General features: G+C 40.3%; 1 protein-coding gene and 1 long non-coding RNA gene across 7 annotated transcripts; one reads left to right on the forward strand and one right to left on the reverse strand.

Annotated features, from left to right (window-relative positions):
• Positions 1 to 26,498: 26,498 nt before the first annotated feature.
• LOC118001333 lies at positions 26,499 to 31,847 on the reverse strand. The gene is made up of 3 exons (XR_004676670.1): positions 31,823 to 31,847; positions 30,195 to 30,334; positions 26,499 to 26,548 (listed from the first exon to the last, which is right to left on the reverse strand). It is a non-coding gene; the product is annotated as an uncharacterized LOC118001333 (long non-coding RNA).
• A 625-nt stretch (positions 31,848 to 32,472) lies between these two features.
• On the forward strand, positions 32,473 to 109,887 carry DSE (dermatan sulfate epimerase). 6 transcript variants are annotated; one of them, XM_034990349.1, is made up of 6 exons: positions 32,473 to 32,682; positions 60,074 to 60,542; positions 98,369 to 98,622; positions 102,273 to 102,512; positions 105,803 to 106,010; positions 108,081 to 109,839. In XM_034990349.1, the coding sequence occupies exons 2-6, from the start codon at positions 60,127 to 60,129 to the stop codon at positions 109,837 to 109,839; spliced, it is 2,877 nt and encodes a 958-aa protein (XP_034846240.1). In that variant the 5' UTR covers positions 32,473 to 32,682; positions 60,074 to 60,126. The 6 variants fall into 6 exon arrangements, with proteins under 6 accessions (XP_034846240.1, XP_034846241.1, XP_034846243.1 ...); XM_034990350.1 differs by lacking the exon at positions 32,473 to 32,682 and adding an exon at positions 38,409 to 39,046; XM_034990352.1 differs by lacking the exon at positions 32,473 to 32,682 and having other exon boundaries at positions 60,127 to 60,542; positions 108,081 to 109,887.
• Positions 109,888 to 119,274: the final 9,387 nt, after the last annotated feature.

Here is a 119,274-nt window from a genome sequence, read left to right on the forward strand (position 1 = left end):
AACTCCAGCAGAAATTTTGCAATTACCATGATTCTGTCCGGTAAGAGAAACGACAAAAACCACAAAGAATAAACTTCATCAGTTCTTTCCTATAACAAGAGCTTTGTTATTCTTCACAACTCTGTTTGGTGTCCTGATTAACCTTATTTTTTTTTTGGCTCTACTTATCTTTAATTAATATGCATCCTTTCATAGTGAAATGTTTTAAATTTGGATCATATGAATTTAGAAGTTATTATAATTAATAGACTGAACCAAAGATTACCTTTGGCATAAATTCAGAGAGAGTGGAAAGCTTAGCTAAACAATTCGACCCACACCCAAGCAGCATCTGCAGAGTTTTTGTTACCTAATTTGCAAAATCTGTGCAGCTTATTCCATTCACAAAGCTGTAGAGTGATAGAAAGCTTTTTCCATTTTCCAGCAAAATACTGTTCAGGCAGCAACATGTTTATAAAAACAAAGCAGCTTCATGCCAGTTCATCAGGATTCTCTGGCTTCTGTAGTCAAGGGTCTCTGGACCTCTGAGGGCTTGCCCAGACATCCTTGCTCAGGACCATCTGGAACTACTGTGGTTCCAAATAGCAAAACTGAGTATTTCAGAAATGTTTGCTGTAATCTTTGTTTTATTTTTCTCATGCATCCTGTGCTAGAATCTCTATTCGTCTGTATCCATTTACTAGTAACATGGTTTTTCTCAGTAGATAAAGTAGGTTGTCTTCTTCTTGTCTTTAACTGGCTGAAAAAGTCCAGAGTGGGATCTCCTTCACCCCAATCCTGTCCATCTGCTTACCATATTCCATGGCCACGTGTCCTGAATTTTTCATCTCCCAAAGCTGATGTGGCCACTCTACACTTCCAAGAACTTACATAATGTTAAATCTAAGAACATTTACAAGTTGTCAGGGAACATGTAATGCCCACAAGTAATTATCTTTTTTTCCATTTTTTCCTTTTCTTTCTTCTTTTTAGAACTTACTTCAATTGATGAAAGTCTCCAAATTTTTTTCATGACTAGAATTTTAGATTGATGAAAGGAAGTGATAAATATAGTTTAAAAAGCAATGTTCTGGGGGCACCTGGGTGGCTCAGTCATTAAGTGTCTGCTTTCGGCTCAGGTAATGATCCCAGGGTCCTGGGATTGAGCCCCACATCGGGCTCCCTGCTCGGCGGGAAGCCTGCTTCTCCCTCTCCCACTCCCCCTGCTGTGTTCCCTTTCTTGCTGTGTCTCTCTCTGTCAAATAAATAAATAAATAAAATCTTTAAAAAAAAAAAAAGCAATGTTCTGCTAACAAACTCAGATTTTATTTTTCGAGCCATGGGAAACTATCATTTTGTTGTTTTAAAAGGGACTGTAATGATCAGAGCTAAGTTTTAAGAATATTAATCTGAATACTATGTTTTGGACGGATTAAAGAGAGAAGAGGACAAGGTCATGAAAACCAGTTATTGCTGTATGATCAATCTGGGTGAGAAAGTAATGAAATCCTGAGCTAGGGAAGTAGTAGTGGAAATAAATAGGAAGGAGAAAAGGAGGAAGGCAACTGAGGTTTCAGGTTGCCTATTTCCCTGTTTCCTACGCTTAGTGCTAATACTATTATGGAAATAGGGAACAACAGAAGAAGAATTGTTCTTCTGCTGTTAGTGGGCTAGTGAAATAAATATCCAAGAAGAGGTATTGAACCAGACAACCTAGTAATTAAATTTGAAAGTCTTTTTACTGATAGTCTGTGAAAATGAATGGAATTTCTACATGAGAGTATGTGGTATAAAAGATAAGAGTTGATGGGATTTTAAAATATACTCGCTGGGAAAAAAGGGATTGAGAAAGAAAAGTATACAAGGAAGGAACAGTCATGGAGGTGTGAGGGGACACATGAGAGTACACAATCACAGAAAGCCAGGAAGGAGAGTTTCATGCACATTTATCTATTTGGGGTTCATTGAGTCTCTTGGATAAGCAGATTAATGTTTTTAATCAAATTTGGCAAGTTTTCAGTCATCATTTTTTCAAATATTTTTTCTGCCTCCTCATGCTTTTCTTGGGTAACTCCCATTAAATGGATACTGGTACATTTGATGTTGTTTCACTGGTCTCTGTTCTTCAGCTTGGATCATTTCTACTGATTTGTCTTCAGGTTCACTGATTTTTAATTCTGTCATCTTGAATCTGATTTTGAGCCCTTCTAGTGAATTTTTCATTTCGGTTTTCAAATCCAGAATATACATTTGTTTCTTTTTTCTAATTTCTACCACCTTACTGAGAATTTCTGTTTCTTGATCCATTATTATAATGCTTTCCTTTAATTCTTAAAACATGGTTTACTTTTGGGACGCCTGGGTGGGTCAGTCAGTTGAACATCTGCCTTCAGCTCGGGTTGTGATCCTGGGGTCCTGGGATCGAGTCCCCCATCAGGTTCCTTGCTCAGCAGGGAGCCTGTTTCTCCCTCTGTCTGCCTCTCCCCCTGCTTGTGCTCAATCTCTTTCTTTCTCTCTAACAAATAAATAAATAAAATCTTTAAAAAAAGAAAACAACATGGTTTACTTTAGTTCTTTGAACTAAATAGCCAATTTTTAAAATAAGTGCTTTGTATTTTTTGTCTACAAAATTCAACTTTTGGGATTTAGGAACAACCAGAGACTTTTTTTTTAAACCAGAGACTATTTATATTGACTGCTTTATGTTCTGAATATAGGTCACACATTCTTGTTTCTTTGCCTACCTCATAATTATTTAGTTGAAAACTGGTTAGACATAGTAGACAACATATTGTAATGAGTCTAGATTTATTTATTTACTTACTTATTTATTTTTACTTCTGAAGGTTATTGCTGCTGTTGATTCTTGTTTGATAATTTGGTAACTTGCCTGGACTAAATTTGTAAAATTTTTCTCTCCTGCCATTTGCATGTGCTGATGTCCCCACATATGTGCATAGATCCATATGTATTATATATGTCATATATGTGTATATCTTTATTTCTTAAACTGAGCAAAGTTTTATTTATGTACATATATACATGTATATCTGTATATAAATAAATATATGTATATATACAGATATACACATATTTCTGTATATAAATAAATATACATATATAAATAAATATATACAGATATACATGTATATATAGTATATCTACATACACACACATATACACATACGGTGTTTTTTTTTTTAAGATTTTATTTATTTATTTGACAGAGAGAGACACAATGGGAGAGGGAACACAAGCAGGGGGAGTGGGAGAGGGAGAAGCAGGCTTCCCGCGGAGCAGGGAGCCCGATGTGGGGCTCGATCCCAGGACCCCAGGATCATGACCTGAGCCGAAGGCAGACGCTCAACGACTGAGCCACCCAGGTGCCCCCACACACATGGTTATTTTTATTTTGTTTCCCTGTGTCTGCATGACTTAGTGATTTGACAGGTTGTGCTCAACACATTGAGCCAGTAAGTTCTCTGTCCTCTGCCAGTGAATCTCTGTGAATATGGGAGCTCGTTGAAAGTTCAGGCTATTTTTTTTTAAGTGTGCTCCAGTTTCAACTTTTACTTTCCAGTGGGCCTTTTCATATTTCCCCTATGCATGCACATAGCTCCACGGTTGGCCTGGAATGGGTGACTAGCTTTGGCTCCCTCTCGTCTCCACATATACACAGACAGGAATATGCCTCAACCATGACCACAACCTCGGACTAGTAGAGCTGTTGGCTCTCTCTGTTCACCCACCTAAGAGCTCATTACTTCCACTAAAAATGTTGGGAGTGGTTGTCTCCCACCACTCCAAACCGAGTGAGCTCACACTTACCATGACAGAGAAGCTGCCAGTTTTTATAGCCTACCCTACCTCTACCAAACCTCTGTCCTTACTGAAGAGGCAACAGGGGGTAGAGAGCAGCTTCAGGCCAGAATGCCACAGTCTCTTTATTCTTACTCAAAATTCAACAGTTTTTCAAGCCTAAACACTTCTCAGATTGTTGTATACCTTTGGTCAATTTTCAGAGTATTGAAATTATTGGTTTTGTCAATTTTATCTAACTTTATAACTGCATTTTAGAAAGAGGTTTTACACTTTACTTTCAAATTTTATACTTTATTTTTTCTCTATTCCAAAGTGATTTGTATGTCATAAAGGAATAGGATAATAAGAAAATTGAAAGTGATCAGGCCATTTCAAATGCCTTAATAAAAACTGTTCAAGAGGACGGTGGAGGAATGATATAGAAAGTCAATGTACTATCCTTCTACATTATTCTAGGATCTACTTACTTCCTCACAGAATAGAAATCTTTGACTCTCTAACTCCTGTGGCAATAAACTTCATTTAAAGAAGCATACTTACATTAGAACTCATTCTTCAGGGGCATCTGGGTGGCTCAGTTGGTTGGGTGTCTGCCCTCGCTCGAGTTGTGGTCTCAGGGTCCTGGGATCAAGCCCCAAGTCGGGCTCCCTGCTCAGTGGGGAGTCTGCTTCTCCCTCTCCCTCTGCCCTTCCGTTTGCTTGTGCTCTCTTTCTTTATCTCTCTCTCTCTCTCAAATAAATAAATAAAATCCTTAAAAAAAAAAACAAAAAAAACCTCATTCTTCAGAGAAAGGAATTTACATCTCTCCTTTTCATATCAGAAAAGTTTATGCCAGAGAACTCAGGATAAGCCAATCTGAAAATTACATTTTTTTTTAAAGATTTATTTATTTGACACAGAGAGAGAGACAGCTAGAGAGGGAAAACAAGCAGGGGGGAGTGGAAGAGGGAGAAGCAGGCTCCTGGCTGAGCAGGGAGCCCGATGCGGGGCTCGATCCCAGGACCCTGGGATCATGACCTGAGCCGAAGGCAGACGCTTAACGACTGAGCCACCCAGGCGCCCCTGAAAATTACATTTTGAGCTTCCATCCAGATTTTCTCAGGGACAAACCCCTGACACAATTGTTTATTCTTTGAGGGTGCAAAAAATTCAGTGAAGCATTGTGTTCTATTCAGTTGATCATTATGATATTTAAAACTATTCCTTAAAGAGCAAAGTATATGGTTCTCTAAATATCAGGCAGGTCCTCACTGCTTTGATGGTATTCTCAAAGAGGAGTTATGTGCCAAACATGTATTTTCACTAAACCGGTATACTGCATGTACACATATAATCGGCTTCCAAGCAAGGAAAAAAGCTAGAGCAATTTTGGGGGGAGGGTTTAATGAAATTATACATGATGAAGATAGATTTTCATTGTATAACAATTTCCCTGGCACATGTTCCTTTCAGAAAAAAAAAAAAAGTCTTGAAAGTCATTCTGTTTGATGAAACATTCCAGTCACTATTCTGCATTGTATTATTTTACACAGAACTTAGAGTCTTAGAAAAGAATGTTTATTTGTTAAAAGCTACTGAAATTGGCTAATATTATTGATACTATAGTTTGTTTTTACATAGAGTTTAGTAGAAAATTTATTGTGATTAAGTACAAATGTAGTTGTCTACCTTTCACCTTTTCCTCGAAATAGTCAACACCGTTAATAACTTTCCTACAGTAGAGATGTGAATGTTTTTCCTCTTGCTGAGTCCCCAGTGTCATGAATCCATAATCTAGAATGCTTATTTTATTTTATTTTTTTAAAGATTGATTTTATTTATTTATTTATTTATTTATTTGACAGAGAGAGACACAGTGAGAGAGGGAACACAAGCAGGGGGAGTGGGAGAGGGAGAAGCAGGCTTCCCACAGAGCAAGGAGCCCGATGCGGGGCTCAATCCCAGGACCCTGGGATCATGACCTGAGCTGAAGGTAGACGCTTAACGACTAAGCCACCCAGGCACACCTAGAATGCTTATTTTAACAGCACAGTCATCTGATCTCAGTTTGGCTATCCCATACCCAGATCTCCTGGCAGCCACAGAATAACCCTTGCTGGTACCCATGAGAGAAAACAGAGGTTCTGTTTGGGTATGGTAGAAGATAAAAAAAGGAACTTCATTTCACATCTTATAATTTTTGGTTTTTATTTAAGGAAATTGGTAACCTTATTAACATCTAAAGTCTTAGGAACTATTTTTGTAGCTAATTATAATATTACATTCTTAATGACTAAATATATCACAACTACATTCTATTATAGTGGTATTTGTCATTATTAATAACTCATTATTTTTACCTCATAAAATAGCTATATATATATATATATATATATCCTGCAGTTTTTAATAACATTCCATAAAAAGAGAGAAAGAATAAGGTATTTGACCATCTTGGATTGTTTTTCATAAATCCAGTGCCCTCAAGTATATAATTTTAGAAACTCAGGTTTTATCAGTTTAATTCAAATGATCAGTCTTTGCTGATTAGAATAGTATTCTCTATCATCCAGTGTATTACAACTCTAATTTTAGGATATTTAGGAATTTGAGTTTGTAATCAGAAAGCTCCCTGGTGCTATGAATGGAGACAAAGGTCTTGAGGAATGTTTATCTCAACTCAGAACCTGGAGAGTTGTCTCTCATGTTTTATAATACATCTTTCTAGTGGCCTCAGTTCTCTCATCTCAGAGTGCTACTTTTTAGCTTATGAGAACTTTAAGTCCCATCATTAAACCTTTACTAATTGTGTGTAACCTCCGTGGTTACACTTAGTTCCCACTGGACTATAACCAAAATTCATTCCAGTCTCTCCCATCATCTGGAAAAAGTTAGTTAAAATCTCCAGACCTCAATTCTGTCTGTAAATATGTAAAATAAAAGGGTTAAACTAGATGTCCAGCTACAACATTTTATGATTTTAGGTGTTTATATATTCTTGGAATCAGTATCAATACATAGTGATACCTTATTGAATGTTAAGTGAGTGAACCTACTATTATCTGTCTACACATAGTTTCCTTGGACAACCAGTCCTTTCAGACTTAGCTTATCCCGTTACTATGTCTAATGATTAGTTCAACTAATATGACCAGTCAGAACCATTTGTTTTCTCAATCACAAGGGCTCACCAAACACAGCACTATTTCAAATGATTAAGTACCTGCCCTGGAAGAATCTCTCAATATGGTGCTGAATTGGCATGGGTCATTGATCTTAATTTCTAGACTCTGCATGGAGATAGATGTGTTTGGGATGGTTGTTCTTAAAAGCAAAAGACTTAACATCTGGGACGCCTGGGTGGCTCAGTCATTAAGCATCTGCCTTCGGCTAAGGTCATGATCCCAGGGTCCTGGGATCGAGCCCCACATCGGGTTCCTTGCTCAGCGGGGAGTCTGCTTCTCCCTCTGCCTGCTGTTCCCCCTGCTTGTGCTCAATCTCTCTCTCTCTGTCTGACAAATAAATAAATAAAATCTTTAAAATATATATTTTTACAAAAAGGGTTATCCATAGTCTTAGCATTAGGTGGAGCAGAGGTCCATAGCTCTTGAATGGGTTAGTAAATACCAAAGAATTGAGAAATATAAAGCAGGAACTTTGGGATGCTTTGAGGAGCACACGTCAAACCACCACAACCTCAGATGTTGTGCTACAGAAGTAAGAGGGCCAAGAAGAAACATTAGTCAGGTCTGGGACTCCACTCATCCCAATAATATGCCTGGCAGAGAAATTACTACCTGTTTTGCAACATAGCCTTAGGGCAAGTCTGGGCAAGCTTTGGGTGGGCAAAAAATTGGCTTCCCAAAACTGACCTGGTTTGCCAAGCCAACCCACGTACATGCCTCACACATGGAATCTTCCTTTTTCCCTCTTCTCTTTCCTTTTTTCCTTCCCACTTCCTTCCTTCTTCATTTCCTGCCTTTCTTCCTCTTCCTCCAACCTCTTCCTTCTACTTCTCTCCCCTACCCCTGCCCTATCTGTCTGTTCTTCTCTTTCTTTCTTTTTCAGAACGATTTGTGGAAATGTGGAATGTGTTTGTCAGACAACTGCATCAGGGACAGTTAAGCGGAAGCCAGAGGCATGAGTGTTGTGGTCATCATAAGTGCTTGGGCTTCCCCACCTCCTCATTTGTTTATGTTAGCTAAGTACTAAAATCAAGGTATTTACTAATTTATAGTGCAAATACACATGTGAGTAAATGTGTTTGTGTGTATGTGTGTATGTGGAAGCATCTATGTGTATGAGTCTGAGTTTGTTTAAACACTGATGGATGTTTTTCCAAATGAACTGATCATGACCTCTAAGTTGTGGTTTAACAGAAGGAACTTTATGTCCTACTTTTTCTCTGGAGAAATTAAAAGATTACTAAGGGTGGTGGTGGGGCAGCACTGTGCATATTTGTGTGTGAGTGTGTGAGTGTCAGGTAATATTGGGTGGAAAATTTAGGGATATTTTCCTTTGTAGTATTCCAAATAAATCTGTTTATGTTGTTATCTGTTATGTAGTTACTGGGAATAAATATCTTTCTTCATGAAGGCCTTCTTAATTTCCAGAAAATCTTATAACTGTTTATCAGTAAGGTCTTTAAATAGACTTTGTTTCATTAACAGTAATAGCTACCTTTGAGCATTTACTCTGTCTGGCATTGCCCAACACTTTACATTCTCTTATTTAATTCTATAGATGGGCATTAATATCCCCAGAAAAGATGACATTTGGGGAGGCTAAGCAATTTGCCTGATGTAATAGAGCAAATAAGTTGTACTGCTGTTACTTGAATATAGATCTGTCTCTAGCCACAGGACACCCGACATTGTGCCATAAAGGGACTCAGATAAATATGGCATGGCTTATTTTAGAATTTTTCTCCTTTGATGAGAGCTTGTCTGTAAAGATGCCTGCTTTTTGTGAACTTTAAGCTAATGTAAAATGATTTGATAATTATTATTTTAAATTTTAAAAAATCTTCGGGCGCCTGGGTGGCTCAGTCATTAAGCGTCTGCCTTCGGCTCAGGTCATGATCCCAGGGTCCTGGGATCGAGCCCCACATTGGGCTCCCTGCTCCGCGGGAAGCCTGCTTCTCCCTCTCCCACTCCCCCTGCTTGTGTTCCCTCTCTCGCTGTCTCTCTCTCTCTCTTTCAAATAAAATTAAAAAAAAAAAATCTTTAAAAAAATAAAATAAATTTAAAAAAATCTTATAGTCAGTCTAAACATACTCATATGCCATGTATAGAAATTCTTAGAAAAGGTTTTAAAGTAGATGTAAGCAGCCTTCAGATGCTGAATCATAATCATAATGGTTATCTGCTTTTAAAGAGTGATGTAGCATCACTTTCTAGACTTAAGAGAATTTTCAAATATACACCTAAACCTGCAGCAATATTTGGAGGTAATACTTCCTGATATATAGTCCTCTTAAAGAGAATGAAGGTATTAGTTAGTGCAGGCTACACAGGAACAGAGTCTCCTTGGGATGCCTGGGTGGCTCAGTCAGGTTAAGCATCTGCTTTCGGCTCAGGTCATGATCCCAGGCTCCTGGGATCCAGTCCCGCATCAGGTTCCCTGCTCTATAAGGAGCCTGCTTCTCCCTCTCCTTCTGCCTGCCGCCCCCCCGTACTGTGCTCTCTCTCTCTGAGAAATAAATAAATGAAATCTTTAAAAAAAAAAAAAAAAAGGAGCAGAGTCTCCTTCCTCACATTTGTCTTTGAGATGTAAGGTGAGGATTAGGGAACTCATTGAATAAATGTTGACCCAAACTGTATGAATTTAATGATCAAAATCCTTTTAAAAAAATGTTTAAGGTTGGAAAACATTTTTATTTCCAACCAATAAATAAAGTTTTATCTGTTGAAAGCCTGTTGTGTGCTATGTGCTGCTTAGGTCTTATATCACACAAACCTGATGCAAATCTTAACAACCACTCTAGGGACTGGCCTTTATTCTCGTCAGGTTCTGTTGGTTGCGAGAAACAGAGTTCCTCCTTTCATGCTGTCTCAAAAGTGGTGAGTTATTTTAGGGGTAGATGGGGGTTTGTACATTAAGGGAACCAAGAAACTCGTGGTATTGCTGTACAGTAAAGCCTTACAAGAACTGCAGTTAGAACTAGTCAGAATGCGAAGCAGTGATTCCAGAAAATCACTCTTTCCACTCCAGGAAAGAATGATATTTTGCTGGCATTAATTTTTCTTTAAATGTTTGGTAGCATTCATCAACGAAACTAACTGGCTCTGGGTTTTTCTTTGTTGAGAGGTTTTTGATTGCTGATTTAAACTCCTTACTCATATTGGTTTATTCAGATTTTCTATTTCTTCATGATTCAGTCTTGGTAAGTTGTAAGTTTCTAGGAATTTATCAATTTCTCCTAGGTTATCTAATTTGTTAGCCTGTAATTGTTCATAGTTGCCTTATGATCCTCTCTATTTCTGTTGTATCAGTAGTAATATTTCCTATTTCATTTCTGATTTTATTCATTTGAGCTTGATCTCTCTCTCTCTCTCTCTCTTTCCTTTTCCCCCTCCCTCCCTCTTCCTAGTTAATCTAGTTTGTTGGACTGATTTCTTAATTTAGTTCTTAGTTTGTCAATTTTATCTTTTCAGAAAACAATTCAGTGTCATTGATCTTTTCTATTGTTTTTCTGATCTCTATTTCATTTATTTCTGCTCTTGGCTATTTCCTTCCTCTTACTAATTTAGGGCTTAGTTTGTTTTCCTAGTCTTTGAGATATAAAATTCGCTTGTTTATTTAAGATCTTTTTTCTTAATGTAGGTTAAAACTACTTTTGCAGTATCCCTATAGGTTTTGATATATTGTATTTCCATGTTTGTTTGTTTCAAGATTTTTTTTTTCTCTTTTGATTTCTTCTTTGACCCATTGGTTGTTCAGGAGTGAGTTATTTAATTTCCACAAATTTGTGAATTTTCCAGCTCTTCTCCTGTTATTCATTTCAAAACCATTATGGTTGGAAAAGATACTTGGCATGATTTCAGGTTTCTGAAATTCACTAAGACTCTTGTGACCTATCATATAATCTATCCTGGAGAAGCTCCTGTGTGCATTTCAGAAGAATGTGTGTTCTGATTGGATGGAATGTTCTGTATATGCTCTAGTGTGTTCTGATTGGATGGAATGTTCTGTATATGTTATTAGGTCCCTTTGGTCAGAATTATGGTTCTAGTCTAATGTTTCCTTGTTGATTTTCCATCTTTAATTTATCTATTGTTGAAAGTGGGGTATTAAAGTCCCCTACTGTTACTGTGTTATTGTCTACTTCTCCCTTCAGATCTGTTAGTATTTCCTTAATACATTTAAGTGCTTCAATGTTGGGTGCATATATATTTATGATTGTTATATCTACTTGATGAATTAACCCCTTTATCAGTATATAATGATCTTGTCTCTTGTTGCTATTTTTGGCTTAAAGTCTTTTTTGTCTTGCATAAGTATAGCTGAGCTACCCCTGCTTTGTTTTGGTTTCCATTTGCATGAAATATCTCTGTCCCTTCCCTTTGAACCTACATGTATTCTTAAAGCAGCTGAGTTTGTTGTAGGCAGCAAATAATGTGAGTCTTTTTTTTTCTTAATCCATCCAGATTTTGTATGTCTTTTAAAATTTTGTTATGTTTTATTTATTTATTTATTTTATTTTATTTTTTTAAAGTAGTCTCCATGCCCAGTGTGAAGCCCAACACAGGGCTTGAACTCACGACCCTGAGATCAAGAGCTGAGCTGAGACAAAAGTCAGACCTTTAACTGAGAGCCACCCAGGCACCCCTGGACAGTTTTATTATAATGTGCCTTGGAGAAGACTGTTTTGGATTTAAATTTTGGGGGTGACCTATTAGCTTCATGAGCTTGGATATGCAAATCTCTTTCCAGGTTTGGGATGTTCTCAGCCACTATTCCTTTAAATAAGCTTTCTACCCCTTGCTTCCTTTCTTCTTGTGGGACTCCAGTGATGCAAACATTATTTCTTAGAATGGTGCTCTATAAGGCCCGTAGGATTTCTTCATTCCTTTCTTTCTTTTTTTATTCTCTGATTAAATCATTTGATTGATCTGTTTTCTAGATCATTGATTCTCTCTTCTGGATTAACTCTGCTGTTGAAGCTCTCTATTCAGTTCTTCAGCTCAGTCACATATTCTTCACCTCCAAAATTTGGGTTTTTTTTTTTTTAATGTTTTCTATATCTTTTTTGAACTTCTCATTTTATTCTTGTATTGTTTCCTGATACTGTTAAATTTTCTGTTGGTGTTCTCTTGTAGCTCTCTGAGCATCCTTAGGACAATTATTTTAAATTCTTTGTTGGGAAATTCTTTGGGGCCAGTTACTAAGGTTTTTTGGTTTTTTTTAATATTTTATTTATTTTTTGACAGAGAGAGAGACAGACAGTGTAGAGGGAACATAAGCAGGGGGAGTGGGAGAGGGAGTAGCAGGCTTCCCACTGAGCAGGAAACCTGATGCGATGTGGGACTTGATCCCAGGACCCTGGGATCATGACCTGAGCGGAAGGCAGACCACTTAACGACTGAGCCACCCAGGCGCCCCACTAAGGGTTTTACTGTATTCCTTTGGTAGAGTCATGTTTCCCTGATTCTTTGTGATCTCCGTAGCCTTGTGTAGGTGTCTGTGCATTTGAAAAAAGTCACCTCTTCCAGATTTTATGGACTGACTTCATTAATGAAGACTTTCACCTATGGGTGGGGCACACTAGAGCATACTATGACCCCAGGTCTGGGGTACTGGGCACCAACTGTGAAGGCATGTGGCAGCACCAGGCTGGGGATGGGAAGGACATGATATCTTTTTGGCTCAGGCTACTGGGGTGAATAGCATTGACAACTGTGTGGTACCTGGTGAGCACAGTGGGGGTCCATAGTGGCTGCAAGGGCTGTTGGGGTTCTCAGTGGCCTCCAGATCCAATGGCTATGGAGCAGGGCAGGCAACAGTGGCAGCTGGAGCTGGTGATATGCACATATTGTGCTACTGGGGCCAGCTGCAGGTGCCTGTGTAATGGCAGGAACTGGTTGCACTATACTTAGTGGGGGGGGGGTGCGGAGGAGGGACAGGCAACATTGGCTGGGGCATCTGCAGGGGCCCTGGCTATTGGCATGTTCTTCCATGGCTGCACAATTGCCCTGTAGGCTTGTGCATGCAGGGGCATACAGGTGTATAGCTGTAGGGACTAGTGGCAGGTAAACACAGTGGTGCAGGCTAGGACAAAGGACAGGGCCTGATCTGGGCCCACAAGCAGATAGGGAGACCCTGGCTGTCAGTTTATCCTCCTGTGGCTCCACAGTCTCTCCCTGGGTATGCACACTGCAGTTGAGGTCAGGGACAGTTGTTCAGGCCATTGGGTACAAGTGCACAGAGTGGCTAACTTTGAATATGCACACAGCAGTGGGGGTCAACTGTGGGGGTTTGTGCTGGTGTCTTGCACTCTTGCAGCTGCAGAGGCCTGGGCTGGTTGCTGGTGAAGTTTCAGTCTCTGATGGGGGTAAAGCGGTGGGCGGTGGGTGGGGGTGGGCAGAGGGACTCAGGTGGCTGGCATCACCAAATGAGAATACCTGTGGGGTGAAAGTTGGTGAAATCTGCAGGGGTTCTGAATTAGTCTGGGGATCAGGCCCCTATGAGCTGTGATCGCCCCGGCTGCGTGGCTGCTGTTGGTAGCACCTGCATTCCCAGCTGCCTCTGTCTCTGCTGTGCTGGTCTGGGTAGGGTGAAACCAAAGCAGGACTTTTGTATAGTGTCCCAAAATGCTGGGTAAGCTGATTGCTCATCCCACTATTCTTTTCCTGTCAAAGGGAACTCTTTCTACCTGTGAAGTTCCCTCTTGGCTAGAACAGTACCGGCAGGGGTGGGATGATACAGGAAAATGAAGCTGTCTTCACTCCCTTCTGGTGAGATTTCAGGTGTTTTGTTCCATTGTGTTGCTAAAGTTTCTTAAGTGGATGCCAGAACTCTGCTGGAGCTCATTTTGTTTGTGAATAGCTGTTGATCTTTGTTGCAGGGGGAAGGAGGCTGCATTCTCCATGTCACCATTTTGGGCTCATCTGTTGTTTTGTGGCTGATACTTTTCAGCCTTCTACTCCAGTTAAGCCACAAATATCCTCATCTACATTTAAGACTCCTTTCTTTTCCCTTTGGGATAACACTGGCTAGAGCTTAATCAACCTAATTTCAACGTATCTGTTTTTTGAAAATTCCCTAGTAGCCTCTTTTGTCCATGCTTAAATGATTATGGAAGTCTAGAGACTTCTAATACATTTACCCATTCTTTTCATGTCAGTAAAATGAAAGTATTATGGGACTCTTCCCTTTAAAAGTTTTTTCAGGGGCGCCTGGGTGGCTCAGTCGTTGGGCGTCTGCCTTCGGCTCAGGCCATGATCCCAGGATCCTGGGATCAAGCCCAGCATCGGGCTCCCTGCTCAGCGGGAAGCCTGCTTCTCCCTCTCCCACTCCCCCTGCTTGTGTTCCTGCTCTCGCTATTTCTCTCTCTGTCAAATAAATAAGTAAAATATTAAATAAATAAATAAATAAATAAATAAATAAATAAATAAATAAATAAAGTTTTTCCAACTGCTCTGTTACCACTCAACTAAGGACATCTGAAGGTGAGAATCGGTCCTAGATTGAGGGCAACTAGCGTACACAGAAATGTTAAACAGGCTCAGAAATAGATTCATGGTTACAGCTGCAGCTCCAAGTCACCAGCTGGATGTGTCCCGGCAGAGTAGAATCTGGCCTTTTTTGTTTTGCAACATCAGCTAGTTGTTCTTTAATACCTTTCAACTTGAAAAAGTTAGTCTTCAATAACTGAAAGCACCCTATGCTCTCAGGATTAGTGTTGAAATCTTCCAGCCCACTGAGTAGACAGCAGATAGTCCTTTGATAACTATCTGGTGTGGTGGGGGGACTAACCACATGACCACTGCTTCCCTTATTTCACTCACCTCTCCAATAGCATGAAGGCTTAATTCGGTCAGTAAAAAGATTTTCAAACACTTCCCTGCAGATTGGTATGAACTGGCTGCTCATCAGATTTATCTGGTGAGATTTTTCTAAGATATGACCCATGCCCGAGGAACGGGGAGTGTTCAGAAATAGATATATTTTTAAGTTGCTCCAGTAATTTTGGTGAATAGCCAGGCTTTGGAACCATGGCCCAGAGCACCAAAGAGAAATGTAGCTCCTGCTTTTATCTTATGAACTTTACACTAGAGCAGTGCTGTCCAGTTTGGTAGATGGTAGCCACTAGCTGTGTATGGCCATCAAGCGCTTGAAGTGTGAGTAGCTACTTGAGATTTCAAAGACACCTTGACACACAGTATTTTGAACATATTGGGTCATGCAGAAATTTTATAAAACCTTATTTTTTTTTAAAGATTTTATTCATTTGACAGAGAGAGAGACAGTGAGAGTGGGAACACAAGCAGGGGGAGTGGCAGAAGGAGAAGCAGGCCCCCCGCGGAGCAGGGAGTCTGATGCGGGGCTCAATCCCAGGACCCTGGGACCATGACCTGAGCCGAAGGCAGACGCTTAACGACTGAGCCACCCAGGCACCCCTATAAAACCTTATTTTACCTGTTTCCTTGTACGTATTTATTTGTTGTATATAGATGATGACGTCACAAAAGTGTTGTGATCTTTTTTTTTAAGATTTTATTTTAAGTAATCTCTACCCAATGTGGGGCTCAAACTTAGAACCCTAAGATCAAGAGTCACATGCTCTACTGACTGAGCCAGCCAGGTGCCCCCCCGTTTATATATTTTAATGTAGCTACTAAACATTTAAAATTACATACGCAACTTGCATTATATTTCAGCTGGACAGTTCTGACCTGGAAGGCATTTGTTCCATGGGTCAAGAATTTTGAGTCATAAAGTTCTAAAATGCAAGGAATCTTGCAGATGATACAACCCTTTCCTTTCATATATGAGGATACTGGCACCCAGGTGGGTGGAATAACTTATTTTCACAGGAATTGATGGCAGAGCCAAGATACCCCTGAATCGCATATACTTGGATCCCCATCCAGTGCTAGCCTCTCTCACGCATGCTGCCTGCATTTGGCTGCAGTAGCTGTACTGAGTGTTTCAGGGTTCCTACAAGTCTGGGGCATAGAAAGTTTCCTCACCTACAGCCCCTCCTGCAGTTTCTGCTCACGGGCTCCTGTCTGCATAGCTGGTGCTTCCAAAATTCATTACTAAAGAGCCATCTTTGGGCCTTAAGCTGCTGTCTCCCTTTTTCACCATCTCACACTAATTACTAGCTTTGACTCCGCACAGAGCTGTGGTTTTAGTGAAGTCTTGGTAGTTTTCCAAAGCATGGCTCAAAAAACTAACAAACAAAAACTGTTTAGCTAATTAAGAAGTGTGAGCCTTAGAAATTCCTTAATAATGCCCCTCCCCAGAATAATGCCAGAAAAAAATTCTGGTTTTCTCTGTCATCTACCAAACAGTGTTCTTTCTCTTCCCTTTTCAGAGTACTAGCTCACTCTTCAGAAGGATCAAGTGCTGATGGGTAGCGAGCCACTCCCTGGCTCCTGCCCTTTAACCATAAGAACAAGTTTGGTTTTTTTACATGGCATCAGCAGAGACTTGCTTATATCAGACTTTTTTTTGCTGTTTTTAAGATTTTATTTATTTATTTGACAGAGAGAGAGATAGCGAGAGAGGGAACACAAGCAGGGGGAGTGGGAGAGGGAGAAGCAGGCTTCCTGCCGAGCAGGGAGCCTGATGCGGGGCTCCATCCCAGGACCCTGGGATCATGACCTGAGCCAAAGGCAGATGCTTAATGACTGAGCCACCCAGGCACCCCATCAGACTTTTTTAAAAACCAAAAAATATTTTTCCTTCTCTCTCATCCTTTAATAAACCATTTGAGATTTTTTATAGATTTTATTTATTTATTTATTCATTCATTCATTCATTCATTCATTCATTCATTCATTTACTTACTTATTTAGAAAGTGCATGAGCAGGGGGAGGGGCAGTGGAAGAGGAAGAGAGAGAGAATCCCAAGCAGACTCAACGCTGAGCTTGAGCCAATGCAAGGCTCAATCTCAGGACCCTGTGATCATGACCTGAGCGGAAATCAAGAGTTGGACACTTAACAGACTGAGCCACCCAGGTGCCCCAAACTATGTGAGAATTTTAAGAAAATAATGTTATCGGTAGCATCCAAAATATTTCTAGAATCCTCTCCCTACCTCCATAGGAATATTTGCTATTCTAAATGGTGCATTCCAGGAACCTACTTCCCTGGATGATTCCAAGTCTGTTAAGATCCATGTATGTACGTGTCTAAAATGTATGAAAATCCATTTATGTGTGTCAAAGTCAGTGAAGACGCAGAGAAATATCAGGCCAATGCCTTTGCATTTTGATGTATATCCTTCTGGATTCCTTAGATTTAATCTGTCTTTTTAAATGAAATAGACTAAAATGGAAAATGTAAATATCAGTTTCTGAAACTGTCTTAAATGTATCTATTTCTGTATCTTTCTCATCTATCAATTATCTGTTGTCTGTCAACTATATACCCATGTTAGTTTTTAGCTTTAAAAAAGTTTGAAGAAAATCTGCTTTAGGGGAACTGTCAGAAACAGATCATTAGACTTTGTAACAATTCTTACGATTTCTTTTTTTTTTTTTTAAGATTTTATTTATTTATTTGGCAGAGAGAGACAGCGAGAGCAGGAACACAAGCAAGGGGCAGTGGGAGAGGGAGAAGCAGGCTTCCCCCGGAGCAGGGAGCCCGAAGCGGGGCTTGATCCCAAGAGCCTGGGATCATGACCCAAACTGAAGACAGACGCTCAATGACTGAGCCACCCAGGCACCCCACAATTCTTACGATTTCTTGGTATACTGAATAGGGAACACTTCCTCTAAGTTTGCAGATGTGATGATATCCTTCTTTCACAACTTCTTTTTCCCACAACTCCCATATTGTTTTTTTGCCTTTTAAAACTGTGGGTAGAGACATAAAAAAATGGGGAGGGGGATGATACTAAGTCTTATGGACATCTTAATAAATTATCAGAGGCCTTTGCTTGGATGGTTCCAAGCTCTCTGGGCCAGACCTAGCTGACGTTCCTCCTCACTGATGCCATTCAGCAGAAGAGGCGGGTGGAATGTCAGCTCCTCAAAGGGCTTGCCTTGATGGGACCAGACTATCAAGGGTGCATTACATGAAGGAGGTTGTAGAAAAGTTTGGGCACCTGTTCAGACACATGTCTTTCATGTGTTATGCCTCAAGCATGTACTTGGAGGTCCGTAGCCAATGAGACTTGTTTATACTTCTGAGCCGTAGGACTACCAAACCAGTAACTGAAATTTAAAATGAAAACTTTACAGTGATATATAAAAGCAGAACACAATTCTGAAGGAGAAGGTATCGTGAGAAATATTGCTTCCCTATACAATTCTGACACTTCAGTCACCCAGGATATAGAATGTGGCACTTTTTAAATTGCTGATCCAGAATAATTGAGCCACCATTTGCCATTTCAATGTCAAAGCAACAAAAGTCACCTGCAAAGATTGAGGCCAAAAATAATTTACATTTTCTGATTTATCCTTCATTACACCTATTCTGCTTATTGGGGAAAGAAGGACATGGACATATTCTGCTTCAGTTTCTGGTAAAGCTGGCAAATAAGACTTGCTTATATATTTCTGAACCAAGAAAATACAGATAGTTCTAGTTCTGACAATGCTTCTTGCAACAAAAACAAAATTTTATGTTTAGAATGGTATTTCAGCAATTTCCTGACTGAAAGTGAACAGTGTATTTTGTCCAGCTTCTTAATGGTAAAATGTAATTAAAAAATAACCATTGTTATCATTGTTTATGGATTTCAGTAGTCATTGTCAACCATCATGATCAAATTTAAATTAAATATATCTTTCTTCCTATTTATAATTTTAGCTCAGCTACTATAGTCATATGTCTTGTTTCCTATATGTACTAAATAGTGTTTTCACATTAGAAGAATTCAGAAGCTTCTTAGCTTTCAGAGAATGACATCTGATTGATCAGGGACATGCGAAATTCAATGCTATTCTTTCACTCTCAAAATAGAAACTGTAATACAGATCTTTCATTTCAATACAGTATATATAACAGGTGTTGTGGTTAAGTGGAAACAGCTGGGAGTTTTACAGTATTATTACAAATCAGAATTCTATAATATTTCCTTTTCCCTTCAAGCATTTGTTAATCTCAGTTCATCTGTGGTTCTAAGTATTGACATAGCTTGCTTTCCTCATAAAATGGTATCGTTGACTTGTGAAGCAAGATCTCTTACGTTAGGTTGCTAGGCCATGGTCATTCTTAGTGGCATCCAACAGAAGCAAAATTCATATGGCAACATCATTTTCAAACAATTCCCCACCAAGTTATGTTTTACTTATAAACTTGCTTACAGAGAAGGAATATTATCCTATATCTGCATATGGAAAGAAAGTCACATCTTTTTTAAAAAAATGATTTTATTTTTTTGTCAGAGAGAGAGCACAAGCAGGGGGAGCAGTGGGCAAAGCAGGCAGGGGAAGAAGCAGGCTCCCCGCTGAGCAGGGAGCTCCATGTGGGATTCGATCCCAGGATCCCAGGATCATGACCTGAGCCGAAGGCAGACGCTTAACTGACTGAGCCACCCAGGTGTCCCAGAGTATGGATTTTTGAGTAGATGTACCAATTTGATGTTAAGTCTCCCATTGCTTTGTGACCACTAGTATGGATATTTAGCATGTTCGTATGTTTGAAAATGTTGCCACCTTGGCCTCATTAGAACAGAATTCTAATTAAGCCAACTGCTCAGATACTATTCTTAAAAACTCTATTAAACCCCAGGACTATTAAGGAGATTGTTAGTTTTTTTGTTTTTGTTTTTTTAAAGATTTTATTTATTTGACAGAGAGAGACATAGCGAGAGAGGGAACACAAGCAGGGAGAGTGGGAGAGGGAGAAGCAGGCTTCCCGCCGAGCAGGGAGCCCGATGCGGGGCTCGATCCTAGGACCCTGGGATCATGACCTGAGCCGAAGGCAAATGCTTAATGACTGAGCCACCTAGGTGCCCCAGATTGTTAGTTTTGATTCGTTAGTTATTTGTTCCTCTCTGATGAGTTCGAGGTTTTTTAATTGTTGAGTTTTTAACTGTTTCATGTGCCTGGGAGAGAAAAGAGAAAATATCAAGGGATTGTGTTTTCTACTCTCATGTGCTAACTTTTGTGCTGACAGTATTACAATTAAATTCACTGGTCAGACCTCTGGTAATTTGAGATGTTTTAAAATTTCATTTATATACAACTATTACATATTTGGGTGAAGTGGCATCTACAGTTTTTATCCTAGAGTGATTTATATTCCTGGTATTGAAAGAGATTTTGAAATTATGTAACTCCAGTCTGAGTTTATATATAAACTTTCTTAGTATTAAAACTTATGTTCCACATCAGAGCCTGATGTGGAACATAAGTTTTAATACTAAGATATACTAGAAATACTTCTTTTATTTATATGGTTGAATGACATTTTTGAGATTTACAAAGTAATCATATCATGTTTGTCTTTTAGAATTACCCCTGGACTCTAAATTTATAAGACTCTTTTTTTTTTTTTAAGATTTTATTTATTTATTTGAGACAGAGACAGAGCACAAGCAGGGCAAGGGGCAGAGGGAAAGGGACAAGCAGACTCCACACTGAGTGCAGAGCCTTTACGTGGGGCTCGATCCCCAGACCCTGAGATCATGACCTGAGTCAAAGTCAGACGCTCAACTGACTGAGCCACCCAGGCACCCCTGTGAGATTCTTTTAAAATATCTCATAAGCATCTGGCTACTATTCAAATCCTCATTTAGTCTTATACAGTGGAAAGACACTGACCATCAAATAAATCTTTAATTTTTATGAAGAAAAGAGAACCATGTATCTAGCAAATGTATTCTCAAAATAGCAATTCTTTTTTTTTTTTTTTTAAGATTTTATTTATTTATTTGAGAGAGAGAGAGAGAGCACAAGAGGGGGGAGTGGGAGAGGGAGAAGCAGACTCCTTGCTGAGCAGGTAGCCCGATGCAGGACTCGATCCCTGGACTCCAGGATCATGACCTGAGCCGAAGGCAGTCGCTTAACCAACTGAGCCACCCAGGCGCCCTCAAAATAGCAATTCTAAAAAAAAAAAAAAAAAATCCCTACTTAATGCACTACATCACCCGATTAATGAAAGGGATTAACAAATGTGTTTGTATCTAAAACTATAAAATAGAGCTATCCTATCACTTTCCTTTTGATGTACATTATCTAGATTATGTACACTATATTAAAATCCAAACTGTTTTAGGACTGAAAGACCCTTTAGTGATCTTCTACACCAGTGCTTCTCAGATTGGATTTACCTGCAGCACTTTAAAACTTGCTTAGCATAAGCATCCTGTAACAAATGGAAATCTCTAAAATTGGACCCCAGGCATCAAAGGTTGCCACCTTGGCCTCATTAGAACAGAATTCTAATTAAGCCAACTGCTCAGATACTATTCTTAATAACTCTATTAAACCCCAGGACTATTAAGGAGATTGTTAGTTTTTTTGTTTTTGTTTTTTTAAAGATTTTATTTATTTGACAGAGAGAGACATAGCGAGAGAGGGAACACAAGCAGGGAGAGTGGGAGAGGGAGAAGCAGGCTTCCCGCCTGCTTCCCCAGGTGATTCAGTGGGCAGCCTAGTGTAACAATAAGTGGCCTAGGCCAGTGATCCTCAAATTTGTACATAAGAACCACCTATAGAATTTGTTACAACATGGACTCTTGGTCCTTACTTCCAGAGGATCTAATTCAATACATCCGGTTTGGGGTCTGAAGGGTTTCAAAATCCCAAGCTATAAGGACTGAACCAAACCCCACCCCCATTCATATGTTAAAGATAGGGCTTTCAGGAGGTAAAGTTACTTGAGGTCATAAAGGTGGGGTTATAATCCTGTAGGACAGGAGGCCTTATAAGAAGAGAGAAAGATCCTTCTCTTTCTACACATGCGTGCCCAAGGAAAGGCCATGTGAGGACACAGTGAGAAAACAGGAAGAGAGCTCCCCCAGAAACAGAATTTGCCAGCACCTTGATCTTGGACTTTCTAGCCTCCACTATTGTGAGAAATAAATTTCTGTTGTGTAAGACACTCAGTGTATGGTATTTTGTTGTGGCAGCCCAAGCTGACTAATATGCCAAGTAATGCTGATGCTGGTGGTCCATAGACCACATTCTGAGTACACTAGCCTAAGCCACATCCCCCAGGAATTCTGTTTCAATTTGTCTGAGGGTAAAGGCAGGGCATCATTATTTTTTAATGTTTCCCGGGTGATGTTGATGTATAACCAGGACTGAGAGCCACTGATCAAGGGCAATTGCTTCAACTTATAGCTAAGGACACTGAGACTCAAGGAGGTAAAGTGGTTTGCCCTAGTTATCATGTATGCTATTGCTGAATTTTCCAAATTTATAGGAGGAGAAAAAAATTCTCCTGGGGCCACACACTAGTATGTGAAAGATTTAGTCCTAGAACCCAGCACTCTCCATTTCTAGGATTGACCCATTCATTTCTCCCCAAACAACATTAATTTGTTTAATTCAGGTAGATTCACTTTAAGTGGCTTTTTCACTATAGTACAATCCAAGAATATTGTATTCTGTGTTCTAGGTCTGCTCCAGAATTGTTGCTATTTGTTGTCACATGCTTAATGACTGATCATAAAGTGAGATTATACACACACACACACACACGTATATGTATATGTATATATGTGCATGCGTGTGGCTGATCTTCACACTGTAATAGTAATGTGCCCACTATGAATAGAAACACTGCCATCTAGCATTATCCTTTTTTTTAACTTATTTTTTTTTTTTAAGATTTTATTTATTTATTTGACGGAGAGAGACACAGCGAGAGAGGGAACACAAGCAGGGGGAGTGGGAGAGGGAGAAGCAGGCTCCCTGCTGAGCAGGGAGCCCGATGCGGGGCTCGATCCCAGGACCCTGGGATCATGACCTTTGAGCCGAAGGCAGACGCTTAACGACTGAGCCACCCAGATATTTTTATTTATTTATTTATTTGAGAGAGAGAGAGAGCACAAATGGGGAGGAGGGGCAGAGGCAGAAAGAGAGGGAGAAGCAGGCTCCCCACTGAGCAGGGAGCCTGATGTGGAACTCGATCCCAAGACCCTGGGATCAAGACCTGAGCTGAAGGCAGAGCTTAACCGACTGAGCCACCCAGGTGCCCTAGCATTATCCTTTTTGCAAGTAGCAGGAAACGTAGAAAATTGATTCATGCAATAAAAATGTGAAAATTTGTTGAAACTTTTTTTTTTTTAAAGATTTTATTTATTTATTTGAGAGAGAGAATGAGAGACAGAGAGCACGAGAGGGAAGAGGGTCAGACGGAGAAGCAGACCCCCTGTTGAGCAGGGAGCCTGATGCGGGACTCGATCCCGGGACTCCAGGATCATGACCTGAGCTGAAGGCAGTCGCTTAACCAACTGAGCCACCCAGGCGCCCCTTGTTGAAACTTTTGAATGCCTTAAAAATCCCAGGTATAATGAGGGTAAATGACTCAAGGAAGGTAAAAGTTTATTGAGGATTTCACCTCAAGGACAGGAGCTTGTTTAGGTGGCAATTGTTAAATATGTAGTGATGAGCATACTTTGCCCACATGTCAGTGGAAAATTATATGTAGCATTTACTTTCGAGTTTAACAATGCTAAATGAAGGGTGCCATCAATTTACATTTTGAGTAGGCATTTGATTTCCTTCCAAAAATAAAGCTTACTTCTCCTTACGCATTGATATTTTGTTAATGGAAAGAATGAAGATTTACATTTTTAAATAAATTACCACAGTTCATGTAAAACATGAGAACCTCAAAAGGAGAAGTTAGTTAGACTTTTTTGGTCAATGATGCAGCATGGAGAAGTGGGAAAAAGAACATGTAGCTAGGACCCAGTCTTCCCGTCTCTACCAGTAATTAGCAGCAGGAACTGGCAATCACCACCTAGGCTAACCTCAGTTTCATAGGAAAATGAAAGGGTTGGCATATGATTATTCCAAGGTTTCTTCTTTCTTCTTTCTTCTTTCTTGCATAGATGAGAAGTGCTTCTAAGAAACGCTGTTTTTCTGTTAGACTGTAGTTGGGTTTTTATATTTTGCTGCTTTAGCATTTCTTTTTTTCCTTTTTAGCATTTTTAAATACACCAGTGTTTTCCATTTGGCCACGAAGAGCAAAAATGGCCACCCCAAAATGGAATTATTTATAAAAATCATAAAAGCCAGAATGCAGAAAAAGCAATCTGTATTCTTTGGAGCTAGTTTAGAAAAATGGCATTGGGTTACATACTTAGGTTTAACATCAGCAAACTAGCAGTTATTCCTGTCCTCCAAAAGATCATCTAAAAGACAATATCAATGCAAAACAACCAATATTTTCTTTGCTTAATACAGTTGATCTCACTGGCAGAAGAAAAAGTCCTGAGTTGCCTAGCTGTTAAATGTTTCATTGGAGTTTATTATTTATAATACTTGGGCAGCAGAAATTTGAAGTGAAACATTAACTACTGAAACAACTTCACTAGTTCACCTAATACTAAAATCAAGTATTACTTCCCCAAACTGCATATCCAACAATAGTACTTAGAAATAAATGTATTAGTGAACTGGTGTAAATGAAAAGCAATCTTCAGGGCACCTGGGTGGCTCAGTTGGTTAAGCGACTGCCTTCGGCTCGGGTCATGATCCTGGAGTCCCGGGATCGAGTCCCACATCGGGCTCCCTGCTCAGCAGGGAGTCTGCTTCTCCCTCTGACCCTCCTCCCTCTCATGCTCTCTGTCTCTCTCGCAAATAAATAAAATCTTAAAAAAAAAAAAAAAGAAAAGCAATCTTCACAATATTGTATATAATTATTAAACCAGTACAAACATGGTAAATTAACATATTATCTAAATCTAATGCTTCATTTGGTTCAAGTGCCCATTTAGTAACACTTCTACAGATGTTGGTTCCCAAACTTTCTGTATATTGGAATCACAGGGCTTTAAACACCCCAGTCATATGCTTTGATTGGCATAGGCCACCAGAAGCTGGCCACCAGAAGCTCTGAAAGCTCCCTAGATTGTTCTAATATTATGGACCATTGGTTCTAACTATGGCTGCACACTGGAACCATCTGGTATCTTTAACAACATATGGGATGCCGAGACTCATTTTAGAAATAATTAAATCAGAATTTCTGAGAGTGAGCCTAAGCATTGCTGTGTTTTAGGTACTCCCCCCAGGTGATGCTAATACGGGATTAGAATTACTACTACAGAATATTGCCAAAGCAACTCCTTATCCTCCTAAATACATTAGCATAAAGTCCCATAAGGCTTGGCTTCCAGACTAATGCAAACCTGACCTAATCTCAACTACTTTTAGCAGCATTGTGAGTGAGTGGGGTGCATGAAGACAGAAGTTGGGCTATTTCTTGGAATAACACACCATAACAGGACATGGACATTGAGCAATCAGATTCCTGGGCCATGAACCTGTCCTCAGAATCTTCTTAAGGCAATTCTTCCTTAACTGCACTTTTCTGGAAGAAGCCAGAATTTGGTAAAAAGACAAGGATTAAGTACTATCCAAGCACCTGTCATAAGGAATTACTAAATTAAATCACACCTCAATGGACATCCATTTCTTTTCTTTTTTTAAGATTTTTTTTTAAGATTTTTTATTTAAACATTTGACAGAGAGAATCACAGCGAGAGAGGGAACACAAGCAGGGGTAGTGGGAGAGGGAGAAGCAGGCCTCCCGCTGTGCAGGGAGCCCCATGCGGGGCTTGATCCCAGGACCCCGGGATCATGACCTGAGCCAAAGGCAGACTTAACGACTTAGCCACCCAGGCGCTCCAATGAACATCCATTTCTTAACTCCTCAGTGATGTTGACAGTTCTTTACAGTTCTCAAAAGCCACATTTAAGAAAAATATTAATATTAATATTAAACATGTTTAAACTACTCTCGGTTCCTTTCATGACTCAAAAGAACAAACAGTATCAGTCATTCATGTTGGAAATATCAATAATCATTTGTTTAATTTCAGAGAATAGTGCTGTCACTTGGTAGGTGTATGGGACACCTTGGATAGTTTATTTTATTTTGTTTTGTTTTCTCAAGAGGGGGAGGCAGGGGGAAGTGGCAGAGGAAGAGGGAGAGAGAGAATCTTAAGCAGGCTCCACGCCCAGTGCAGAGCCCGACACAGAGCTCCATCTCACGACCTTCACGGCCCTGAGATCACAACCTGAGCCAAAATCAAGAGTCGGATGCTTAACACACTGAGCCACCCAGGCGCCCCCACCTTGGGTAGTTTTAAAATAAACCAGTAAGTGATATAAAAAGCATCTATTTCAAAAGTCAATTGAGAATAGAGAATAACTTTCACCTGAGGACACTCAAACTGAAAGTGGGCGTTTTAGATATGAAGTTAGTATAGACCAAGTGATTTAGTGGAAAGAGCCTGGATTTGATATCAGAAAACGTAATCCTATGCGGTCTGAGCCACGTATACCTTGGGAAATTCACTTCACCTTTCTGAGCCTGTTTCCAGTCCAATGAGCATCGTAATGCTGACATCAGTGCCCGGCATACTTGATCTGTTAGAAGACTAGAAGGCCAGGAAATATGTACCTGAAAAAGAATTATATAAAAAGCCTTAAATTGTGACTGAGAATGGAGAGGGTACAATTCAATTATGATTAATGGAACAAAGACAGTCTCTTCAACAAATGGTGTTGGGAAAATTGGATAGCCACATGCAGAGGAATGAAACTGGACCATTTCCTTACACCACACACAAAAATAGACTCCAAATGGTTGAAAGACCTCAATGTGAGACAGGAGTCCATCAAAATCCTAAAGGAGAACACAGGCAGCAACCTCTTTGACCTCAGCCACAGCAACTTCTTCCTAGAAACATCGCCAAAGGCAAGGGAAGCAAGGGCAAAAATGAACTATTGGGACTTTATCAAGATAAAAAGCTTTTGCACAGCAAAGGAAACAGTCAACAAAACCAAAAGACAACCGACAGAATGGGAGAAGATATTTGTAAATGACATATCAGATAAAGGGCTAGTATCCAAAATCTATAAAGAACTCATCAAACTCAATACCCAAAGAACAAAGAATCCAATCAAGAAATGGGCAGAAGACATGAACAGACATTTTTGCAAAGAAGACATCCAAATGGCCAACAGACACATGAAAAAGTGCTCAATATCACTCGGCATCAGGGAAATCCAAATCAAAACCTCAATGAGATTACCACCTCATACCAGTCAGAATGGCTAAAATTAACAAGTCAGGAAATGACAGATGTTGGCGGGGATGCAGAGAAAGGGGAACCCTCCTACACTGTTGGTGGGAATGCAAGCTGGTGCAGCCACTCTGGAAAACTGTATGGAGGTTCCTCAAAAAGTTGAAAATAGAGCTACCATATGATCCAGCTTTTGCACTACTGGGTATTTACCCCAAAGATACAAAAGTAGGGATCCGAAGGGGTACGTGCACCCCGATGTTTATAGCAGCAATGTCCACAATAGCCAAACTGTGGAAAGAGCCAAGATGTCCATCGACAGATGAATGGATAAAGAAGATGTGGTATATATATACAATGGACTATTATGCAGCCATCAAAAGGAATGAGATCTTGCCATTTGCAACGACGTGGATGGAACTGGAGGGTATTATGTTGAGCCAAATAAGTCAAACAGAGAAAGACATGTATCATATGATCTCACTGATATGAGGAATTCTTAATCTCAGGAAACAAACTGAGGGTTGCTGGAGTGGGGGGTGGGGTGGGAGGGATGGAGTGACTGGGTGATAGACATTGGGGAGGGTATGTGCTCTGGTAAGCGCTGTGAATTGTGCAAGACTGTTGAATCTCAGATCTGTACCTCTGAAACAAATAATGCAATATATGTTAAGAAAAAAAAAAAGAAGAAGGTAGCGGGAGGGGAAGAATGAAGCGGGGGATATCGGAGGGGTAGACGAACCATGAGAGACGATGGACTCTGAAAAACAAACAGGGTTCTAGAAGGGAGGGGGGTGGGAGGATGGGTTAGCCTGGTGGTGGGTATTGAGGAGGGCACATTCTGCATGGAGCACTGGGTGTTATGCACAAACAATGAATCATGGAACACTTCATCTAAAACTAATGATGTAATGTATGGGAATTAACATAAGAATAAAAAAAAAAGTATATAGGTAAATGTTTTCTTTTGTTTTAATGATGAAAACTAAGTCCAGAAAGCTTGAGTCATCTGGAGATGAAGCAATAGCAACAGAACAGTCTGGGCAATGGAGAGGGGCCGGTCGGTGCTAGACAAGTCAGGGAGGCTGCGGGTCTGAGTCAGGGGGGTTGGAGAAGCCTGTGGTGGGTGTCTGAGCAGGGCTGAATGCTCAGAAATGGAAGGGAAACTGAAGACTATCACTGAGTAAGTACAACTCAAGTGAAATCAGGCTTGAGCAAACCAAAATGATCATATCTCTTCAGTGACTCAAGGATGAATCTTTTAGGTGTAGGATAAAGCAGTTTTACAAATAGACTATTTGGCCTGAGGTAGACAAAGAAAAAAAGCATTTCAAGGATGGAGGCAGTTGTACGGTCATGGACCAACTGGCTGGTTAGTAAAACCTAAAGGGCAAATTTGAGTTTAATGAATTAAACAAGGGAACAGAAACCATGCACTTTTTTTTTTTTTTTAAAGATTTTATTTATTTGACAGAGACACAGTGAGAGAGGGAACACAAGCAGGAGGAGTGGGAGAGGGAGAAGCAGGCTTCCCGCAGAGCAGGGAGCCCGATGCGGGGCTCGATCCCAGGACCCTGGGACCACGACCTGAGCCGAAGGCAGACGCTTAACGACTGAGCCACCCAGGCGCCCCTAAACCATGCACTTTTAACAGCCCTATAAAATTGGGGTCCATTAGGCTAGAGCCAGGAATAAACCAGAAGGACAACTAGATAGATAGATAGATAGATAGATAGATAGATAGATAGATAGATAGAGATATAGTTTGTTTTATTTATATATACATAAATATTTTTTTGTTTTGTTCAGACCAAAAGAGCATAGAAGGGATGCTTCTATTTGAGATAGATGACAAACAGAACTCATTCCTTTTTTCTTCCTTATTATGAAAAATAACCCTTCAACTGAAAGCGTAAAATGAAATTTGCAAGAGCTAATTGCAAACTTAGGTGAAGAATTTGGAAGAAAATAACCTAGCTCTCTAAAGCTTAACTTCTCTTATCTACAAAACTTACATCTCAGCAAGAAGAGTTTGTAAGTAAGGACTTTCATCTCAAATCAGCATAGAGAGAGATGAACACTAAAAGACCAGAGACGGACAAGTAGAGTTCCAATTTTCAAAAAAGCAGCACCTAGATTCCTGAAACCAAGACAGAGGGCTTTTTACAGATCCTGAGCAAAATCAATAAACCTATTCTTACAGTAATATCTGGGTACTTAGAAAAGGAAGAAATCCAGAGATTAACAAGAATTCACTAAGTAGTCATTTCCTTTCTTTGACAACGTTGCTACCCAGTAGAGCAAGGACCTCTCATAGACAACACATTTGTTGTTTAAGCTGTATCTGGGAGGAAGAAGTTGCTTTTTCCTAATCCCTTGGCCTGGGTATGGGTGGGTAACTTTTTCTCATTTCCACAAAGATGCCAAGTACGCATGCACTTTAGCTGCTACTCTGGGACAAGAAAAGAAAATATGACTAAGTAACACGTGAGTCCTTCGTTGATGAGAATATTCATCAACAGTGTGCTAATTCAGTGTCAGTTGGCGGTGGAAAGTGCCTGAGAATGAGGACTTGAATGATGACATGGCATACAGACCAAATTTGTAGAAGACATAAAATTGGGAGGTAGAATTACCCAATTAATTATGTCAGTGATATTCAACATGTCAATGAGCTAAAAGAAGAGGCGTGACAAAGGGATGAACACCAACTAGAATGAGCGTAGGCTGGGAAGGTGTGTTTCGGAGTAGTTATGAAAAAGACTTGACTACTTCAGAGTTTTAGGAGATCGTAATCCAGGAGTCATTAGGGTAATACTGCTGCCGTAATAGCTCACAGGATTTACTTGAGGAAATACAGTAATTAGAACAAAGCAATTAAACATCTTTTTACTCTGTTATTTGGATGAAACCTTGAGTTTATTATTGGGGTCAGATTGTAAGAGGGACAATGGCAAAGGAAACTGCCTTCTAAGAGCTTTTCAGAAAGGATGAAGGAAAGCTGATAGAGTTGGTAGGTACCGAGACAAACTGAAGCACTCTTCAGTGGAATTAAGGTGCCAGATGCTTCCTGGAAAACTCCAGAGGTCAAAGTTGCCGATCTTTGAGGCCTTTTGTATATGGGGCTTTTGCAAGATGTAGATGTTATCCAACAGCAGATTCTAGATCAATTGAAGGCAAAACTGGGGATGAAGGGAAGCAAATGACAATGGGTACTGTCACCTTTGAAGAGTTCTAAATCCTGCTGCACATTATGATCACCTGGGAAGAGATTTTAAATGCTAATGCTTAGACTCTAGCCCTAGAGATTCTGATTTATTGGTCTGGTGTGGGGCCCTTATTAAAAAGTATTTTATCAAAGTCCCTCTGCTGATTTACTGTTCTAGGCTGGAAAATCACTGAGCTAGATGCCTACTTGTTGAAAAGTTAAATCAAACCAGATGCTTTTTCTAAGGTGTCTTCCAAATTCGAGAAGATCAATGGAAATTAACACTTCTGGATTACCTTCTATAGCTAGGCACTTTCACAATTAATCCTCTCTAATAATTGAATTGATACATGTAAATCCCTTAGCACAGTGTCTGGCATGAACTAACTCTCAAATATTAGCTATTTTTATTGTATAACCATTCAATGGAGGTACTGTATCTCTACATTACCAATGAGGGAACTGAGACTCTGCAGTTAGTTTTCCAAGGCCTCTAGTAATAAATTGCAAAATAGGGGGCGCCTGGGTGGCTCAGTTGTTAAGCGTCTGCCTTGGGCTCAGGTCATGATCCCTCGAGCCCCCCATCGGGATCCCTGCTCAGTGGAGAGCCTGCTTCTCCGTCTCCCTCTGCCTACTGCTCTGCCTACTTGTGCTCTCTCTGTCAAATAAATAAAATCTTTAAAAAATATATAAATAAATAAAATCTTTTAAAAATATATAAATAAATGAATTGCAAAATAGGGATTTAAACCAGATTAAAGCCAGTTCTAAATTAGAGAGCCCTTTCTTCTCTGCTCCACAGGTCAGTGGTTTACCTGAGGGAACATTTAAAAAATTTAATAAAACCACTTCCTGTTGACCTGTTTGTAAGGAATCTCTCTTCAAATGCATTTTTTTGAAAAAGAGAAGCAAAAAAGTAGACATCCACATTTTTTTCCTAATGTGGCCTAACGTGGAAGGTCTTGAGAACCTCTGAAGACAAGGGAAATGCATGGAGGTGGCCCTTTAGAACTCCAACAAAGCACTTTGAAGCAAAACGAAGAAAAACTCTGCTCTCTGGTAAAACATCTCCAATTCTAATGAATGGGGAAACATCTGTCACTTTTGTACCTCTAGCTCTGGTAGGTTTGAGTACACGCTAACACGGAGGGAGGCGAAGTCAGGCCTCAGGTGATGGCCTGGTCATATAGGACACCTCCCTGGAGTCAGGATGGACCAGGCTACGTGCAGTGGCTGCTTTAAGAAAAGGGGGGAAATCTCTCCGAAGGGGTTGTGACTACTAAGGTTGCAAATCCTCCACCTGGAAAACTTTGAGGGATCAGAGGTCTCCTCTCCCTCCTCCTCCCTCATCCTTCTCCCTACACGGGCCTAGGAAATAAGGTAAATGAAATTTCCTCTTGAAAGCCGCATACACCAAATGCTCTGTCCCTGGCCCCTTTACCTTTGATGATTAAAATCCGTTGAGTTTGCAGGGTTCAGGGCTTTTGGATTTAGTGATCTCCGTAGTGCAGTTAAGGGGAGAACTGCTTCTAAGTAGGTGATTTCCTCCCTCCTCTCTGAGAGTACAATCGAACACAGGAGAAAAGGAGGAGTAACCATTGTGGAGAAGGGGAGGGGAGTGGGCAACAGCCTCGGGAGCAAGGTTCTCAGCGTTTTCCTCGTTTCCTTCCCCAGCCTGCACGGAAGCATCAGCTCCTCCCCTCCGGGCCTCCAAAAGTATCTTTCAGAGTCGAACCCTAAGGGTGTGGGTCACTTAGAAACCAAAGCAACTCGGAGCCAGAGAGGCCTGGCAAGGCAGGGGTTCGTGGAGGGGAAGGGTGCGTGGGGCCCCAGTGGAGGGGAAGGCCGAACGCCGCGCTGAGCGGGGGAGCCCCCGGAGAGGAGGCGGCGGAGAAGGCGGGGCGGGGCGGGCCGGAGGTCGGGGTCCGGCGTCGGGGGGGGTCCCCGTTTCCCCCTTTCCCCCTCCCCATTCTCGCCTCCCCGGGCTCTGGTGACGTTGCGGTTTCCTCCTCCCTCCACCGAGCCTCAGCGCCGGCCGCGTCCCGCCCTCCTCCCCGCTTCGCCCACACCCCTCGCCCGCCCGCCCGCCCGGCTCGCAGTAGCGCCGCCTGAGGCTGCAGCGGCGCATCCCGTGGCGCGGCGCCCACCGGCACCCAAGGCGCGGCGGGCGCGCTGAGGGCTCGGCTCTGAGGGCGCCGGGGGTCCGGGCGCCCTGGAGGGAGGGGTCCGAGAGGAGGCTCCGGAGCCTGGGCCGAAGCTGGGGAGACAACGCCCGAGAGGACGAAGCCGCGGCGGGGAGCGGTAAGCGGAGGGGCGCGCGGCGGGCGCCGTTCTGGGCCCGCGCGGCGCAACTTTCTTCCGGGGTCTCGGGCGGGTCTCTGGGCGCCGGCGGAGGCGGAGAGCCACGTCCCCTGCAGGGCGCGGAGCGCCGCGGGCTGCTCGCCCGGGCCCGGCGTGGCTGGGCTGTTGGAGGGCGCGCGAGGCGTGGAGCCCGAGCCGTGGGCTTGCCGGGGCAGCTCCTCGCCCCTTCCCGCCCCTTGAGCGCCCGGCGCAGAGTCGGCGCCCCGTCGGGTCCCGGAGATCGCTTTCGGTGCCTCGGCTCTGGCCGGCCGCGCCGCGATTTCCCGGCCCGCCCGCGGGGCTCCCGCTTCCCCCCGACGGGTCGGGTGGCACAGCCTCGCGCCCTTCTTTCCCTGCGTGCCCCGCTAGTTGGGGAGGGGGTGGTGATGGTCGTGTGTGCGGACCCCTCTGTGCGCTGGCATCCCGTCCGTGCGGCTGCGGAAGCCGGGGAAGCACGTCCCGAGCCTCCCCCAGATGCTGGATTCCAGCGCCGCTTGGCTCCGCCGACGCTCGGAGAAACGGGGGGTAAACCTCACTCGCAGGCAGCTCCTGGTGGTGGTGGTGGTGGGACGCCTGACTCACAGGCTGGGAAGCTCTGTAAGCAATGCCACATGGGCTGGAGATCTGTCGGGGCTGCAATCTGAGCTAAGTCTGTGACCCGGGCACTTTCTCGTTTTCATCGCTCATTTGAGGCAGCAGCCTCCGCTTAGGCTGGCTGCCATTGAAGGTTGAAGCCAACTCCATTGCTTAAATGCAGGAGGGGAGCCTCATTTACCTGGAATTCCTTAGGTCAGGAAGTGACACTTTTAGTGTCTAGAGATCTTCATGTAATGAAGTTCTTTAAATATTTTTCGTTAGTCGTGGTTAATGAGACATTAAGTTTGAGAATGGACGTTCTCTCTTAGAAATCGTTTCAAAACAGGCTTTTCAGCATTTTTGACAATTTAATCTTTCAGGAACTCCCTTTTCTTCAGCTTTTTAAAAAAATTTCTCGGGGCGCCTGAGTGGCTCAGTCGTTCAGCGTCTGCCTTCGGCTCAGGTCATGATCTCAGGGTCCTGGGATCGAGCCCCGCATCGGGCTCCCTGCTCGGCAAGAAGCCTGCTTCTCCCTCTCCCACTCCTTCTGCTTGTGTTCCCCCTTTCACTTTGTCTCTCTCTGTCAAATAAATAAAATCTTTAAAAAAAATTTTTTTCTCAATAAATGATAACTTCTGAAATGATATATGTGCACTATTTGGTAGAGTATTCAGACAATGCCACCAAAATGGATCATAAAAATGTAATGCCCATGGAAGAATAGACTACAGGACTATCTGAGTATTTGTCTATCATGTGTTAACTTTTTTCTTTTAAGGTCACCATATAGGCACAAGTCCTTTTATGAAGTGTGTAGGTTAGATGTATTTTAGTAAAAATGAGAAAAGATGAAATTTAATGCCTCCATCATCTACTGACCCCTCTGTGTGGGTACAGCAAAAAGTGCAAGACAGTGCTGGTAATTGAGGAGATATACAGAGGTATATATAAGAAACTGCCCTAGTTCTCCTGGAGTTGTCAACGTAGGGAGAAAATATAATGAAGAAGCACCTGAGAGTTTGAGCCTGAGAAGTGTCATTTTCCATTGATTGGTGTATCATGTCAGTGTCAGTTTCGTCAATTTTCGGTTAATAAAGACAGTGGCCTGCAAAGTACATTTTTACATTCAGGTTAATATATTGATAGTACAGTCATCTCTGAGGTTAGGGGCCTAGTGTGGGAAGACACTGGTAGGAAGTTAGCTAGGTTGGCCACATGAGGTCAGGACCATTACAGTGACTAACATTTTGTGTGAGTATCAACTTTAGTATTTATAAAATTAGTTCAGAAATTAGCTAATACAGGTTTTCAAATGAGATTTGTGGTCTGGCTAGTCCAATTATCTTGCAGTGCTGCCTCGAGGGGACATGGTGGTCATCCATAAAGTTCTTAACTTCACAGAGATTGTCCTATCTACCTTCCCCAGTGCTTCTTTTTAAAGATTATTTAATCTCTGAAAAAGGGTTTATGATCATAGGTGAAAATGCATTCTGCAATTACATAATAAAGTACTTATATGTATTTTCATGTTCTTTGTGGTAGATTATTTTGGTATTTATTTGTACTGCCTTGGATTCACACTGTGTTGTGTGAAAGAAATTACATTATTCCCATTCAGTATTAGGGTTGCAGCAAATGATTGGAAAGGAATAAAGGATAAAATATTTAAACTTGGGTTTTAATGTATCAGTAATCTAAGTTTTCAAAAGGGGTTAAGAAACTAGTAAAAGGCCAGCATTTTGTCATTGCAGTGTATATGATGTATTACTTAACCATTAGCATGTTTGAGTCTAAAATATAGTATTCTTACTGTTTTCTCAGCCCCCCCGCCTCCTCAAAAAAGAGAAATAGTGTTATTGGCCTGAGATGTGTTTGTGACAGGCCTTGGAGGAGGTGAGGAGCCTGTGGTAGAGGGAACTTCAACATCATAGTGGATTTTGGTATTTCATTTACTGAGAGGGGCTGGGCCTTTACTATTCTGAAGGAGTGGGTAAGGCATTCCACGAGGTTCGATGGGCAGCAGCCTTCTGAAAGAATGTGTCCAAGCAGAGGACAGGGCAGTTCTTATTACTGATGCCTGAGGGTTTCCTCATCTGGGAATTACACTATCTTCCCCTAATTGGGGGTCACCCAATTACCAGCAGATGTTTGGATGACACAATAAAATTCTCTAAACCTAGAATCAGTGCCCAACATGGGAATTAGGCAAATATATAACCCCAGAGCACCAAAAAGAGAAAATGTTTTCCCATGCAATTCATTTGGTGACTTAGTGGCAGAATAGGAACTAGAGAGTAAAATCCCAGATTCTTGAGGCACTGATCCATGCGTCCATTTGGTGACAGCGATAATTAGAAATGGATGAATTTCTAATTATCTTGCCAACTCTAATGCCCAATTCTAATAGGAAATTCCCTTTTAAAAATTAAACTCTGGGGGCGCCTGGGTAGCTCAGTCGGTTAAGCATCTGCCTTTGGCTCAGGTCATGATCCCAAGGTCCTGGGATTGAGCCCCACATGGGGCTCCCTCTTCCTCTGCTGCTCCCCCTTCTTGTGCTCTCTGTCAAATAAATAAATAAAATCTTTAAAAAAAAATTAAACTCTGCATTAAGTGGATAATATTTTTAATTGAAATAATTTTCTTTAAAGAAAATCTGTTAGTGAATAAACTTAGTCCCATGTTCTGATCCATCTACACTTAGTGTTTCACAATTTCTAGTCACATATAGAAGAGTGGTTTGGTTAGCTGTCGGTGGGGAAGTGTTACAGAAAAGATTCAAACTAGTAGAAAGTATTATGGGTGGGGTAAAGAGGTGCCATTAGGTGTAATAAACTCTTGCTTACAAATTCATATGTTTAGACAATTGAAGGAAAGGAAAAGTCCCTGATAGATCATATGGCTACACGAATACTTGCATTTTTTTTAAAGATTTTTTTTTATTTATTTATTTGAGACAGAGAGAATGAGAGAGAGAGAGCACATGAGAGGGGGGAGGGTCAGAGGGAGAAGCAGGCTCCTTGCTGAGCAAGGAGCCCGATGCGGGACTCGATCCAGGGACTCCAGGATCATGACCTGAGCTGAAGGCAGTCGCTTAACCAACTGAACCACCCAGGCGCCCCGAATACTTGCATTTTAAAATCACCTAGTACTTCTAAGTTTTTTTCAAATCTAGTATTTTCATATTTTGGCCTAGTGGAAGTGGAGAATGATACAGAGGAGGTGTCTTATCCTCATTTTAGGGGTGTGGAAATGGAAATATTGTGAAGGTAAGAGATTTGTCTGTCATTTTTACAAATAGTTAGTGGCCTACCTTAAATACAAGGTGAACCCACATTGCACATTTAATTCGACTTTTCTCCTTCATGACTCCAAGTTCATGTGATTAAAGACTCTTAAATTTCATTTTCCTACAGATGTAGTTTATTATCCCTTTTACTACTCACTACTGTCCAGGGACTGTCAGTTCCATCAAATGCTTATGTGCTTCCCAGACTTCTGTAAACTGGCTCTTTACAGACCCCCTTCCCACAGCTCCCTCTGCTTCCACTCTGGGCCTTATAAGGATTCCATTGTGGGGCCTCTTCGAATTCCCGAATTCCTGCAGAGTCCTAGGCTCATCGCTAAGTTCTCCTTAGCTGCCTTCAGGTCTTTGAGTGCTTTACCACTTGTGTGGCTTGCTTCTGCCTATCCAGGCAAGCTCCAGCCTGTTGGGGGTGTGGAATCCAGATCCTTTTTCAGATGCCCAGAAGAGTATAAACCTGCAGGAGGCAGAATGAGCGTTTGCAGAGCCTGTTGGAGATCACAAAGAAGAAAAGGGAATGATTTTAATTTGGCAAGAGAAGAAAAGACAGTTGAGGCCATCTGTTTATTTCTTTTTTTTAATCTTTTTTTTTTTAAGATTTTATTTATTTATTTGTCAGAGAAAGGGAGAGAGAGAACAAGCAGGGGGAGAGGCAGGCAGAGGGGGAACCAGGCTCCCCGCCGAGCAAGGAGCCCGATGCGGGACTCGATCCAGGGACCCTGGGATAATGACCTGAGCCAAAGGCAGACGCCCAACCGACTGAACCACCCAGGCGTCCCCCCATCTGTTTATTTCTTGGGGTAGTTTGTAATTCAGTAATTCAGAAGAACACTATGAATTTTTAATGTGTGTGAAGATTACCAGTGGATTTCCTTCTAGTTGTTTCAATTCCCTAGGGATATTCCGTAAGCATGAACGTGGTAAGTGTTGTCATCAAATGTTAGTAAACAATTCCTGAAAGAACAGAATTTCCCTCTTCAGTAATATCTAGAAGCTATAAACATATTGATAATAAGTGTGGTTTGACATTTTATATTTGGGAATGGTTATGGCCATTAGATAAGTATGGTCCTGTTTTTAAAAATATAACAAGACATATATGCAGTTAACTCTCAATGGCTTGTACGTGACATATGTATTGTAGGTTTTTTGTGTCCATCTGCTTTGTCCTAGACAGGGTCAGAGAGAGTTTGCGACTGAGTGTATATTTCTACATGCCAAAAAAATTTTTTGGTATTATTTATGGAATTAATATTGCCTCTCTTCTCCCCAGTTAATATGAAAAAATAGCAGGATAATCATAGTAAAATTCCCTGTTTAAATTAGTATACACTGCTCTTTTTTTTTTTTTTAAAGATTTTATTTATTTATTTGACAGAGAGAGACACAGCGAGAGAGGGAACACAAGCAGGGGGAGTGGGAGAAGGAGAAGCAGGCTTTCCGCGGAGCAGGGAGCCCGATGTGGGGCTCGATCCCAGGACCCTGGGATCATGACCTGAGCCGAAGGCAGACGCTTAACGACTGAGCCACCCAGGCGCCCCACACTGCTCTTTTAGTAGAAATCGAATAGGTCCACAATCAGTTAAAGAACTGTCATTGAAATCTTTCCCTTTGAAATATTCATTGCATACACAGATGCCTTAGAGTTGTAAATTTCTATTTGTTGATTAAATCAAGGCTTCTGCATTTTTCTTGCATGTAACAAACTTAGCTACTAAGCAACAGGCACTTGATGCATGCAGATGTTATACCACAGCAAAGTTGAATCAGCATTTCATAACTCTTAAAAGGAATTTGTAAAGGAAATGGGCTTACCAAACTTGTGGGTCTATAATATTTTTATTGATGAAGTACACAGGCCATATACTGGCTTTACTATTGGAGTCTAATGGCTAGTGCAAGAAAAATGGGGATATTAGTTAGCAATTCATGAAGTGGGAGGTAACAACGTTAGGCTGGTTACCTACATTTCAGTGTATAATGTAGTAATCTGCACATTATGTTGTGATGCTAGCAGGGATTACTCATTTCCAGATGTCACAGTCGACACACTGACGCTTAGATTTAGAAGACTCCCTTAGATTGAAGTATGGAAAGGGTTATTGCATTGCTAAGGTTCGTTTGCATCCAGAAAGTTGCGTCACTGACAAGAAACTCACGAATTGCATGATGAAAATCACCAAGTAGTTTAAAAGTGTTCCCATGCCAAGGTACGCTCAACAGCCTGGCAGGCCCCGGAGAGGGGCGGGGAAGACTGCCTGGCTGCGGGACAGTCCCGCTTACCTTCTTTACAGCTCTGCCTGTAATTCTTTCTTCGTGAAGCAGCGCTGTTTTTGTTGTTTGAGCCTCCTGAGGACAGACTATAGGTCATGGATTTCTAGAATTCTACAAATTCTGGTGAAGAACTCTTCTTGGGGCCTTGGCTGTTTCAGGATAGCATTCTAGGAGGTACAAATGGGGCCAGAGTCACCAACAGTGTGGGTAATCAGGCTTGGGCCAGCTGCATTTTGGAATCACCTGCAGTGTTTACACTTCTCCCTTGGGGGGGATGGGTCTGGCAGGAAGGAAAAAGTAGCCTGAAAGGGAATGTTGAACAGCTGTTTCCCATCTTCCCTGAAGAAGAAGAAGAGGAAATCGACTTACTGCAAGTATCAGGAGGGATTTATGCTAAATACAGGGAAGTTTTTCTGAATATTTTAACCTTTAGAATGGCTTTCTGAAGGAGGCCTTGGAGTTCTTCTGTGTTTAAAAAGGTTTAACTGAGGCTGTCCTGGAGGGATGTTAGCATCGGTCTTCTCGGGCTCTAATTTTATGACTTCGGCTCATCTGGATATGAAAATCTTAGGAATTAAAAAGGACTTAATTATATGAATATAGAAGAAATGGTCAGTTTTAGTGTTTGAAACATAAGTTATCTTTATGGTTTCTACTTAGCATTTTTGTTATTAGAACAAAGTATTTGCTCACTGGCTAAATACTGATTATGTGTAAAAGTCCTTTAATAACCTTTCATTCAGGTACACATTATAATATCTGAAAATTCCTCTTCTCTATACTTAATCGGTTTCCTCCCCCAAACAGGTCGCTTTTCTCCACATTTCTTTTTTATTCAAGAAAACCGTTAAAAAAGGTTTTGGCACCAGACTATAGTATTCCATTTGGGCTTTTCAGTAATATCTTTTATGTTTTTCTGCTCTGTTTTTTTTATAGTATAACTAGACCGGCAGTAGTGGCCATAGGAACATATGGGGCATTCATCAGTCATGTGGTCAAAATACAGAGGTTGCCTATGTCAGAAAGAGTCTGGAAACTTCTCTCATTTACCAAACTTCTTATAGCAGTATTTATGGTTAAAAATTAATTATGGTACTTATAAAAATGGAAAGTGAACTTTGTTTCATTTTTGTTTAAGAAAATAGAATCTCCAAGAGAATTGAGAGTTTCAGGCCAGTGGTTCTGTTTTTTCTCAATATTAAAATTAGACAGTACTTGAGGTGTAATTCTCTTAAAAGCAGGTTTATTTTGATGCAACAGCAAGTGTTGGAAAAAGCACTCTCAGCCAGTGTCAGTGGGCAAGAAGTGGAGCCCAGCAAAGTCAGTGTCTTAGGCAGTTGGAATCGGTGTTTCAACTTAGTTTTGCAGTCCATGGTTTTAAAGCAGTTTTGAAATGACCTTTCTCAAAGGAAATTCTGATTCTTGGAGGCACTGAAAAACCTGCAGACTTATCTTAGGTAAGAGTGTCTTTTGCTGGCCCCTTTGGTGGTAAGCTTAATTTCTTCTTTCCCTCCTTTATCTTTACCTTAAGTCTCCCACAAGTTAGAGGCTATCAGTTCTACTGAGAACCCAGTAGAAGTAGAGAGCAAAATAAGAATCTGTTAGGGTGCCTGGCCAGCTCAGATGGAAGAACCAGTGACTCTTGATCTCGGAGTCGAGTTCCAGCCCCATATTGGGTTATAGAGATTACTTAAATAAATGAACATATAATATAAAAATCTTAAGCTTCACCGTTTCTTCTAAGGAAACCGAGCATTGTTCAGATTGGATTCCACGTTAACCATGTGTTGTGTTATGGTTCTAAGGTTCTCACCATTAAAATTTTTAGACTTACTGTGACTTGTATAGAATTATTCCATATTAAATTCAAATTAACAAATAGTTAATTTTGAGTATCTGCTGCAGGAACTTGAGAGCTTTACAAATTCAATTTCATTTCTAGTTGTTGAATTTCATCTTGCCAGTTTCAGGTTAAGTTGGACCACATTCAGTATCTCTTTCTTGGGGAAGAAATGTGTGTAGTATTTATACTACTAAATTGCCATAAAATGATAAATCCTGTGCCTAAAGAAGGTGAATTGAGCTAGCAGTGTTAGGGCAGATATGTAACAGATCCTTCTTTGTGTGCTTACACCTTTTTTTCTTGTTGGTGAAGCCACTGAAGTTTGGTTCAGTGATTGCAAGTTTTAGAAAAGATAAATCTGTGTTACTTGGGAATGAATGCTTTGATATATAACTTTTTCCACTGTACTTTTGAACCTGGAGAGTTAGATGAAAGAACATTATACTTCAGCGATAGAAATACTGAAAGGATTTAGTCATTCTGCAAGTATTTGCCAGGTACTTCTGTGTTTAAAGGGACGTCTGTGTGGAGGCTAAGAGGGGAAGCATACAAAATAAATAGGACATGGTTTCCAGGCTTGGGGAGCTATAAAATCTGGTGGGGGAAGGATAACCAAGTACGAAACTTTATGAGAACAACTAAGTGCTGACCAGAGCCGAATGCATGCAGTAGAATGGCAGGAAGGAGGAGATCCGTAGGATTACCCTGGCAGAGAATACCCAGCTAGGAGGGGAGAACGAACTGGGCCTCAGAGGACTTTATGCCAGAAAGGGGAAGGGAAAAAGCATCACAAGCAGGGCAGCTGAGCCAAGGCACAGGAAGCAGAGAAAGGGAGTGGCTGCTAGGTCGAGGAGAACTTGGGAAAACCATGGGAATTCACTTCTCTCCTGTAACATTCTCTTTCCTTTCTTCCCTTCGTTATGCATCTGTTCTTCAAGTGTTTCTTGAAGGTCTGATTGCATGTAATCAGCTGTGTATGACACTTTAAGAAAGACCAGACCAAGACCCCAGCCTCACAACAGCTTATACCTCAGTGGGTAAGATTCACCTCCAATCCCTTTTGGATCCAGAGAAGACTGAAACCATAAATATGAGAGAGGAAGATAACATATACCTTCAAATAACTCAGTGTGCATGTAATTAGTACTAAATGCATACATTAGTAAATGCATATAAAGCTATAAATATTTTTATTGACCTCTTTTTAGGCCCAATTCAGGGACCACCTCCTCAGTACATCTTTCTCCACCCCAGCTTGTGGTAACTTCTGTAAATCTCCATAGTAATTTGTCATTCTCATGCAAACATCCTTCTTTTTATTTTAGTGGTTTGTGTAAAAATTTCATTTCTTTTGCCATCTTATAAGATGATGTAAGCACCTTCTTGGCTGGCATTATTCCTGAATTCTCAAGGAATAGTGAACAACGCATATACGAGGCCACAGGGGAGACCACTTATGGATGGAGCTGCCAGGGAAGGCTTTGTAAAGAATGTTGTATTCTTTGAGAAAGATAAGAGTTTGGGTGTGGAGCAGCATCGAGGAGGAATTCCATGAACGAAAATAACAGTGGGAATAAAGGACAAAAATGTGAGTTGTGCTGAAGCAAGGAAGAGCAGGTAAGTACAAAGGGAGAATTTGTGTAGGGAGGAAATGAGTGATGAAATGAAGGTAGGCAGGTGCTAGATTGTGGAAGCTCTTGGATGAGAAATTTGTTCGTTTTATTGTGGGAAATAGAGGCTCTTGGATAGAAAAGTGATATTATAATCGTGATTGTTTAATTTGTGAGGAATTTTGTGGTTTACAAAGATAGTTGTTTCATGGGTAGTATGGTCAGACTGCGTGGGTTTCTCTCTTGGCTCTTCACTATGTATGTGACCTTGGGTAACTTACTCAATCCACCTATGCCTCAGTTTCCTCATCTGTAAAAAGGGGATGATATTAATATCTACATTATGGGCCTGTGGTGAAGATTAAATGAGTTAATCCGTGTGAAGTACTTAACACCGTTCCTGGCACTTGGTAAGCACTATATATATTTATTGTTTATAGCAGTAAGAATTAACGATCTCTGCTTTTGAAATGAGAAAACTGTAGAGCTAGGACTGCATTTGCTAGAGCTGCTGTAACAAAGTACCTCTAACTGTGTGGCTTAAACAACAGAAATTTATTCTCACAGTTCTAGAGGTTAGAAGTCTAGAATCAAGGTGTTGATGGGGTTGGTTCCTTCTAAGGCCATGAAGGAGAATCTGTTCCATGCCTCTCTGCTAGCTTCCGGTGGTCAGTCTTTGGCATTCCTAGGCTTGGCAATACTTCACCCTGATCTCTACCTTCATCATCACATGGCATTCTCTGTGTGTCTCTCTGTCTCCAAATGTTCTCTTTTTATAAACATACCATATTGGATTAGGGACCCATCCTACTCCAATATGAGCTTTTCTTAATCAATTATATCTTACAACCCTGTTTCTAAGTAAGGTCACATTCTGAGATATGGGTGATTCGGACTTCTACATGATGAACTTTTATCAGACACAATTCAACCCATAACAGACTCCAAGTCAGATCTTTTGAGTCTATCACACTATGGCCATGGTGTGCCAGAAGGATTGTGGAAGAGGGGAGGTAGGTCTGTATGAGAGTCAGTTAGTGAGCTCTCCTTGGCTTTTCTTTCTCCTGTTTGCCCGGACCTGCACCATTCCCTGAATGGCTGCAGTGATGGACATGTCACAGAGACTCTTGAGATAAGGATATCTCCCTGTCTCCTGAAGGGATCTTTTGCATTTCTTTCTTCTTTCCAGCATAGCAGTCTCTTGCTTCTTTCCATTTGGGGATTGGAGAGAAAAGTATTCAGATAAGTTTAGGGATATTAAACTTACACTGGATAATTTCAGTCTTCTCTATAAATTTGGACGATTTATCACTGTCCCAAAGTATAGGTGAGAAAGGAAGAATTGAATACTTTTGGAAAGAGGCAAAAATCCAAAGTATCAACGTAAGGATTTTATTAAAGAGTCTATTGGAGATGAGTAAGTGGGTCAATATGCTGAAGTCAGATAGAAGTTGATGCCTCTCGGGTTTATTGTTGGAATTGAGGTGGAATGGGCAAATATGATTGAGGTTTGTGAGTCACTGAAGTTAAAAATATCCCCAAACAATAGAAATTGCCTGCAGTGGTTAAAAAGAGTACATCCACAAGTGGTGATTTCAAGTGGCAAAGGTACTAGGAGAGTCACAGAGAGAGCTAAGGGGTGGCCCCAGGAATTGAAAAGGCTCACTCCACCTTCCTTGTGGCTTGGGAAGAATGAGATGTGACCTCCCAGAGAGCATAGCAGAGGATAGGGTGTCACTGAAAAAATCAAAGTTTCTTTATAAAATCTTTAGTTTGGAAGGAGCCTAAGTGACATCTGCTCCCCCTCCCCTGCCTCATTTAACTCAGAAATTGCCTGACAGGTGGTCCTCTTACCTCCACATTCATTTAGGACGATACATGAGAAGAAAGTTTAGAAAATAAGATTAGTACAAAAGGGGTTTTCTCCAGCGTCCAGCTCCACGAAGAGAACACCATCAGATTAGACAAAAGAAATAGCTAGGTGGAAGCTGGTTGTGAGCAGAGAGGTTGGGTGAAATGTGTAGAGTGGAGATGAGAAGTGTATGCCTAGGTTAGGAGATGTGGAAAACAGAGCTACCGTTCCCAGAGTAGGATGCTAAAGACAGTATGAAATAGAAACAGTTGATTCACCAAGACATCCAGTTAAGCCTGTATAACCTTGGACATACAGACACAAACATTATTCTTTTGTTATTCTTTTGTTCTGCACAGTGATCATAGTCTTCAGCAGTCTAGTAAAGCTTTTCCTTAGTTTCCTGGCTAGTAACACTTTATAGATCTATAAAAACTCACCATAATAAGATATTTAGCACAAAATAATAGGAGTGGCATAGGTGTACGAGAAATAATTCATTAGAAAGCATCCTGATTGGGCGCCTGGGTGGCTCAGTTGGTTGGGCGACTGCCTTCAGCTCAGGTCATGATCCTGGAGTCCCTGGATCGAGTCCCGCATCGGGCTCCCTGCTCGGCGGGGAGTCTGTTTCTCCCTCTGACCCTCCACCCTCTCAGGTGCTCTCTCTCATTCTCTCTCTCTCAAATAAATAAATAAAATCTTTAAAAAAAAAAAAGAAAGAAAGCATCCTGATTCTTTTGAATTCTCTAGCTAAAAGAAATGTTATCAGTAGAGGAAGGTTTGTTTTTTTTTTTTTTAATTTGCAAATAGCACTAATAAAGCTCTTATACCAAACCATTAAATAATAATAATAATCTTTGGGAATACAGTTAAAAGTGGGGACATGAAGGGAATCACTCTAAATTTCAGAACAGAACAAATTTAATAAAAGTCTTAGCACCAGACAACCAACCATCCAGCAGAAAGAGAGGCCTGGCTGGTCTGGGCAGGAGTAGATGGGAAAAGTGGCGGGATGTCTAATCCAATGTGAAATGAGCTGAAAGTTTTACGGTGGCATTTAGAGAAAGACCTGGAGAAAAACCCATGAAAACCATTTGTGGACTGTTGGGAAACAAAATGGGATGCTCAGGGCATGGAGTGTGATATGCGGTGGGCCAGGCACATTAACGAAGGTGTGACAAGACTTGGGGGCACAGCAAGCCACCTGCAGCCTGGGGCAGATGCGGTGCGAGCTTTGTGCCCCAGGGAGGCTTGAGAGGGCAGTGAGTATGGGGGCCGCTATCAGTAAACTGTAATAATCGCCCTGAGTAACCTTGAAAGGGTCAAACATTATAGTCCATTTTACCTCCAGATGGTTTGTCTTGGTACACAAAGATTTTTATTGCTTCTTTTTATGTAGTTATATAATTATATGTATAGTTATCTCTGAGTTTGTTTTTTTTTTTTAAAGATTTTATTTATTTATTTGAGAGAGAGAGAGAATGAGAGGGAGGAGGGTCAGAGGGAGAAGCAGACTCCCCACCAAGCAGGGAGCCTGATGTGGGACTCGATCCCGGGACTCCAGGATCATGACCTGAGCCGAAGGCAGTCGCTTAACCAACTGAGCCACCCAGGTGCCCTATCTCTGAGTTTTTAAAGGTTTACATCTTGACACATTAGTTAATCCATTCAGTAAATAATCTCTGCATGTTTATTAAGTGCTGGGCACTCTTCTAGGTGTTGGGGATATAGCAGAAAGCAAAGTGCCCTTATGGAGCTTGCATTCTAGAGGGGGCAGCCAAGCAGACAAAAGAAATAAGTAAATTATATAGTAGATTAGAAGGTTGTAAGTGTTCTGAAGAAAAGTAAAATCCAGAAGGGAGTTAGGGAATGGTGGTGATTGATTTAAATAACGTGGTCCCAGCCAGCCTCGCCGAGGAAGTCACATTTGAACAAAAGCTTAAAGGAGGCGAGGGAGCAAGCCATGTAGATGTCTGGGGGAAGCATTCTAGGCAGGAAGAACACAGGTGCTGAGGAAGGAGCACGCCCCATGAGTACAAGGAGAGCAAGGGGGCCACATGGCTAGAATGGGAAAAGACACAGAGAGGCAACAGGGGCAGGCCACGTAGTGCCTTGAGAATGATTGTAAGCACTTTGGTTCTTACTCTGAACAATGGGAAGCCACTGAAGGATTTTAAACAGAGCAGTGACATAACCTGAATTGTGATTGAACAAGGACAGGTCTGGCTGCTGTGTTGAGAACGGCCATGGGGAAGTAAGGGTGAAGGCGAGCAGACTAGTTTGGGACCTTTGCAATAATTCTGGCAAGACATGCTGTGGCTTAGGCATAATGGCAGGGTCGAAAGTGTCTGGGTTCTGGATGTATTTGAGGGTGGAGTCAACGGAATTGGCTGATGGTTTAGACCTGGAGACAGAGTGGGCAAGGGAAGGAGGGGGAGTTTGGGCCTCAGTTGCTGGCAGTATTGATTGCCGGGAACTGAGATGGGCAAGTCCTGAGAAGACAGTGCCTGTGTCTTTGGGTTAATTACATATATGTATCATTGTTTTACAAACCAAGGCTGTGGTATTCTGAGTTTTGATTATGATTCATAAAAGGACATTTGGAAAGTACTCAGAGATTTCAGTGCCAAAGGACTATGATCTGTGAGACAAAAATGAGAATCGAAAAAAGTGCATATAAAAATGTTTGAGAATGTGAAAGGCAGCAAAAAAGGTTCAATGTTGTCATTGGTGAGTACTTGAAGATTGGAAAAATGGAAGAATGCTTGAATATAAGTAAGAAATAAAAACGAGCTTCATGTATAGTGAGAAAAGCATCACTCTCCAATATATACTCTGTATACATACTCATGAGTGTATATACTCATCCAATAAATGAAATTTTTATTTTGATTGAATAAGCTGGAATTATAGGTTTAATGCCAGCAAATTACTTTCCCATGAAATTCTTTTAAGCCTTTTGCCTAACATCTGTGTATTTCATTTTTTGGATAATACCTATAGCTTTTAGGCAGTCTCTAAGTCCAGTGCTGTAAATTCTGCTGTGTCTTTTGCTTCAACAGCAATATCCTTGGACAGAATCATTTTTCTGGGGATAAATCAGAGAAAAAAAGCAAAAGTTGAGTACAAGAAAAAGATTTGGTGAATATTATGCCAGTACTTTCTAATGGGGCAAATTATGTGGCAAGACTCATACTTCTAACAGGAATTAAGATGATTGGACTAAGAAGAAGACTGGGAAGGGGGTTCCCCAAGACCACCATCAGACCCAGTGACCCACTAGAAGCCACTCACAAAAAGGTGTTTTAATCATGAATATAGTTTGACACAGCCAGGGGTACAGATTAAAATCAGCAAAGGGAAAAGTTGCGTGGGGGAGACTTCGGGAGAAAGCAGGCACGGGTTTCCAGGTCTCCTCTCTCAGTGGAGTGGCACTCCTGACCACAGTACGCGGCAGCAGGGGCCAAGCGTTGCCAGCCAGGGAAGCTCATCCCAGCCTTGGTGTCCAGAGCTTTCACTGGGGTCCCCACGTGTAGATGCGCAGCACCTGCATGACTGACTTTAGCTATTCAGAGTCTTGCCCCTCGCAGCAAAGATAGGAGTTTGTCATGAATCAGTGTTAGCATAAACTATCTGGTCATGCTGGTACTACATGGCCCGAGGCCTCAGGTATACAAAAATCATGTATCTGGCAGAATATTACAAGGGCTCAGAGCTCCTCTTGAGCCAGTCCTGAAAACAGGCCTTTCTTAGAAATTTTACAGGGTTTGAGCAGTAGGCCTACTGGGTTAACCCTTTACTGCATAGCGTGGTTAGCATGGTAGGGCCTTGAGGATGCTATTAGTGTTTCTTAGAGTCATTGTGAGAGACTGAACCTATAGGACCTGATCCTGGAGGAGAATGATATCAGGACATACCCCAAATATACACAGTTTTAGCCAAATTCATAAATGAGTGAAACTGAGTAGATTACATATCAGAGGTTAAGTGTGTTTTGTGGTACTTAGCCCGAGAATCTATAATTGATGTCATGACTCATTCCACAGAGGTTTGCAGATACTGGGCTAGAGGAGCAGAGGACCTGACCTGCAGGGACATGTGGTGTTGACTGAAATCAGGAAAGAGGTGGAAAGGAGGAAAGGGAGGCCTCAAGGTGACATTGAGGCAGAGGAATTGGTTCATTTGACTCTGGAGGCTGAGAAGTCCCATGATCTGCTGTCTGCAGGCTGGAGCCCAGGAAAGCTGGTGGTATAACCCCAATCCAAGGGCAGGAGAAGACTGATGGCCCAGCTCAGGCAGGCAGGCAGACAGGCAGAGTGCGCACAGAGTGTGAGCGTGCATGAATGAGAATGAAATCTCCTTCTGCCTTTTGTTCTGTTCAGACCCTCAGTGGATTGAATGGCTCACCCACATCAAAGAGAACAATCTCCTTTACTTTTACTTGGTCTGCTGATTCAAATGCTAACCTCTTGCTGAAACCCCTTCGGAGACACATCCAGAAATACTATTTAACCAGATATCTGGTACCCATAGCCTGGCAAGTTGACACATAAAATTAACCATCACACCTGGTAAGAAAGAAAGTCACATATCTGAAAATCCAAGGGGGAGAATTTGTTATAGAATTAAAGATAGTTTTATCCACAAATTCAAGGAGTTACATTACCAACTGGAAGTTAATGTCTATTGCCATTTATTTATTTGTTTATTTTTAAAGATTTTATTTATTTATTTGAGAGGGAGAGAATGAGAGAGAGCACATGAGAGGGGGGAGGGTCAGAGGGAGAAGCAGACTCCCCGCCGAGCAGGGAGCCCGATGCGGGACTCGATCCCGGGACTCCAGGATCATGACCTGAGCCGAAGGCAGTCACTTAACCGACTGAGCCACCCAGGCGCCCTAGACTGGTATTTCTATGTGTAGTATGTTTTTCTGGCTGTAAACACATGTGTCATTGTGGTATATCAGAAAGCTTTATCTCTCTATATAAATATTGGTTGATGAAGAAATAGTATTAGATTGAAGACTTCTTTTCTTCTCAGACGTGTTGAGTTACTTGGAATATGTAGTCTGAAGGTTATAAATGTGCCGTTGAGCTGGAAGAAGGAGAAACCTCTTGGCCTACTTTGTATTTGTCAAAATATTTGATATTTTTAGGCTCCTGATGACTCTGCAAGGTTCTGAGCACACAATGCATTGTACCTATTTTAAAAATAACATTCTGTGTGATAGTTTTGTGAGCGCTTCCTCCTGGTGTCATGGCACACTTCCTCTCCGTTGGACCGACCTTGGTCTCATTGAGAAGATGATGATGACTGCTAACACTTAGGTATATCAGCTAATTGAAGATCACAGAGACCCTATGAGGAAGGTATTATCTTATCCAGTCTCTGGAGGGGAAAACAGGGACAGAGCTAGGGCCGTGGTGGTGCTGGGATTCAAACTTTGGAAGTCTGGCTCCAGCTTCTGGTTACAGCCACTAATCATGTTCTGAAGTGAACAATGATGACTAGCATTTTGGGGGAACTCTTACCAGAAAGTGTTAAGTGCTTTATAGGTGTTATCTCATTTATTCTCCTAACCGTTATATGAGACAAATAATATTTTCATTTTCATTTGAGATAAGGGACTAGGTTTCAACAGTTTGCTTGTCCAAAGTCAGAGCGGTAAACAAAAGCCACTCTGATCCCCCTGTGAGCTCTCTTGGCCACCTCTCCAGTCTGCCCTTGTCAGTCTATGGCAGGAAGAAAAATTGTACTTTAGCTTTTTAATGATTATTTATGGTTTTGTTTAACTGTTGTTATTTGAAATTGTATGAAGTTATATTTAGCCACTAGCTTCATTCTCTTTATCTTCTTTTCTATGCTTTATATTTTTAGCCAGTAATGCCAGAAAAGTGTTTTCGTGGTTAAAGATATTGCTGAGAAAGCTATAGCTGGTTTTGTAGAACCTTCCAGAGAATCTTTGGTTACTTACTGTTCAGAAAAATTTTGGAGAAAAAAATGATTGTTAATTTTCTTTTGGGGCCAGCTATAGTCTGTTAAATAAATTATGTTGGATTAAGGGAGAATTCCTTTTTATTTTTATTGTCAGAGTAATACAAGTTCTGCAGTTTAAAATAAACCAATTCAGGGGTGGCTCAAGAGACTGACTCTTGATTTCAGCTTAGGTCATGATCTCAGGGTCATGGGATCAAGCCTGGAGTGGGGCTCCACTCCGCTCTTGGCAGGGAGTCTGCTTGAGATTCTCTCTTTCTGCTCCCCTCCCTCTGCTCCTCCCCCTGCTCGCACTCCCAATGCATGCACGCTCGCTCTCTCTCTCTCAAATAAATAAATCTTAAAAAAAAAACCCAAAACCTCAGAAACATCATTTTCATAGATTTTTATCCTATAATTATTAAGGGCAGAGCATAATGTTTCTTGTTTACTTTTTATCCCTGTGCCTAGCATGGTTCCTGGACTTAATAGCTGCTCAATATGTAGCTGAATTAATTAATTAATATTTACAAGAAATTCTTACCTCCGACATGGATGGGAAATTGATTTTCCAGTTCTGGAAAACAATGCATTGGAAAACTTAATGTGCATAAATTACTACTTTTTAAACACTTTGGAATACCAAAAAGAAATACACTTAATTATATTCAACATTATATTATCTGAAAATAGTATCAGAATAAAAAAATATTTTTAAACAATTTTATTTATTTATTTTTAAGATTTTATTTATTTATTTGACAGGGAGAGGGAGAAGCAGGCTTCTTGCAGAGCAGGGAGCTCAACGCCAGGCTCGATCGCAGGACCCTGAGATCATGACCTGAGCCGAAGGCAGATGCTTAACTGACTGAGCCACCCATGTGCCCCCAGAATAAAAAATTTTGAAAATACTTTAGCATATTTTATTTTAATACCATCATTAAGAAAATCAATTATAATTGTAGTAAAGAGGTACCAATTAGAAGGTGTCCAATTGTTAGACTGCTAGATAAACTAGAATTTACTTATAGCTTAGAAAGTATAACCATATCATTTCCTCTTTTAGACTTTTTGTAAGCAAAATTAGCTGCTTCATTGATCTCCTCAGTGACTTTGTAAATCTTCCACCATACCTCTACCCTGCTTTCTCTTTGCCCCCATGAAAGTATAGATTTTACTTCCTTTCTATTTTCTGACAGCCATGCTCTCAAAAACTGGGTCTAATTTGTTTTTAGGTAATACCTTCATTTATTTATTTTTTAAAGTAAGCTCTGTGCCCAACGTGGGGCTTGAACTCATGACCCCGAGACCAAGAGTTGCATGCTCTACCTACTAAGCCAGGCAGGCACCCCAAAAGCTGGATCTTAATGGTTCTTAGTTTTGTAGTAATGTGCACCAGGCAGAACTCTACCACTAAATGATGCCTTCAGTTTGATAGCCACTAAATTACTTATTCAAGTAGTCCTCTGGTGAATGGGAGATGGAGCCTTCATTTTATCTTTATTTATTTTTTTAAAGATTTTATTTATTTATTTGAAAGAGAGAGACATAGCGAGAGAGGGAACACAAGCAGGGGGAGCTGCAGGCAGAGGGAGAAGCAGGCTTCCCGCTGAGCAGGGAGCCCAACGTGGGGCTCAATCCCAGGACCCCGGGATTATGACGAGCCGAAGGCAGATGCATAACGACTGAACCACCCAGATGCCCCAGGAGCCTTCATTTTAAACATAATTTAGGTTAACCATTCTTCTTCTTTTTTTTTATTTAAAAAAAAAATTATTTTTTTAAAAAATTTTATTTTATTTATTTATTTTTTAAAAATTTTATTTATTTGATAACCTTCGGCTCAGGTCATGATCTCAGGGTCCTGGGATCGAGCCTGGCGTTGAGCTCCCTACAAGAGGGGGTAGGATCAGAGGGAGAAGCAGACTCCCCGCTGAGCACGGAGCCCAACGCGGGACTCAGTCCTGGAACTCCGGGATCATGACCTGAGCCGAAGGCAGTCGCTTAACCAACTGAGCCACCCAGGCGCCCAGGTTAACCATTCTTCTTATAGAAGGAAGTTATATAGTTACCAGTGTTGGTCTAGGAAAGAAGTGAGTTTCAGATTACATTGTGAGAAAATGTATTATCTTCACAAAAAACTTTCCCAGAAACAATATAGAAGTGGTCTTGGACCGCACAGAGCTGCACTCAACTTACAAACCCAACTTAAAGTTTCTCCAGTGTTGAGTGTGAAGGTGGTGAGCACCATTATTATACACAGTGTGGTTTTGCTGTGTGGGTTCAGGGTTGTAATGACTCCCTCAGTAGTGGGTGGAAATTCTTGGGGGTTCCGTATACTATAATTTCATATTATGGATTTTTGTTTGGAAATGACTTTTTGGGGAGATATATTTCTTTTCACCTGAAATAAGGAAAACAATAAACCCTTAGTAAAAGGAGCTTTCATTTTGATTAAGAGCCCTTGGTTTTTAAAATATTCTTTTTTGGCTGAGTCTACAGGCTTTACACGTCAGGGAGTATAATTTTAGCAAATGATTGTGTAGTACCAAAACCATATGTTTTCTTAGGATTTGATGTATGTAAGAATAATGTTAGATTTATTTCACTACAGAAATTTACCAAGGGCATAAAACGTTTTATTTTGATATTGAGGTAGAATTATTTTTCAAAAAAGTATCCTAATTATACATTTAATAAAATGGAAATAGCAAAGTAAGGAGAACTTTAAAAATGTGTACATTTTGAAGTAGTATGTGAGACCACAGCAAGATGTTTCTCAAATACTTGGAAATAGATTTCTCTGAGAGTTAAATCCTAAAATAGATCAGAGAAGGAAATGTGCAGTTCTGTTAAGATATGTTAGTGTTCTCAGGGCATCAGAATTTGCCTGAAACCTGATTGGAGGCCTAAATATGAGGAAACTTGGGTTTCAATGGAGTCGTAGTTGCTAACTTCTACAGTGCCTATACATTTTCCAGGGAAGAGGATCTGGAGTCAGGGGCATTTTGTTGTCCGGTTTGCAGGACTGTTTTATGTTTTAGCCCTTCATGGATGTGGGCACATCCAGTTCTAGTGTGAGAAGTATTTAACTATCCTCATCAGGTAACTGACTACTGGGTCTATCCATTGGCTTGGGCAAACAGGAACAGGTACTCTTGAGCTAAACCTGGTGGGGATCGTGGCAGGAGCTGTGGGGTATGTAGATTTTGCTCTTCTTTCCTAAATATCATTACAATTCAATTTAAAAATTTTTGTTTTTAATGACATCCCCAGGGCGTCTGTGACAGATGCTGACAACGTGGCTTCCTTTCAAGAGAGTTATGGCGGTGATCTTGACTGGTTGAGTTGCCCCAAGCCCAAGGCCCCTCACCAGGCAATTATCAAATAATTTTACTACCTGTGTGGTTTTCTGATGAAGCCAGAAAATATTTCCCAATCTGCTTGATAGTTGTATTTCTTGTAAATGAATGCAGTGACATTCTGGTTTTATATATGTTGGGGGAGGAGGATTTTGGTTTTATTAACATCAGATAGCACATCCAGGACGATCAGCTGAGATACTGATGACATTGCCTGAGCTAACTCCAGACCCTTGAGGTTCCCTTATCAGCTCAGGCAGGGGCAGCAGATATCTCCCAAGTACTCATGTACCCCTTCAGTCATAAATTTATTACTAGGAAACACTCTGCAGCCAGAGGTTTTATTTTCCAGGCCCTGTTGTATCACTGGGCCTTTTGAAAGAATACAGCAAGAAGCAGTCCACCTTTTACACACCAAGAATTATGGGCTTTGGGAGGCAATCAAACTCAGATATCGTTTATTTAATAATTACTCTTTTCTTTGAGGGCAAAACCCCTGACAAATACTTGGAAAGTCTCAATGGTTATATGCTTTCTTTTCCAGTGAGTGTTGAGCTTACTAATGAATGATGTGTTAAAGAGTCAGGAGCAGGGGTGGCCTGGGTGCTTGGTTGTTAAGCGTCTTAAGCGTCTGCCTTCAGCTCGGGTCATGATCCCAGGGTCCTGGGATCAAGCCCCGCATCGAGCTCCCTGCTCCATGAGAAGCCTGCTTCTCCCTCTCCCACTCCCCCTGCTTGTGTTCCCTCTCTCGCTGTGTCTCTCTCTGTCAAATGAATAAATAAAATCTTAAAAAAAAAAAAAAAAAAAGAGTCAGGAACATACTGTTTGAGTTTCAGCTGAGTTTCTAAAAAGTGGCATGACCTTGCCCAGACACTTACCATCTGTGATTTCCTTATTTTGCTTATAATATTTAGTTTTTTTCAAGAAAATATTTTATGAATAGGTTAATATAATTGTGCATGTCTGAAAAGTCTTCCCTTTTATTAAAAATATTTATAGAGCTCTTCATGTCAGGGTCTATGCTCGGTGCATCACATAATATTTAATCACCCCATGAAGTTGGGATCGTTTTATGGATGAGAGAATGGAGACTCTGAGAGCAGGAGTCGTTGGTCAAAACTAGCAGACAGCAGAGCAGGGATTTTTTTCTTCTCTCCATGCCCAGTGTTAATCATAATGCTGTGCTCCTTAGACTTGACACATGCTGTAAGAGCGTTTTTAATCCATCTTCATTTGGGACATCTTCTACTTTCTACAGGGTAATATCACTCTTCGATCCTTATACTTTCTATATTTTCTAAAGCCAGGGAAATTGAAAGAACTTTTGTGCTACCATGTGACCATTTGGAAACCTACTTCATTTCTGAAACTTGATGTTACTAGTCTAGTTTTCAGTTCTTTTCCTCCTGAGCATATTCTTTCTGTGCTTTCTTTGTATAAGGATGGTGAAAATGGGAACTTCAATGTCACTGAATATTGTTAAAAATTTGGTTAAGGAAAAGAATGTTGGCTTAGGATTTAAGAGATCGGGTTCTAGTTCTGCCTTTAAGATACTGTTAGAGTATCAGTAGACACTAACTCTTAATACTGTTTGTCACATCAAGTTATTATAAAGTAAAAGATCAAATATGTGAAAAGCATTTCACCAAAATTTCTGTGTCAGCAGTCATAATCGCTGCAGTGGATTGTTGGAACCAGGATTAAAGCAAAATAATTTTAGGCTTATTGTTGCTTTGTGAGGACCTACTTAATTAGAATTCAGGCATCTTGTTAAATGCTTTTTGTATTATTTGGCTTGGCCTAAGCATACTGTCAGATTTGGACTGCTGCCAACACAGGCTAGGCATTCAGGCAGGGGGATGATCAAATTGCTATCTCAATTATCTGGTAGTGACAGGTAATTCTTAAATGACTATATTATACTTATTGATTAGGTGAAAACTTAGGAACGTTTTGCTTTCTGGGCTGTGTAGAGTGAGACAGAAGAATGGGAAAGAAAACTAGGTAAGGAAAGTTAGTGTATTATAGTGGAAGAGAAGAGGAAAGGCTTTTAGGGGAAATGAGGCTCCATAGAGTCATTCAAAAACATCCTGAGAATTGATTTATGAGTAAACTGAAATATTCATGGCAGCTGCTGCCGGGGATTGCGCATGATGTTGCCATATTGAAAATGCCATGCTCTTGAGCTGGGCCAAGTGCAACCTAAAGATTTAAGGGAGTCGGCAGTGCTCTGCTGTGTCTGTAACACATGAACTAGGGGGAGAGTGGCTTGAGAGATCACCCACAGACATCTGAAAGTAGACTTGTTCAACATGTGTGTGTGTGTGTGTGTGTGTGTGTGTGTGTGTGTGTGTGGTGGGGCAGTGGGAGAGTTAGAGTTGGCCCTTCTCGTAAACTCAGTGGTCATTGTTTCACTTAGCATTTCAGCATCTCCCAAACTTGAGTCATTCAGCTACCACTTTCAACAGTTTTTGCCCTATCCATTTACTTTTTTTTTTTTTTTAACTTTTAAATGTAAATACGTTTTGAACAGGAACTTTATATCTCTGTTGAAATCTCCGGTTAGATGTCCCAGTGATAGTTTTCCCATTGAGATAAGTTGGCATAAAACCTGTCCATCTGTGGTCCACCTAAAATGATCATGAGAGACACTCCTTTCATGTAATTTCAGCTCTTCTCTCTACAGAGTGGTATGTAGAATGCTGAGGGTAGAAGTTTCAAGGGGAAACCCAAAGACTGGAAATGGGGGCTTTTCAAGGTAATTTTCTGGATAGATTTAAGATGGTAGATGTCTCCCTTTAGGTTATCAGCCTAAAGTAAGTTTGAGTTAGACTTTGATTAAGTTTAATTTTTTCTTTTCTTTGAAATTTGTTTTTAGGCTATAGAAGTTTCTCGGCCTTGTGAGTATTTTCCTCTATTAGTTTCCTAGCAGAAATATTTTTCTGAAAAATTCAGAACTTGCTTTGGCTTCAAATAAGAGGGAATAAAGTTTCTACTCTGCCAACACCTAAGTCCAAGGGTTAATTCAGTTTAGCCAGCATCTGTGAGCTGCCTTTTCCTTGTCGAGCACAGTGCTAAGTCCTGTTGTGAGGCACGGCATAGAAACCGTTCCATGTGATAACTGGTATGTGCCAGATACAGAACAAATGAACTCTTTGGATAGATCAACGAAGGCCTTAATCGCGGGAGAGCAGTGGAGGCTGGGTGAGTCGAGTGCGGTATAATAGGAAGGCAACACACTCTGTGACATGATGAATGCTACGGCCCTTTCTTCCCAGGCGGCCTGTGCGCGTGATTGTTCTGTAGAATTTCTGTGGGGTCCGCACTGGCCCACATGGTATCCCAATAAGAATTTATGTTTTAAATGTGTGGTAGCTCACAGCTCACAGCCTTGCTGCCCTGACACCCTCACGTGAATTTGCAGCGATAACGAGGGAACCTTCAATAACAGTTGGCATATTGAGGTGGCATGATTCCCAAAGCAACATGTTAATGAGGTTCTGTGCTTCAGGAGCAACTCTTCTTGTTTAAACATACTCAGGCATGACCTACGTAACGGGAAGCGATGTGGCAGAAGTGGCTGGGATCACAGCATGAGTCCTCTCTGCAGCAGCCCCCAGTACTTCAGTGACTCTGGACCTGGGTAGGAGGACAGGATGCATAGGGAGGAGGGAGAGAATAAAACAAATCAGCCTTTAGCTACCTTTAGGGAATGTTGGTATAGGATCTGAGATAGAGAAATTCTAGTCTCCCTGTGGGTTCTCACCCATTCCCCCAAAATCCAGCCTCCCACAAACACCTAGAACGTGAGCTACAGATTCAAAAACCAGTAGTTGAGAGAAGTTCTTCAATACTATCCATGTAGGGGTCAATTAAAGGAGAAACTTCCAATTCATCCTCACTTCAGATGCCTACAAAACCTCCACAGTGTTAATTCCATTGATAACTGCATCCAATCTTAGACTTTGGTGGATTTAATATAGGCAGGCTTTTTTTTTTTTTAAATTGTTTGCATGAATGTCCAATGAAAAGAGCAAAATAATAAACTTCGGGGTGGAGGTGGGGGTGGTGGGGACTCAGCATTACTTTAGACCCAGCCATGTCTCTGTGTTGCCAGAGACCACACCCCTCCCCAGACATAACCACAGAGGACTATTTCTTTTGGCCAGGTCTCTGACCTTGAAGGGTCTAGCCAGCCTCCTTGAAGCTTTGGGTGCTAGACATAATATGAGTAGAGTCCAAGAGTTATTTCTATTTCATATATTTTATTTAGCGTGGCTATACCAATTTTTTTATTAATCACAAGATTGACTCTTGAAATACATCTACAGTGCTTTGCAAATTTGCTACCCTTGAGTTTCATATATATATATATATATATAGTCTAAAACACGTTCAGAAATATGAAGAATACTAGAATTAATGGCAAAGTATCCATAAGTGATGCCATATTGCCTTTCTCTTGGAGATAGAGCAAGTTGAGAATATGGACTGATCTCCAGTGTATGTTAAATCTTTGGTTTTCTTTCTTATGAATGTGACGAGGCAGCTTTTCCTTAGAAAAATAGTTTGTGTTCAGCTGGGGAGGTTGATTTTTCTCCATCAGTTTCTCTCTTTAATAATTGAAAACTACTGTTCATTATTTACATAAAACTGTCTTTTTCTGGTCTGTTTTCTATAACCTTTCCCCTCTGAAGAATTTTAAGAATTCCCTGACTTTCCTCTGGGGGATTTTATGGCTGCTTCATCCCAGATGTGGGACACAGAGTAGGCTGAGGTTTTTTGTTTTTTTTCTTTTTTCTTTTTTAAAAATATTCTTGTATTTGAAAGATGTTCTTTTAACCTGTGCCACTGAAAAAAGGATTTTTAAGAAAGTTAAGCAGTCAAGAAAATATGAGTTTGGTTTCAATGCCTGACTTACTGAATGACACCAAAATCCCGTATGCAAAATGAAAAAGTAGGCAGCAGTTTCAAATAATAAGGGGAAAATGCACACATGTTATTTCAGCCTTTTGATTCTGGGATTTTATTTTCTGAATGAAGGCCTGTCCGTTTCTAGTCCCTGCAGCCCCTTGTCTGGCCTTTCAGTACACACCTGCTGATGTCAGCCCAGGGAATGCATGGGCTTGGCCGTCGGTTACCCTGCTTTTGTCTTCTCTGTCCCCACCTTCTTTTTTTTTTTTTTTTTAAAGATTTTATTTATTTGACAGAGAGAGACACAGCAAGAGAGGGAACACAAGCAGGGGGAGTGGGAGAGAGAGAAGCAGGCTCCTCGCTGAGCAGGGAGCCTGATACGGGGCTTGATCCCAGGACCCTGGGATCATGACCTGAGCCGAAGGCAGACGCTTAACCATCTGAGCCACCCAGACGCCCCTCTGTCCCCACCTTCTGCTGACACAAAGAGGATATAGCTTTACTCATAATATTTTGTCTGCTTACACTCTTACAGATGTATTGATCCTAATCCCTGCTTCAGAATGTAGAATGTTAGGAAGCCGGGAGAAGCCAGAATAATGGAAGCCTATAATTAAGAAAGACAGGATTTTCTCTTTTTTCCTAATGTCCATTCAGATTCCCAGACAAATTTCACCACCAGCTTTTGGTTATTGTGGTTTTCGTGTTAATGTCTAAAAAAATACCGTAAGATTTAAACTTTTTTGAGTTCTAAAATATGAGAAAAATGCCAAGGAGGGTTTGTCTTCCCTACTTGAGCAAATATTATATGGTTTCCCTAAGTCCAAAGTTCTGTTTTCCTCAATGAGTACATGTCTGAAGTATCATGTTTACTTGATTAAGTAATCAATAAAATTATTAGATTTTTTGAGTATAGTTTTTTTTTTTAAGATTTTATTTATTAGAGAGAGAACATGAGCGAGGGTGGGGGGAGAGGCAAAGGGAGAGGGAGAAGCAGGCTCCTCACTGAGCGGGGAGCCCCATGCGGGACTCGATCCCAGGACCCTGAGATCGTGACCTGAGCCGAAGGCAGACACTTAACCAACTGAGCCACCCAGGCGCCCCTATTTGAGTATAGTTGACATATGATGTTATATTAGTTTCAGGTGTACAACTTAGTGATGTGGCAAGTTTGTACATTATGCTCTATTCACCTTAAGTACAGCTACCGTCACTGTACAATGCTATTATAATAATATCATTGACCGTATTCCTTATGTTGTGCCTTTTATTCCTGTGACTAAATTATTAGGTTTTAGTAAGTCTCTTCCTAGCTCAATTTTTTTTTTTTTTTTTTTTTTAATGAGAGAGAGAGAGCACATGAGAGGGGGGAGGGTCAGAGGGAGAAGCAGACTCCCTGCCGAGCAGGGAGCCCGATGCGCGAATCGATCCAGGGACTCCAGGATCATGACCTGAGCGGAAGGCAGTCACTTAACCAACTGAGCCACCCAGGTGCCCTAGCTCAAATTTTTATTGTATTTTTTTTTTAAATCTAAATTCCTAAGCTTTAGTTTTTAATATTTAGACCCTCTCCCAGTAAGCAAGATTGTCTTCCCTACTTTGTTATGTCCCCCTGGTTGACATCCCCTTTTCTTTTTCCTCCTATAGGATCTTTCGAAGATGGTTTGGCTGCCTTGGAGACTTGGAGATCTGATGCCACGATGAGGACTCACACACGGGGGGCTCCCAGTGTGTTTTTCATATGTTTGTTTTGCTTGGTGTCAGCTTCCATCACCGACGAGAACCCAGAAGTCATGATTCCCTTCACCAATGCCGACTACGACAGCCACCCGATGCTGTACTTCTCCAGGGCAGAGGTGGCGGAGCTCCGGCTGCAGGCGGCCAGCTCCCACGAGCACATCGCCGCCCGGCTCACCGAGGCCGTGCACGCCATGCTGTCCAGCCCCTTGGAATACCTCCCTCCCTGGGACCCCAAGGACTACAGCGCCCGCTGGAATGAAATTTATGGCAACAACTTGGGCGCCTTGGCCATATTTTGTGTGCTGTACCCTGAGAACATGGAAGCCCGAGACATGGCCAAAGACTACATGGAGCGGATGGCTGCTCAGCCTAGTTGGTAGATTTTTGTCTTTTTCTTCTTACTGTATCAACTCTGCAATTTATTTATTTATTTATTTATTTATTTTTTATTTTATTTATCTATCTGACAGAGAGAGACACAGCGAGAGAGAGAACACAAGCAGGGGGAATGGGAGAGGGAGAAGCAGGCTTCCCACTGAGCAGGGAGCCCGATGCAGGGCTCGATCCCAGGACCCTGGGATCACGACCTGAGCCGAAGGCAGACGCTTAATAACTGAGCCACCCAGGCGCCCGACTCTGCAATTTAAAGAAACTGAATTTATACACACTGAAATCTTAGAGGCCAGATTCTCACATACGTGTATGAGTGAAGGGGTGGGGTTCCTTGTTATCTGCGGGGTTAGCGGCTTATGAATGGCTCATAGTTTCAAAAGACTCAGTAATGTCCGTGTTTAAAGTTAGCAGGAGAATATTTAGATATAACCTAGCCAAAGAAAACAATTTGCTGCATTGAGTAAATACTATTATCTCGATTGTTGAGAATTCTTTCCTCCATGGTCAACAAGCATGTATTACGGTCATCTGGCTTTAGGTTCTTATTGACCCCCAAGTGGTTAAAACCTTCTGCCAGCAAGAGATTTTAGCTAATTAAGATTTATTTAAATTTTATGACAATTAGGAGCTAAAAAGGATTGGGATAGGATTAACTGCCAATTTATAAACAAGAGCTTATCCAATAACTACTGAACTGCCCAAACCTGTAGGAAAATGTGAGGGATTCTAACTATATAATAATTTATCTTCAGATGTTCCAAGGTTTGGAAACAAACTTGCTGTCCCTTTTTGATTAGCTTAAATTTCTTTTGTTTATAATGAATATGTCTACCTAATTCCAAAAAGATATGGGGTAGGTTGATTAGGGATTCTGTAGGTATTCTTACCCAAATTGTGTTTTAATATATATTCATGGTACAGTTGCACCAAAAAAATTACAAACTATATGAAATATCCTTTTAAAATTAGAGAAGCTTCTTTTTTATAGGGCTATAGAGAGCTCATTTTTAAATGCTTAGAAAATCAGTGAATGCGTTTAATGCTGTGATGAGTTACATATCACATGTCATAGGAGTGAAGAATGGTAATTTGCAACCTTCCTGAATTCTGTCAATATGGTAATGAAATTTAATTTTTCCTAAATTTCTGCCAAACTGATAATGCTATTTGCTTATAGAGTTTGAAGGATTTTCTGGAATTTCTTAGTGAAGAAAATTATGGAAGAATTGGCATTAAATCCATATCAGAGCTGAATTTTTAGGACTTATTGTGGGGTGCCTGGGTGACTCAGATGGTTAAGCATCTGCCTTTGGCTCAGGTCATGATCTCCAGGTTCTGGGATCGAGCACCGCATTGGGCTCCCAGCTCAGCGGGGAGTCTGCTTCTCCCTCTCCCTCTGCCTCTCCCCCTGCTTGTGCTCTCTCTCTCTCTTTCTCAAATAAATGAATAAAATCTTAAAAAAAAAAAGACTTGCTGTTAGATATGTATAATAATTTGAAGTTTATAATATTTTAGGTTGAAAAGAACCTTTTTATTTGGTTTGTATGTAGTACTTTCTGAGCCATGTATGCAGTACTTTCTGATTTTGATTCTAATTAACTGATTTTACTCTATTCCTGACACCAAGAAAGATAATAAAAGATGTGTGAGAATTTATTTGATATTTGAACTACAAGATTATATTATCAAATGTTATAATTACTTGACATTGTGTAATTGGTTAAAAATGGCAACCATTACATATTTGAGGAAAAAAACCTCCGTTGCCTCTAAAGCTACTTTTTCTTTTAAAATCCTTTTTTAGATAGAGAAGTTAAATTTGTCAGATTAAGATACTGATGAAAATGTTCCAGAGAATAGTTACTGTATAAAGCCATCTGTTTCACTTCATAGCTAACTGTGAAGTACCATTGTTTCATGGAGATTTTTTTTAACACAAATACAATAACATTAAGAGAATTACGCAAAACCCATGCAAACGTTATAAAGCATTCAAGAGTATAAATACCAACTTGAATGAATGCTGTTATTAGAGAGGATTAGACTCCTAGGATAAAAGAAGGGAAAATTAAACAACTTCAAACAAAAATGGTGGTTTCCATATTGTTTCTACAAGTTGAGGTTTACTGGTTATTGAGGTTTGTATAAATTTGTCAGAAGACTAGTACTTTATTCATGGCAGTATTGATAAAAATAGGTATAACTCTATGCTATTATCTGGTCACCAAAAAGTCAGTCTGTGATTTAATAGAACTGAACAGTTGACTTCTTTCTCTTGACCTCCTTGAAGCTGGAGGTCAGAAATGGAAAATTTACCCTTACATCTGGTTTCTAGTGCCAGAAGTGATCTTAGCAGAAAAAAGTGGAGCTACTGGAACATTTTGTCTCGGCAAGTACTGTTACTAGGTTCTACTTTTAAATAATTTTATGGAAATTTTAACTTTTTTTTTTTTTTTAAGATTTTATTTATTTGAGAGAGAGAGCACGAGTGGTGGGGAGGGGCAGAGGAAGAGGGAGAAGCAGACTCCCTGCTGAGCAGGGAGCCTGACGCGGGACTTGATTCCAGGTCCCTGGGATTGTGACCTGAGCCAGAGGCAGACGCTTAACTGAGCCACCCAGGTGCCCTGGAAATTTTAACTTGTTAAAAGCTACCACACCCAACCCCTAGACTCTTGTATTTTCATTTAGATTCGTAGTTGAATGTAATCACATTTTGACAACTTAAATGTTTTTATTCAGCTATCCCTGCTTAAATCGACTAAATCATATGTTCCCAAAATGCACAGAGAGGTATATTGTGGATGTTGTCACTGTCTTAGGACATAGTTCACCTCTATTGGTTTCAGAGAAAAAACAGAACTAGCTCTTATTTACCAAAGAGATCAATAATTAATATCATAGATTTGTTTTTTAGAAAGCTTCCTACAGTGGCTTTATCAGACTGAACACGGTTGGTATTGTCCTTGAAGGGCATTTCTGCTCCTTTTAAAACCAATGACTAAATTGTGTTCACTCACTTATTCAATCAAGTAACTTTTACTGAGTATCTATTGTGTGTCATGAACTAGGCTGGGTACCGGGGATTCAAAGATGCAGTGATAGTCCAGAAATTGTACAAGTCGCCCCTAGAGTGAGGAGTACTGCAAACCTCGGGGATTTGAAACCTAAACTAGGGCTGTGCCCTCTTCTCAGAAATGAGTGTAAGGATCACTGAATGAGAGGTTTCCTCAGTTTCATTCATGACTTAAAGGTTTGTATTGTGCTGCACTCTGATGCGGTAGAAAAGTACTAACTCCAGAGTCTCACTGCCTGGATTTGAATCTCAGCTTTCCATTCTTCAGCTGTGTTACAGCAGACAGACGTTCCTAATTTGTCTGTGCCTTAGCGTCCTGATACGTAAAGTGGCAATAGCAATATCTCCCTCACAGCCTCGTTAGGATTAAACAAGGTGATGGGAAGTACTCCGCGCAGTTCCTGTCACCTAGTAAGCCTTCGGTACATAAGAATAATGACATTAATGATAAGTATTGTTACTATTATTTACTCAGTACTTAGACCCTGTTTGGCTTATAATTTAATATATGTAGGCTCTGAGGAAATAGTATTTGGGATTTATTTGGAGATTTTACTCATCTTTGTTCAAATGCCTCTCTGAACTAGAACATCTGTTTAACTCACAGAATTTCCCTTTTGGCTTTGTTCCATTAAAATGCTCAGTGATGCTCCCAAGGGCCCTTTTTTAATGCATACAAGAATCTGATGGTAACGCCAATGAAGAAGGCTTAGTGGAATGTAACAGTGATGTGTCTTGTCTGGTATTAAAAAGAAGTCCATCTGGGATTATACGTGCATACAAATGTATTAATATGGTTCATTTTTCATTTGAGTATTTTGTAAGTGAAGAGCTAAAAGGTAACATCTATATATTCACTTATTTAAGGCTCTTGGGCCATTGTAAAAGAAAAGTAAAGGAAAATGTTGTCTAATATACTGTTCCTGTTATATGTCCATTTTATGTGACACGTACTGCAAAGTAGAAAGGGAATCTGGAAGATTGATCACGAGGATGGTAGTGATTGAAAAACAATAGCATGCAAAACTTCTTTCTTCTTTTAGCATTATACTTGCGTGTATCTCCCAGCACCCCGATGATCGGGCACCACAGAAAGTTGGGTCCTGTCTGTGTGCTGTGTCTGCCTTTGCAGGATGCCACATCCTCGCTCACACACTCCTTTGTTCTTCTGACTTCTGCTAAGGCTCATATGTTCATAAAGTAAAATTAACAGTAATTTAAGTTTGTTCTTAACTTAGTTCTAAAAATCAAATTTAAAAAGATAATCATTTTAACTTATATATACTGGCAAATCATTTTCAGCATCACCAAAAATGTCTTTAACCTCTGAATGAATAGCCTTTTTTTGGTCCCCTATAGATCTCATCTTCCAAATGAGAACTAGGATTTGGGCTGCAGTGGGCTCTCTATTTTATATAAAGACTTGATTAGAACTTAATATGCAGCCACTTGAAGAAAGCTTAATGAGCTGAGACCATAAGTCTAGAGCTGGTAAAAATAGAAGATGCATTTTAATTCACTTAAAGTGAATTCACTTTTTATATAATGTCACCTAGTCACTAGAGCAGGTCTGCATGTCAGTTGGCATATGGGGATATTCTCATGTGTAAATGGTTGATTTCTGCCTTCAAACCTTACACAGTTAAAAAAGAACACAGCTAGATTCCAAATAAATGTTCTCCATTAGCCCTCCCCCCCCCCCCAAAGCTTAAACTTTAAGGTAGGAAAATAATAAAAGCAGTTCTTAGTAGAGATTTAAAAGATATCTAGAAAGTCAATTTTTGGAGTTTTGGGACTCAGCACATATTACTCTACTTTCCTAAAAATTTCATATGTATATTTTTATTTACTTATTTCTACTATACTTTCCCCCAGAAGATTAAGGAAACAAAATACAAGATTCAAATTAAAAGTAGCTGAAAAAGAAAAGGGAAGGAAAAGGTTGGGGATGTCAGCTGAATTAGGAATGAGACAGTTGCTAAAATGTTGCATCTCACAGACCATGAGTGGGCCAAAGGGGGCCCCCCATTGTTTAGCTCTAAAGAGAGTAGGCTTGGGGTGCCTGGGTGGCTCAGTCGTTAAGCATCTGCCTTTGGCTCAGGTCATGATCCCAGAGTCCTGGGATCAAGTTCCGCATCGGGCTCCCTGCTCAGCAGGAAGCCTGCCTGCTTCTCCCTCTCCCACTCCCCCTGTTTGTGTTCCCTCTCTCCCTGTGCTCTGTCAAATAAATAAATAAAATCTTTAAAAAAAGAGAGAGAGAGTAGGCTCAGTAAGTTTTAAAGTGTAGAGTGTCCATGGGATCAAAAACAGATCAGTTATTCTATAGAACTACTACTCTTGACCCACGTAACAGAAATATCTCCTGGGTTTTTTTGTGAAGAACCTTCACAACAGTCTCATGAACATCCCTATAGCACATATGTGATGGGTTGCACGAGGCTGTTTTTTTTCCTTTTAAGATTTTATTTATTTATTAGAGAGAGTACACATGCACAAGCGGCGGGGAGGGGCAGAGGCAGAGGGAGGAGCAGACTCCCCGCTGAGCAGGGAACCTGATGCAGGACTCGATCCCAGGACCCTGGAATCATTACCTAAAAACAGAAGGCAGATACTTAACCGACTGAGCCACCCAGGCGCCCAATGAGTCTGTTTTTTGTGCCAGACCAGACTAAAGGCAAGGTTGTGGCTTTAGGTCACGCATGTGTCCTCCACCTCTTAGCATGGCATTAAGTAGACTTCTGTCCAGTGAATGAATGAATGAACACTATAGCATCCCTGGGTAAAGCATCTCCAAAGTGAAGTTCATTGAAATACAGGTGGAGGTGGAAGGGATGGATCTATGGTTTAGCCTCAGGCCACTTTTCCCCCCTAGTCTAGCTTAATCTTTCAGTAGAATCTTGCATACGTATCAGGAAGCCTCCCTGTACATTGTTATTTCACTCAAGCTCGTGATGGATGCCATTATACTCCTCAGGAAGTTCTTGCTGTGATCTAGAACTAAAAACAAGCAAAAGAAACAGAAAACTCAAATGATTATTGGAAAACACTACGGATCCTGAATCACTTAAGAAAGGCTCAGTTGAGTCTATTTTACTTAATAATATGAAGAGATGAATGCACTTACAAGAGACTGAAGATAGGATTGTAACAAAAAGGATATATTCAGCTCTAGTTGATAGCGTCTAGTTATCTTGTGTGCATTTCCAGGCAACAGGCTTTTGTCCAAGCATTGTAAACCCTGGGGAATGGTCCTCGAATAATGGTCTTTGGAGGCTGAGCAGCGCTTGAGCCTTGACTCTGCCATTTTATTAGCCATGCATCCTTTGGCAAGTTTTTTAACCTCTGTAAACGTCAGTGTCTTCAACTATAAAATGTGGATGATCCTTCCCGTGTAGTGAGATAATGCATGTGAAGCTCTTAGCATTATGTACCTGGCATGACACAGAAATAGGTATGAACGTGGAGCTTGATTCTCAAGTTTCTTGATACACAGTACTCTGTTTTACCTGCTCTGTCACTCTGGAGTTGTGTTTTTGAGAAGGATTCATTGTGAATCATGCTTTCCTCCTTTCTTTATAGTAGTTTTCCTTACTGATTGTCAGAAAATAAATCACAGAGGAAAGAAATTACTTCACTCTCGCATTGGAGCCAGTCAGCTACAGGAAATCAGCACTGGTGGGGGAAACAAAGAAAGCTGAACTTTCGGACAGAGAAGTAATTGTACTTTCATTTGCAGCTGACTGAGTACTAAATCCTTGCCTGTGGATTGCAGACTTCTGGAGAGTGACATCTGAGAGTGTATTTGGAAAATAAAATAAAATAAAGTAATAAGGTAAAACGAAGGAGAGAGAAAAAGAAAAAAAAAAAGGAAAAGCCTCTGGCATATGGAAATGAACCAATCCGTTTCATTCCTGTACATTCCAAATTGAAGTGTGTGCCTGTCTTTCTCTCAGCATGCCCTCACTGGTCTCCAAGAACAGTTCCCTACAGCTGTTTCGCAGACTTTTTACTTTTCTGAATTGTTCGTTAAGGCTGGGAATCAAAGGAAGGGGGAGGTGTAGCTGGGTCCCAACATGTGGAGCCCCAGCACCGTGAGTGAAAAGACCAGGTTTTCCTCTCATGACCTTACAGTGGTGAAGACGGGGAGGCTTAGCCCAGAATGCACCTGGAAACCATTGGATTCCAGGAAACACATCCAGTGAACCTGGGGAGACAAATGCTGGGCTCTCAGAAAACCCAGCCCCCAATTCCCCTAACTTTTTCTCATTCCTGTTTCTCCTTCCTTTTACCCTTCCCCTGCCTCTCTTTTTTGCCTTTTTCTCCTCTTTTCATTCTGTAATCTAAAAGAAGTGACCCCCTTTTACCCTATTTCAGATCCTTGGAAATAGAAGACTGAAACTGATGACTACAAAGCTTTTAGGATGGTCAGATTTTTTTTTTAAAAAAGAGATCCTACATTTATTTTATTTATTTTTTTTAGTAACCTCTACCCCCAATGTGGGGCTCAAACTCACAACCCCAAGACTGAGAGTCTCATGCTCTATTGAGCTAGCCAGGCTGATGATCATTATGGAAACACATATTAGGAACCTAGCCACTGGGAATTCTCTTCTTGAAGGCTATTTAATAGGCAGATTGTTGCCGTATAATAATAAATGGAGCCATTGGGTGAAAATTGAGGTCAGGTGACCCATAGCCGGCGGAAGCTTGTGAAAAGTTGCTAATTGAGAGACAACATCAGGTGTGCAGGTTAGCTGAGCATCTCTTTTAGAGTATGATTGTTCAATACATGACAAGCAAAGTGTTCTCCATCTATTTCAAATGCAAGTGAAGATAAAGTAGTTTTAACAATGCTTCTTTCTAACAAATTTAAGATATTTTACAGCAGCTATGGTTTAGTGAGCAGAAATCCAAAGTTAATTTTCTTTGTGGGATCTGTTTTTTGTTTGATTCTGAGAGTCAATATTGGTGATGAGTGACCCTCTCTCTCCTACCTCCTGCCCTTTTAGTGTCATTTTGCCTTTTTAAGTATAACATGGGCTTTCAGAGTGGCCAAAGAGAGCTGTGCTTAAGGCCAGGGGAATCTTTGTCCCTCTTTTGATAGGGTTCTAAGTCAGAGTCCCTCACCCCATATATACAAACAAGGGTAACACAAATGTTCCACATAGTCTTAACAATCTGGCTCTTAAATGTTTCTCATATGAAAAACTTACCAAGCATGAGGTTTGAATTTTGTTCATTTCTTGCCCCTTATCTTGAGGGAAGATATTAATTGGCAAGTGCTGCGTGTGTATCTGTATTCTATTCCAATGACGCTTCATAGTCATTTTTTTTTAAAGTTGGCTTTATCTATTAGGTAAAATAACTATTCAGTTTTTTGGGGTTTTTTTTAAGATTTTATTCATTTGAGAGAAGAGAGAGAGAGAGCACAAGCTGGGGGAAAGGGGTGGAGGGAGACTCCCCACCGAGCAGGGAGCCCAACATGACACGGGGCTCGACCCCAGGACCCTGAGATCATGACCTGAGCCGAAGGCAAATGCTTAACTGACTGAGCCACCCAGGTGCCCAATAACTGTTGAGTTCTAATATACTTAAGATGTAGGGTCTTGCTGACATTAGGTTCTTCCTAAGAAGATATATGCTATGCAAATATATGCTATGCAAATATTTATAACTCCTAGAGAGTGATAATGACATGAGTATGCCCATGGGGTCTCTTATAAGCCTGGTAGTTCATTTTACCTTAGTTATCTTCAGAATGGCTTTTTATTTCTTCATCTCCTTTTTTTTTTTTTTAAGATTTTATTTATTTATTTGACAGAGAGAGAGACAGCGAGAGAGGGAACACAAGCAGGCGGAGCGGAGGAGGGAGAAGCAGGCTTCCCGCCAAACAGGGAGCCCGACGTGGGGCTCGATCCCAGGACCCCGGGATCATGACCTGAGCCGAAGGCAGACGCTTAACGACTGAGCCACCCAGGCGCCCCTATTTCTTCATCTCCTTCTGCCATATCCATTAAGGGAGCTCGTTTTAGCCATGCTTACCACAGATTTTCTCATCTGTTTTGCCTTTTCCTTTCCAGTGTCAATACTCTGCATTAGGATAGCAGGAGGAGACACTGTCAGGGGCCGCCAGATCATCGCTTATCCCACGTTAGCCGGTGGTTTAGAAGCTTTGTGTGTGGGACGGCTTGGAAGGAGAGGAATCAGGAGGAGGGGGACTAGGGAGAAGCTTAGAATATTAGTCCAGGAAGGAAGTGAAGACCACAGTTAAGACCGTGAGGGTGGAGAGAAAAAGGAATGACTTAGGACAGAGAATCTGCACGGAGATTGATTGGATTTGAGACACTTTGTCTCACAGTGTGATTCTTTCATCAGAATTCTTTAGGTATCCTTTTTTGGGCAGGGGAAGTTAAAAATTTTCTTTTTTCCTCTTAATCGCGAGTTTGGGCACCACATTGGGCATGGAGCCTACTAAAATAAATAATAAAAATTTTAAAAATTGTCTTTATTTCATATCTGCAAAAATCATACTACAAGTCCAATTCATTTATAACAAGTATGGTTACCAATAGGTTAGGAGTTTTTTTTAATTGAAGTATAGTTGACATACAATAATAGTTTCAGGTGTACAACATAATGATTCAATAATTATATCAATTATAAAATGCTCACCATGATGAGTGTAGTTATCACCTGTTACTATACAAAGTTATTCCAATATTATTGACTATATTCCCTATGCTGTACTTTTCATCTCTGTGACTTACTTTTTCTTACTTCTAGAAGTTTATACCTCTTAATCCCCTTCACCTATTTTGCCATTCCCCCACACCCCCACCTCTGGCACTTAGCAGTTCTCTGTATTTATGAATCTGTTTCTGTTTTTTTGTGGATATGCTTATTCATTTGTGGTGGTGGTGTTTTTTAGATTACCCATATAACTGAAATCATATGGTATTTGTCTTTTTCTTTCTGACTTATTTCACCTAGCATAATGCCCTCTAGGTCCATCCATGTTGTCAAGAATGGCAACATTTATTCTATTTGATGGTTGAGGAATATTCCATGTAAATATATATATATATATATACCACATCTTCTTTATTCATTCATCTATCAGTGGATACTTGCTTGCTTCCAGATCTTGGCTGTTGTAAATAATTCTGGAATAAACATGGGGTACATATATCTTTTTGAATAAATGTTTTTGGGTTTTTTTGGGTAAATACCCAAAAGTAGAATTACTGGGCCCTGTGGTATTTCTATTTTTAATTTTTTTGAGGAGCCTCTATACTGTTTTCCATAGTGGCTACACCAAATTACATTCCCACCAGAAGTGCATGAGGATTGTCTTTTCTCCATATCCTCATCAACATTTATTATGTCTTGTCTCTTTGTTATTGGCCATTCTGACTGATGTGAGGTAACATTCCTAAAAAGACGGATTCCTGGGCCCTCCACAGACTCAGTGAATCACCATCGTTTGGAGTAAGCCAAGGAACCTGTCCTTTTAACAAGTCCCCCATATGATTCTGAGACACACTAAAATTTAAAAAGGAAAGGAGAGGGAGGTTTTAAAATATGGTACTTGGTTTTGTTCTTGTGTGAACTGGTTGCACAGTGATGCCCAGATGTGGGAGGGAATATAGGAGAGAGAAGATAGTTCACTTTTTACATGTCTTTTGGTGTCATTATTTCTTCTGTCCACTTTATCTGTCTCATTTTGTTGATATCAACCAACCGTTTGGACAGATGAATTTCAAAGCCCTCCACCCCTGTTGTCATCACAGAGGCTCAGAGATACCCGCGGTAGGTATCTTGGTGGGTATTTACTACTGTACTTACTTGGGCCTCCTGGCCGTATCTGTTACTCTTATAAGTTCACCGTCTTCCACTTTCACCTGTTCCATGGCTTCTGCGCTATTGATGCTACATGTTAACCTCCAGCTATTTTTCTCCTTCCTCCCCTTTATTCTGTTCTTCACTCTTGCTGTTCTGTGAATGCATCTTGCTCTTATCGTTTGTGTCATTGTTGAATGTGGGTGAGCGCTTCAGGAAAAAGTATTTTTAGGAGTCAAAAAAAAGATCAGCCTGTTGCCATCATCATCATAAAACATGCCCCTATCCAGATCTTACAGATTTTATTAAAGTCTTAATTTTTCCTAGAATTTTGTGTTTTCAGGGTTTTAAGCTTTTCACTGATAGGCATTGATATGCATGTCCCCCGTGGTCCACTTGGACCACGCGTACTGGCATTTTCAACTCTGCCCTGAATCTTGGCGGCAGTAAGTTTACAGAGCAGCGCTGAGTTGGCCTTTCTGCTTGCAGGAATCCCAGATGTATCTGTCCCTTTCTTTCCTCCTTTCCCTCCAATCCTACCCAGACTTCAGGATCCAGTTTGACTTCTCCTTCCTCTATAAGATTTTCTCTAGCCTGTTACCCTTCTCAATTTCCACAGTTATTTTTCATGTGATTTGTCAGTTTGCAGTAGAAACTGGGTTATTTACTACTTGGTTCTCTAATCAGGAGTACATATCTTCAAGATGGAGCCCCCCCAAAAATGTTTTTCTAGAAACATCGTGGACTCTAGCTTCTACCCATACCTTGTCCAGTGTGATTCAGATATGCCAAGGGAACCATGCAGACTTCTTATAGGATGTCTTGTCTGTACTAGACTTCTCGGTCTGTTTGTTTGCCTACCCCACATAAGCTTATTGAGGGTAGCACCATCATGTTTTACTTTTGAGTCCTGAGAGCCATATATGGTTACAAAGATGCTAATAAATTATATTGAATGAATGCATGTATTTATTTTGATTGAAAGAGCTGAAGTCCTGGATCTGTTCATAACTTTGCATCAGATTTGGTACCTTGTGCACCGTGGACACTCATATTTGTCTGCCTCACTGTTGCTCCTAAGGCCTGCGTGTCGTCAGCCTGTAATCATAGAGGTATTGTTCCTTTGCCCCGTTGGAGGCCAGTAAAAGGTATGTCAGGATTTGACATCTCAGTGCAGAGTTTCCTGGGAGAGTCAGATTACCTGCTCTTTGAAGTGCCCTTGCACCTGGTATTCTCTCCATCCCAGGTCCTCAAATTTGGGCATTGAGCATCTTAATATGTGTATCATATTCGTGGGTATTCCCTATCAATCAGGTAACCTCAATAGAATTTTGTTCTGTTTTGTTTTATTTTTTCCCATTAAAGCCACTTGTTTCAATCTTTGAAATGTATGGTAGTGATGTTAGTTGGGCAGTGGAGGTGATGGTTTATTGGAACTAGAGCAAGGTCGGTGGAGGCAGACTGCCTGCGTTCTAATCCCATTTATGGGTTCTGTGACCTGGAGCGTGTTAGTTGGCTTCTTCATGGCTCAGTTTCCTCACGTATGAATTGGTGATAAATATAATACTGATGTTGTAGTGTTGTTAGAGCATTAAATGAGTTAATGAAAGAGTATATAGCATAATGTTACTGTTATCTTTATTAGTTTGCTTATATTGTGTTATAAATCGATGCCAACAAAGGTAATTTTCATTTATAATAAATGGATGTACATATTCATTTTATTTATGTTTATTGTGTACTTACTCTGTTCTAGGCATTTTGCTAGGAACTGGGGATATGAAAATTTGAGGGCAAGTTATACATCTTGCCTTGTTGTTGACCTATGGAAGATATCCACTAATAAATAGGAATGCAGATGATAAATGCTGTGATTTGCAAAGTACAGTGTGTAATGGGTAGGTGGAAGGGTACTTGACCCAACATTAAAGCATCGGGGAAGACTTTCCCACTGCGGACTGAAGGGCAAATGGGAATCAGCCATCTGAAGGGCAAAGAGAGTGCATTTGATTGTTCTAAGCAGAAGTAACTTATGTTCAAAGGCCATGACATAAGAAAGCACAGTATTTTTGAGGAACTGAAAATGTAATGTAGGGAGGACACTAGCAATCGTTGGCTTTGAGTAGAGAGCCAGGTGCCTCAAGGCCTTATCTAACCATGTGAAGGAAAGAGCTTGTACTTTTCCTTACAAGCACTGTGAGACCACTGAAGGGTTTTAACAGGGCAGTGACATGATCCAATTTGTGTGTGTGTGTGTGTGCACTAACCTTTTCAGTGCAAAATGAAACAATACCATATGAACAAGCATGTAGCTTAATAAAGCAACTAAAGGAAACTCCCTGGTAACTACAGCACAGACCAAGAAATAGCACTTTGCCTGCCATTCTGAGAAGCCCCTCCATGGGCCCCCATTGCAATCCTAGCTCCATCTGTCCTCACGGAGCCTACCCTGGCTTCAGTCATTCTGCCCTTGTGTTTCTTTATAGTTCATTCAGGTGTTCATCCTTAGGTACAAGTTCAGTCTTGCTCGTTTTGAAAGGTTAACTAAGCCTTTTTGTTTTTTATATGCTACGTTTCCTCCATCTATTTTTGTTACGATTTATCTATGGAAGAACCTGGGACCTTTGGCCTGTGCAGCTCCCCATGGTCTGGAGGTTGCTGACTGTAGCTCATGGTGTAGCTCTGGGGGCGCCTTGGCCCTTGCTGTTCCCTGCACACTGACAAGCCTTAGCCAACTGTTGTGATTGTGCTGACGCAGGCGTAGGGTTAGGGGGCAGCTGTGTTCTCATCAGGAGACATAAAATGGCTGGTGTTTTCTCCATGTGAGCTTTGTGTTTTAGGAAGTCCCTGACCACATGTGGAGAGTAGATTGCAGAGGTCAAACCAGAAAGACCAGTTAGGCCCTTTGTGTTTATCCAGATGAGAGCCTGGAATAGGGGCTCTGAGAATGGAAAGAAATGCTGGGTTCCAGAAAGTCTTAAGAATTTGTGTGTATAAGACTTGACAACTGTATTGGAGGACAGAGAGGACGAAGGAGTTTCTTCATGGGATGCTGAGAGAATGATGAGACCTTTCAGTGAGATGGCAACACTTGGAACTGTTGGGGAGTGCTAATAAAGGGTTTGGTTTTGGATATACTGAGTACGAAGTGCCTATGAACCCAAGAGGAGATAACTGAGTTCACAACTCTCAAGTGTTATTTTTAGCTACTTCCTGTTTACCATGAGTGTATTGTGACTTTAAAAAAAAGTCACCACAAAAAAGATTTTATCAAATATAAAATAGGCTTTCAAGTCCAATATACGTAACTTCTGTTGATGATAGAAAAATGTAGAAGGAAAGTTCAAAGAAGGTCACATTTAATTAAAGTAGGCCTACCACAGTAAATAAATGAATAGCAATCACAGGAGTGAAAAGAAAAAGCAAGGGCCTGACAGAGCTTTATAGCCACATGGGTGTCTTCACGTTACTTTGTGGAACTGAAGCCAAAATGAAACTTCGGGCAGGCAGCACTCCAGGAGGAAAGCATCAGCTTGAGAGAATCCTCCTGTTTCTCTAAAGTTAGAAAAAGAGAAAAGATTCTTGAGGAAGCATGGGTAACCATTCGGGCTTGTAACAATGGAGTGAGCAATTTTGAGTTCATGTCTGCGATTGATTTACAGGAAATTCACTCTTAGAAGAAAAAAATCTGGGGAAAGGAGAAGATAAGAATAAACCCACAGATATTGTGAAAACTTTATAATAACTTTAGTATCTTCCTGCCCTAAACTTTTGGCCATGATTTTGAAAAACCAAATGGAGTTTGCTGTTTTACCTTCTTTGGAGAACTTGTTGACATGGGAGAGATATTGAATATTACTGAATCCAGTTTGAATCTTTTCCTCTTGGTTTTTTACCGTGGCCTTTCATTGGTCAGAAAAGATGCAGAGGCTGGGATTGCATTCAGTTTTGGGGGTGGGAGTCAACTTTTATTTTCAAAACGACATAACTAGATTTAAACTTGGGAGTGTTTAATGCACATGGCATGTTGATGATAGCTTGCAAGGTTGGCTCATAATCGAAACTTAGTTTATTCATTAATTTTGTTTTCCGGCAACATGTGAGGTAACACATCCTGCAATTTTTTTTATGATTCACAAAGAAAAATCCTAAACTGACTTTTCCGCTTTACTGCCAAATTGTTTTTTAAGAAGTACTCTGAAACTGTGTCCCAAGGACATTAAATAAACATTATTGGTACAGACCACTGTTCATAGGCATTACTTTATTGTCTCTCTTGAATGTAATTGGCTTCAAAGCCAAACAGAATCACTTTGGGGAGGATGAGAAATGCTTTTCTGCAGAGTGATAAATTATTTTTCATTCCTCAATTAACTGCCTGGGCCTATTTGGTGTTTTCTGTCTGCCTTTACCATACAGTACCTTCTGCCCTCTACTTTCAACCAGACTGAACTCATGCTCTGGGTTCCTTCCTGGTGATCTCACAGTGGGATTTCCCCACAGCATTGGCTCTGCCCTGTGCTGGAAAGTGCTCTGGGTGGCCGGGTCTCAACCAAGCTCCACCCGCTAAAGCAGGCCCTGGGCCCAGGTCCTCTCTGCCTGCAGGATGCATCTGGCTGGCTGCTTGTTTGGTGTCCAGTTTACCCTCTAAGACCTTTTCAAACCTTTTTGAATGTGACCCATAGTAAGAAACAAAGTTTGCATCACAACTCAATACACGGTGACTTTAATGTGTGTGTGGGTGTGTGTGTGTGATATATAAATATAATATATATAGATATATAATATATAAGATCAATATATGAGTGAAAGTTGCATGAATCAGCCCTTGCATATGTCATGTTTTGCACCCCACAATTTTCTATTCTATTCCATTTCATTAAATTCCACTAAAAATATACTAGTCAGGGACGCCTGGGTGGCTCAGTCGTTAAGCGTCTGCCTTCAGCTCAGGTCATGATCCCAGGGTCCTGGGATCGAGTCCCACATCAGGCTCCTTGCTCAGCAGGAAGCCTGCTTCTCCCTCTGCCTGCCGCTCCCCCTGCTAGTGCTTGCTTGCTCTCTCTCTCTGACAAATAAATAAAATCTTTAAAAATATATATATATATACTAGTCATAACCCATTATATTTATTTCACAATCTATTTATAGCTTGTGATTTAAAATTTGAAAACTCTGCCTAACATTCTAATAAACACATGATTCCTTTTCAGAGAACCCTTTCTTAATATCCCTCTTAAATCTTGCCAGTGAAGGGACTGCTTTACCCTTTGAGGTGGCCTCTTTCTTCCATAATTTGAGTGTTTAGAGTACTTGTTCCTAAAATATATTAGGAAGCATCTTTTTTTCATTAGGAAAGAGTGCAAGTCTGTGATTGATGATTGCATTTCAGGTTTTCAGGGCTGAATGGAATAAATTCTGCAGCACATTATTTCCTCTTGGTGCCTAGAATAAAATCAGCCACATCTCATTTCACTGTTTCAAAAAGGCAATTTCAATAAAACCCTTAGAAAGCATATTGTAAAAGAGAACAATTTTGATAAAACATTAAAAAATGGGAATCTTGAGTAAATATTAACCTTACTGAGGAGATTATAAGAGAAAGTAAAATATCTTTTCATGTATCCTAGCACTTTAAAATCTGCCTCAGGGGCGCCTGGGTGGCTCAGTTGGTTAAGCGACTGCCTTCGGCTCAGGTCATGATCCTGGAGTCCCAGGATCGAGTCCCGCATCGGGCTCCCTGCTCGGCAGGGAGTCTGCTTCTCCCTCTGACCCTCCTCCCTCTCATGCTCTCTGTCTCTCATTCTCTCTGTCTCAAATAAATAAATAAAATCTTAAAAAATAATAAAAATAAAATAAAATAAAATCTGCCTCATTTTGGTTTTGATATTTTCCTACCATTAGGGTGGTAAGATTTAGCAAATTGAGTAGCGTTTTTGCTTTGTTAAGGTGTCCTTCACTTTTTAAACTTTCTATTGCAGGTAATTCTTTGCTCTTTTGCATGTTGTGTTGTCAGAATATTGGGGGATTGCTCTTTAAAATAAATGGGAGTGGCGCGCCTGGGTGGCTCAGTCAGTTAAGCGTCTGCCTTCAGCTCAGGTCATGATCCAGGGTCCTGGGATCGAGCCCCACGTCAGTCTCCCTGCTCAGCGGGGAGTCTGCTTCTCCCTCTCCCTTTGCCCCTCCCCCTGCTTGTGCTCTCTTCCTCTCTGTCTCAAATAAATAAATAAAATCTTTTAAAAAAAATAAATGGGAATAAACTCATGTTCAAGTAGCGGTGGGAAGATGGGTACAGGATGGCAGTGATGGCTGGTCGGACTCTTTAAGGTCAGTGTATTCATTGCTGGGGCAGCTATATAACAAAGTACACAGACTGGGTGGCTTAAAACAAATAAATGGAGGCTAGGAGCCTGAAATCAAGTTGTCAGTGGGGTTGGTTCCTTCCGGAGCCTCCAAGGGAGGACCTGGCCCATGCCACTCTCCTAGCTTCAGGTGGTTGTAGGCAACCCTTGGCATTTCTTGGCTTGTAGATACATCACTCATCTGTCTCTCACACATACCATCCACCACCCACACATGTCTACTTCTTATCCCTCCATCCTTCCTATATAGATATGTTGTAATTTTAGTTAGATGGATTTTAAGTGTTTGCATATTTTAACAAGGCAAAAGTTATTGACACCTAAGCCCTATTGTATACTAGGATCTCTTTTCAATTTGTGTACAACTTTTGTTTCTTTAGGATTAGTAACAGCGTTCTTGTTTTATCTAGTTTCCTATATATTTATCACTAATTATCAACCAGACTCTCACTCAGTTACATAAATCTTCTCCCAGTTAATTCACACAAGACGTTCTTAATGACATTTTAGGTTTCCCCCGCTATCCAAAAATAGAGCTTTCCTATAAAAACCTACGTAAGCTGAAATGGCATAAAGCAAAGAACCAGTTACCATTAATTTATATGGAAATATTTTTTAGTGTGCCCAGACCCCCAAAATAACCTGTTTTAGGCTGTTCTGATAACTTAGGACACATCTTGCTAACGATGCACAAAATAAATCCAAATAAAGTGCAGATGCTCAGACACAGTTTTGGCAGCCTGATGCTGAGTTACCTAGTGTAGTTCCCCGGGAAGGAGCCTGGTGGCGTCACTGTCACTGCTTGGCTGCTTGCTGCCTCCCAACTGCTTACTACAATACAAATGCTGAATGCTATTTTCGCTTTTCTACTTCTTTTGTCAAAAGGAGAATCCTCTTCAGATTTCTTTCAGTTAGCAAAAAATGCGTACTAATGTAGGTCTTTCATAAAAGTGACGTTGTATAATTCAAAGTTTGGGAAGGCAGGAGACACCTGTATTCTTTTTTTTTTTTTTTACAATTATTTAAGACCTTTATTAGCGGGTGCTTGCCGTTTGTTGATTTTTTTGAAAAAATCAAGTTGTAAACTTTTTATTACAAATTAAAAATGAGGTTCTTAAAAATCTCAACTTGGCCAGATATGAAACAATTTAAAAACCTTTAAAGATGGGGTGCCTGGATGGCTCAGTTGGTTAAGCAACTGCCTTCGGATCAGGTCATGATCCCGGAGTCCTGGTATCGAGTCCCGCATCAGGCTCCCAGCTCAGTGGGCAGCCTGCTTCTCCCTCTGACCCTCTCCCCTCTCATGCTGTTTCTCTCTCTCTTGCTCTCTAATAAATAAATAAATAAAATCTTAAAAAAAAAAACCCCCAAACCTTTAAAGGCGTATTGAGAAAAACTAGGTTTTTTGTTGTTGTTTTTTTAAACATGTTTGTCATTACCAAAAAGAGCTGTCTTTAGGTAAAAATACACCTGTATTCTTAACGGTTCATCTTCGTGAAGAAGGAACTGCCAGAGCCTTTTGACTTAATGTGATCTAGATCTGCTGTACAGCTGTTGACTCGTTCTCCTTTTCTATCTTGTGTTGGATTCCCTGTGCTGTGAGAATCATGTTGTCCTCTTCCTAATTTGGTGGGGAAATTCTCCATTGGTTTCCAGAGAAAGTGTCCGTGAGAGGTGAATTTCAAAACCTTGGATGTCTGCATGTGTTTATTCTGCCCTTGAGCTTGAACGTAGCTTGGCTGGGTATGGAATTATAATCTGGAAATTGTCTCCCTGTGTTTTGAAGGTGTTGTTCCACTGTCTTCTAGCTTCCAGTGTGCTGTTGAGATGTCTGATCCCACTCTGATTCTTGATGCTTTTAATGAAACCTGATTTTTCTCTCTGAAGCTTTTTTGGGTCTTTTCTGTCACCAGTGTGAAATTCTGGGTCTTGGTTTGAGATGGGTCTCTTTTCAGCCACGTCCTATGCATCTGATGGACTCTTTAGGTCTTGAACTCCTGCACTGTAGTTCTAGGAGATTTTCTTGATATATTTGATTTCTTCCCCTTTGTTTTTCTTTGTTTTCATTTTTGCTTCTCTTCTTACTCAGGTAGTCAATCTCTGGGGCCAATCCTCTAATTTTCTTTTCCATTTTCTGTTTCATTGTCTCATATCTCTCTCTCTTGATATTTCTCTAACTGCGTAATTTTTTTTCCCAAACTGCATTTATCATTTTGTTAATCTGGGCCTCTTCTTTCCTATTATGGGATTTCCTTAAATCTCTGGTAGTCATTAATTGCCTATTCATATATGTAGAATTTTATATTAGTTTCCTCTTGTAGCTGAAACGAATTACCACAGACAGAGTGACTAAAACAATACATACAGGCTTATCTTACACAAGATAAGATGTAAGATTAGAACTCCAACATGGGTCTCACTGTGATAAAATTATGTTGTTAGTAGGACTGCATTTCTTTTCAGAAGCTCTGGTAAGAGCTTTATCTGGCTTCTAGAGGCCACATAAATTCCTTTGCTCGTGGCTTCCTTCCTACACCATCTAAACCAGTAACATTGAATTTCTTTGATTTTTCCTCTGTAGTCACATCTCTTTATGACCATAGCCAGCCAAGAATTGATGTGCAACCACTTGACCAGGTGCCCCTTAGATCATTGTTTTTATACTTTTTTCTTTGCTTTGCTCCTCTCTCTCACTCTTTTTTTTTTTTTTTTTTACAGATTTTATTTAGTTATTTGAGAGAGAGAAAGAGAGTGTACATGTGGGGGGAGAGGCAAGGGGCAGTGGGAGAGGGAGAAGCAGACTCCCTGCCGACTAGGGAGCCCAGGACCCCCGAGATCACAACCTGAGCCGAAGGCAGACACTTAACTGACTGAGCCACCCAGGCACCACTTTTCTTTTTTTAAAGAGAGAGAGAGCGTGCACATGCATGCACCTGTGTGCACACGCAAGGGTGGAGGGAGGGTACAGACGGAGAAGGAAAGAAAATCTTAAGCAGCCTCCATGACCAGTGCAGAGCCCGACCCTGAGATCATGACCTGAGCCAAAATCAAGAGTCGGACACAACTGACTGAGCCACCCAGGCACCCCTCCTTTTTCTTTCTTCTAAGGACTGCATTAGCTGCATCCCACAAATTCAGACATGTTATATTCTCATTATCATTTGCAGTAATTTGTATTTGTTTGTAATTTGTTCTTTGACCCATGAGTTATTCAGAAGTGAGTTGCTTTTATATATATTCAACTTTTCTAGGTATCTTCCCCTTATTACTATTTTAATGCCTTTGTTACAAAGCATACTTAAAATGATTTCAGTCCTTTGATATTTACTGAGACTTGTTTTATAACTCAGCATTAAGTAGGCTTTGGTGAATATTCCATGTGCCCTTAAAATAATGTGTGTGCTTAAAAAACTACTAGAACTGATAAATGAACTCAGTAAAGTCACAGGGTACAAAATCCATGTTCAGAAATCTGTTGCATTTCTATACACTAATAATGAAGCAGTAGAAAGAGAAATTAAGAAAACAGTCCCATTTACAGTTGCACCAAAAATAATAAAATACCTAGGAATAGACTTAACCAAAGAGGTGAAAGACCTGTACTCTGAAAATTATAAAACATTAATAAAAGAAATTGAAGACAGCACAAAGAAATGGAAAGATATTCCATGCTCATGGATTGGAAGAACAAGTATTGTTAAAATGTCTAAACTACCTAAAGCAATCTACACATGTAATCCCCTTCAAAATATCAGCAGCATTTTTTACAGAACTAGAACAAATAATCCTAAAATTCGTATGGAACCACAAAAGACCCTAAATAGCCAAAGCAATCTGGAAAAAGAAAAGCAAAGCTGGAGGCATAACAATTCTGGACTACAAGTTTTACTGCAAAACTGTAGTAATCAGGGCACCTGGCTGGCTCAGTCAGAGGAGCATGCGACTCTTGATCTCAGGATCCTGAGTTCAGCCCCACATTGGGTGTAGAGATTACTTGAATAAAAAAAAAACAAAAACCTGTAGTAATCGAAACAGTGTAGTACTGGGGCAAAAATAGACACATAGATCAGTGGAACAGAATAGAAAATCCAGAAATAAACCCACAATTATATGTCCAATTAATCTTTAACAAAGGAGGAATGAATATCCAATGGGGAAAAAAATGGTATTGGGAGAGTCACATGTAAAAGAGTGAAACTGGGCCACTTTCTTTCACCATACACAAAAATAAACTCAAAATTGATCATGGACCTAAATGTGAGACCTGAAGAACTGATACAACTCAACACCAAAAAAACACAATCCAATTAAAAAATGGGCAGAAGACATGAACATTTCTCCAAAGAAGACTTCCAGATAGCCAACAGACACATGAAAAGATGTTCAACATTGCTCTTCATCAGGGAAGTGCAGATCAAAACTACAATAAGCTATCACCTCACACCAGTTGAAATGGCTAAAATCAAAAACAAACAACAAGTGTTGGGGAGGATGTGGAGGAAAAGGAACCCTTCTGCACTGGGGGAATGCAAACTGATGCAGGCACTGTGGAAAACAGTATGGAGGTTCCTCAAAAAGTTAAAAATAGAACTATTCTATGACTCAAGAACTATCCTTTGACTCAGTGATCACACTACTGGGTATTTACCCCCCAAATTTAAAAACACTAATGCATGCACCATTTTTTTTACTGAAGCATTATTTACAATAGCCAATTTATGGAAGCAGCCTAAGTGTGCATTGATGGATGAGTGGATGGGCAGGATGTGATATGTATAAATGGAATATTATTCAGCCATGAAGAAGTGGGGTCTTGCCATTTGCAACAACATGGATGGAGGTAGAGAGTATGATGCTAAGTGAAATAACTCAGAGAAAGACAAATAGCATATGATTTCACTCATATGTGGAATTTAAGAAACCAAACAAATGAGCAAAGAGGAAAAAGAGAAACCAAGAAACAGACTCTTAACTATAGAGAATAACCTCATGGTTACCAGAGGGATGGTGGGAAAGAAGATGGAAGAAATAGGTAAAGGGGATTAAGATTACACTTATGATGAGCACTGAGTAATGTACAGAATTATTGAATCACTGTATTGTACACCTGAAACTGATACAACACTGCATGTTAACTATAGTGGAATTAAAAAATAAAAAATAAATAAAAAAATAATTACATTATTTACAACATATTTGGGGTCAAATCCAAAAATCCTTCCCAAGACCAGAATCAAGGAGTTTTTTTGCTGTGTTTTTTTCTAGAAGTTTTATGATATTAGTTCTTATGTTCAAGTTTGGTCTATTTTTAGTTGATTTTTGTGTATAGTATAAGATAGGGGTCCAGTTTTGTTCTTTCTCATGAGGCTATCCAATTTTCTCAACACCATTTATGAAGACACTATCCTTTTCCCGTCATATATTTTTGGCTCTTCTGTCAGAAATTAATTTGCCATATATGCATGAATTTATTTATTTTTATATTTTATTTTTTTAAAAGATTTTATTTATTTATCTGACAGAGAGAGACACAGCGAGAGAGGGAACACAAGCAGGGGGAGTGGGAGAGGGAGAAGCAGGCTTCCCGCTAAGCAGGGAGCCCAATGTGGGAACCGATCCCAGGATCCTGGGATCATGACCTGAGCCGAAGGCAGATGCTTAATGACTGAGCTACCCAGGCTGTCCTATGCATGAATTTATTTCTGGGCGCTCTATTCTTCATTGATCTACATATCTGTTCTTATGCCAATGCTATACTGTTTGATTACTCTGCTTTGTAATATTGTTTGCTGTCAGCAAGTGTGACACCTCCAGTTTTGTTCTTCTTTCTCAAGATTACTTTGGCTTTTCAGAGTCTTCTGTGGTTCCACATGAATTTTAATACTTTTTTTCTATTTCTGTGAAAAATGCCTTTGGAATTTTGATAGGGATCGCATTGAACCCATGGATGGTTTTGGATAGTATGGACAGTGAGGACATCAGCAAAGAGTGCAGCCTCTCCACCCAGATGTTACCTCTGATGAAGTACTCTGGGCAGACTTCCAGACTCTGCTTCCCCTACCTCCCAGTCAATGACTCGCCTCTCTCCACTAGCCCCGGCCCAGGAGCACTGGTGTTAGCTACCTCATGGGAACTGTCCGGCCGGCTGGTCAGCCAGCCTGAGCCCTGACCCCTTCCTCAAAGTATTTTTGAAGTGGTTGAATTGCAGAAATGGGTATCTGGAGGGCTGGAGGGGTGGTGGGAATGGGGAGAAGGTGAGGAAGGTTCACTAGCTGGTACCTCATATCTTCACAGAGAAGCCATTGATGGCCACTCAGCCTTATAAAGCAGGGTTTGGTTTCTAACTTTAAAAAAAAAATTAGTTCTTCCAATTCATGATCATGGGATTTACATTTATGTTCTTCAATTTCTTTCATCAGTGTTTTATAATTTTCAGTGTCAAGATCACTTACTCCCTTGATTAAATTTATTTGTAAGTATTTTTCTGCTATTATAAATGGAATTTTTTCTTAATTTCTCTTTCTGATAGTTCATTGTTAGTATATAGAAACACAACTAATTTTTATTTTGTATTTTATTTATTCATTAGAGAGAGAGACAGAGACAGCACAAGCAGGGGGAGCGGCAGAGGGAGAGGGAGAAGCAGACTCCCTGCTGAGCAGGGAGCCCGATGTGGGACTCGATCCCCGGACCTGGAGATCATGACTTGAGCTAAAGGCAGACACTTAACCATCTAAGCCACCCAGGCACCCCACAACTAATTTTTATATATTGACTTTGTATCCTGCAGCTTTACTGAATTTATTTATGAGTTCTAATAGTTTTTTGTTTTTTGTTTTGTTTTGTTGGTGGAATCCTTAGGGTTTTCTATTTATAATATCATGTTATATTTAAATAGAGGCAGTTTTACTTCCTCCTTTCTGATTTGGATATGCTTTCTTTTTTCTTTTTTGCTTAATTGCTCTGGCTACTACTTCTGGTATCATGCTGAATAAAAATGGTGAGAGTCAGCATCCTTCTTTTGTACCTGATCTTAGAGGAAAAGCTTTTCGCTTTTCCTGTTGAGTATGATGTTAGCTGTGGGCTTGTCATATATGGCTCTTATTATGTTGAGGTATGTTCCTTCTATACCCAGTTTGCTGAGTTTTTATGATGAAAGGATATTGAACTTTGTCAAATGCTTTTTCTGCATCTGTTGAGGTGATCATATTATTTTTATCCTTCATTTTATTAATGTGAATATATCACATTTATTGCTTTATCTTAGTTTCATTGATCTTTTCTATTGTCTTTTTAGTCTGTTTTATTTATTCCTGCCTCATTTTCATTATTTCCTTCCTTTTACTAACTTTGGGCTTAATTTGTTCTTCTTTTTCTAGTTCCTTGGATATGAAGTTAGCTTGTTTATTTGGGATCTTTCTTTTTTCTTAGTGTAGGCTTTTATTGTTATGAACTTCCCTCTTAGAACAGTTTTTGCTGCATGTATTGTGTTTCCATTTTCATTTGTCTCAAGATATTTTTTGATTTCTCTTTTGTTTTCATCTTTGACTCACTGGTTACTTAGGAGCGTATTGTTTAATGTTCACATATTTGTGAATTTTCATATAATTGATTTCTAGTTTCATACCATTGTGGTTGGAAAATATGCTTACTACGATTTTAATTTTCTTAAATTTATTAAGAGTTGTTTTATACTTAACATATGATCTATGCTGGAGAATGTTCCACATGGGCTTGAGAAGAGTGTGTATTCTGCTACTATTGGATGAAATGTTTTATATATATATATATATATATATACACACACACACACATATGTGGTCTATGTGTATATATATCTTTATGTATATCTGGTCTAATGTGTAGTTTTGTTTTTGTTTTTGTTTTGGTCTAATGTGTAGTGTAAGTACAATTTTCCTTATTGATTTTTTTTTGTCTGGATGATCTATTCATTATTGAAAGTGGGGTATTGAAATTTCCTACTATTATTGTATTGCTCTATTTCTTCCTTCAGAACTGTTAATATTTGCTTTATATATTTAGGTGTTCCTATGTTGGGTGCATAAATATTTACAAATGTTATATCCTCTTGATAAATTGACCCCTTTATCATTATGTAATGACCTTCTTTGGCTCTCGTTACCATTTGGCTTAAAGTTTATTTTGTGTGATCTGAGTATAGCTACTCCTCTCTTTTGCTTTCCATTTGCATGGAATATCTTTTCCCATAACTTCAATCTATATGTCCTTAAAGCTGAAGTGAGTCTCTTGTAGGCAGCATACAGATGGGTCTTTTTTTAAAGAAGCTAAATTTTATTTAGCTTCTCTATTTTTTTGATTGGAGAATTTAATCCATTTATAATTTAAAGTATTTATTGATAGATATGGACTTAGTTGTTAATTGTTTTCTGGCTGTTTTTTAGTTCTTTTGTTCCTTTCTTCCTCTCTTACTTTCTGATTCAATGATTTTCTGGTGATTCCTTTCTCTTTTGGTTATCTGCTATAGGTTTTCTGCTTTGTGGTCAACATAAGGCTTACATCTTATAGTTTTAACAGACTGTTTTAAGTTGATGACTTGCAACACATATAAAAACTCTACATGTTTACACTCCTTTCCACCACATTTTATGTTTTCAGTGTCACAATTTACGTTTTTTAATATTGTGTATCCATTAACAAATTATTATAGTTATTTTTAATATTCTTTTAAAATTTATACTAAAGTTATAAGTGATTTACTTACCACCATTACAATATTAGAGTATTCTGAATTTAAGTATATATTTATTTTTACCTGTGAGTTTTATACATGTTACTAGTTAGCATCCTTTCATTTCAGCTTGAAGAAGTTCCTTTAACACTTCCTGTAAGTCTGGTTAGTGGTGACGAACTCCAGCTTTTGTTTGTCTGGAAGACTCTTTATCTCGCCTTCATTTCTGAAGGACAACTTTGCTGGGTAGCGTATTCTTGATTGGAAGTTTTTTATTACAACACTTTGAATATATCATCCCACTTTCTTCTGGCCTGAAAGGTTTCTGTGGAGAAATCTGCTCATAGTCTTATGAGGGTTCCTTTGTATGTTAACAAGTTACTTTTGTTTTGCTACTTTTGAGATTCTTTATCTTTAATTTTGGACAATTTAAATGTATCTTGTGAGTCTCTTTAGATTCATCTTTTTGTAATTCTTTGGGCTACCTGTATCTGGATGTCTGTTTATTTCTCCCCACTTTAGCCATTACTTCTTTGAATAAACTTCTGGCCCTTTCTCTCTCTTTTCTTTCTGAGACCCCTATAATGTTTATATAGGTCCTCTTGATACTGTCCTATAAGTCCTTGAAGCTATCTTTATTATTTTTTATCTTTTTTTCTTTTTGTTCCTCTGATTGGATGAATTCCACTGCCCTGTCTATAAGTTTACTGGTCCTTCTTTCCACTTGATATAGTCTGCTGATGAATCTCTCTTTGAATTTTCCAGTTGTATTTTTATATTCTTTAGCTCTATGATTTCCATTTAGTACTTTTTAATATTTTCTCCCTTTTTGTTGAAATTCTTACTTTTTCCATACATTGCTCTCCTGACTTTGGCAAGCATCTTTATGATGATTATTTTAAACTCTCTATCAGGTAATCATTCATCTTCATTTCATTAAAATTGCTTCCTAGAGATTTATCTTGTTCTTTTTTGGGAGCATTTGCCCTATTTGTTCATTTTATTTTGAATCAAATCCCAAACATTCATTTCATTTCAGTATTTATTTCTGACATATTTAATTTTAAATATTTGAAACATTTACATAGTTCACAGTGTGCCATGTCAGAATCATATTACAAATATTACAAATAATTCCGTGATAAACAACCTTATGCATATGTGCTTTTGTATTTATGGAGGTATATCTTTGGGGTAAATTTCTGTAAGTGATATAACCAGGTCAAAAGATAAAATGCTTATAAAATTGTGTTAAATTATTGCCAAACTGTATCCTATGGGAATTGTACTATTTTGCACCCCTAACAGCATTTTAAGAGGGTCCCTGTTTCTCTACAGCTTTTACTGGAGTGTTTGTCGTACTTTGATATTTTTACTAATCTGGATGTTACCTTGTTGTTGATTTAATTTACATTTCTTTTATTATAAGTGGAGATGAGAATTTGGGAGGGGAGATATTTACCTTTCTTTTTTGTTAACTGTCTTCTTTGTCTTTTGTTCATTTTCCTAATGAGATTTTGATCTTTTCCTTAAATTTTAAGAGTATTTTGTATGTTTGGGTAACTAACTGTATTCAGGATATATGGTGTAAATATTTTTTACCAATTTGTTATTTGTGTTTGATTCTGGTGTTTTTTTCCTCTTATGCAAAAGTTGTTTTAAAATTTTTGTATGTCCAAAATGATCACTTTCTTTTTCTTTTTTTTGTTTTTGAATCATAGCTGGAAAGTCTTTCCCTTCCCCAGGTCACAAAGGAATTCATGTTTTCTTCTAATCGTAGTTGAGATGCCTTATTTATTTAGAGTTTATTTTGTTGTATTCTGCGAGGTGTGGATTCAACTTTATCTTTTTTCAAATGACTGTCCAGTTGTTCCAGTATAACTTGTTTAAAGTTACTTCTTTTTCCCTGTTTATTTTTGATGCTGCCTTTATCACATGTACCAAATTTCCATGTGTTTTACACCTTTTTCTGTTTTGCTTCATTAGTGTGTTTGTCTCTTCATACGTCAGTCCACTCGGTTTTGATTGGTGAAATTTTACGGCATGTTTTCTTCTCTGGCAGAACTAATCACCCTCCATCATTGTTCTTTTTAATTGACTTCCCTGGCTATTCTTGCATGCTTAATTTTTTTCTTACAATCAAATTGACTATTTCCAGGTATTGTTTCTTCTTTTATCCCCCCAGGTATTGTTTCTTACATGGTCGGTGGATGCTTGCATAGTCTTTGACTAAAGCAATGACAGCAATAAGGTGTCCTACTAAACTCTTTGAAACATATTTTACATTGTACACATCTAAATGTAAAGTATGTTAAACTTATAGAATACCAAGGTACTTTTTTAAATAGGCAAAAATCATTTGATTTAGCTTTGTGAACAATATGGGCAAATCTATGTTATTCTCTCCTATTCTTTGTAGGTTTCAGGATTTTTCCATTATAATGGGTTCTTTGATAATTTTTCATTAGATTTTGATAGGTAAGGACTAACCCTAATCCTTTGAGCTCTGTCATTCCAATGACACAGAGGTCTTGTTATCAAATTTGAATCATCTTGCCTATCATGTTTCTCCTTCTTATCTTTTCAGGCTGGACACTAGCCCAGGCTGGACACTAGCCCACTGGTCAGTTAAAAGAGATTACAATTATAAATGCTGTTTGATTCTATTTAAATATATTATGCTTGGATGGCATACTTGGATATTTGGTTAAGACTTTGTGTCAGTGAATTACACATTGGAATAATGACATAGCAGTGCCTTTTCCCATTTAACAACACTGCTCTACATTTTATTCACATTAGCTTGGTATATTTTGCCATTCAAATTAATTCATTTTCTCTACACATTATTTAGAATACCTTTTTTAAGTAAAAAAGAATATTCTCTTTAGTTTCTGCCTTTGTATAATTGATTCCTCAGTATTCTGCTTGAGTGGAACCAACCTGACCTAAATTTTTGTATTTTAGAATTTAATACTTAGGATATTGAATTCTAAGCTTTCAAATGAAATTAAGTGGTAGTATTCTGCTATCCTAAATCTAGTATTTTAATGAAAATAGAAATATGGATAGTGGGAGAAAGTGTTTTTATATTTTAGGGCTGATAATTTATTTTTCCTGAAGATTTTTTTTTTTTTTAAGATTTATTTATTTTGGAGAGAGAACAAGCAAGAGCATGGGAGGTGGGGGGAGGGAGAGAGAATCTTAAGCTCTGAGTGCAGAGCCTGATGTGGGGCTCAGTCTCATGACCCTGAGATCACGACCTGAGCTGAAACCAAGAGTCAGACCTTAACCAACTATGCCATTCAGGTGCCCCGATTTCTTAATATACTGTTAATTTCCAATCTATCATACTGTTATCCTTCCAGCACTACTTTTACCAAGTAGGGAATAAAGTAGATGTTGAAAAAAGAAAGCTCATTGTCCATTTCTGTTAATTGTAGCCCTGTCCAGCTTAAGGAGCTGATGGTTCTGAGTGTGCAAGTTCAGGCCCACTAGCCCCTGTACCAACTATACTTGGAGTAGTACGTTAGGAGCCCCAGGCTGAGCAGACATCGGTGGGGAGAGGAAGAGTTGTTCCATGCATTCTGGATGATTGTTATCTCATGTTCCTTGAGTGGGTCTTGAGCAACCATATGAACACGGAGTCCTGATATCTCTTCTTCTAATGTCGCCTCTTTTCTCACATTTCTTGCCTTTATCTCTCTTGGTGTCATGGACGTGGTAGGGCTTGGAACCCCAGATTGTATTTCTGCCTGGCTCTTGGTAGGTCTGCTAACTCTAGCAATTTCTTCTGGATGGGTTCCTATTGCAAACTTGGTGACTTTCTTTGAAAGCACTGTGCTTTCCCTCACCAAGAAGTAAAAAACAATTCTAGATTCAGATAGTCTTGGATTCCATTGTTGGCTTCACCATTTAATTTAATGTTGTGATCTTAAACAAGGAATTTTCCTATCTAAATGCCAGTTTTACAATTTATAAAATGAGCATGTAATAACCTAATACGAGTTTTGAAGATTAGATGAAATAAAGTATATAAAGGGCTTGGCACATACTATGTGCTTACTTAATATGAAGTACAACTTCTCTCTTTCCTCTCAGCTATAAATAGTGAATTTTGCTTGATGATGCAAATGCCACCCTTAGCCACCTGATCAAACACTTGGAATATGGACACCAAACCAGGCCAGAATTTAGCTGAATATGCCCCTTGGATACCTGGCCACCCACTCAGAGGTCCCTGCATCAAGTCTCTCTGAATTCCAGGCTTACTCTGCTCTTGGCAAATCACTGTCGAGGCCCCAATGTGCTTCACAGGCGAGGCCACACAGCTTAGAAATCCACTTCCTTTGGCTAAATTTTATGGGAATAACTTACAAAATTTACCATATTACTGACATTTAACATTCATGGTTAATTTTCATGTTTAACTTACAGAGGGGAAAAAGATGAATCACAACTGCCATTAGTCATGTTTTTAAAAACAGTAGTAATACAGGACTCTCCTCTAACTATTGGAAGTCCAAACACGCAAAGACATTTGGTCGGAAAATCGAATGACTTTCTATCAGATTACTGTCTTCCCAACGCTTTTAGAATGAATAGACTAATTTATATTTTAAGATAGAAGTGACCTTATTTTGGCATATTTGGGTCATGTGACCAAGTGCACCCTGTAGGCAGAGGTGTGGCTTATTTACGTAGACACAGTTGCAGTGAAGCTGGCAAAAGTGAAGTTGCCCTGCTCTAGACCTCTTTCATTTTCTCTTACATTTGTATTGATATAAATATCTATTGTCTCAAATAAACCAGATTTTTTTTTAAAGATTTTATTTATTTATTTGAGAGAGAGAGAATGAGAGAGAGCACATGAGAGGGGGGAGGGTCAGAGGGAGAAGCAGCCCGATGCGGGACTCAATCCAGGGACTCCAGGATCATGACCTGAGCCGAAGGCAGTTGCTTAACCAACTGAGCCACCCAGGCGCCCATAAACCAGATTTTTTAACATTAATCTTCTACTTTATGAATTTACTGAGTAAATATGTTATGGGCTTATAAAACTATGTTGTCTCAAAATGAGAAAAAGGATTGTTTTGAGTTCTGCTTTTTGTAAAGGTTAAACAGAGTAGAGCCTCATTTAAACATAAAAGTACATAAATTTGCCTATACCATGGATCACATCATGATTTTCACAATATAGTCACATATGGAAAAGCCTGACATAAAACTGTTTGGCTGTAAAAAGTGCTAGGAAACAGGACTCATAACCATAATAACATTATAAAGGGCGTTACGAGTTGCCCCATTGTTTCTAGTATTTATTTTTTGTATACTATTGATTCATTTAAATAAATATCAGTGATTTCTTGACCCCTCTTTGATTTTAAATACCAAACTTCTGTTACTCCACGTATTTACTTTAACAGTATTTGTGTAAATGAAATTAATATATAAAAAGTTAAACAAGATTATGTAAAGAGTATTATGTGAATCTTGTAATCCTAAATGTTAATCTTTTCAGAGATGGTTATTTTCTAAAGACTACATATCTATTAAAACTATATGAAAAAAATTTAATCATTTGATCATTCTTAAATCTATACAAATAAAAATAGATGCCAACATTATTATTAGACTTCTTTTTATTAGTTTTTTTTAATCAAGTAAGCTGTCCAATTTTTAGTAATAGAGACTTAGATTGCCTGTTTCTCTCTATACATAATGGATAGTTCAAAAGGCATTTATGATAATGGAGGCAGTCTGTTCATATAAAACTGGCATAAAAACTTGAATCAATGAAGCTATTACATTTTGGAAAGATTTTTATGCCTCTTTTCTTCCTTTGACAGCATGATTCATGGAAGCAGTACATCTTGATAAGCTCTATGCCTTTCCCCACCAACGCCATAGCCCTCAACTTAGGCAATTAATAGTTCATTTTCGTGCTCACATCATTCTGTGTCACATAAATTCATTTAAACTCATCTGTGAAAGTATTATAGGCAGCAGTTTTTAAACTTTTTGGAGTCAGAACTCTTTTACATTCTTAAAAATTAATGAAGACATCAAAAGGCTTTCTCTGGACTGTATCGATATTTAAGTATCAATATTTACCATATTAAAAATTAAAGCCAGGAATATTTAAAATATGTATGTGTTCACTGGAAAAGTCCATTTCTTTTTTTTTTTTTTTTCCTTTAGGGTGAAAAGTCCATTTCATAGTAATATTAAATAACATATTTTTAGGAAGAAATAACTGTATTTTTTAAAGCAAAATATTTAGTGTGAAGAAGGTCATTGTTTTGCATTTTGCCTGTCTGCTGTATTCGGTCTGTTTTGGTTGACTTATATGAAGAAAATACAGCTACTTCACATCAATATGTGAAGAATACAAGATTCTAAGGATCTATTCTAATATTCTAAGGAGTACTTTAAGAATCTTCTCAGATAATTATGGATACTCTTTTTTTTTTTAAAGATTTTATAGTATTTGGGACGCCTGGGTGGCTCAGTCGGTTAAGCGTCTGCCTTCGGCTCAGGTCATGATCCCAGGGTCCTGGAATCAAGTCCCACATCGGGCTCCCTGCTCCATGGGAAGCCTGCTTCTCCCTCTACCTGCTCTGCCTGCTGCTCCCCCTGCTTGTGCTCTCTCTCTCTGATAAAAAAAAATAAATAAAATCTTAAAAAAAAAAAAGATTTTATGTATTTATTTGAGAGAGAGAGAACATGAGCGGAGTGGAGGGGAGGGGAGGGGCAGAGGGAGAAGCAGACTCCCCACTGAGCAGGGAGCCCAACAGGGGGCTTGATCCCAGGACCCTGGGGTCATGACCTGAGCCGAAGGCAGACGCTCAACCGACTGAGCCACCCAGGTGCCCTTGGATACTCTTTAATATTATACTAGAACTTGACAAGTGGTAGTTTCATAGAAGTTAATTTTATATGGACTCTGGATCATAAAATTTAGTTTCACTGTAGAATCTGAAACCATGTTATCTTTTAATTGGTAGAAAAATCCATTGGTATATTTTGCACTTAGAGTGGATCTTTTATCTATGTATGGTTTTGTAATATCTTGCCTTTTTTATTTTGAATGTTTGCTGAGTTATTCAAGTTTTCCAAGTGTTGACATATTTAATAATACAATATAAAAATAAATCACATTTGTTATCACTGACCTCACCAGAAAAATTTGTAAGTATTGGTAAACTCTTAAACACATGGCAGCAGCTACAAGTTTTCTAAAACTTTTATTTTCACTTGAAAAAGCTCAAATTTTATCATGGGCAACAAAGGCTTTCGATTTTCTTTAAACTGGCAGGCTTCCTTGTTCATTTTCAAGAAAACTTCCACTTAAATACGTAGTTCTAAATAACTAGAATTTGTCAGTTCAGCATTCTCGCATATAAAAATGATGTTTCATGAAAAAAAAGAGCTAGTTCAGCTCTTAATGCATAATTTCTTTTCATTGTGGCAGTTCCCACACTTTGGCATCCACTGTGCTTTTTTATACATACTTCCCATTTCATCACACAGAATATGGAAGAGAGATCTACTCAAAGGGTTGAGATTTTATAAAATTATCATTTTACCACTTTACTAAGGATATCCTTAAGTGAAACTGGCTTTTTTTTTTTGTAACTTAGAGTGCTTGGCCGCATGCGGGATCACACAAGGATTGCTAGAGTTGGTGCCCCTGCCTGGATTCTTGCTTAAGGTGCCAGCATTTTTAACCTGTTAGTGCTTTGGCCTCATCAGTGCAACTGTCAACATGTAACATCTTTATATTATTAGGAAAATAATTTTTACTTGAGGATTCCTTCAAAGAGTCTCAGAGACCCCGGGGGTCCATAGACCTTACTTTAAGAATGGCTCGTAAGGGGGGAAGGTATAGGTTATAAAAAGAGGACTACAGTAAGAATGTACCTAACCCTCCTCTTAACTGACTTGCCAGTGAAATTCACCTCCCTTGCTCATGTAATCTGGCAACAACTCCCATAGAATGCGCAATGTCGAGGCCAGTTGGCTGCCCTCTGCTATGTCCATTCATCTCTGTTCCCACTAGTAGAATAATGTGCTTTGCAAATATCAGTTGTATTTGTTCTCAAACAAGTTTATGCCAATTTCATTAATACGTGTAATTATACAATTTTAGTAATATTATGTAAATAGAGTGTGAGTTCGGGGCGCCTGGGTGGCTCAGTTGTTAAGCGTCTGCCTTCAGCTCAGGTCATGATCCCGGGATCCTGGGATCGAGCCCCGCATCGGGCTCCCTGCTCAGCAGGAAGCCTGCTTCTCCCTCTCCACTCCCCCTGCTTGTGTTCCCTCTCTCGCTGTGTCTCTCTCTGTCAAATAAATAATAAAATATTTAAAAAATAAAAAAATAAAAAAATAGAGTGAGTTCAAAAAGAAAAAGAATGTATGTTTCTAAAACTAACTTAAATGCTTTAGAAGGACGTACTGTAAAAGATTGCTATCATAATTTAGTGTGGATGAGATTTGTAAAGGTTTAGGGGAAAACATAAAAATCTGGAAGGATTCTACATTCCTTCACAAGTATCTTTAATTCCTATCTTTTAGAGAAACTAAGGCTTGAAATTGTGATGATGTGTTACGTGTGTTCTTTGCAGGAAAGAACAGTGAACTGATCTGTAGACCCACTTTCAAAGAAAAGGCTTTTAGTTCACCGTCAAAAGATTGGTGAATGTGTATACATATAGGTATTTTAAGCTGAAATAAAATTCATAAATTAATATCTGTTTCTTTTTTTTTTTAATGATTAACCTACTCAACCAGCTTTTCCAGTAGATTTATTAGCCAGTAGTCAGGATCACATTGAATCAGTTTCTTTGCTGCCATCCATGAGCTACAAGCAAATTTCCTTTGGTTTCCATGGCCATAAAATATGCTCTCTTCCATCATTACTCTTAGTATCTACTGCTAGGTCAGATTGTATTGGTAAAGGATTTAGATAACCTTTTAGAAATGTAACTATTACAGGTCAGATTTCATAATGATAGAGTGTGAGCCTGATGGTATAAGCTCTTTTTTAAATTGGTGTACTAGGGATGCCTGGGTGGCTCAGTTGGTTAAGCGGCTGCCTTCGGCCCAGGTCATGATGCCAGGGTCCTGGGATCGAGTCCCGCATCGGGCTCCTCGCTCAGCAGGGAGCCTGCTTCTCCCTCTCTCTCCCTCTGCTTGTGCTCTGTCAAATAAATAAAATCTTTTTAAAAAATAATAAAATAAATAAATAAATAAATAAATTGATGTACTAGCATTTTATTGGATTGGAAACTGGGAGGCTTGGAGATTTTCACGGAAGTTGCATAGTAATGCTTCTGAAGGATGAGAATGATAGTAAGTGTCCTTTGATCTATAAAAATAAGTTCACTGTTAAAAAAGCAACAAGTTCACGGGTTAATCAGATGTGTCAGAGTCGGGCAGATGGTAGCGGTTCATTGATGTCAGCTCTGCCATGGTTAGGTGGACATGCGTCATTTATAGATGCATCGTGACATGGCACAAAGACACAGACTGGGAAGTAGATGACTCAGATTCTGTGCTTGGCTCACCAACCACCAGGAGTCACTGAAGACTGTTCCTAATTCCCTGGCAGTGAGCTTGCAGGAGAAGTTGTTTTTTTCCCTAGAAGTGGGGAATGCATTCACACTCTTCATAGTCTATTTCCAGCCAGTCCACGCTAGCAAGCTGACTTGCAGGGTGGCTTTGTGACCAACTAGTTAAAAAACTCATCAACCTTAGTTATTTTAGCACCAGGCCATATCACCACAGCTAACCCAAACACTGGAATTATTATTAAGTATCAAGAGATTCCTCCAAATTCCTGAGTTCATGATGATCATATATTCACTGTTAATAGTGTGGCCTAGTTTTACAGGCCTGTTCCTTCATTTTTTTCTTGCTTTCCAGAAATGTTTACTAAGCATCTACTCTGTGTCAGACACTGTTGTAGGATTAGGGATCCAACAGTGAATAAAATAGAGGAAAAAATAAAACCACGCACTTGCAGAACTTAAAATCTAATAGAGGATGCATATACATATACATATACACACATAAACACTAAGAGGACAAAAAAGTGAGAAAGGGAAATGAGATACGGTCAGTTGGAGAGCAATGTTGAAATTCTGCAGAGTGACTACAGAAGGTATCACTAAGATCACATCTTTCATATAAAACTCCTAAAAGAAGAATATAATCGGGGCGCCTGGGTGGCTCAGTTGGTTAAGCGACTGCCTTCGGCTCGGGTCATGATCCTGGAGTCCCGGGATCGAGTCCCACATCGGGCTCCCTGCTCAGCAAGGAGTCTGCTTCTCCCTCTGACCCTCCCCCCTCTCATGCTTTCTGTCTCTCATTCTCTCTCTCTCAAATAAATAAAATCTTAAAAAAAAAAAAAAAAGAAGAAGAATATAATCTAGAGGAGGTAGTCTCTTAGAACATTTTTGAGTATTCTTGTCCTGGGATCTATGGTGTTTTATGGGAGAAACACTGCATCTTAATTTTCATTGACTCTAAGTGAAATTTAGCCTTTCTTCCAAATCATGAACATAGGTGACCCCTATAGTGATGTTGGGAGAACTTGTAACTTTGTCATAGGTAGGTATCATGGGTATTTTCATATCCCATTATAGTTATTATAGATACTATTGTTTATGCTCATCACTACTTACAAATTACAGTAGTTACTATCTCTGCTATTAAATCTTGTTTTTTAGTGCCGTAATAAAGGACAGAGATCACAATTTTTTTAAAAATCTGTATTGATAGCTACATGTCAAAGTAACAGATTTCTTTATATCCCTTCGTATTCTATCTTATGAATTTTAAAGCACTGAGAAAGAGGCTGAGGCTTCACCAGATTGCCCAGAGGTCAAGAGGTTCATGGCATAGAAATACTAAGCTTTCATTTAATCCCTAATTGTGTTTTCTTATACCTCCCATCTGTACAGCACACTTTTCACTGGAGTCGCTGTCCTAGAGATTACTCAAATATCTCTCCAGCATTTTCTGGGTAGTTCCATAGAATTACAATTGTGAAAGATCCTTTCTAAGCTTTCTGTATAACGCAGGCCACACACTGTTAAACCACTTGCAGAATAATGTAGCCAGCCAAGCAGAAACTTGGCTTCCTAGAAAATGATGGTTTCATGCTTCACAGGTCAGCTTTTACACTTGTCTGCAAGATACTCAAAGGACCTTAAAGGCAGTGCAGTTCATCTTATGAGAAAGAACAAGATGTAGAAATCGGAGTTAGAATCAGCTCATTTCACTCACACCAGATTTTTAGTCACCCTCCTCATCATGGCCTTGACCAAGTGGGTCTGTCCAGATTGAGAGGTCATAAACTCTAGACCAGGATACCTGCACCTTGACCAGCCTGTGGGAAGTAAGGTGAGGTGGGATAGAAGTGTTTCACTGGTTTGCCAAGGCAGCCATAAGAACAGAACTGAGACCCTCTTACTGTGTGTAAAAAAGGGAGGGTGAGTACCAGTTAGATGGATGCTCCTGAGAATTTCGCCCTGGTTATATGCTTTAGATCTATTTGAGCATAGTCTTCTACCTCTCATCAAGAGTAAAAAGTCAAAACGAAAAACTGTCAATGAGAGAAAAGCATTCATTCCGTAATTTCCCCATGAGACAAATTTTGTGCTTGTGTCTGATGTGGGAGGCAGCTAATTCTGAGGCATTCAGCCTCTTGGATTGTATCTTCAGTTGTGCCCTTTCCTTCTGAGAAACAGACACTCGAAAAGTGTGCTGAACGCTGTGGGACTGTTGCACTCATTCACACGGTCGATTTTCCTCTGCAGGCTGGTGAAAGATGCTCCTTGGGATGAAGTCCCACTTGCTCACTCCCTGGTTGGTTTTGCCACTGCCTACGACTTCTTGTACAACTACTTGAGCAAGACACAACAGGAGAAGTTTCTAGAAGTGATTGCCAACGTCTCGGGATATATGTATGAAACTTCATACAGGAGAGGATGGGGATTTCAGTACCTGCACAATCACCAGCCCACCAACTGCATGGCCTTGCTCACAGGAAGCCTGGTTCTGATGAATCAAGGTGCGTTGTGGACACAGCCGAGGGAATGCCGAAGCCAGCGTCAGCCATAGTTGCCTTGTGAGCAGAGCATTTTTATAACTAGCCTGAATACATGTTCATAGTTGGATCCTAACTGAGCTCCTGAGATGAAGTAATACCCAGGGCATCTCTTAGACAATTGAGAGGCATCGCTTCCTCATTGCAGCTACTTATAGTAGCCTGCAGGTTATTTAAGTAAGGCTTTTGATGGCCCCGAGCCATATGCTTATGGCACTCCCATCAGTGGCGGATATTCATTTCCCCAGAGAATTTGTCAGTGAAGACAGCTATCCTGGGTAAATGGAGTTTTTAAAAGCTAAATGGGTGGTTTATTATTTGAAATGAATGTTCTCTGCACACGGATGTCTGTCATTACAACATTCTTATTTTTTTCTTCTCTAAGGACTTAAAACCAATCTAGATCATTTAGGTCAAATTTGGAAGTGACTTTTTTGAATCACATAGCTACTTTCCCTTAATGTATTACGTAATTGCTGATACTACATTTTCTCTCTTATAATTCTGACTTCATTACAACACCTGTGAAAGTCTATACATGATTAATGTAGACTGTATTTAAGAAAAGCAGCCCTAAGATCGTAATGACTTATTAGGATATTAAACATATACTTGGAGCTGGCAAATCTAACAGAACTCTTGACTCCTTCCCCACAAGAATTAGTATGCATTTTGTAGATTATCCAGCATCAGATTTCCTCGAGTCTAGCTTTCTCCCTTGTCTTATCAACCAGCCATCACTTTTAACCAACTGAGCCACCCAGGCGCCCTAACCAGCCATCACTTTTAATTAGTCTTAGAGGAAAAGAAACTAATATTAACTGAGCATATGGCATGTGTCCATTGCTCCTTGTCCCTATTTGATTTGTCACATCAGCCATCTAATGTAGCTGGGATTTGGATCCAGTTCTGGCCAAACTCAAAGTTCATTCTCTTTCCACTGTATTTTGTTGCCTCTCTTAGAATAGAGATTCAAAGTAATTGAAGGAAAGCTTTAAGAGGGCCAGGTTTCATTTTGGCTCCCTTTGCCCCCTACTCTCACAAAAACAAACAAGATTTAAAAGATCAAAATGCAAAATGCAAAATGCAAAAAAAAATTTTTTTTTAATAAAAGATCAAAATGCAAATCTTCAAACTATTGATAAATAAATCCCAAGGCCTGTGAAAAGACATCTTCGTGAAATGGTGGAAGGAACCCAGGACAAGCTAGCTCTCAGCCCGGGGCCTTGGGTTTTAGCCTAGTAGAGTCTTACTTCTTTACATAAATGTTTAGTTCTTTAGTAGCAGGAATAGAGCTTATTTATTCATTCTTTGTGGGAGATAAGATTGCTCCAGATACTTGCAGGCATAGAAAATACCAATTCAGTTTGGACCAAAATGTGTAGTTCTCCTCTTGCAGGAGTTTGTGTGTGAATTTATTTTCTGATTACAGTAATGGGTTGCTCAGGGAGATAGTGTTCCAGAACGCCCACGTCGGCAGTGGACAGAAGAAGAGGTGAAGTCTCTGGCCCTGCGCATCTCAGTTAATAATCAGGCTTACCGTCCTGACTTTCTCGGCACACTCACCACCTTTAGGAGCCACCTCACAGGCTGTTTTGACAATCCCATGTTCTCCAGACCAGCCTCACAGAAACTAGGCTAGCTTAGTGTACCGGTAGTTCCCATCGGAAGTGGGAGAATTAGAATGTTCTCTCTGTTCTGCTAACTCTGTCTAAGGCTCGGTGCACAGGGACCACAGGATCACCCATTAGCCGTTTACAGATCAGTTGGAAGGAAGACATGTGAAATGTTTAAATGAATACGCAGTAGTTACCATAGCACCAGAGAACGGAATAAGAGGTGTCATGAAGCTATGGTTAAATCTCGATCGAGTGTATTAAGTTTGAATTCAGGAGAGCAGTGTGAGAAGGTTCATAGAACTTTGAAATATAGATAGGATCTGGATAAGTGAAAATAATGAAGAACATTCCAGACAAGGTGTATGGATGGTGGAAAAGCACAGCGCATAGCATCGATAAGAGTATCAACTCCTAAAACCAAGATGCACTGTATGTTAACTAAAACTTAAATAAAATACCAGTATCAGTGCCTTGTATTGACAGATTTGAAGTTTAGGAAGGCAGACATTGCCTCATATCTCCCGAACAGGATTGTTGTAGGGAAAAAAAGAAGGGAAAACCAGGTCATGTGATTTCAGGGAGCAGTAAGTAGCAGGCCTGATTTTAAGTATTCCACTGGAGTCTGGTTAGAGATGGAGGATACAGAGAAGAAAAAGAGGAAGAGGACTAGAACTTGAAACCCTAATGATTACAGAATGGAAGCTAAAAACTCTCCAGAAGACTGGCCTGGCAGGTGGACAGCCGGATAGGAGGAGATGGGGTACAATCCACAGTCACCTCTGTGCCCCCAGGAGACGGGAGCCAGGTCTTACAGAGGCTGGCACCTTGGATTTAGGCTGCGATCTTGTGGTCCCAGGGCCCCTGGAAGCCCTCACACCCAGCACATGTGGTAGGCCGTGGTAGTGTTAAGTGCTGGTGACCATACATGTCTTCTGGAGCGAAGCAACAAGACTCTATCCACATCAGGAGGCAATGAGCTTACTTTCATCCTCACTGATTGTATGTTTTAAATATGTAAGCAAACAAAACTGAAATCTAAAGACCTAGGTTCAGATCAAAGTTCTGTTCATTTTTAGTCATGTGTCAGAGGTCTTGAACAATCAAGCTTTTCTGTAATTTTGGAGTAATAATGCCTAATTGAATTGGTAAAAGGATTAAAGAAGATTGTGTTCAGTGCTGTGTAAATTACAAATGTTTTAGAAATGCGAGTTGTGGTTGTTACCTAAATGCTAGTCTTGCAAGAATTATAGGAAGCTAGCATTTTTGAGTCAAAAGTATTTCATAAAAATTTTAAGGCCTTTAATTTTCAGTTGCAGAAGTAGAAAAATGTGACAGGTTGAAGTGCTTGAACAAAATTTTAGCTCATTTTTGGTAGATTCAGGACTCCCAGTTGATATTTTCACCATTAGATTGTCACTCCAGGGGTGTCTCTGACCCGCTGCGTTGCCTTTTGAGATCCTATGGCATCTAAAAGCACATAAAGGATGAGAGATTGTCTTCTAATGACAGAACAAACTGAAGACTATCTGCGGCTTAGCCTTTATAGTATTAGCAGCTTATTAAAAATCCTATGAAATAATGGTGCAAGTTTTATGAAGATAAGAGCTTTAAAAATATTTTCAAGTAGTAGTTTTTAGAAAAATTGAATGGAAGTCTTAATACACAGATCTTTTCTGGTAGCCTAAAGTTATGTGCAGTTTGTAATTTTGGTGTGATGCAGTTTCAAATGTATTAAAGATTGGAAACTGATACTCATTTCACGGTTTATCTTCACTTAATTAATAAATGATTGTATTCGAGAACTTTCTACTTTACATCATGGACCCAACACAAACCTGGATTAGCAGAATGTTATTTATAATGTTGGTCAGTGAGAGTTTTACAGAATGCTATTTGACCTGTAGTCAGATAACTCAGGGGATTTTATTTGGTCATAATTTTGTTTATGCTTCATTATAGCCCTCGTCAGTGTTTCCATGTGTTTTCATTCTTCAGGGTATCTTCAAGAAGCCTACCTATGGACCAAACAAGTTCTGACCATCATGGAGAAGTCTCTGGTCTTGCTCCGAGAGGTGACAGACGGTTCCCTCTACGAAGGAGTTGCCTACGGCAGCTACACCACTAGATCGCTCTTCCAGTATATGTTTCTCGTTCAGAGGCACTTTGACATCAACCACTTTGGTCACCCATGGCTTAAACAACACTTTGCATTTATGTATAGAACCATCCTACCAGGTATAGTGAGGAATCAGAAATGGGAAAACATTAACTATGATCGTTTTTTCTGATTATGAAAATGGGCTAGACTAGGAAAAGAAATGTGGGGTTCGAGTCATATTGAAATTAAAGGGATTTTTTTTTTAAATAAAAAATCAAAGAATTCAAGAGTTGCATATAACCAGAACGTTTGGGAAGTTATTGTGAGGATTTGTGATTTATGTACTGTAAAGCTCGGAGCATAATGGATCAAATATAATTCGTAGCCCCCACAGTACTTCTTTTTTGTAGATGTAAAACTTGGGTACATATGCAAATTCCTTTTCATGAATCTTTTTTTTTAATTTTCAAAATATTATTCTGTTTATTTTTGTATATTTGAAATAGCTCACAAAACAAAAAACTTTATATGTTTCTAATTCATCTGCAAAAATAACATTTCCTTTTCACAAATCTTAACAAAATATAAACATTTATGGTTACATGTTAGTTTTCCTTTACATGCAATCTCAAATTGATCCTCTTTTGTTTTTTAGTTTTTATTTCCAAACTATATAGATACTCAAAATGAAAGACTATGCCTACATATTTGTTGGAGCTTTAGTATTTTCTTTGAATATTTTACTGAAATAAATAGTGTAAAATATAAAAGATAAAAAAAATGAATTGCTACAAAACTTCTAATTCCTTGTTGCCATGTAGCTCAGTCTTCTAAGAGAACTAGCTCTAAAAAAAGATGTATATGATTTAAGAACACTTTCATTTCTAGGACAGCCTTATTACTCTCCTTGTTTCAAAACAGGACTAAGATGTTAGAAAAAGTTTAGGAGGTAGATTTTCATCAGGATGGGGATTTTTTTAACACCCAAAAAACAAATAATCCAGTTAAGAAATGGGGGAGAAGACATGAATAGGCATTTTTCCAAAGAAGACATTCAGATGGCTAACAGACACATGAAAACATCACTCAATACAAAATACAAAAGTATGAGATATCACCTCATACCTGTCAGAATGGCTAAAATTAACAACACAAGAAACAACAGATGTTGGCGAGAATGCAGAGAAAGGGGAACCTTCTTGTACTGTTGGTAGGAATGCAAACTGGTGCAGCCAGTCTGAAGGACAGTATTCTAAGGGGCGCGCGCATAGTGATGTTTATAGCAGCATTATCAACAATAGCCAAACTATGGAAAGAGCCCAAAGTCCGTTGACTGATGAACAGATAAAGAAGATGTGGTGTATATATACAATGGAATACTATTCAGCCATGAAAAAGAATGAAATCTTGCCACTTGCAACGACATGGATGGAGCTAGAGTGTATTATGCTAAGCGAAATAAGTCAGAGAAAGACAAATATCATATATTTCACTCATGTGGAATGTAAGGAACAAAAACAGATGAACATATGGGCGGGGGGGGGGGGCGGAAGGAGAAAAAAGAGAGGGAAACAAGCCATAAAAGACTCTTAATGATAGAGAACAAACTGAGGGTTGATGGAGGGAGGGAGGTAGGGGATGGGCTGGATAGGTGATGGGTATTAAGGAGGGCACTTGCTGTGATGAGAACTGAGTGTTGTATGTAAGTGATGAATCACTGAATTCTACTCCTGAAATCAGTATTGCACTGTAGGTTAACTAACTAGAATTTAAATAAAAATTTGAAGAAAAAAAAAAAGGATGGGTATTTTTTTTTCCCCCAGTGAAATGTAATTTTTAGATGGTGATTCTAGACCTACAGTAAAGAATCCAGTCTTTAAATCTTTTTGCTTTGGTTGTGTACACATGGACTGAATAGAATCTCCATTATTTGATTAGTTATCCAAAAAATACTGCAGAGCAAAAGAATGATAAGATTCTTAAAGTTTAGTTGAGAATTAACTTTCAGAACGCTATTGTTTTATTGCTTATTCTTAGATATGCAGGAGAGGCCTGTTTTTAATTATCTTGATAAACAAAGGCCATCTAAGGCCAGGGACCTTGAAGAGGACTCAGTGTTTTGTAATTGGATCTGAGATCTAACAGCCAGCCACATCACTGCTGTGAGCTGCATCTGTGACTGCATCCTAAACTGGGAAAGACAGGATGAACACCTCTAAGAGGAGGATTCAATGTATTTATGTCAATTAATCCAACAAACCATTATTGAACATCTGTGTGCCAGGCACTGTACCAGGCAGGGGATTCAAAGAGAAATAAAACACATCAGCTTTCAGGGAATTCACAGATTAATAGAAGATTCAGGAAATGACATTTTGTCATAAGATTCACTTGGAATAGCATTTACTAAAATGGTAGAAGCAAAAACATTAGCTGTAAATTATGTAAATATGGTCATGGTATCATTTTAGAAGGGATTATGTGTTAAAAGTCAATTTATTCTCAACAACATTTCTCTTTTTTTTTTCCTCCACAATGGCTGTTCTAGTAATGATTATTCCTGTCTGGCTCAGAGTTGTCTCCCATTCTTTTTCCAGAACACCTGGAGCATATCCAGTCTTACCTGCTTTTGTTTTGCTGACCTATTCCAGTATGATCTTTACATTTTCTCTCTTGAACTTCCAGCAGTACATATTAGCAGGATCTTCTATGGGAATTACGTTTTCTTCCTGTATGGGGGCGCCTGGGTGGCTCAGTCATTAAGCGTCTGCCTTCGGCTCAGGTCATGATCCCAGGGTCCTGGGATCTAGCCCCGCATCGGGCTCCCTGCTCAGCAGGGAGCCTGCTTCTCCCTCCCCCTCTGCCTGCCGCTCCCCCTGCTTGTGCTTGCTCTGTGTCAAACAAATAAAATCTTAAAAAAAAAAGTTTTCTTCCTACAGAAGTGCAGTGTCTCCCTTAAGCCTTATAACTTCCACTTTATTGGATGCCAAATTGCAGCACCTTATGTCATCCTGTTGGTGCAGAATGTGGGACAAGTTGGTAAGAGATCTAGTGCTCAGTCCAGGTTTGGGAGCTCCCCGTGTTCCAGAGGAGAGCCTATGTGTCTCTGCAGTTATGATGACACCTAGCATGGGCACTGGGAAATGCGGCAGGTGGGCAGTGTTCAGGAGCATTAAGAAGTGTGGCACTTCCATTACCAGTGATAGGTTGCCACATAACAAATACAAACTTGCACACTTGTGGAAGACCTTCAGAGGTCTCATTAACTGGTCTGGGGTGAAGCGTGGACATCGTGCTTTTGGTTTTTTTTAATCCAAGGTACACAATCGATTCTAATTTGCAACCAGGATTGGAAATCGTTGTTTAGGTCTTTATAGGAGCATGCCGTTTTAAATGTATCTTCATTCTGTCAAACTTCTTTCCCCAGGGTTTCAAAGAACCGTGGCTATTGCAGACTCAAATTACAACTGGTTTTATGGTCCAGAAAGCCAATTAGTGTTCCTGGATAAATTTGTCATGCGTAACGGCAGTGGTAACTGGCTCGCTGACCAGATCAGGAGGAACCGGGTGACCGAAGGTCCGGGGACACCGTCCAAAGGGCAGCGCTGGTGTACTCTTCACACGGAATTTCTCTGGTAGGACATGTTGGGCTGCCTTTAAAAAGAAACTGTACCCAGGGCTAGAGTGTGCTAGATTTATGCATTTAAACAGAAAAACTACGTAAAGCACTTTGTAACCCCTTCTCCATATGCCGGCTCAGCTTCGGTTCCTGTTGCAGCGCTGGAGGCTCTGCTAGAAACATTTCCTTCCATGTAGGATCTCATTACCGTTGGCAGTTTTTGGTTTTCTTGTGTTAGAGATGTCCTGGGCTCACACTGTTTCATAGATGGGCATGTTTTGATTTACATCATTTTTGAAATCATATAAAGAGAAAACCACAAAATTTAGACTGGGTTACTCTGACAATCACAGCAAAGAAAGAAATAAAGGTAGGAAAATGTTTTGTTTTAGTAAATGGAGCATTATAATCTTCTAATAGCAAAGCTGTTACTGAATTTCCAAAACTGTTTAAAAGTGTTTGACAGTATTTGACAGTTTCACTTTGATAATAAAAGAACCATGTAATTTTTTCTGCCTTAATCTTTTAAGCCCAGAAAGAGAAGCCAGGTCTCCTTTTTAAAGTACTGCCAAGTATATTGTTGGCATCCAATAAATTAAAATAAAAATTACAGGGAACTGGTTGATCATTAATCCTTATTTTCAAGCTATTGAAATGGCTATTCAATTCCAAAATAAGCTTCTGTGGTTTGATTTTCTTCTCTTCATTATTTATTTAGTTAGTTAGTTAGTTTAAACAAGTAAGAGGGGAAAAAATATTAATAAAGTTATAACTGGTGGTAATTTAACCAGCATTTTAAAAAAATATTGTCACAGATGAAGTAGATATATTAATATGTAACCATTCCTGTTTCAGGGGTGTGAAGTAATTATTTAGTAGTGATTTCACTTATCCTAAATAAACAACCAGGAGAGTTCTATAAAGCTGACTACAGGAGTCAAATTAATGCTAAGTCTAACTTGGTTCAAAATCTGCCATTTATAGGAATATGCAGACCAAAATCAGAGAAGTATGGCCAATTCATCTTGTGTCTAGATTTGTTAAGTCACGGTAATTAAGCCAACATTATTAACTAGACCTAAGTAGAGACACAGTTTCTGATGGCCTGAAGCTCTAGAACAACAGACGAAACAGCCAAAATCAAACACCAGTAAGATTAACCATAGGTGATTGATTCGTTTTAGAGAAGTATCTAAGAGCTAATAGTCTAGGCCTGCCTTACTTCCCTTGAGCAGGAAATCATCTAAACCTGTCAGAAATGTTATCTCAGATCATCAAAAGCAAATAATCATGTTTATGATTACTTCGGGGGCCCTCTCTGATTCAGAAACCTGTGTTCTTAATCACTGTGGAAGTTTAATGTTAATTATTGTATTGATTTGATAATAAACATTTGTCATAAATGAAAATGAGAGGCCATTTTTTGTCCAAAATCCATGATATCATCTGCAGAGCAAAACAAAACCCATGGCTCTTGGTAGGCAGTAGTAGCCACAGTTATAAATCTCCCAGTATTAATAGTTTCTTGAATTCTGTCCACTTTATATTCTTAGATGTGATATTGGCAGTAAATTTTATCTAACACATAAAGTTTGACTCTATTAAAACTTATTGTTTTGGAGGATGAAAAGTACTCTAACAAACTTTCAATAATATTGGTTGTCACAGAACAAAACTTGCTTACAACTGGAGGCTTGTTAAGAGTCTAGATCCTAACGCAGGGTTCTCTAGAATAGGAGCCCCTGGACTAGAAGTTTGCAAGTGTAATTCTGTGAGCCCCGGTGGTTCGGAGGGCAGCTCTGAAATCATTCAGTGAAGAAGGTCCGTGTAGCAATTAGCAGGCTCAAACCCAAGCATCATAGGTTATGAAGATAGACTCGTCTCCCCTTCAGTAAGGGTGTTCCCCTGTGCAAGCTCATCCATGGGTGTTTCCAGAAGTGCCTCTCCTCCAGAAGACACTGCCGGCTCTCTGGGTACCATGTGTGCTGGTTCCTGCGGCCACATTACAAAGCGGCATCACGGTTCTGATGGGTTATTTTAACTTCCACCAGAAAACCATTTAATTGTGAACAATTCATCCTTTCAGGTATGACGCCAGCTTGAAATCTGTGCCTCCCCCAGATTTTGGTACCCCCACGTTGCATTATTTTGAAGACTGGGGTGTTGTGACTTACGGAAGTGCACTGCCCGCAGAAATCAATAGATCTTTTCTTTCCTTCAAGTCTGGAAAACTCGGGGGCCGTGCAATATATGACATTGTGCACAGAAACAAATACAAAGAGTGGATCAAAGGATGGAGGAATTTTAATGCAGGGCATGAACATCCTGATCAAAACTCATTTACTTTTGCTCCCAATGGTGTGCCTTTCATTACGGAGGCTCTCTATGGGCCAAAGTACACCTTCTTCAACAACGTTTTGATGTTCTCGCCAGCTGTGTCCAAGAGCTGCTTTTCTCCCTGGGAGGGTCAGGTCACAGAAGACTGCTCTTCAAAATGGTCTAAGTACAAGCAGGACCTGGCGGCCAGCTGTCAGGGGAGAGTGGTGGCAGCAGAGGAGAAAAACGGAGTGGTTTTCATCCGAGGAGAAGGGGTGGGAGCTTATAACCCCCGGCTGGATCTCAAGAGCGTTCAGAGGAATCTGATCCTCCTGCACCCCCAGCTGCTGCTCCTCGTGGACCAGATCCACCTGGGAGAGGAGAGCCCGTTGGAGAGCGCAGCAAGCTTCTTCCACAACGTGGACGTTCCCTTCGAGGAAACCGTGGTAGATGGGGTCCACGGGGCCTTCATCCGGCAGCGGGACGGTCTCTACAAAATGTACTGGATGGACGATACCGGCTACAGTGAGAAAGCAACCTTTGCTTCCGCGACGTACCCTCGGGGCTACCCCTACAACGGGACGAACTACGTGAACGTCACTGTGCCCCTGCGGAGTCCCATCACCAGGACAGCTTACCTCTTCATAGGGCCGTCTGTCGACGTCCAGAGCTTCAGCATCCACGGAGACTCGCAGCAGCTGGGCGTGTTCATCGCCACCAGCCAGCATGCCTACGCCGCTTACCTCTGGAGCGGAGCGAGCACGGCGCAGCCCGCCTTTGCACAGGTCATCGCCGATCGGAGCAGGATCCTGTTCGACCGGAGCTCGGCCATCAAGGGCACCTCGGTGGCCGAGGTGAAGGACTACGCCGCTGTCGTGGACCAGAACCTGCAGCGTTTCAAGCCAGTGTTCCAGCAGCTGGAGAAGCAGATCCTGTCCCGGGTCCGGAACACAGCTAGCTTTAGGAAGACCGCCGAGCGCCTGCTGAGGTTTTCAGACAAGAGGCAGACGGAGGAGGCCATCGATAGGATTTTTGCCATATCACAGCAGCAGCAACAGCAAAGCAAGTCGAAGAGAAACCGGAGGGTAGGCAAACGCTATAAATTTGTGGACGCCGTCCCCGATATTTTTGCACAGATCGAAGTCAATGAGAAAAAGATTCGACAGAAGGCTCAGATTTTGGCACAGAAAGAACTGCCCATCGATGAAGACGAAGAAATGAAAGACCTTTTAGATTTTGCAGATGTGACGTACGAGAAACACAAAAACGGTGGCTCCCTGAAAGGCCGGTTTGGACAGGCCCGGATGATGACGACAACTCGCAGCAGGGCCCCGTCACTGTCGTCTTCCTATACCCGACTGTTCCTGATCCTGAACATTGCTATTTTCTTTGTCATGTTGGCAATGCAACTGACTTATTTCCAGAGGGCCCAGAGCCTGCATGGCCAAAGATGTCTTTATGCAGTCCTTCTAATAGATAGCTGTATTTTATTGTGGTTGTACTCTTCTTGTTCCCAATCACAGTGTTAGCATTAAAGCTATCCATTGTTTGATCGTTTTGTGGTCACAAGAGTCTATGCAAAAAACCCCCACAAAAAACAAAAACAAAACTTGCCCCAGTTTGTTATTGGTCTTTTTATCTCAGTTTCCTTTTAAACAAATTAAGGGGAACATATTTTCACACAAAAAGGCAGGGATATGGAGAAATCAAAATTGGAAAGGCAAAGATTTATCAGAGGAATAAGAGTGGCTTGGTTGTCCCATGGTGTTTCTGGAAGTATTTGGCTTGGCTAATTTAGCAGTCCATACAATATTACCCTTAGAAGAAACAGCAAGTCTGGTTTTAAGAAAAAGATTTAGATAGATTTGGATTTTATTAATATTAATTTAATGCTATTAGCAATTTCCAGATACTATTTTATGGAAAAGACTGAAGCACGCGATTCTGAGAAAATCAGAAAATTTTTTTTCACGTAGTCATGTTGAAAAATAAGTTTTATTAAGTCCTGGTATGGTGGTGTTAACTTCCTTGGAGAGTAGTTCATTAGTTAAATGAAAGCAGGATCTCCATATTGGATTCCTGTTCAGACAACACAAGAAAATGATGGCAGATGATCATTAAAGATTTAAAATATGTTTTCAGTAGAAAAACATGTATCAGTGAATGAATATTTCCTTGACGATGTTGGTCTCTGCACACACGTAATGCCTCCATTGGTTGTTTAACCAATAAGACAATGACAAGTAACTTAATTTTCTCTTTTCCTTATATGGAAAACTGTTGTAGACCCAGTGGCTCAACTTCAAAATAAAATATTTTATATCCCAAATATATTGATTTCAATACCAAAGAAGATGGGGAAACTAAAATTTGGATATGATTCTTAATGTTTTTTAATAGAAAACTTTAAGTTTATTTTGCTAAATAAACATTATAATTATGATTTATCTATAGTATCTTCCTTCTTTGTTCCATTACATTAAACACGTGTGCAACAACTTTGTAATCTCTGAAGAGAGGTCTTTATTTGGACATGCGTTAATTAAATTTATAAAGTAGTGTTTGAATCGGAAGAAGTAACTTCTCTGCTTATTTATCTTTTTGTGACCTAGACATATTTTAAACATTAAAAACAAAACCCAACTTCTAATATTTAAGTAATTAAAAACATAAAATCACCTTAGTTACTGTTAATCAAGTTCTCCAGTGGCAACAGGAGCAGAGAGGCCTGGGAACACGTCGCACAGGTTAGATTTCAGCCTAAGAAAGTGATCTACTTACAGGGAATTTAAAGAGTAATTATCTTACATTCTACATAGATGAGCCTTGCAGATTTCTTCCTTTTAAACAGAAAATATACTTGGCTCAGAGTTTACAGCAAGGACACATTCACTGATCTGTAGGTCTGAAGTCATAATGGCAATCTTTTCTCTTTCCTTGTCCTTTCTGTTCATGGAAATACCAGTGTGGAACAGAAAACAGGGATATGGAGAAACCCTTAGGAGCACCTTTTTGCAGTTCTAATTCTGAACCTTCTTACATAAAGAAAACACAAGTTTTGACTTCACTCATTACACTTGGCACCTAGAAAATGACTTCTGAGGAAGCAGTTTTTCTTCTTTCGTGGAGGACGTCTCTAGGGAGGATGTCATTACATACTGTTTAAAAGAATAATGTTTTCAAAAGAATAATGCTTCCGTTTGTCCTGCATGGATGCTATTACTGGGATTTAAACTTGCTTTATGTGACAGATTCTCCGTTTACTTAACCTCATTCAACATTCCTCTCTTCTCTTTCTCATTCCAAAGGATGAATTGTCTGAAATGATCAAAAGCAAATTTTGAAAAAAAGGGAAAATTGCTCTTTGAGGCTACCAAGCAAACCTGATCTCATATCCAAAAACTCAAGGCCTACTTTCTAATACGGATAAAAAGCGCAAGCGAGCGCCAAATCCAACTTTCCTTTTGTTTTCATTAGGTCAGGGCAGATGGTAAATTAGTCATCATAGTGTGCTCTAGTCGAACACATTAGTTCGTTCTTTAAGTAATTTTTAAAAATATGGTAATCATGCATCTTTGAAACAAAATTGATGAAATAGGTTTTTTTCCTTCTAATTGGACCTCATATTTCACTTAAAAAGAAATTTCCACAGGCAGTGACTTAAGTGGTTAAGTAAAAAAAAAAATGCTGAAAGGAATCACAGCTCTTTATGATGAGACATATTTTATATCAGGGCTGGTGCATATTTGAATAAAACTAAGGAACTCTTTGTATCTCCCAGAAAACCAAGCAATGTTAAGTCTCCCTTGTAAACTGAGTAATCAATTATGGAATCTGTTTCAGCACTGCTGCCTATGAAAGGAGTGTTTCAAGTTCACTGAATAATACGTAAGCTGTTGTTCAGGGGATTGGCAGGACTGTTAGTCCTAGCCTTAAAGAAAATTTGGGAATTATTAGCATACAGAGCTTGTCTGTGCAGTGGAAGGGGCGTACTCCCTGGCTGGTAACTGATTAGCTTACAACCAGCCATGATGACGGACATATCATCTGCTGTGAACATTATTTTGAGATCATTGTTAGAACTGTGGATAAAGTCAGGTGGAAGACCTTCTTCTGGGACTGTTTTAATAATTAAAATTTGTTGTATCACCTAGGATATTAATTCTTCCACAAATATTTTAGTCATGATTTTATTTTATTTTATTTTATTTTATTTTAAGATTTTATTTATTTATTTAACAGAGAGAGACACAGCGAGAGAGGGAATACAAGCAGGGGGAATAGGAGAGGGAGAAGCAGGCTTCCCGTGGAGCAGGGAGCCCGATGTGGGGCTCGATCCCAGGACCCTGGGATCATGACCTGAGCCGAAAGCAGACGCTTAACGACTGAGCCACCCAGGCGCCCCTAGTCATGATTTTAAAGAAGTAGCAAATATTCTAAGTTTCTGAGCTTATTTAGCTCACTGTCAAAGATAACATACTTTCCCAGCAGTGTTTCGGCTAGATATCTGCTTTATGCTATAACGCCTATCAGCTACTGACATTTCTCAGGAAATGACTGAGAAATCATGCAATCCACTACATAATCTAAATATGTAATTTTTGGTCATTCTATTTTAATAGGTTCAAGCTCTGTTAAACAAGACACATCACCATGTGAAGAATAAAGGTCCAAGTTGCATGAGGACTTTCTTGCTCTTCTTGGCTGTATAGTTTGCCTCTCTTTGTTTAGGGAGTCCTTTTTGGTTTTGGATTTTTTCCCTAAATTATAAACATACATGATTGAAAAAGTAAAATAGTACTAAAAGGCTTATATTTTTGGGACACCTGGGTGGCTCAGTCGTTAAGCGTCTGCCTTCGGCTCAGGTCATGATCTCAGGGTCCTGGGATCAAGCCCCGCATCGGGCTCCCTGCTCTGCGGGAAGCCTGCTTCTCCCTCTCCCACTCCCACTGCTTGTGTTCCCTCTCTCGCTGTCTCTCTCTGTCGAATAAATAAATAAAATCTTTAAAAAAAAAAAAAAAAGGCTTGTATTTTTAAACATTTCCTGCCCACTCCTTTCTCACTCTAGATTCATGCTTTCCAGAAGTAACAAATTTTTAATTGCCTTAGCTGTTGTGTCCATGATGTCCTTGTTTATGGTAAGGTCTAAAACTTCCTACCAGGGAAGAAGAGGATTTAGCCCTCTTGTCCATCTCCCCTCTCTTCACACCTATTTCATTCACCCCTAACCTTCCCACACAGCTACCATAGTTTTGGTTATGTCAGTATTTGGTATTTACATGCCATAACTGTGGGAAAGAGGACTCGTGGGTTAGCCGAGTAGAGTACTGTCTTACATCCTTTCGTGTAGAACTTTGGTTTCCCCAAACTTAATGACTATTTCTTTGGTTCATTTGCTTAGTTGTCAAGCAATTTCATTGTATCCCCAAACTTTTCCAATATGTGTGGGAATCTGCTCACTCTGTTCAATCACCACTAGGTAATCAGGTGGTTCTTTTTGTTCTTGGGGCCAGCCCTCCTCCTATGTTGGTTGTCTTCAGATCTCCTTTCTCCATCATTCTGAGGATTCTCTATGCCTTTTGCTGGCTATATCTTGTTTCCTGAACCCCATGCTTCCTTTTTCTTCATTGATATCTCATTTTGGTGGAGCATATCCTCCCTAAGATTTCTTTCATTTCTTTCTTTATTTAACAGAGAAAGAGAGAGAACAAGCAGGGGGAGTGGCAGGCAGAGGGAGAGGGAGTAGCAGGCTCCCCGCTGAGCAGAGAGCTGGATGCGGGACTCGATCCCAGGACCCTGAGATCATGACCTGAGCCGAAGGCAGACGCCCAACTGACTGAGCCACCCAGGCGCCCCCTTCCTGAGATTTCTGAGAAAGAATGAATGAGCAGTAAATATCTTACCCTTTTGCATGTCTGGGAGAAATGTTTCTTCTTTCACTTGATCCATCACTTAACCAACAAATGTAGGTTGGAAATAACTTTTCCTCAGAATTGTGAAGGCATGGCTCCATGACTTCCCAAATGTTACTGCGTTTTCTCCTGGATAGAGCAATTGTAACCAGAGAAAGTCTTCATTCTCTTCCCTGGTGACGTCAGTGGAGGGAGGCTGCAGAGGGAGGTACTTAAAAGGCCTAACTGCACGTGTTCTCAGAGTCACGGAGGAAGGGAGCTAGAGGTCTCCCTCATCCTCTGATTAAGTACAGCATCCACTCTCAGCGGTGCTGTCTTTAATCCAGAGTCCCTCTTCTCAGTCTCTCCAGGGAGTCAAAGCCTCATCTCCTGCTCGAGTCCAAGTACGCTTTGCCTGCCGTGGGCCCACTTTCCACTTCCAGCTGCACGCCGCCCCGCTGCCAATTCCTGAGCCTTGTTGCAGCTCCCCCGAGCAAACCGGCTTGTTTCTGTTGATGCCAACCCTATTCTCTTGCTGGCTTGGATTTCAGCCTCCTCTTGAGGCACCATTCATCCATCTTTTTTCAGTATGTGTTTGGTGTGTTTCAGGAATCCGGAGGCCAGTGTGGCTGGAGCAGAGCGGGAGAGGGGAGGATGGTGGGAAGCGAGACTTGATCGTACATGCCCTCATAGGCTGTAGCAAAGACTTGGATTTTGAGGTGAGAAGTCAGCCGCAAGAATGGAGTTACAGATAACTGAGATGTGGCCAGCAATTAGGAGGAATAACTAGGGGGAGGTGAGTCCAGGAGCTTATATATTTTCTAAACACCCGCCTGGTCCTAGAATCCAGGAATGGGCTCTGGCTGAAGATATAGTTGTTGGTGCCTTCTTAAAGGTTAAATGGAAAATCCCTAGCTGTGTAAGGGGAGACATGCATTCCAGGTAAATGGAACGGCAGGAAGAAACAGAAGTATGAAAAACCACATCTCGTTCAAGAATCCACCCAGATTGGTGTGGTTGGCTCAGAGGGCATGAAGTGGGGAGTGGTTGAAGACGAGACTGGAATGGAAAGCCAGGAGAATATTGAAGGGGACTTTGTACGACATGTTAAGGAATTTGGACTTTATTCTGCAGTGAGGGCTCCTCAGCCTTTTTCATGCTTCAGCATAACTGAGGGAGACAAGCAAAGCACATCGCTGAGCCAACATGGCAGTGATTTTCACCAGGTGGGGTATGTCGATGGGGTGGCTAAAAGGACTTGAAAGAGGGGAGGTGATGATGTTGCACACCTGTGTGTGTGTGTGTGTGTGTGTGAGGTTTTGAAAAATCCTTGAGGTGGCGTTGATATGCCCCCATTTCCCATACATTCACTCTAGAGGGAGGTTTCCCTCTAGTTGGAAATCACCGCAGGCAGTGCAGAGCCACTAAAGGATTTTCTTTTTAAATAATCAGATTTACATTTTATTTATTTTATTCCTTAAAATTTGTTTATTTGACAGAGAGAGAGTGAGAGAGCACAAGCTGGAGGAGCAGCAGAGGGAGAGGGAGAGGGAGAAGCAGGCTCCCCACTGAGCAGGGAGCCTGATGCGGGGCTCGATCCCAGGACCCCGGGGTCATGACCTGAGCCGAAGGCAGACGCGTAACCGACTGAGCCACCCAGGAGCCCCCAGATTTGCATTTTAGAAAGACAACTTTAGCTTCCACAGAGAGGATGGACCCGATGGGGAAGAGATAGGAAGCTATTTCCATAGTCTGTCTCCTTCCATAGGTAGGAGATAATCAGCTCCAAAACTAGATGTAGAGAGGGAATGTTTAAGGCCCAGCTTACAGGCCAAACATGTGACCAAAGGGATGTATATTTTGTGGAAGTATATGGGTCAAAAGATGATGAATCCAGGGGCCCTCGGGATGTATGTGACTCCGAATCTCATTTACTGACGAAGGGCACAGGTGCCTGCCACGCCTCAGCCCCAAACCCCCTGACTGTCCCTTAATAAACTTTGGAAATTGTCCAAGTCTCCCTGCCATTTCTCTTTTCAGCCTGCCTGTGTCAGGGACTCCACAAAGATTGTTGTGGCTGGAGGAGAGGGTGTAGAAGGGGGGGTGGTGGCAAACAAGATTGAAAGGTGGACAGTGCGGTAGAGGGGACGTCCCCTTTTTCCCCTTAATTTTTAAATTTAATTTAAAAAAATTAATGCCAATGGTATGGGTATCTTGAGCAACTCGGGCAGTTGAAGGACCGTCTAAATGGGAAAAGTGAAGGTGCTCCTTGCTCCTCCTACTGCCTCTAGAAGTTAGTTATAGGGCCGTCTTTGTTGTGGAAGGATCACATGATTTTAGTGGGGGGGTCCCAAAGGAAATGTTAATGATTTGTGATGGGCCTTTGAGGCTTTGATTTAAGGGGGATTTTCTTAAGGTAAGAGCTTCTAAAAACATTTCAGTTAGCTTGCATTTTCCAAATTAAACAATGACAAGTGATTTTAGTATGTATTTAGGAATTATTTTCTGAACAAAAGAAGTTCCCAGGGGTGAGGCGCCTGGGTGGCTCAGTCGGTTAAGCGGCTGCCTTCGGTTCAGGTCTTGATCCCAGGGTCCTGGGATCGAGCCCCGCATCGGGCTCCCTGCTCGGTGGAGAGCCTGCTTCTCCCTCTCCCTCTGTCTGCCGCTCTGCCTACTTACGCTATCTCTGTTAAATAAAAAATTAAAAATTAAAAAAAAAAGTGATTATAAAAAAAAAAAAAAAGAAGTTCCCAGGGGTTAGGGCATCTTCCCTTTCTTTCAAAGAAAGTATAATAACAGGAACTACTTTTCTCTGTGAAAGGAACTTCTTGTCAGTCTTCTCTGCTTTTCACTTTTCAGCCCCTGTTGTTTACCACTTTTTAATTTTGTCCAGGATAAGAGACAGCCAGTAAAATAAAAGAAATTTATTGCTTTCCTAAGCAGATAATCTTGATTTCTTAGCTCCTTCGCCCCACTCTCTTAAGGAATCTGTTTTTAATGACAGAAGGATGGATCCATGCCATTTATTAGAGTTCTGAGGAGAATTCTTGGAATTCTCAGTTCCTTTTTTTTTTTTTTTTTTTTTAAAGATTTTATTTATTTGACAGAGAGAGGCACAGCGAGAGAGGGAACAGAAGCAGGGGGAATGGGAGAAGGAGAAGCAGGCCTCCCGCAGAGCAGGGAGCCCGATGCGGGGCTCGATCCCAGGACCCCGGGATCATGACCTGAGCCGAAGGCAGACGCCCAACGACTGAGCCATCCAGGCGCCCCGGAATTCTCAGTTCCTGATACAAAAAAGACTGAGGAAAGAAAAACATCTTTTGAAAGATGAATTCACAGGACTTTTCATCAAAGTTGAAATATAAATTGCAATAACAACTCAAAACATTACTGTTATTAAATACTGCCCTTGGATAGCTCACACTTAGAAGACATAAAGAGAACATAAAAATCACTACTCTGATTTCCCCACTAGACTACACTCCTTGAGGGTAGGGATTGGGTCTCCTGCTCATTTTCTGTACATGAGTCTTGCACAGTGCCTGGCACATACATGGTATTCAAAAAACACTTGAGGAGGGGCGCCGGGGTGGCTCAGTCGGTTAAAGGGGCCTTCGGCTGGGGTCATGATCCCAGGGTCCTGAGATCCAGCCTGGCATCCGGCTTCTTGCTCAATAGGGAGCCCATTTCTCCCTCTGCCTGCCACTTCCCCTGATTGGGTGCTCTCACTCTCTCTATCGGACAAATAAATAAACAAAATCTTTAAAACAACAACAACATCACTTGACGAGCTGACTGAGTACGTGAATGGAGCCCAGACGACCATGGTCTCAGAAGACCTTAAAACAGAGAGCTCCAGCCGATTCAGTGAGCTAACCTCAGGAACCTCCCACAGAGCTGTGAACTTTGGCCCTGAAAGATGCTCCATCTAGATCCTAGAGCTGTTTCAACATTGCCATCTCCAGGGGCGCCTGGTGGCTCAGTCGTTAAGCGTCTGCCTTTGGCTCAGGTCATGATCCCAGGGTCCTGGGATGGAGCCCCCCATCGGGCTCCCTGCTCAGCGGGAGGCCTGCTTCTCCCTCTCCCACTTCCCCTGCTTGTGTTCCCTCTCTCGCTGTGTCTCTGTCAAATAAATAAAGATCTTTTAAAAAAAACAAGACAAAACATCGCCATCTCTGGGTGGTGGTTCGAAAATTCAACCTCCAGGACAGGGAGCGCGAGAGACAGACGTTAACACCGTCCACAGGCAGCTGCTATATGGCTGTTACACGTGTGGTGGCCCCGAGTGGCCTAGAAAGCCCAGATGCCACAGCACAACTTAAAATAACACACCATTTGTGTGGGATGTTGTAAACCACCAGGCATCAACAGACTGTTGCTAAGCTCCGCTAATTGGCTGTGAGAATGCCTTCGGAGTTGACGACATTGTGCAATTCCAGCAAGCGAGGCGAGCAGGGGACAAGGCGGTGCGGGTGCAGGGGAGGGGAGCAGGCAGCGTGGCGGGGGAGGCGGGTCAGTCGCTGCCTTTGCAGCCCCAGCTGCCCACGCGCCGAGCCTCGCCGGACGCCGAGGAGTGCATCCGCCTTCCGGATAAGTTACTACATGTTTTCTCTACTTCTCAGTAGCGTGTCTGTGTTGCTCCGTGGATATTTTAAAAGTCTTACAGATGGGGGCGCCTGGGTGGCTCAGTCGGTTAAGCGGCTGCCTTCGGCTCGGGTCATGGTCCCGGGGTTCCTGGAACCGAGTCCCGCATCCCCTCATCGGGCTCCCTGCTCAGCGGGAAGCCTGCTTCTCCCTCTCCCACTCCCTCTACCTGTGTTCCTTCTCTCCTGTCTCTCTCTCTGTCAAATAAATAAATAAATACAATCTTTAATAAAAAAAAAAAGTTTCATAGATGATGAGAGGACCTTTGTGAATTCACTGCTTAGGCGAGGTCATTTTTGATTTAAAAAAAAATAATTTGGATGCCAAGGGAAGAAATAAGGAATGAAAGAGTATTTAATAATTCTGCAAACGGAGTTGTGTTTTTAGAATAGGATATAAAGAGCCCACATCCGAGGCTTATTTTATAAA

The sequence above is a fragment of the Mirounga leonina genome, unplaced genomic scaffold, assembly GCF_011800145.1.
Source record: "Mirounga leonina isolate KUSES-001 unplaced genomic scaffold, KU_Mleo_1.0 Mir_53, whole genome shotgun sequence".
In the NCBI taxonomy this organism is placed as follows: Eukaryota; Metazoa; Chordata; class Mammalia; order Carnivora; family Phocidae; genus Mirounga; species Mirounga leonina.

Bases quoted from the DNA above. Each gene is read 5' to 3' on its own strand.
- DSE (XM_034990349.1), top strand. From the start codon at position 60,127: ATGAGGACTCACACACGGGGGGCTCCCAGTGTGTTTTTCATATGTTTG. The intron at 98,623-102,272 runs GTGCGTTGTGGA...TTCATTCTTCAG, and splicing joins CCTGGTTCTGATGAATCAAG to GGTATCTTCAAGAAGCCTAC. The intron at 102,513-105,802 runs GTATAGTGAGGA...TTCTTTCCCCAG, and splicing joins GTATAGAACCATCCTACCAG to GGTTTCAAAGAACCGTGGCT.